At 38.6% G+C, this 144,179-nt stretch overlaps 5 protein-coding genes across 9 annotated transcripts; 3 read left to right on the top strand and 2 right to left on the bottom strand.

Annotated features, from left to right (window-relative positions):
• Positions 1-40,203: 40,203 nt before the first annotated feature.
• Positions 40,204-64,549, top strand: capn2a (calpain 2, (m/II) large subunit a). Its single transcript, XM_079843193.1, has 21 exons — positions 40,204-40,698; positions 41,089-41,158; positions 50,574-50,692; positions 51,280-51,413; positions 54,149-54,317; positions 54,410-54,493; positions 54,648-54,733; positions 54,904-54,972; positions 55,062-55,222; positions 56,011-56,180; positions 56,290-56,301; positions 56,557-56,768; positions 58,575-58,611; positions 59,521-59,586; positions 59,960-60,017; positions 60,101-60,165; positions 60,266-60,334; positions 60,435-60,513; positions 60,844-60,960; positions 63,622-63,680; positions 63,771-64,549. Exons 1-21 carry the CDS (start codon positions 40,462-40,464, stop codon positions 63,792-63,794), a joined length of 2,097 nt encoding a protein of 698 aa, XP_079699319.1. The 5' UTR covers positions 40,204-40,461; the 3' UTR covers positions 63,795-64,549.
• A 1,263-nt stretch (positions 64,550-65,812) lies between these two features.
• Positions 65,813-84,282, top strand: capn1a (calpain 1, (mu/I) large subunit a). Its single transcript, XM_079843195.1, has 22 exons — positions 65,813-65,938; positions 66,984-67,230; positions 69,355-69,424; positions 70,412-70,530; positions 71,982-72,115; positions 72,289-72,457; positions 73,917-74,000; positions 74,083-74,168; positions 74,247-74,321; positions 74,422-74,582; positions 75,871-76,040; positions 76,575-76,586; positions 76,784-76,995; positions 79,033-79,072; positions 79,187-79,252; positions 79,328-79,385; positions 79,463-79,527; positions 80,721-80,789; positions 80,935-81,013; positions 83,262-83,375; positions 83,460-83,518; positions 83,603-84,282. The coding sequence occupies exons 2-22, from the start codon at positions 66,985-66,987 to the stop codon at positions 83,627-83,629; spliced, it is 2,115 nt and encodes a 704-aa protein (XP_079699321.1). The 5' UTR covers positions 65,813-65,938; position 66,984; the 3' UTR covers positions 83,630-84,282.
• A 136-nt stretch (positions 84,283-84,418) lies between these two features.
• Positions 84,419-85,572, bottom strand: mrpl14 (mitochondrial ribosomal protein L14; the record flags this gene model as incomplete). The annotated part of the gene is made up of 3 exons (XM_079843194.1): positions 85,493-85,572; positions 85,189-85,248; positions 84,419-84,785 (listed from the first exon to the last, which is right to left on the bottom strand). Exons 2-3 carry the CDS (start codon positions 85,245-85,247, stop codon positions 84,419-84,421), a joined length of 426 nt encoding a protein of 141 aa, XP_079699320.1. The 5' UTR covers position 85,248; positions 85,493-85,572.
• Positions 85,573-86,591: 1,019 nt separating this feature from the next.
• Positions 86,592-123,629, top strand: lrrfip2 (leucine rich repeat (in FLII) interacting protein 2). 4 transcript variants are annotated; one of them, XM_079843633.1, is made up of 28 exons: positions 86,609-86,962; positions 87,985-88,126; positions 101,934-102,020; positions 103,989-104,048; positions 105,235-105,288; positions 105,387-105,434; positions 105,720-105,800; positions 107,234-107,278; positions 108,250-108,312; positions 108,462-108,548; positions 108,811-108,858; positions 108,982-109,029; positions 109,121-109,177; positions 111,972-112,037; positions 112,199-112,312; positions 112,864-112,908; positions 113,919-114,053; positions 114,427-114,498; positions 115,745-115,915; positions 116,666-116,758; positions 117,076-117,168; positions 118,709-118,810; positions 119,259-119,391; positions 119,479-119,528; positions 119,606-119,726; positions 119,826-119,905; positions 120,015-120,119; positions 121,972-123,629. In XM_079843633.1, exons 2-28 carry the CDS (start codon positions 88,037-88,039, stop codon positions 122,080-122,082), a joined length of 2,259 nt encoding a protein of 752 aa, XP_079699759.1. In that variant the 5' UTR covers positions 86,609-86,962; positions 87,985-88,036; the 3' UTR covers positions 122,083-123,629. The 4 variants fall into 4 exon arrangements, with proteins under 4 accessions (XP_079699762.1, XP_079699759.1, XP_079699760.1 ...); XM_079843634.1 differs by lacking the exon at positions 109,121-109,177; XM_079843635.1 differs by lacking the exons at positions 117,076-117,168; positions 118,709-118,810.
• Positions 123,592-133,219, bottom strand: mlh1 (mutL homolog 1, colon cancer, nonpolyposis type 2 (E. coli)). 2 transcript variants are annotated; one of them, XM_079843638.1, is made up of 20 exons: positions 133,167-133,219; positions 132,936-133,062; positions 132,488-132,578; positions 132,302-132,400; positions 132,153-132,226; positions 131,947-132,019; positions 131,772-131,863; positions 131,636-131,678; positions 129,827-129,915; positions 129,633-129,745; positions 129,434-129,527; positions 128,791-128,944; positions 128,421-128,713; positions 126,127-126,251; positions 125,043-125,151; positions 124,877-124,940; positions 124,583-124,747; positions 124,298-124,390; positions 124,088-124,198; positions 123,592-123,908 (listed from the first exon to the last, which is right to left on the bottom strand). In XM_079843638.1, exons 2-20 carry the CDS (start codon positions 133,040-133,042, stop codon positions 123,756-123,758), a joined length of 2,142 nt encoding a protein of 713 aa, XP_079699764.1. In that variant the 5' UTR covers positions 133,043-133,062; positions 133,167-133,219; the 3' UTR covers positions 123,592-123,755. The 2 variants fall into 2 exon arrangements, with proteins under 2 accessions (XP_079699764.1, XP_079699763.1); XM_079843637.1 differs by having other exon boundaries at positions 133,160-133,216.
• Positions 133,220-144,179: the final 10,960 nt, after the last annotated feature.

The raw sequence follows: 144,179 nt of genomic DNA, 5'->3' as shown, positions 1-144,179 counted from the left end.
CATCAACGAGCTTCGTTTGGGTTAAGGAAGCCGTCGGCAGCTCCGTCATTTTGTTTTTAGACCACAAAATCACCAATGTCACTAAAGAAGTGTGTTTGTGTTTGTGTGAGAAAGATAACCTTGTTCAGCTTCCCAAATAACCCAGCGTTGAGGAAACAGTGGATGCATTTTGTTTTTGAAGAGTGTTTGTTTGTTCCCGGTCATGAGTCGTATAGTGCGAACGTAAAGTGATTCGAAAGTTATCCAGGGATAATGCCATGAAGTAGTGTGTGTGTGTGTGTGTTTGTCTTTAGTGTGTGACTCTTTAGCTCCGCCCACTGTTTTCGGAAAGAATCGGTACAGCGTATTTGTCTTTTATAAATATGATAAAACTAAAGACTCTTTGGAGATATGAAGGATGCAATACAACTCTATAGGTACTCAAGATTAACATGAGACTGGCAGAAACTGTGTGTGTTATGTACCCTTTAAAATGTACATAATGTGTGTGTTATGTACCCTCGCTTATAGTGCAGACGCGATGTGAAGCCATTTGCGCATTTTGAGAGGAAAAGAGAGTGCGTGTAGTGCTGTTTGTGAAATTGCGTCTCACAGAAAGTTTTCAAATTACTTTGTAAGTTATTATTTAATAAAAAAATATAACATTTACCTCACCTTCAGCATTATAATTATTTTACCCACGGCCAGGGCCGCATTAAGACTATAAGGGGCCCCTGGGCTTTACCTCTTGAGGGGCCCTTCATCCAATTCAAACACCCACATGATTCCTAAACATGGTGAACTGGAGCGCTTCTAGTAAATGAATCGAAACTCAGCGTACAGGATACTTCCCTCACAGACATGAGAAATATGTCTATAGAAAGCCTGAAATATACTTTTAAACGAAACAATTAAAAAATGAGGTTACAATATTTTCCGGCATCATCGGGGCCCTCCCCCAGCCCGGGGCCCTGGGCTTGAGCCTAGGTAAGCCCGTGCATTGAGGCGGCCCAGCCCGCGCTGGACAGAGACGGTGCCATTGCATGTCATGCAGGCATCTTTATGCGTCATCAGCATGAGATTGGTTTACAAGATCAGCCTTTATAGAGACTGCTGATCAAACTTCCCAAATCGATTATCGGCCGATAAGGGTGTGAACCTACACTGTTCTCACGGTTCAGTTCGATTATGATTATCATGCCGTCGATTCGGTTCGGTATCACGATGCATCACAATGCTTTGACGATGCACTGCATCCTCATGTATATAATTTTGTCAGTCAGTTATATGAACTGAACCTTTAATTTTACCAGAAGACAACAGGAGCGTTTAGAACAAATACACAATATACTAAAAGCCACTTCAGGAGGTGGTCTAGGCCGCATTACAGTGAAAGCTAAAGTCTAAATGCATCTGGTTGTTGAAACATTTTACTCCTCCCAACAATGCTAAAAAATAAACGTGTGAGAGCGTTATGGGCTATATGACATGTTATAGCCAGATATGGCAGCGCTACTGAAGCACGTTTCGCCCCAGACGAGCAGCTGCGTATTTCTACATCAAGCCAGCGCACAAACTACCGCAAATAAAACCGAAAGCAAGTCGCAGGAGCTCAACATACAATCATATTCGTTAAAAGTAAAGAAACTGAATGATCTTACCAGTGCTGTTGCCGCGCTATCTCCTATTGCGGTCTTTGATTGTGAAATAAGCTGATGATTAATAAAATGCAGCTCATATCTGTTGTTTTCGGTGACTCCATTAAATCTGCATATAGTGCGGGAATTGGAGATCGGATTTATATCCGTTTTGCGGAGATACATTTATGTGACCAAATGTAAATGAAATCATTTTGATAAATCAGATAGATATCTGATCTGTAAAAACGCATGAAGTGACCAGGTGTAAACAGGCCCTTTAAGAACTCTAACGTTGATATAATTTGATCCATTTTTGGCTGAGCTGGGTCCACCTTGGCACTGACAGGCGTTAACAGCTCACGATGAAAACGGCTGACGTGGTTTCTCAAGTTAGTGGTATTATTACCCCATGCACATTTTATTTGTGCGTGACATGATTTACACACAGCGCGTGTCTTCTCCAGGTCGTGCTTACCAGGTTGTTCATAAAAGGCAAAATGTGCCCAGATGTCTGCTTTTAAAGGGTAACTAAACCCTAAACCAACTTTTTTTAGTTAATGATCTGTAATACTGGGGCTTTATTAATGCTGTTCATTGATTCGAGTAAATGTTTTGACATTTGAGTATAAAGTGTTTTAATTCTATAAAATATGCTGTAAAACCGCCAAAGTGCTGCCCTCTTAAGGTTGAACGGTGGCTACTGCAGTTGAATTTTCTTATTGGATGTTGTGGTACATCGTGACGTAGGATGGTACCTCCAACGGCTCACTATCCGCGCCCCTGGCACGAGCTCACCACGCCCTCAGAAATGTTTCCCCCAATCACATGATGAGAAAGGCTTCACTCCAGTATGAACTGTCATGTTACATGAAGTAGAAACATTATGAATGAAACTTACTTGACACTTGCTTTAACATTGTAATGAAGAAAATACGGTTAAATAATGCAGTTGTCAGTACACGTCAGGATTTTCTAGCGATATTATTGCCGTCCGTCATGTGTACAGATAATTTTCATACATGAGACGCGCTTTCAAACCCTGACACGCAAGAGGTTGCCTCGGTAACGAACAACAATACCGTTACGTGCTGGCGTATATAGTCTAACTTATTTGAGGAAATCCGTTTATAATAGGCTTTTAGGTCTGAACTTATTGATTCAGTTAATTTGAATGAAAATACATTGTATGTATATCAGATATCTGATCTATTTTTAGTGACATTCAGTGTAAGGATTTGACTGTTCATAGATTAGGTCAGTTCTCTTGCGCTGCTGCTTCACTATCATCGTCTGCATCGAGAGTTAACGCAGTTTGAGTCAGCGGCTCGCATTGATAAGGCTCTGGGGGTCTGTGTCTACAGACCTTTCACCCTCCTCCACTTCAGGTGAAGGTAGGAGAATGACCGCTCTGTTGCAAAGCTGGCGTCACTCCAGTCATTCTCCATCTTTGCGACTCGCGAGTCTGACAGCTGTCAATCAATCCGTCACTGCGGGTCTCAGGTGCACACCCTCCGCTCAGCTCCGCCCTCGGTTCGTCCCCTCTGTCTCCGCTGGGCTCTGCCCACTTTTCCAGCATTTTTCAAAAATTGCCAGTGGGTGGAGTTAAGCTCCGAGCAGGGGTTTATTTACCCTTTAAAGTAGTTGGAGTATTTTAATTACTTGCACTCGCGTCTCGCCTCCCTCTGCCTTTGTATGCTACCGCGACAACGCACGTGCGTGACAAATGATGGCAGAAAAGCGTCAGTACATTATTATTGGTTATGGTCTATTACTGAACCGATACCGAATCGTCCTCTTCTGCATTGCAGAAACGATTAATTTCGACACCCCTATCGGCCGATAGCGATCAGTAGCAGATCAATCTGAGCACCCCTAGTTAAAACAACTCAAACATGCTTTTAAGTATAGGCTTAAGCCTTTTCTGTGAAACCGGGGCCATACCTTATAAGTTGATGAAAATGTAATACGATGCACTTGCTGTCATGGATGCAGCAGTACTAATGACGGACAAAACATGTACGTCTGAAATTGTCTGAATTTCGCTGGTCAGAAACCTCGTAACTCCATTTGAGCTTGATTTTATTAAAATGTCAATAATATAATGACACATTCAAGTGTCTGATAATATATAAAGCCACAATATATACTCGGACAACACAGTGTTTAATTATTTAAACCGGTTTCCGCCCGACAATATATTATATACAACACCCACCGTCTTTCTTAACTCGCCACACACCCCTATAAGGACTAAAGGAACACAGCTTGTGTCATTTCTTTGATGTTAAAACACTTTCTTCTATCTCAGCTTAATATGCAAAGACAACTATAAGATTTGGCAATCTAGCTGTCACGCTTCCAACTAGTTGTGATGCTGTGCACATCCTAATGCAGGTATGTGACATGAAACACAACTTACACTTCAATAAACAAACAGAGTAAATGAGCCCAAATGTGCTGATGGAATTATGGGAGTTTGCCGCATCAGCCCTGTAATGTCATGTGAGTGTCATCAGAGTGCATTTGACGGACGCTGATCTCAAATGGACTGGGTTGCACTACTTGAGTTAGACTGAAGGAGAAGTTACTGATAGTCGTTTATTTGCATGTGCTTTGAGTTGTTTCAGCTCACAATTCAAAATGAATTATGCAAATCAGATAATGGGGCAAACATGGCCCCAGCATTGGGGCTGTTTGCGCAATCTGATCATAATTTGCACGGGTCAATTGACTTTTTTTCCACAATGTCAGTACTTTGTTGTTACCTGTCTCACACCACACACACAATCGATCTGGCTACAATTACAGCTGCCATGCCCATGATCACTAGAAAATGCACTCAAACATAAGCCTACTTTTCATGGGTGTTAATAGAACCAAGTTAAGGGTGCTTATATTAGCAACCTGGCACATTCTACAATGAGAATCATTAAGATTGAAAGCGTTTATGATGAAAAAAATGCAGGTTTTTGCATTGATGTATGGTGCAACTGTTGAGTAGATTTGCCTGTGTATCTCAGAATTGTGACAAATTATTTACAATGGAAATCTAGATACTTTACGAGGCTTTAAAAGACTTCAACATAATATACATTACAGTTCAAAAGTTTGAGGTTGGTAAGATTTTTAAATGTTTTTGAAAGACTTTTATGCTCAGCAGGGCTGTATTTACTTGATCAAAACACACTATTATTGAGGAAAAAATATTACAATTCATAATAACTCATATAATATAAACTAATATAATTTTAATATATTTTAAAATCAGGGCTCAACATTAACGCGTGTCCGAGACAAGTGAATTTTTTGAAGGGGCAAGTGAAAGAATTTAACTTGCCCGACCGGACAAGTATCCTGATTGAAACGTCAAAAACAAAAATTATCTAGGGAATCACCAAAAAGCAAGAATGATTACGCATTAATTTAGTGTAGACTAAGTGGCGATCGATAGTGGATAATAATATATAATGCATAATGAGCTGACAGTAACGAGGTTGCGCTGTTGACGCTCGCGCAGCCTCTCGAGGAGAAATCGGAATGAGCTCCACTCACACAGAGAAACTCAGTAAAATACTGCGCTAAAAATTCCAAATGTGCAGTTTTTATATTTATAACAACATATGATACAGTTAAACACACAACCAAGAGTGCTGTTTTCCTGAAAACCATCACGATTGAAAATGTGACACTGATTTCATATGACAGTTCATTGACAAGTCAGTTACATTTTAGATGCAATATTGACTGTTTTTGTTCTATGTCAGCAGCGAAAAAAGTTCCAAACAAAGATCACAGCAGAACCATAATGCATCTCACAGCAACAGTGTGTTACTGAATGATTCAGTGTTTTGAATGAGTCGGTTGAATCAAAGATTCAAAGACCAATTTGTAAACGACTGCCTCATTCTTGAACGAATCAGCCGTTTCAACTAATCGACTCAATGACTCACTCATTAAGACGGTCACCTGCCGCTACCTACTAGCAGTTTAGTTTCATGTTTAAACATTCCTTCCAACTTTTCTTATTTGAATATTCAAAAAATATTTAAAACAATCTCATAACATTGTTTAATGCAGTTGTAATTTTTCAGTGTAAATTATTTAATTTGATTGGTAACAGCCCTATAGTGTGTCTTGCTCTAGTTTAACTTATTGATCAAATTTAAGAATGTAAAATTAAAGCTGAAGCATAGCCAATATTAAATAAGATTAGGGAAAAATGCCCTTTATAAAAGGCAAAATTATCACAAATATGCAGATTTAAAATATGGCAAAGCTGATTGAAGACAGGTGAGAATATTGCTTCAGAATAAATTATATTTACAACACCAAAAAAAACTAAATATTTCCGGACAGGCAATTTTTTTTTTACTCTGACAAGTGAATGACAGATTTACTTTAACGGTCACGTTAAACAGGCTTAATGTCGAGCCCTGGTAAATTGCAATTTATTGCTGTCAATTCCTGTGTTTTTTTTTATTCAAAAGGAACCTCAAAAAGGATGTTTTAGCTTGAATAATAAACAGGTTTTTACTGAAAAATTCATACATGTGTTTATCAAAAACACAAGCCTCACATTTTTGCTTATAAAATGCCAGATTTCCAAAGCAACCACTAACATCTTTAATAATGTGCTTTAGCATTTTTCTAACACAAAGTATGTTGACTTGAGAGTGACATTCATTTGAAATTCCTGTCGTGCTGCTCAACACCCATAACAATCAAAAAGTGACTGCATGAATTATTATGAACTGTACCTTTGCAGGATATTTGACTTTCCACAACACCATTTGGATTATTGGCACATAATATGAGTTTAATCAGTCATTATTCACAATTAAAGGTACAATAAAAACCTTGATAACCCAACAAAGCCATCTGCTGACTGTAATACAACTACTACATCAATTAACAGCACAAACAACACTATCAAATGAGATGGGTTATAATTCTTGGTGATTGTGGTTGACGGATGTTTGCGGTAAATGTATAGGAAGTTATGTTGAGTTCTTTCAAAGCCGGTAGAGTGGGTGAAATAAAATGTCTCCAGCGTATCCTTTCCTTACAATGGATTCCAGTGAGACTATGTGTGACAGGACTTTACCTCAGAGAGTATACAACACTTCAATTTGTTCTCCTCTGCCCCATCACCAAGATCATTGTAAGCTTTTCAGAGTCACTGGTTCCACATAAGTGGCCAACCTCTCATGATCTTATTATCCTGCTGTCTGCACAGGCTAATTATTTTGTGTGTCCTTTTTCCACTATATAATGGGATATTTCTTCTCATTCACTTCTAATGATCAGTAGCAGAGGGTTGAATTAAACGGCGGCGGACGCAGGGAGAGTGCTGTAGGTAATCACAGCCTTGCATTCAGTATCGCTCGACTGGAATTGTGATATTGCTTTTATACAACGGTTCTATAAACACAAAGTTAAAATTGACTAACCTAGGTTTTATAAACAATAATGCATCCACCAGGTAAAATCACGTCTGATTGCTTAGAAAAGTCTAAAATGAATAGGCAAACATGCACTTTTGTAATGCCATTAAGCCGGCTCAGTGATTATGTTGGAGGTTTTGCAAGATACTGTGATTATGTTAATGTGATTGTGCTCAAAATTAACAACTGTACAACTGCGATTTTAACCATACTATATGGTCTTGTATACACTCACACTTCTTTCTGTACAGGTGTAAACATCACTTGACGCTCATTTGAAAATAAGGCAGAATAGAAAAAGCCACACTTTACTAACTCTTACTCATGCTTAATCTTTATGTGACAGACACTGTACATTTTACACTGTATAGATTAGAGTACACTTTACAGGAAAAAAACTATTTCGGACTTTCTACTTCAAAATGTCACTTTTAATTAGTGGTGGGCCGTTATCGGCGTTAACGTGCTGCGTTAACGTGAGACTCTTATCGGGCGATAAAAATAATATCGCCGTTAATCTATTCTCAAAGTTGGGTTGGGAGCTGGGTCTATACTACGCAAGCTATGATGACTTTCACCTTGATATTTTAGCGCGGATGTATACCTAGACGAATTGCACTGTAGGGGGCGAGAGAACGAGTCTTCGAACCTGTGTGTATGCCTACTAGTGTTGTCAAAACTATCGATATTTTGCTATGTGTCGATACTGAAATATCTTAAACGATACAATACTCATTTTCTACAGTATCAATATATCAGCTGCGCTCTCCTCTCCGACCGACAGCGAGTTGTCACGCACCCGCCTCATCTCATTCAGTCCGTTTAATCCTCAGCGGACGCGTGTTCTGCTGGACATTTGTTAGTATTGGTGTGACCGGTCTGAATTTCGCGCTGGGCTGCACATAACGTTAATTCTACTAATTCCCGCAGATTTCGCGCTCGCATCTGAAGCGCACACACACATACTGTAATAAAGCCACCTCTGACATACAAGTGCAAAAATGAGCTCCTTTTTCCAGCTTATTAATGGTCAAATACACTCAAAAATGTCTCAATGCCCATCTTGCTGAGTTTTAACGTAAACACAGTCGTAACCAGCTCACAGGAACAGTGTTTGGGATCCATGCGTGTGTCAGGTCTTAAAGGGACAGAAGTTATTTATTATTCAAACTACAAAAAGACAAACGATCACTTACGAGCACACATATTCTGAATGCCTTCGGCAGAATTCAAATGAGCCATTTTAATCTAGATTAATTTTAGATTTTTTTTTTTTATCTAGATTAATTCCATGCCCACCACTACTTTTCATTCAATATGTTACTTGTGGTATCTTTGTAATTTTTGGTGACATTTAAATAAATAAATAAATAAAATTAATTAATTAATTACATTTATATAGCGCTTTTCTAGGCACTCACTCAAAGCGCTTTTACATAGAAGGGGGGAATCTCCTCAACCACCACCAAAGTGCAGCATCCACCTGGATGATGCGACGGCAGCCATATTGCGCCAGTACGCCCACCACACACCAGCTGATTGGTGGAGAGGAGACTGAGGGATGATACCAATCGTATATATATATGGGGATGATTAGGAGGCCATGATGGACAGGGGCCAATGGGCAAATTTTTTTGGCCAGGATGCCGGGGTTACACCCCTACTCTTTATCTAAGGACATCCTGGGATTTTTAATGACCACAGAGAGTCAATAAAATTCAATAGACGTTTCTAGCAATTCCTGGGTGAAAATTGTTACAAAGCAAATTTTTTTGTCCCAGTTTATTTTAAACACCACTAAATCGACATATTTTATGTCAAAAGTTTTTATTTTAAATGAATTGATTCTTTTATTAAATTGATCAAAAGTGAATACATTGATTAAAAATGTCTATTTTAAATAAATGCTGTTTTTTACTTTCTATTCAAAGGGCATGTTTACACTTGCACTAAAAAAAATGAAGAAAACATAGAAAGTGTAATGCCTCTCGAAGTTCAAAACGCTTATGCTCCGTCCTACATCAGCCAGTTACGCTTTTTCCGTAAGTTGAATACGGAAGGCGGTCCGGCGGAAGCTAGATATTTTATTTCATAACGTGTTAAATATGGATATTTTTCTTAAACCCATCGATTCATTTCAGAAGGCCTTTATTAACCCCCTGGAGCCACGTGGAGTACGTGGATGGATGCACCTTTTTGGGCTTTACATTTTGGGTTTCCATTCACTACCATTATAAAGCTTGGAAGAGCCAGGACATTTTTTTAATATATGGTATTCGTCTGAAAGAAGAATGTCATATACACCTAGGATGGCTTGAGGGTGAGTAAATCATGGGGTAATTTTCATTTTTGGGTGAACTAACCCTTTAAAAAAATCAGATAGCTATCCGATCAGTAAAAACACATGAAGTAAACAGGTGTAAACAGGCCCTAAGAATCCTGAACAACTTTTTTTTACAGTTTCCACAAAAATATTAAGCAGCACAATATTGTTGTTTTTACTGTACTTTTGATCAAATTAATTGAGTGCTGGTGAGCATAAGAGAGTTTTTTTCTTTCAAAAACATAAAATAAATCCTAATAACCCCAAACTTATGAACAGTAGTGCATACAGAATTAGGACAAAAATGAGGGAGGCTGCAGGAATTGTTAAACATTTTAAACAGCCAAATAAAAACTACAACAAAGAGATCAGTTCCATTTGCAACTAAACATTTTGTGTTGTGGGTTAAAAGCACATTTCTTAGCGAATAATTGAAATATTAGCAAGTAGCATGTAAATGGGATTGCAGATGTACACTAACAGTTTGATTATAGCCAATAATCAGATTTATATGACATGGGTAAACCTCTTCAATCCTGTTTTGATGCATTATTTAATTTATCCACTAAAGGAGTTGTGTTTTAATGCTTTAAAATAGGTAGCCTTCATGGTCTCTAGCATATACAGAACAGTTTTTGGTCTTCCCTCATTTTATAGAAGCAACCCTTCTGGAGAGCTCAGGAAACTAAGTTTGTGCTTGAAGTTTTATACGACATAGACGCCATGCATTTTATTGATGGTCAGAAACATATAGGCTGAATCTGAAATCGCCCCCTATACCCTCAAATAGGGCATTATTTGAAGGGACAGCCATTTGTAGTGGTGTCCGAAACCATAGTGGACATTATCGAGTGTACAGCCGACGTACACTCAATGGCTGTCCGAATTCATTCACTCGTTTTCATTCGCTCCTTCAAGTGAACTGTATTAGTGGACTAACGTAGGGAATAGTGACTGAGGTTTGAGGGGGCGATTTCGCATTCAGCCATGCTTTCAAACCCAATCATGAGCACTAAAGCTCCTCTATTTGCAGCACATGCACACCTGTGTCAGAATGGAAGAAATCCAATTAAACCGTATACAGAACATGCGATTAAACTCCACATATTAGACTGTGATTATGGTTACTGTAATTATGAGCCTAACCACACTAACATAATCACAGTGTTCAGTGTACATGAGCTCCAACTTAATCCCCTTATATGTAAACGCAGCCAGCATGTGTGTGAATGAATATGTGCTGCATTTTTTTAATTGTGTTTGTGTGTGAAACAGGCAGACTCTCAACTTGCAATACAGTAAAAGCAGCAGGAGACACTACAAAGACAAACACACACACACACCTTCCTCACCTTCAGCCTTGAAACAAAGTCTGAAACGGTGACATTGCATAGCTACACGTGCGTGTGTGCTAGCGTCTTCTTGTTGTGCTTTTCCCATTTATGAGTGTGAATAATGTGTTTGTGTATGTGTGTGTGTTTGGCGACCTGTAGAGACGGTAATTACTGCGACAGGATGGGGGCCCAGCGAGACGCTGTGCTGCAGTTCATCCTGTCACTATCGCTCAAGCACGTCTCCTCCTCCAGCCACAACCGTGTGAGGTCTCTTCTTTGCCATCTCGGCACTCTTTTTGTTCTTACAACTTTTTTTATTTCTCTTTCTATAACTGCAGAACTAAATGAATTAGTCTCCTGTAGAGTGAGAGAGAGTGGCGCAGGCTAGCGTGTACGTCTCAGGCTGAAACCAAGCTGAAATCCACCGCTGATATGCTAAGTGTGAGTGGCATCACTTCACAGCGATCCATCCTTAAAAAATACCAAGAAAATCTGACAGGAACTTAACAGCCACTTTAAACTTTAAAGCACTAAAATAAAAAAATGCATCAAATTAGTAGTTTTGACCAAATTTGACTTATCAATATTCATTTTGTATGGCATTTTATGTCAAATGTATGGCATTCAACGACTTTCACAATCCTTCTGTACTATAGCATATTTACAAATAAAACAACATGATATTGAACAAGAAAAGGGACTTGATTTTATTCAATGGGAATTAACTGGATTGTGAAAAGAAAAGTAAGACAAACTGGTGATAGACAAAACAGAGCAGATGTTGATTAAAATTATCAATATCAATATAAATTCAAAAAGTTCAAAGTTTGAAACTGTTATTTTAAATGAATTATTTCAAAATATTACTGTTTTTACTGTATTATTGACCAAATAAATGCAGCCTTGTAAGAAACTTCTTTCAAAAACAATCTTACCGACCTGCACATAGCTCATACAGTATATTTATATGGTGCCAGACGGGCCGGTCGGAGTATTTCACAATCTGCTCAGTTACTGGGATTTTCACGCACAACCATTTCTAGGGTTTACAAAGAATGGTGTGAAAAGGGAAAAACATCCAGTATGCGGCAGTCCTGTGGGCGAAAATGCTTTGTTGATGCTAGAGGTCAGAGGAGAATGGGCCGACTGATCCAAGCTGATAGAAGAGCAACTTTGACTGAAATAACCACTCGTTACAACCGAGGTATGCAGCAAAGCATTTGTGAAGCCACAACACACACAACCTTGAGGCGGATGGGCTACAACAGCAGAAGACCCCACCGGGTACCACTCATCTCCACTACAAATAGGAAAAAGAGGCTACAATTTGCACAAGCTCACCGAAATTGGACAGTTGATGACTGGAAAAATGTTGCCTGGTCTGATGAGTCTCGATTTCTGTTGAGACATTCAGATGGTAGAGTCAGAATTTGGCGTAAACAGAATGAGAACATGGATCCATCATGCCTTGTTACCACTGTGCAGGCTGGTGGTGGTGGTGTAATGGTGTGGGGGATGTTTTCTTGGCACACTTTAGGCCCCTTAGTGCCAATTGGGCATTGTTTAAATGCCACGGCCTACCTGAGCATTGTTTCTGACCATGTCCATCCCTTTATGACCACCATGTACCCATCCTCTGATGGCTACTTCCAGCAGGATAATGCACCATGTCACAAAGCTCGAATCATTTCAAATTGGTTTCTTGAACATGACAATGAGTTCACTGAACTAAAATGGCCCCCACAGTCACCAGATCTCAACCCAATAGAGCATCTTTGGGATGTGGTGGAACGGGAGCTTCGTGCCCTGATGTGCATCCCACAAATCTCCATCAACTGCAAGATGCTATCCTATCAATATGGGCCAACATTTCTAAAGAATGCTTTCAGCACCTTGTTGAATCAATGCCACGTAGAATTAAGGCAGTTCTGAAGGCGAAAGGGGGTCAAACACAGTATAAGTATGGTGTTCCTAATAATCCTTTAGGTGAGTGTATATATATGTATATATATATATATATATACACACAGTATATATAAAATAAAAAATAAAAATAAAAAAAAATAAAAAATATATATATATGCATATGTATAGGCCACGTAAAATCACAGAGTGGGGTCAGCGCATGCTGAGGCGCACAGTGTGCAGAAGTGGCCAACTTTCTGCAGAGTCAATAGCTACAGACCTCCAAACTTCATGTGGCCTTCAGATTAGCTCAAGAACAGTGTGTAGAGAGCTTCATGGAATGAGTTTCCATGTCCGAGCAGCTGCAACCAAGCCTTACATCACCAAGTGCAATGCAAAGCGTTGGATGCAGTGGTGTAAAGCACACCACACTGGACTCTAGAGCAGGGGTTTTCAAACTTTATGATTCCAAGGACCCCCAAATATGAAGAATCTTTTATGGGGGACCCCCTTCCTAAAATCCGTTTATATATTTTTATGTATAAATTTTTTTTAAACTATTAGATAAATAGCAAGTGTGACATTATAACTACAACATATTGTGTCACATTAGATGTCCAAACTTAAATTGGCTATACTTAATGTTGGATGTTTAAACCTGAAGAAGAATTATTTTAATAAGCAACTTTCACAATTAGGGATGAAACGATTACCGGTTTCACGATAAACCACGATAAAATTTAGTGACGGTTAGTAATATCGTATAAAATTGTATTATCATTAAAACCGCGTGTGATTATCACGATTGTGAAAACTCGCAGTAAATCTTGTTCAGTCAGCGTCAGTCTGGTGCACCGCACCACTGTTTATGAATGAGAAGAAATGGCAGAAGGCAGTGACAGCACTCTGGGGATTGTTCAGCCTCTAAAAGGACCAAATCTGAGGTGTGGTCATATTTTGGCTTTTACAAAAGTCCTGAGGGAAACTTAATCGAAGATGGTCACCCTGTCTGCAGAACATGCCAGAAGAAAGTCGCTGTAATAGGGGAAACACTTCAAAACTACGAATGCAAGGCAAGTGGACTTTGACCTCAATACCAAAACTACGTCTGGCAAATAATAACGTGAAGCGAACGAACAAATTCAGACAAGACTTGGGTGACGTTTAAGGGATAATAATCAGGGCTTGACATTAACAACCGCCATTTGCGGGTATAACGTTATTTCGGCTGCACACTAGTCACTCTGGCTGTTGAACTTATTATAGTTTTCTCAAAAGCCATCTGTTAATCGCGTTTCGCATTATAACCACTCACATGTGTTTCTATTGAGTTTATGAATGCAATGTCTCATAATCAGAGGCGTTCAGATTAGCAAATTTCGTTCAGAGCGCGCGCCGCTCTCGCTCAAATCTACACTCAAAGCAGAGATAAACGTGGGATGTATGTAGGAGATTCATTCATCGTACAGTGGATGACTGTTTCTGTTCTATTTCAGCAGCGAAAATGCTTTAAAAAAACACAGCAGAACCACAGCGCATCTGATATGTCTGGCATAACGCTGTCGAATTTAGGGACCGTCTCTAAAGTTACATACAACATTGGTAACGTTATACACGTTTCAAACTTCAATAGCATTTGAAGAGAATGACCGTCATAAAACTGACTGTAAAGTGATCATCTAGGTGTCAGGTATGATGCACACATTTTGATATTTAATAAAATAAACTGTCAAATCATATGGAAATATGGATATGCATTATTTCACTAGGATACTGTTTGGGCTCTAACACAAAATATGCTAGATTTAAATGCATCATTGCTGAACACTGATGAGAATATTGCTTGAGAATATATTTACAGAGATAATATTAGAGATTATATTTACGACAAATTATTATTATTTATGCGTTATGTGTTGCTATTGACGATGGCCATTAAGGAAGGAAATCCCACAGAATCTAGCTTAAAAAAGTGCATAGAGCTGCTTTAGTTATTTGTTGTTTGTTGATATAAGTGTGTGCATCTGTTCTTTTTGAACACTTTCATCTAGTTTGAACAAAACCGTGATAATATTGATAACCGTGATAATTTGGGTCACTATAATCGTGATGTTAAATTTCCATACCGTTTCATCCCTATTCACAATAAACGTATGTTAGCAGCTTACATCCTGCGTTAAGAACACCCTTGAGCAAGATAAAGGGGACTATACTGAGCAAAAATCCCCAGAAAGATTCAAAGTCAACATATACAATTCTGGAAAGTATGTATACGGCAAGAAAGGAGAGAAACATTTAGAAATGAAACAGTTAGAATGTTTGGTTGTCTTTATCCATGTTTGCTTTGTCTTTTCTGGGGACCCCTTAGGACCTTCTGGGGGACCCCAGTTTGAAAACCCCTGCTCTAGGGCAGTGAAGACGTGTTCTCTGGGAGTGACCCGATGGAACACCTTTGGGATGAATTAGAGCCGAGACTGCGAGCCAGGACTTCTGGTCCAACATCAGTGCCTGACCTCACAAATGCGCTTCTAAAATAATGGTCAAAAATTCCCATAAACACACTCCTAAACCTTGTGGAAAGCCATCCCAGAAGAGTTAAAGCTGTTATAGCTGCAAAGGGTGGACCGACTCCATATTAAACCCTACGGATTAAGAATGGGATGTCATTAAAGTTCACGTGCATGTAAAGGCAGGCGTCCCAAAACTTTTGGCAATATAGTGTATATTTCCCCACCGAACTGCATCATGACCAAGGTGAATTATTCACATTGATTACATCAGCATGATTCAGATCATCAATCGTCCAGTTCGATCAAAATAAAAATCCAATGAAAGTTTGACTTTTTTTTTTTAACTAACTTGTAAAAAGACTTGTGAAATACTTGTGGAAGATACGAGTCTGAATTGCAACAGATCAAACATGCTCGCCAACGAAAGAGAGAAATGTGAGATTTGTGGGGTCAGAGAACATTGCGTTTTGAGTATTAAATGGTTTATGCAGACTAATATATTCAACATGTATCAGTGCTGTGTGCTGACTTTGATTTTATGTGCAGCAAAACTTCGAGGCAGGCGAGACAAGCTCACTGCGCCGACAAAATGCCTAAATCAATAACCTGTCAGAGGAGAGGAGAGCTGGAGAAGGACTGATATTCTCTCTCTTGCTCCTTCTGCCTCTATCTTTTCCTTTCTGCCTCATCCCTCTCTCCACAGAGAGTTTGGTATAGGTTTCCTCTATTATTGCATTGCTAAACAAACTGTCAGAATTCTCAGAGAGATAGAGAGAGAGAGGGAGACTGAGAAAGAAAGAGAGGGCAACTGTTGTGTTGAGAAGAGGTCCACTACTACAATAAACCCATCAGACGGGGAAACTTGCAGCTTGTCTGACAGCACAGGTGAAACAATACAAAGAGGTAGAATAAAACATCTTTACTTCCAGCATCACATGCTCTGTTTATCAGAAGTAAAGTATATTCTGTAGGTGAATACAGTCATTTTTGAGCCACTAATACCAAAATCAAACGAATTGCGAAACAAAATGACTGTTTTCCAACGATCTGAACAAACATTGCATTTCAACACAATTATATTTTGCAGTCTGTTTTTAGTACCGTTAATATGTTTTTATTGTGACATTTTTATTTAAAAAATTTATGTATACCAATAGCCATTTACCAGTTGTGTCTTTAATGTCTGGTCTACTGATAATATATTTAGAAATCAAAATAATCACAAATATTACGTTTGTTGCCATTATTATTAAAATATTCATAATGCATATTATGTTTTTATTGTCGCAGTATAACGAGTCTGCAGTTTTTTCTCCTCAAAAACCAGAACTAAAACAATTAAAAACCAGTGTTTCATATTGGTTATTGGACAAGTAAACATAAAAATAATAATAATTAAAGCTGCGAGCAGCGATGACGGGCCCAAGCCGGTGGCACCGCCACGCCGGTGGCATCAGCTTAACTGTGCACGGCAGGCAATATGCATTTAAACAGGAGAATATTTTAGAATCGCTCGAATATGCCACATTTACCGCAGCAACTGGTGCCACTATCACCACAAGCCACACCCATGATGTAATTTAAATCTAGATTCATTTTAATGTCATAGGATAAAATAAATAAAAGTTATATTTTCCTGCTCAAAATTTTGTAAGTCCAGAAGGCCAGTATTTAATTCAAGGTGTTTGTAGTTCTTTTTTACTTATTCACACTAAAGTGATAGTTTTTTGTAATAGTCTATGATACGAAAGGGGTAAATTATCATTCTGAGAGAGAAAGGCACACACACAAACTCACAGGGTGAGAGAGACACACCCCCCCCCCCCCCCCCACACACACACACACACACACACCACACGTGCGCGCACACACTCAAACACACACACACACACACACCCAGGGTGAGCCTGAGAGTGAGGGGGGAGGGGAAGGACTGAGAGAGATGCACTCTGCACATTGAACAAGGTTCACAAGATTTTAACAACAAAAAGAAATAAAATCTAAATGGTGGGAGAAAGTTTTTTTTATTTCACTCTCTGAAAAAAATATGTTGAATATATTTGAAATCAATATGTGTGGTCCAATATAAAAAATAAATAGAAAGTCACACACACACACACACACACACACACACACACACACACACACACACACACACACACACACACACACACACACACACACACACACACACACACACACACAGAGAGTGATAGAGAGGGGGAAGGGGAAAGACAGGCAGAGGGCATTCCATAGACTTAATGGTTTTTATACTGTACAAACTGTAAATTCTATCCCCCTACACTACCCCTAAGCCTACATATCGCACACACACACACACACACACACACACACACACACACACACACACACACACACACACACACACACACACACACAACCCCTAAACCTACCATCACAGAAAATATTCTGCATTTTTACATTTTTATTAAAACATTGTTTAGTATGCTTTTAAAGCTATTTTGATTTACGGGGACACATGAAATGTCTTCATAAACCATGATTATGTTGTAATAAACACCCCTCCAACACACCCATTTCTGAGGCTTTGCCCATTTCCACTGACGGACATCTCTGATGTGTGTGTTGAGTTTCAAGCAATTTCAAGCATGCTAAGAGGAATTATACAAATATTCACGTTCAAACCAAAATATCTGACTTCCTGTTGGTCAGAGCTAATGACTGTAAAGTAGAAAGTATTTAAAATATCAGGAATCCATTCGTATGTCTATATCTGCCATGTTTTGTCATTATACTGATGAAGTTTGAAGTAAATCGGGGGAAAACAAGACAGTGATTTAACATTTTTGAAAGTTACACACTTCCTGCTGCCAGTTGGTGGCCACACACACACACACACACACACACACACACACACACAGTGAGAAAGTGAGAGTGAGGGGGGGGGGGGGGGGGGGGGGGGAAGGCAGAGGACATTGCATAGACTTAATGGTTTTTATACTGTACAAACTGTACATGCTATCCCCCTACACTACACTAAATATACATTATAATGACATGACGGAATATACACAGTTAAGAACTGTATAACTATACTTATAAGTTACATTTGTATAATGTAACCGTAAACCAGAGCTTATTGTACCATATATAGGCGCTAAATGCAGCTGCATTAAAAGGAGCGGAGCTGCCGCTGCTAACAAGCGGTGTCCGGTTACAAAAGTGTGTGCCCAGGTTTAGCTCTATATAACAATTGTTAATATGCCGATCAGACATGATACATTTTTCCATCAACATACATTACAAGCAAATATTTTCTATAAACGAATAAACATTGTTAATAACTGAATGATTATTCAAATAGGTGAGCATTACGCTATTGTATGTTGACACAAAAATACTTCTGAGGTGACATCAACTGAATTACGCGATGACACACTCTGAAACACATCCACAATGACAATAACTATTATTACTTACGGAGTTATTAACGCACAGAAATACCACACAAGGAAAAACAGACTTTTGAGGAATAAACAAGCCAGGAAAACTCCGTATAACTCTGTTACTGGAGCTGCTGAGATGAAAACTCTCTGCGCATGCACCAGACAAGTCTGAACAAGTTGACTTGCACAGTGTTAAAACCGGTTAAAACGCGAAAGGCGAAGCTTGAATTTACGGGTATGTCCCTCTTTGGCTAATGTACTTTCGAGATGGAGGGGCAACATGGCGACCATTGTTAGATCCCATTACCTTATGTATTTTCAATGGCATATTATAAACTTACGAGAATACTTTATTACTTGAAAGAAGTAAATATACATTAATGAGCACATATATTTTTGAAAGAACTAAGTGTTTTTAGCTAAGAATAGACTAAAAAAGTTACACAGTGTAGCTTTAAAAAAATCTTTACATAAACCCAAAATAATAAATGTTATATTTACCCATGGCCTTCCCTGTTATACAGAAATGTAATAGTTATCAAACCTTCCTTAACTGCATAAATAATAAATGAAATATAGATGAATCATCATTAAAGCTACAATTTTCTCTGTTCCCGTTGTTCTTTGATGAACATTAATGACAGGCATCATCAGTGCTCCTGTCACTTTAAGAACAACCGCGGATCTCACGCGCGGTCCCGCGCATCTCATTTCCTCACAACTCTTTAAAGTTCATTTAAGACGTTATTTAACTAATTTAAGACTCTAATATGAGAATACTCAAAATCCTCTGTGTTATTGTTTGTTCAAGAGCAAAAGAGAACTCGATGTGAGCAGGAAACTGACGCGAGTCTATCTATGCGTCGAGTGTGTGTGTGTGTGTGTGTGTGTGTGTGTGTGTGTGTGTGTGTCAGTGTCCCTTGATTAGCTGACATGAGACGCATCCACACAGATAGGACACTGACAGACACACACACACACACACACACATGTTTGTTTTTGTGAAATGTGAGGACATTCCATAGGCGTAATGGTTTTTATACCGTACAAACCGTATTTTCTATCCCCTTACACTGCCCCTAAACCTAGCCCTCACAGGAGACTGTGCAGTTCACTTTCTGTGAAAAAAAACTCATTCTGTGTGATTTATAAGCATTTTGAAAAGTGAGGACATGGGGAACGTCCTCATATTTCACCCTCTTTTTGTCATACCCATGTCATTATACACATTTGTGTCCTGATATTTCACGAAAACATGCCCACACACACACACACACACACACACACACACACACACACACACACACACACACACACAGCATACCGCAGCATAGCCATACAGTTTAAGTTCACCCACACTTTATATTAATAAAAAGGTTTACAGTGCAAATACTGTTGTTGCATATACTGTGCATAAAATTTGAAAACATTTGCAAAAAACACCACTGTATCATAATTTTTTTTTTTAAACCTTTAAGTAACCATTTTTTAAACATCTATAAACATTACATTTACATAGATAGACGGACCAGATATTCCTAACACTTTGGGAATACTTAAGGGTTACTAGTTGTTTTGTAAACTGTCTATAAACATTATCTGGATGGTTATTGTAAAGTTGCAACCGATGACTATAATACCTTGTTAAATAGTTTAATAAACAGTACCAGTAAAACGTGGGCAGTACCAGTAAAACATGTAAACAGTACCAGTCAAACATGTGGGTTGTCCTGATACTGTACTTCAAAATGTAATAGTGTAAAAATTGCCACAGAATAAAGTAATTGTTCAAGATCTATTGGTAACTCATAAAAATAATGTCATATTTGCATAAACTGTCACTACCGTATATATCCCGACACTAGCACATTAAGATAAGCTATGAAAAAAATCATGTTCCTCTGCCTCTTTCTGGTTAAATAATGTTTATAATAATTGTTAATATAGCATGCTATATTAACTATTCCAGGTTATTTATGCATAGCATAAATAATAGTTAGTATAGCATGCTATGCCACTTTCATCAAAACATATTACAAAGCTATAGCAATCTCATGTCATTCCGTCTGTTCGGAAAAAAAGTTGCACTAACTGTTCGTTACAAGCAGCATTTGCCGTCAGGCAGGTAACGATAGCTAACATAAACATATTTTTGCTAGCCTACCTGCTGCAAACTTACACTTTTTTCGTACAAGACAAGTAGAGCTATTTTATCCAGTGTAATTTATCACATACCACTATCTTGTTTTTTCTTATCCTCCTCTTCCTTTCTCTTTTTTCTTTTCTGGCTTCCTGAAGCATAAAATTCCGCTTCAAATCCGAAGATTTTGTATTTTGCCGACAGCAGAGATCGCGTGGTTGGCTGGCTGCTGTCAGCGACTTCTGAGAGGGGCCCCTTAAGGGGGATCCCGATAACAGTGTCATTGCACTTTACTGCATTGACTATCAATGGGGCGCTCACACAGTTTGTCGTTTCATTTTATTCTTAACCTGTCGCTGTCTTGGGGCCCCAGGCCAGCTTGATGCCCCAAGCAATTGCTTGGTTTGCCTGCCTTGTCGCGACGGGCCCGCACACACACACACACACACACACACAGACAGGACACTGACACACACACACACACACACACACACACACACACACACACATAGGACATTGGCATACAGCGTGTTCTCTTGTGTCTTGTCGCGCTTGGAAGCATTTACATGAATAGGAGCGTGATCATGTAACGCTAAGCAAAAATGGATATAAAAACGGACGCTGCGTTATTTGCGTTAAATATTTTTAATGCGTTAAGCTTCCGTTTCACGTTGACCGAGTTTGGTGGAGATTGAATAAATCGCCTACGAGGAGAACGTAAAAACTCAGACCCTGAATTATACAAATATTCACGTTCAAACAAACTTTCTGTGAAAAAAGACACTTATAAACAGACACTTGTAGAAAATAATGTGAATTTTTTTTTTATATAAATTTGAACTATGTCAGTAAATAATGAATTTAAAGACAAATGTGTCAAAAGTGATCTTTGCAAACACAGCACATGACCTTCTGTAAAGCACATGTATAGAAAACACACTCTCTCTCCTCTGTTTTAAAAAAAAGAGTTCTGTCTGAATGTGTATATGAAATCACGGCTGTCAGGTGAAAAGAATTGTAACTCAAATGTCATTTAGAAAATTAGTCCTGTATGAGTAGTGATATAGTGTCATAGTTCATGTCCACATTAACCACTACGTTGTAATACCAGTGTAATACCCATGTCATCATACACATTTGTGTCCTCATGAATCACATTAACAAGCACACATACAGAGAAAGGGAGTTTCAAAAATAATACAACACTGCCCCCTTTTGGTGATAGAGGGGAGGGCACACACACAGCCAAAAACATTATTAAACTTTGACATGTGGCCATGGCAACATTATTTGAAATATCAGGAATTCATTCATATGTCTCTATCTGTCATGTTTTCACATTATACTGATGAAGTTTGAAGTCAATTGTGTGAAAATAAGATGGTGATTCAAAGCATTTTTGAAAGTGACACACTTCCTGCTGCCAGTTGGTGGCGCTATAACTTTGACTCACAAAAGTCATATCCATGTGATCGGCCTCTTACAACGAACACACAGCTGAAGTTTCATCCAAATCAGTCAATGTTTGCACAAGTTATTACACACTTCCTGTTTCCCTTTTCTCGCCATAAATTCGTTGCTTCGCCACGGCCAAACCATTTGAGATATCAAAAATCCGTTCGCAATTTAGCATCCTGGATATGTTCTCTTCATGCTGACCGAGTTTGGCAATGATTGAAACAATGGCCTCGGAGGAGTATATTAAATTCCAGAGCATGCGTTTTCCGAACAACCCATAATAGCTCACTTCCTGTTGGGCTGACACATAACTATGAGCACGAAAGTTGTTCGGCCCGATGAGGTCTATATGTGTACCGAGTTTCATACATGTACGTGCAAGTGTGTTTGATATATAGACCAAGTTTTCAGACCCCACTTTAGGTGGCGCTGTCGAGCCCCCCTGCCACGCCCGGGTACCAGCTTCAGCCCGGCTCTGATGGCCGCGCATTCCGACGTGTGTGCAAAGTTTCAAGAGTTTTCGAGCATGTTAAGTGCCCCAAAAGTACCCGAGAAGTCGAAAAAAAAAATAAAAAAAAAAACAAAGAATAATCCTTAGGGGAACAATAGGGCTCTGCGCCCTTTGGGCTTGGGCCCTAATAATCAACATTTTGATACAGTATATTATCAAAATAGGCTATTTTTTTAACAGACTTTCATTTATTCTGATTTAAATAATAAAAAAAAACATTGTATTACAGTAATGAGAATTTAACAAGAATCACCAATGAGAATCATGTAAATTACAAAAAGTGCTTAAATATCATGAATATAATGTTATGGAAAAACATATTAATGGCCTATAAAACATTTCATTATGCAAAATACTTTATTTAAATGTGACCGGAACGCGCTTTGCCTCCTTATTTATTTATTTTCTTTATTAGAGGATTATAAACAGTGGAATTTATGATTAAAAGATCTAAAAAAAAATGAGTTTACTGTTGTTTGTGTACACACACACACACACGCACACAGAGAGACAAACATTCCCAAGGCTGCATTCTGTACATAAATACCAACAACAAGGATTTGTCACGCTGTAAAGCTAACACTGAATGGGGTATTATGACCGGCCTCCGTCAGATTATTTATGAGTGGGGCTGTAATTGAACACTGCAAATCCTACAGCTTTGAGTTATGGATGAACAGGAGAGGGCGTTCGCAAGTGTACTCCATATGCTCCTCTCTCTCGCGCACGCTCTTCACAAACTTTACCAATTCATACCTGCTTATTTACACAGTACAACAAAATATACACAAACTTGTAGTCAAAATCTGAAATGTAACACCTCCAGAGGAGGTGATTAATTTCCATTATACAGTATTGAGAATCACTTAATCATTCATAAATCAAAAATAAAATAAAGGAACGCATGTTTGGCAACTAGGCTTAGGCTATAATAATTGATCCACTTGTGTTGAATTCTCCAAGGGTCCCGGAGGCTCTAGTGGTCAGTTCATACTGTACTGTATGAGCCAAGGGTGGTGTCTTCATAGAGATAACACACTTCGGCTGCGTTCACACTGCAGGGCTTATTGCTCAATTCCGATTTTTTGAAAAAATTCGATTTTTTTGCAAGGCCGTTCACATTTCCAATTAAATGCGACCTTTTGTGATCTCCTGTGTGAACGTGAAATGACCCAGAAGTGACCCGCATGCGCAGAAGAGTACTCAACGGTCAACGACATCACTTGCTGTTTACGGAAGTAGCCAAATATGGGTGTCAGCATTGGAGTTCGTTTAGCTTTATTAAAGGGGTGGTAAACCACGATTTCACTATTCTAACTTTAGCTAGCGTGTAATGTTGCTGCTTGAGCATAAACAACATCTGCAAAGTTACAACGTTCAAAGTTTAAAGCAAAGGGAGATATTTGCTTTTAAAGAAATCAGTTTCTAAGAACTACAGCAAACGGCCAGTAGGCGACTACACACATTCCTCCAGGGCTTGCTGACATCACCAGGCTCAATATCTACATAAACCCCTCCTCCGAGAATATTAAATAAGGGGGGGTGAGGCCATTTTGTATCGCGGCGCTGTTGTGGTTAGTAGGCTGGAGTGTTGTTGCCGTGATGCCGAGGAAACGCTGTTATTTTCATCCGGATTGCAGGTCTGGGGTACTTGCTCTGTTCAGCCTTCATAGGGACGGGGGTGCGTTGCAGAGCGTTTAACATACAGCATCTTATATGCACGTGTGTTTGAGTCAGCGGGGAATCAGGCGCGCGCAGGGCTCCCTGCAGAGGAGATCTAACATCTAAGCACATCTAACAGAGGAAAACATCCACCGTCTTCGCGATTTCAATGCCAGATTTGCACAACGTCAGCTGCGTGAAAAAAACACTGCTGGTGCGTGGATGCATGACGTGCGCGCTGCACATTTCACGGAGGACAACACAAACTTCCACAAACTTCGCGAGTTCAATACAGGATATGCACAACGGCTTGTCCTGAAAGCTGGATTTACAAACAGAAGCTGTTCACGGGCCACAACCTGTAAGTCTGATTTATTTTTCATCGATGTGTTTTCCTGTAATAGGTTGTAGCAAGGAAGTAAACAGATGACAACGCTGTTCTGCAAACCAGTCTGTTAAATGCTCATTCATACTTAACGTTATCCGACGAACACCTATCGTTACAAACACTAACGTTAAAATCTCAACAGCGAACCTGGCATTAGTGTAAATGATTCTTTGATTAGAGCTTTTATGTATTGTTTATCTACAGGCATGCTAAACATGGTTCTGTGTGTGATTTGGCTAACTTACTAGTTAAAGCCAGTGCTTAGTGTTTGTTTTGGGTTAATAGTTCTTGTGACAGATATTTGGCTATAATCGTTCTAAAAATACAAAAGTTAAAGTGCCATTCAGTAGCGATCATTATAGACCCGCAGTCTTTACTCTTGAGGACTGAACAGGTTCTGCTCGATCATCTTCACTCAAATGTTCTGGGTCTGATTCGGGCTCAGATTGGTATGGTTTTATTGACGCCGTTGTTTCTAACACTGACCAAAGCACAGCCTCCGGTAAGGGGCGTGACGTTTCCGACATACGTGCACTAGGCGTTTAGCGAATCACAACACACTGGGCCAGCTAACCAAACAGAGCCCATTGCGTATTTTTGAGGGACTGGCTTCATACAACCCGGAAAGCATCAGACCGTTTTACAAGGAGGGACAGAGCAGTGTAGAATAAAGGTCAAATATATGAAAAATAAGGCCATTTTTTTTAAAACGAAGCATGAACACATTACAGTGCACCCCACAAACACAGTCAAGCCTTCAAAAGAATGTGTTTTACCACCCCTTTAAAGTTATTTTCGCAACGGAGCCAGCACCATTACAACCTTCTCATGTTAAGAAGAAAATTAAAAAAGAGGAGGAGAGCAAGGTTTTTGGCCATGGCGTTTTGTGGAGCAGTGGTAGCAACGTCGGTACAGAGAAACGTGTGGGTGTGGAGTCGCAGCCAGGAGTGGTGGGATACTGATGTGAGTGGCTTTACTGATACCGAATTCGTCAGTAACTTCAGAATGACCAGATCCACCTTCAATTATGTTTGTGAGCGCCTTCAACTAACTTTGTCACGGGAAGAGACACGTCTGCGGCGGCCCATAACAGTGCAGAAACGCGTTGGAGTTGGAGTGTATTGGCTAGCAACAGGTGCGTACTTCTTCTTTTATTGGCGGTTAGCAACTATTTCTTGTGCATTACCGCCACCACTGGACTGGAGTAAGGAACAGTGTTTATCTTCTCATTCCCGCCTACTTCAACGTACAATGATGACGTTTGTCGCGTATCAACGACGTGCGGGTCGGATACATGTGACCTGGCAGTTCAGACTGAAGACGCATTTCAAAAGATCGGATATGTATCGGATTTGGACCACATACCCAAGTGGCCTGGGTCGCATTTGAAAAGATCGGATCTGTGTCGTTCAGACTGTCATGAAAAGATCAGATACAGGTCGCATAAGGGCAAAAAAATCGGAATTGGGTCGTTTCAGCCTGCAGTGTGAACGCAGCCTTAGTAAGAACTTTGCGAACAGAAATGCACAAATCTGAAACCATAATTTTCACAAAATAGTGAAGAGCTGGCTCTCCAAAAACTTTTTTCTCAATATCACATATTGTATGTAATGCCTGTTGAAAAACAGGCATATGTAATATCTCTTTTATGGTCATGAGTCATGACAGTTCTAAAAGTAGCACTTACACTACGTTACAAAGTTTGGAATCAGGAATTGGTTTAAAGAAATTAATCTATTCAGGTTCCAAGAATGAATGTGCAATTCTGTCTTCATCTACTTCATCACCTTCTCATATTACTTGCTTCCATTAAACACAAAGGGAGAAATCTTAGGGCGTTCACACTTGTAGTTCGGTTTGCTTGGCTCATTTGGTCCAGACCAAAAAAAAAAACATTTAGCGTTCAGATTGGCATTTTTAAAGGTCCTAAAGGCATAGGGATACGTTCACAAACTGAATGGTCGGCTGTTATGACATATTGCCTATTTTGAGACAGAACTTCCCGAACATACAAAACAATGCAGTGCCCTGGACTAAATGCACTCATTGTATGTGCATAGCTTCATATGATGCTATTCTGACCAGCTGAGAACCAATGAAGAGCTTATAAAATGTGTAAAGGAGTCAAAACAGCGGCCGGAATCCCTCCGTCACACACACAAACGAAGATCTGTTTAACCTATTCGTTGAAAATATCCGATTTAAAAGAACAACTCATTTATGTGAATGTTAAGCGTTTTAAGCTTAATCGCACAGTCCAAAACAAATATGAAAAGAAATTTCAGAATAACTACAATCATTATTACAGTTGTTGCTGTCATTATTAAATTTAATTTAATATTCATAATGTTTTAGTTGCAGTACAGTCTCATGATTCTTCTATTCCTTATTGTGTCAAAAATCAGAAAAAACATTTATAATCAAATATTAATCAAACATTAATATCAGTTGAACTAATACTAAGCTCCTTCCATCAACAAATGAGAATGGAAGGTGCTTAATATTAGTTTTGCAAACTGGATAAACGGATTCATTGGGGAAAAAAAATCTTATTCAATAAAACAATTAATTCACGAATCAGGGCAAACTAGGGAGGATGTTAAGATTTTGACTAAATCTTTGGTTTATTTCTCACTGAAAATTATTCAGAAGACTTGTAATAGTACATATGGATCATCTTTATGACACAGCCCTAGTCTTTATTCACAATTATACTGAAAATGTGCTCAAAATATTCTTCATAAATTAATTTTTTATGTTACACAGAATTCATTGGTTTGGAACAACATGAGTAAATAATGACAGCTTTATCATTGTTGGGTGAACTGAACCCAGCTCTGAAGTCTGTTACCATCATAAAGCTCACGAGCAACCATTAGTTCACCCTCTCTGACCGAACAAACAGCTTGTTCTTAAGAGCATCATGTCACAGTCACATCTGTGCTCAATTAAAATCTCAATAACTCATAATGGCGAGGGGTGTTCAGCTCCAAAACAGTATACGGAGATGATCAGTGAGGTCAAAAATATCAAGAAGGATGTAATCTAAGGCTATAGCTTATTATACAACTCTGTGCCGTATACAGTTTGCATACTGTGAACATTTATTGGCCTAGCCAATATCAGTTCATCCCTACTGTGCAGTATGCAGTATGCTATTCAATTCTGAATACAGAATAGAGCCCTGTGTGGGACTGTTTTCTTAATCCCTCCTTCCCGCTGAATTTCTGACCATTACTGGCGCTCCCACAACGTGTGTTCCACTCCCTCTCGAACCTGCAATGTTTGTATCCACTCTCGCCCGCACCTGCAAACATTCTGTTACATTTTTTAGAAATTGACCTAACATTAGGGCTATGCTAAAAGTTCAGAATAACAGCGATAAAACATTGTGTTTACTTAAACTGACCCTAAGGTAAAGTATCTTAATGCTAGCACCATAAATGACAAACAGCTTTTTAGCCTTTTAAAACTCTATCAACTGTTAAAACAAAACATCACAACTAGTGGAGCCTAAAAACATTTAAAACGTATGACACACACACAAACACACCTTACAACCGCCACCGTCAAAATTCACTCTGGCTGCCCTGCCAATAACGCAGTAGAGAGATTTGTGGATGCTCTGACGTAAAGTTTTTTACTTTATTTAAAGGGGTCGCAAAGCAAACAAGCATGTTGATCGGTATTTGGGGGATCGGAGCAGTAGGGTATAAGTTAACCTCATGAAATCTTCTAAATGTGAAAGTAAAAAAAAATAATAATAATCTGATCGATGGAAAGAACTTAAAGGGTTAGTTCACCCAAAAATGAAAATTCTGTCATTAATTACTTACCCTCATGTCGTTCGACACCCCTCAGACCTCCGTTCATCTTCGGAACACAAATGAAGATATTTTAGATGAAATCCGATGGATCAGAAAGGCCTCCATCATGAAGCTTCGAAGCGTTATGAATCATTGAGTTGATTCAGCGGTTTGGATCGCCAAAGTCACATGATTTCAGCAGTTTGGCGGTTTGACAAGCGATCCGAATCATGAATCGACTCACTGATTCATAACGCTTCGAAGCTTCATGATGTCGTGTTTTGAAATCAGTCATCACTATACAAGTTGTTTGTTTCGGGGCTTTTTTGCGCACAAAAACTATTCTCGTCGCTTCATAAAGTTATTGTAGAACCACTGTAGTGAGATGGACTTTGTAACGACGTCTTTAGTACCTTTTATGGGTCTTGAGAGTGTAAAGGCCTTTCTGAGCCATTGGATTTCAACTAAAATATCTTCATTTGTGTTCCGAAGATGAACGGAGATCTTATGGGTGTCGAACGACATGAGGGGAAGTAAATGACAGAATTTTCCTTTTTGGGTGAACTAACCCTTTAATTATAGTTACATGCTTGCTAATGAAATAAACTGATTAAAAGCCATTTGTGTGGTGTTCATGGTTAAGTGCTAGTCTAATGACAACATGCAGTTTATAGGAGACGTTTACTAGCCTTGGTCTTTAATTAAAGCTGCAGTCCGTAACTTTTTGCGCTCTAGCAGTTAATAAACAGAACCGCATGCGTCTTGCGGAAGAACATTGCAGCCGGAGCTACTTCTCTCTGTTTATGTCTATGGCGAGTCACGCAGTGGCTGTGCTCCTCCGGAGTGGTTCCTACCAGACCGGTCTGAAATAGTCCCAGTATAAACACTTATTATAAGTGTACCGTAATGATTCAGGGTAAGACAAAAACACGGTTTGGGAAATGAATTCATGTTGTACATTCTCATTATATAATTTTTGTAAATCTTGAACACAAAAAAAGTTACGGACAGCAGCTTTAATATTAATGTGTGTGTAGCCAACATTACAATAACTGTCCTGGTGGAAGTGTAGCCTTAAAGGAACTTTTTTTGTAAAAATAGGCTCATTTTCCAACTCCCCTAGAGTTAAACAGTTGAGTTTTACCGTTTTCGAATCCATTCAGCCGATCTTTGGGTCTGGTGGTAGCACTTTTAGCATAGCTTAGCATAGATCATTGAATCTGATTAGACTGTTAGCATCTCGCTCAAAAAAATGACCAAAGTTTCGATATTTTTCCTATTTAAAACTTGACTCTCCTGAAAATAGTCCCCAGCACGCTCCCTGTGCAAGCAGGTTGTCACGTTGGTTATGTTGACGGAAGTAAGCCTATTTTCAGGAGCTGCTTAATATCATTGGGCCTGCTGCACCCATGGTACGGCAGCAAAGTTCCTTGATTATTACGCAGGAATGAGAGTATAGTTCTTATCCATATCAGCCTAGAAAATCGCAATTTTTCATCTTCACACTTAGTACATGATGTAACTACAGAAGAGTCAGGTTTTAAATAGGAAAAATATCAAAACTCTTTGGTCATTTTTTTGAGCGAGATGCTAACGGTCTAATCAGATTCAATGATCTATGCTAAGCTACGCTCAAGTGCTACTGCCAGAACCAAACATCGGCTGAATGGATTCGAAAACGGTAAAACGCAACTGTTTAACTCTAGGGGAGTTGGAAAATGAGCCTATTTTCAAAAAAAGTGGAGTGTTCCTTTAATGCAATTGGTTAAATCGGTGTTGTTTTGAGCAAATTAATTGCATTTCCCGCTGAAAAACAAGCATTGTAGCGTGAAAATGTTGCATATAAATAGTGTTGTATGCCTTTTAATCAAACCCGCCACAGTAATGATCAACCTCTCCTCCATTTTGCTTGGGAGCTAATGTGGTCAGAACCAAAGTTTACAGGACAGCGTTCTCTGGAATACTCTCAAGCGGAGGACTTCTACATTCCGATTGGTTGCCGCCGAACCGCGTACCATAAAGTTGACCTGATTTCAACTCTCCTCGATGCCCAAATCGTCCAAGACACGCCGGAGCTCACCGCAGGCTCACACTGAAAATGAATGACATCCGGCCACTTTGACTCTCTCGCCGATGCCGTTGTGAATGCATGGTTACAGTTAAACCGTGGTAATCGTGGCACAATATTTAATTGAATTACTTTTAAAATAAATGAATTAACCAAATTAAGTATAAAACAAATAAAATAAATAGGAAATAAAAATCTCCTAGATTTCATAGGTGTTTTTGCAGCCTAGATAATTAACATATAGCAAAAAGAAAATAAATAATAGCTTACAAAAAAACATTAAACTTAACGAATGAGTTAAATAATGAATCGCTTGGCCTAGCCTGCTATGAAGGAAGAGAATGTTACTGATTTCTTGTTACGAAGCAAATTGTGTGACATGCACTGTATTTTTTTTTTTGACCACCCACTCGCACCACAGGTAAAGGAATTGCATTGAGTCCCACTGTCCCAATGCAGTCCTCTAATATAGAATATGCATTTGGTTTGATGGGAGGGTCCTGTCCAAAATTCACTTTCCTCTCCTTCTGCACCCCTCATCTTCTTTATTCTGTCCCCATGACCTCTCTACGTTCTGCCTGACTGACCCTCCTGATTTAATGACCTCGCACAGACGGGACACTCAGATAGAATGGGTGAGAGAAGGAGAGCGAGAACGCGGGAGCCAAAAACTAAAGCCAGCGGAGTGGGATTCATGGCTGCTTAGTACAGATCAGAATTCTCCCATTTTATCCCTCAGATTCATTTTTTATTTTCTTCATCTGTTCGTCACTGTATCTGCAATTCATTCCACTCTCCTTCTCTGATACAGCCATTCATTTCAGCCTGTCACTCAAAATACCTGTCCCATCGCAAGCCTTCATTTCAAATGATCATCCCTCTCTCTTCCTCTGTACTCGTTTTCAGAGTGGATTTGAAAGGAGTGACAGACATGCCGAGTGAGACAGCGTGGCAGAGGAGCCAGAAGATTCTATATCAAACAGAAACACTTGTGCACGCACACAAACACACCTCCGCCAAACATTCATCATGTTCTGTTATTCACACAAAGCTAATGCAACCAAAGTCCTGATGATGTCACTCTGATGTATAAACTGACATTCTCTCCTCACAAACTCATCAAGAATTCAGACCAGCCATAATACCTTCATAACACTTCAACCCAAAGCATTTAACCTAAATTCATCATGGCTTTATAGCCATACAAAATAAAAAGGTCAATGGCTCAGTTTCAGAACCTAGTGAGCTGTCTTGCGGTCTACTTCCCAGGCAGCATCTGAACTGGAATAGAAACATGAACTCATGAGAGACTGGTTTGAAACAACAGGCATACACATTCTTGAAAATGGTTTGATTTGTTTTCAAAATTGAGTTTGGATGTTGCCAAGCCAATGACACAATATTTTATTAACCATAAAAATATATAGCACACACAAATATTAGGTAAAATATTACATTTTTCATTTTATAAAGAAAATGTATGTGCGTGTGTGTGACCCTGGACCCCAAAACCAGTCATAGGGTTTTTTTTATTTACCGTATATATCATCTGAAAGCTGATATAAAGCTTACATTGATGTATGGTTTGTTAGGATAGGACAATATTTGGCGGAGATACAACAAATCTGGAATCTGAGGGTGCAAAAAAAAAAAAAAAAAAAATATTGAGAAAATCGCCTTAAAAGTTATCCAAATTAAGTCCTTAGCAATGCATATTACTACTAATAATACATTTTTGATATATTTACGGTAGGAAATTTACAAAATATCTTCATGGAACATGATCTTTACTTAATATGCAAATGACAAATTTTGTAATTTTGACCCATACAATGTATTGTATTGTTGGCTATTGCCACAAATATACCCGTGGGACTTATGACTGGTTTTGTTTTTGTATGCATTATATATATATATATATATATATATATATATATATATATATATATATATATATATATATATATATATATATATATATATATATATATATATACACACCACACACACTCACACTTACTACTTGACTGATGTATTATGGGATTACCTTCTTAGCACAGGATGCATGCAATGCTGCTCTAATGCTGCCTAAAAAAAGTTCTATTTTCAACCTTTCAAAAAGCCTCATCTTGACAGTATGATGCTTTAAAATGCAGCTCACAAGTTTGGAAACAGAGCTCATGCCTCAATGTTCCCAAACTGAGCAACAGTTGAGAGGCAAGTCCTAAAACTGGAGAACTGGAGACCTATGTCTTTGCAATCAATAAGTTCACCGAGTTGACCAGAACCAAAAGGTGAACATTCTCAAATGTACATAGTCAATTAGGTACAGTATCTCATCACAGCTCAAAGCAGTTTATTTATAGCTCCGTATGATGACAACTATACGCACTTAATAATGTCAGACACTCATAAGAGCATGGAGAGGACACACAAGTGAGCAAATTGAAACAAGCCCTTTGGATTGGATCACTCTAGAGCGCTTATGCATGCACAGGTGATCAGATCTGCTGTCCAGCTGGAAGTCCATATGCATGCTGATCATTTACATCACCAATTACCTCCTGCCACAACACAACATAATAAACTCATAATGTCACTAATGGTATGCCAGCCATTCCTCTTACACCAGTGTATCGCCATCAATCATAATAACACATTAAATGCGCTTATCAGTTGACATGCTGTTTTATTTGGTTCTTCAATAAGTTTCACGGGGTGAAACCCCTCACGAGCTTCTCGTGCGCTCGTGGCAACCCGCTAGTTCACCCTCACGAGCTCGCATGACATATGAATAAATAACGACACGCGCAGCAGGCGCGCGCACCGCTACCCGATACGCGCAACACTTACGCAAAAACTTATACACATTCAAACGTTAGAAAAACACAGAAACCCTTAAAAACGAATAAAACACTGAAACATTATAGAACACAACATATAAAACCGAATAGACAACTGAAAGCATGGGTTAAGATTTTCTAATTTTCTGACATGTCTAGGTGATACTGAACTGTTATCAGTAAAAGTAGCGGTTGTATAGACTTGTGAGCAGTTTTCCAGAGTAAGTCAGAGAGTCAGCGTTCTTACCTGCTTCCTCCTCCAGATCAGTCCGGCCCGTGCGCTCTTGACAACCGACCGACCGACCAACCGCTGATCCTGCAGCTGAGAGAGTGCTGATGCTCCGCGCGCTTACCCTCACTGCGCGCTCTCTCTCTCTCTCTCTCTCTCTCTCTCTCTCTCTCTCTCTCTCTCTCTCTCTCTCTCTCTCTCTCTCTCTCATCATCATCATGTCGCGGTTTCAAGTTTAAAACAAGTTGCATGCTGCATGACCGAGCAGCATCGTCGAGTGTCATTTATCATCTACAAGCTTGATAGAAATGTCATTTTGCACATCACTGCATTTCAACAGTAAAATTATCATCCATTTCTTATAATATGAATTACATTAATCCAAGTGTTTTTGTTTACTTTCTTGATTAAACAAATGTAATAATAATTATAATATAAAATATAATATATTTAATATAATTACTGTATATAATAATATAAGTGTATTATAATATAAAATTATATTAATATAATATATTATATAACAATATAATAGATTAAACATATGTAATAATATAATATAATCTGATGCTGCCCAAATTTTTAGTAGGCTATTTTGTGTAAAAAAATAAGTTTGTGTAGGCCTATATATTATTTGTTATATTATATTATATTATATTATATTATATTATATTATATTATATTATATTATATTATATTATATTATATTATACTATATATTATAAACAGGGTGAGAATTATTCGATGACTTTCAGAGGGGACGACTTTAAAAAACCTAACCTTTTAACTTATAAAATTGGATGATTTATACTACCAATACGGGGAAAAAAAAAGAGTTGAGCGAACACATAATTTTAAACGTTTTCGCTTAATTGTTTGCGTGGTTATAGACCCTTTTCACAGACTGTGATGATGCGTTTAACGGTCATCAATATCGTAAATCCAGAAATGTTTTTTGTATTATTATTATTTTTTTAAATACATGTACATTTGTTACACATGATACTTGTATTATATTACTTTTGCATCAAATTACAAAAGACAAGTTACCGCTGCTGTGAGGGTGTTTCTAATACAGCGTCTATGGGAGTGACTGTAAAATTAACATCTTTCTCTCTTTCCACAGCCGTTATCAATCTCACTCTATTTTTCCCTCTTTTTGAAAGAGTTTTTCTTTTGCTATTTGAGTAAATGGGGACACAAAAAATATATTTAATATATACTCTCATTCACCGCTATAAAAGTTAACCCAACTATGTCGACTTCAGTCTGAGAAACCCAGAAATGTGAAAAGGGTCTATTCAGTCAAACGTTTTGTTCTCCGTCTTTTGACGGGTTGCTGTTGTTGTTAAAAATGGCGCCTTTCTTCCTCAACCTATTGGTTCTCATGTGTCACGTGACACAGATTGCAACGCTTGATAATTTGATAATAAATGAGAGTTTGAGAATAGTACAATTCCTCATAAAATTAAATTAAATTATATTATAATAGCCAACATTATAACCAGTGTGAGAATTATTCAATGACTTTCAGAGGGGACGACTTTTAAAAGGAATTTCTGCCAATAGCTAACTGTAAATTATATAAAAGATGATTCACCAAAACACTAGGCCTTATTTATTGTGAAATATAAATTCATGTATTTGTTACGTTCAAAATTATAATCAAGCAATAAACCATGATAGTAGCCTACTACTATGTTTTATTGATATACAGCCCAATGTTTATAGCAGAAAGCACTCTAGCATGAAACTCCACCAAACCTCTCAATAATTCACACCCTGATTGTAACGGCAAATGGTCACCCTCTGTCATTATTATATTATATTATATTATATTATATTATATTATATTATATTATATTATATTATATTTATTATATTATATTATATTATAAGGTTTAATTTTTTTCTAAGCGCAGATTTCTAAGCACAGCAAGGCTTCTGAGAACCTAGGAAAAGTAGATGATTTATGCTACCAAGCAACGAAAAAAAATCATTAAAAACAACCAAAAAAGACAGCTCATATTTAAAATACATAGCTCTACATTTAAACAAATTTGCTTTTTTTTTTTTTGCATCGTTATTCAGTTAAACGTGCTTTTGTTCTTCGTCTTCTGGTGGGTTGCTGTTGTTCAATTAAAAATGGCGCCTTGCTTCATATTGAAACGATTGAAACCAAACCTTCTCAACCTATTGGTTTTCATGTGTCACATGACCCATCGCGTCGCTGATAATTTGAGAATAAATTTTTGTTTGAGAATAATACAAATCCTCATAAAATGAAATTATATTTAATTATAATAACATTACAAACAGCAAATTAGCACCCTTCTGTCATTAATATATATTATATTATTAAGAGCGTAATTTTTTTCTAAGCGCAGATTTCTTTGCTGCCATCATGTGGACTTCATCACATCATAATTTTTTTTATTTACTCACCCTGATGTAATTATTTCAGCAAGGCTTCTGGGAATTTAACCTATAAAATGTAATGATACTAAAGAGCTACGAAAAAAATCACAACAAATCGTCGAGTTTGCAGGTTATTCGGTTAAACGCGCCTTTGTTCTCCGTCTTCTGGCAGGTTGCTGTTGTCGTTGTTCAATTAAAAATGGCGCCTTGCTTCATATTGAAACCAAACCTTCTCAACCGGTTCTCTTTGCCACGTGACCCATCGCGACGCTTGATCATTTGAGAAAAAAATTGGATTTGGGAATAGTAGCTCATAATAAATGTAATTATTTTTCTGTTTATTCTAAACCAAATGGTTACAGAAGGCTTTTAATATAGCTTACGTAGTGTAGACCTATACTTTTACTGCGTTTTAGGTATATTTACATATTATATTGCATCCGCTGGTGTAACACCCATCTAAAGGCTAACAATTCAAATCTCAGATTCATGAAGTGTAGAGTTACTACTAGTATCCTGACCTGTACCACCAGAGATAGTAATTATTAAAGCGGCGTACCTGAACGAGTCAGGTTGCCTCAGGTTGATAAATGCCTAAACTGCCTCGGAGTTTTAGTGTGTTTGCTTGACACTCTACTTCCCTCTGCTGGACATGCTTTTAAATTAATGGAGAGAGGGGGGAAATATGGCCTAGTACTTGGACGAGCAAGAAAAAGACAATCAAATATGTGATGTCTTTATATAGGCTAGGCCTATATCAAAGACGTAACCGATTCCAGATGGAGAAACATGGCATTAAAATGTTTATTTTACATCAGTTCAATATTCAATATTTTCTCACAAAACCGACCCCAAAAGCCTTAGTAGCGTATTTATAAGTATATTTTAAAGAAAATCTAGTTCCTACATTATTTTTCTATACATTGACTCACTGGGGTCTCTAACCTGCAGTAGGCTATGCCCTTTAATGCTTGCTGCTTACAGAACTAATATTTTCTGTTAATTTCTTTAATTTACTTCTTCTTCTTTTTTATGTAGCATACCACTGCTATACAATTTTTAGCTATTATAGAATGTTGGCCAAAACGTCAGGCTAACTTCAGCCATTATTATCAAAGAAATATGACATTTAATATACACAATTTAATTTAGTGCATGGAGGTTTAAGGTTATGTTTGGATCAATAATTTAATTATAAATGCGTTTGTTTTAATGAACAATAATATAAGATTTGAGTTATAAACAGTTTGATGAAATGGTTGTTTGTAGTGCACATTGCTGTGTAAAGAACACAAGAGGGCAGCAGAAGTTCATCATGAGAATGCAGATCTATCTGCAGAACTGTGATGAGGAACTGGAGCAGAACAGAGTTTAGAGAACTGTGATACAATTAAAACATGCTGGATTTCATTAGGCAGTATCAATTAGCACTCTGGATATATACAAGAATACTTGATTCTAATTGGTCAACAGCAGCATTGTGCGGTCAAATATGTAAAAGATTTAGATTAGATTATCCAGTTTATTCACTCACCAAATAAAAAATGTGAGGATGTGAAATTAATTTGAGGTGATATACCCAGTAAAGTATATATAATTTAACCAGTGTCTTAAAGCTAATGTTTAGCAATAATTTTATTTTATTTTAGTCAATTACAATAGGTGACATAGGGGAACATGTCCCCCTTAAAAGGATAGTTCACCCAAAAAGGAAAATTAGCCCATGATTTACTCACCCTCAAGCCATCCTAAGAGTATATGACATTCTTCTTTCAGACAAATACAATCAGAGTTATATTAAAAAATGTCCTGCCCCCAAGCTTTATTATGGCAGCCTAAAAAAGTCCATTACTTAAAAGTACTCCACACGGCTCGGGTGGGGTTAAAAAAGGCCTTCTGAAGCGAAGTTATGTGTTTTAGTAAGAAAAATATCCATATTTAAAACTTTATAAAATAAAATATCTAGCTTCCGCCAGGCTGCCTACCATATTCTTACGAAAAAAATGTAACACCTCTCGCAGTTCAAAATGCTTATGCTACGTCTGACGCCATACACCGCGCAAGTTACGCTATTTTCGTAAGTTGAATACGGAAGGAGGTCCGGCAGAAGCTAGATATTTTACTTTATAAAGGTTCAATTGGATATTTTTCTTACACAAACCCATCGATTCACTTCAAGAAGGCCTTTAATTAACCCCCGAGAGCAATATGGATTACTTTTATAATGGATGGATGCACTTTTCTGGTCTTCAAATTTTGGGCTGCCATTCACTACCATTATAATGCTTGAAAGAGCCAGGACATTTAATATAACTCTGATTGTATTCGTCTGAGAGAAGAATGTCATATATGGCTTGGCTTGAGGGTGAGTAAATCATGGAGTAATTTTTCATTTTTGGGTGAACTATCCTTTTAAGAACAATGGGGATTTACTTTTAAACTAACATATTTAGATATAAGTTTTGCATGTGCTGGAGGATGCATCAGCCAATGTGGTAAAGGAAATAAATAGAATTTGCTAATTTAGATGCACAAAATGTAAAATATTAAGAGGGTAAGATGACACCTCTACCTTGCATCAATATTGATATATTTAATTGCCCATATTTTAATTGAAAATATGCCATAATAGGAACACAGTGAAATCAAATTGAATTTCACTCAATTAACCTATAGGTTTAATGAAAGCGAAGATGTCTAATTCATGGAAATATTCAACCCCATTAAAACACAATAATTATGAAATCAAATATTTTTTTAAAAACACAGTAACAACATGCCACTTGGGGCCTTCTTTATGCCATCTATGGTCAGGAGGGGAAAAGAGGTTGGGAAGGTGGGGGGTCATCTTGACCCAGGGGGGCATCTTTCTTCCCGCTTGTTAGCTAACCCCTATACAAAATAATCGGCATACCAACAAGACAAACACTGCACTTTCCTTGTCAGGAAACACAGACTTGTAGAAGTAGTTAGTAACAAACAATCTTTAACCAAACAGGGATGGTAAGTATAGTGCAGACAGACAGCAACCATGAAGACGATGATGAAGCAATTGAACACGTTGCACCACACGCCCTACACCAGTATACTGCTGAGTACCGACTTAATGAGATGTTTCCTCTGACTGGAGTCTGGAGACTATAGCCACAGAGGTTGGCATCTAAGGAAAGGAGTAACACTTTACAATAAGGTTGTATTAGTTAACATTAGTTAATGCATTAGTGATCATGAACTAACCATGAACAACACCTCTGTTCAGCATTAGGTAATCTTTGTTAATATTAGTTAATAAAAATACAGCCGTTCATGGCTTAATGTTAACAAGATTTTGATAATGCATTAGTAAATGTTGAAATTAACATGAACAAAGATAAATAAATTCTTTATAAGTGCAGTTCATAATTAGTTCATGTTAACTAATGTTGTTAACTAATTAACCTTATTGTAAAGTGTTACCAGGGAAGGAATACCCACAACTTTGATGATGTCTTGTGACCAGACAATGATAACATGCGCGGTGCAGGGTTTCGTAGTAGCTACTAGTGTGGAGCAGAGCAGATGGGAGCCAGTGAGGATGATGGGAAGTTGGGAACTGTAGTGCAGAGAGAGGTGACTGGTGAATTGTGACACTAGTATTACCTACATACTCTGAGTCTGAAGGCCATTTTCTCTATAATCGATAACTGGGGCGCAATATGGCGCCAGCTGCGATTGTTTGAAACAATAACGAGCGAGTCCCCGAAAAGTAGCGCTGATCAGTGCGCTTGTTTTATTAACCCAAAAGAAAAATTAGATAGATAGATAGATAGATAGATAGATAGATAGATAGATAGATAGATAGATAGATAGATAGATAGATAGATAGATAGATAGATAGATAGATAGATAGATAGATAGATAGATAGATAGATAGATAGATAGATAGATAGATAGATAGATAGATAGATAGATAGATAGATAGATCTATCTAAAACCAGCCAACAGGCCAGCTTGACCAGGGCAGTATAAATGTTTCAATTTTATTCACCCAGCAAGACGATGTGAAGTAACGTTAGGCCTATTTAAAAAAAAAAAAAAAAAAAAAAAAAAAAGGAGGGGAGGGGGGTTGGGGGGTACAGACAGACGAAAAGCAAGCTTCCTCTATAAACGCGTGGAAAAACTCAGCTTAGTAAAACCGCTGCTCATTTTCAGCTGTGCTGCGTTCAGTTGTTTTGGAACGCAGAAATCGCCCTGAGCGTGTGTGAACGGCCCCTAAAATTACAGGCTTAGGACCACGCCTGTCCTAGAAGGAGGAGTGGGTGAAGGCGTACGAGCAGAAAAGTTTCACTGTCGCACTTTACAGCTGCAGAGAAACACAGGGGGAAAAGTTAGAAAAATGTCTGGCGTGGCATCCACACTCGCCAAGAAGAGAGCCCTGGCGGCTGGCTTTGGGACGAACACCAATGCCGTGAAGTACCTGAACCAGAACTTTGAGAGTCTGAGAAGTGAGTGTCTGAGCCGCGGGGATCTGTTTTGTGATGCAACGTTCCCAGCCGCTCCCGAATCTCTGGGCTTCAACGAACTCGGTCCACGGTCGTCAAAAACCAGAGGTGTGGTGTGGAAAAGACCTGGGGTGAGTTCCTGTCAAATACACATGAATGTAGTTTTACCATAGAAATGTAAAATTAGATCTATCTATCTATCTATCTATCTATCTATCTATCTATCTATCTATCTATCTATCTATCTATCTATCTATCTATCTATCTATCTATCTATCTATCTATCTATCTATCTATCTATCTATCTATCTATCTATCTATCTATCTATCTATCGATCTAGTCATTGTGCCCTGAGGCATATAAACTCTTGGTTATGTAGGCTACTTTTCTTAAAAAACAATGTCTGCCAACACATGACTCATCTCATGACTATTTGAATGGAAAATTGAACATTTGAAGTGCTTAAGATTTTTGGGAAACTTCATGTCAATGCTTTTTTGTCAATGCACTTTTCCTGCAGGAACTGACTTCCAGCCCTGAGTTTATTGTTGGAGGAGCTACAAGAACAGATATTTGCCAAGGAGGTTTAGGTAAGTAAACACCCCTTCTATGTGCAATATAACAGTCCAAAAGGTGTTCATTATGAGGAATTACCAGGAGCATGTAAGATCGACTAAATGTGTGAAGCTATCTTGGAACTTGGTCTTATTTTTATTACATTTTTAAGAAATCCCCTCTGAACATGAGGAAACATTTTTAGAAACAAACCCACTGTCTTAGAGTAGTCTGTTCCCCTTTAGTATTACACTACTGTCTAATAAGTGAGACCCAGTAAAGTTACTCAGACATCTGAGGAGTCTCTGTGTACTTTTTGGGTGAAATCCTACGCATTGCTGATTTCAGCTCCTCTGTTTGTTTTTGTTTTACTTGCAATGAATGTTGAGCCGTATGGAGAAACCTTCAGTCTGTGTTCATAAAGCGGGGTGTGATACGCACCATTGCATAACACAGGGAACGATTCCTGCAACCTCTGCCTCACAAGGCTCCTTATTATATTACATCTGACTCTGCGTATGTGCTAGTAGTAACTGGCATGAAGTTGGTTTGACGTTTGATATTCGCAAATTTAGGGACCGTCTAGGTGCACCAAATTTTTGATTTCATCTTTTAAGTATCTTTCAAACATGATTATGATGAACAACGATTTTTGTGTATTTGGCTGCATATCAGTTTCTTTACTAAATAAATGATTATGAATTCAGTTTTTATTAATTGTATTACTTATTTTTATACTTTTTATTTAGTTTATCTGCTAGTTTAGTCAGTTTGATTGATCTCATTATATGCATGTTTGATTGAAGGGTCATGCAAAAAAAAAAAAAAAAAACACTCAAGAGAGTCATAAATTATTGCATGAAATGAAATGCATTGCGCTAGTTTCATTCTTTTTCCCATTCTATGGGAAATAGTGCTAAAGTAGTTTCGACACCGGTTGAGGAAACTCCACATTACGTTTGTTAGTTTAACTGTTACTACAGCAACACTTTCAGTGTTGTTGTACATGGTGGTATCACTAGGAACATACTAGCTGTATGAAAGATGATTCATACAACGGAAGAGGAAACCGTTTTTTCAGCCCAGCGAGTTAAAGGCATTTTGAAGCCTAATCAGCTGACATGTTGGGGAAGAAACTGAAAGGCGATTTATTTAGAGGCAGCCAGCTAAACTGAGTCGTCTTTGTGAAGATTGTGGAATGCAAAGGATATCTGGGCAGGACAAACTGTGTAGGCCTACAACAAACCGCTCGAGGATAGAATCTCAGCGCTTGCAATTGAGCAGTGGGAAGTAAAGTCTTAAAGGGATAGTTCACCACAAACATAAAAACTCACCCTCATTTCATTCAAAACCCTGTGGCTTTCTTTCTTCTGTGAATCATAAAAGGAGACATTTTAATTTATGTAGTTTACAATGAATTTGGACTTTAAAGGTGCACTATGTCAAATTTTTTCAGTAAAATATACAAAAACCACTAGGCCAGTGTTTTATATTTTGTTCAGTTGAGTACTTACGATATTCCAAATGTTTCCAAATATTTGTAAATCGTGAGAAATTGCTATTTTAACCGAGGAACCGGGACGTGTGAGGGAGTCGCCTGTCGATTGCATCATATATGTGTTGCCCTCAGTTTTCGGTTTTATTTTGCAGAAACGCTTTACTCTCACTGCAGTGTGCAAGTGCAACAAGTGTCATAGCAGCCGCCGAGCGAACGCACAGAGTAACGTCATAACATCATTTTCAACACACTCGGATGTATCTAATATGATCAACAGAGCTGCATTACCTCATACTCATGACCGGAAAAGCGGAAGTGGCACGGGCGACTGTGTCATAATAAAAGTCCCGCTGCTCGCGAGGCGTGTGTTGCCATCATCTTATTAACAATCGCTCCAGCGGCCTTGCTCAGCTCCACAACACTCGGCCCTGCTCTGCTTCATACTACAGTAACTTCAATCGCATCCATGAACATGATTTCTGCCCGAGTCCTATCCTGATTCTTTCCCACCGGCTGTGAGGTGAAGACCACATGTCCCAAGAGTCTGTGCTCAAACTTGGCGTCATCAAAAAACGCCTTTGTTTTGAACAGACGACTTCTAGTGGATGGAAAAGTTACATAGTGCACCTTTAAAGGTCCCGTTTTTCGTGTTTTTTGAAGCTTTGATTGTGTTTACAGTGTGCAATATAACATGTGTTCATGTTTCATGTGTAAAAAAACACTGTATTTTTCACACAATTTACTTATCTGTATACCGCTGTTCCCTTTCGTTCAGTCACTACGACGTAACGTTAGTGACTAACGAATGGGGGTTTCGCTTAGAAGCCTATCAACTTCGAGTTTTGAGAAAACGCCCAATGGCGTGCCAATGCCATGGGGCATGCGGAATTTGCATACGTAGCTCCGCCTCACTGCGTGAGTATATAAGGAAGTACGAGGCAATATCGCATTATGTTTCTGCTTTCGGAGCCAAGAGTACCTACCTCTTCACTCCTACAGCCTTCTGAGACTCTGTCAGCTTCTTCGAGACGAGCAGCTTTCCAGTCGGTGTTGGTGTGACGGCGCGTTCCAGTGATCGCATACTTCCTGCCTGCTGATCTGTGCAGTGGTCTGCATCCAGCTGGTGTGTGTTTCCCTGGGCGCTTCGGCATCGACTGTGAAGTTTCCTCTCATAAAAGAGCTTGCACGTGACGCGTCCTTTTCAGGATGTTCCGTCCGTGCACTTCTGGGTGCGGTAGATCACTTTTTTCTTTCGACGGGCACGAGCGCTGTGTGACGTGTTTGGGCTTTCAGCACGCTCAGGCAGCGCTCGTGGATGACTCATGTTCTCTCTGCGGGAACCTGGCCATCTCAGTGTTACGATCGAGACTCCGTGAATTCCGTGCTGATGCCGGAACGAGAGTCCCCTCCGTCCCCCCCCAATCTGCGGTCTCCTCTGGAGGCGGCACTTTGGCTGGTGACCAGGGTGATCTGAGGGTGACGGTGTGGAATAAAGCTCCGACGCTAGTTCCTCGGCCCACACCCCCCTCTCAGGCACTTGACCCGGCCCGCGCTCAAGCGTCTACATCGGGGCCGGCTCCTGCTGTCCCGACTGTGGCGTTTGGCGCGGCGGAGGAGGAAGTGATGTCTATCGCCGCATCACAAGGTGGGCTGGAGTCATCTGAGGATGAGGATTCGGCTGTGCTGCCACCTTCGGGTGTCCCAGCATTGCCCGAGTCGGACCCAGAATTGACAGCCATGCTCTCTCGGGCCGCCGCAGCGCTTGGACTGGAGTGGAACCCTCCGCCTCAGCCCGAGCGTTCGCGGTTGGATGATTGGTTTTTGGGGGCGGCGCGTTCGGACACCCGTCCGGCCGCTCCTCCAATACCTTTCTTCCCCGAAGTGCATGAAGAGGTCGCGCGTTCCTGGAAGGCCCCGTTGTCTTCCCGTGAACGTTTGGCGGCCTCTTCCGCCTTCACCTCTCTCGATGGAGCCGCGGCTCATGGGTACACTGGGGTCCCCCCAGTCGAACGTTCTGTTGCGATGCAACTGTGTCCACAGAGCGCTTCGTCCTGGCGTGGTGACCCAAAGCACCCCTCCAAGGCCTGTAGGTTTTCGTCATCTCTGGTGGCGAAGTCCTATAGAGCTGCGGGGCAGGCCGCCGCTTCTTTGCATACCATGGCAACTCTTCAGGCTTACCAAGCCAAGTTGCTGTGCGATATGCACGAGAGAGGGGCTGATCCAGGGCTCAGCAATGAGTTGCGTGCCGCCACCGACCTCGCTCTCCGGGCGACGAAGGTGACCGCGCGCTCCCTGGGTCAGGTGATGTCCACAAATGTGGTCCAGGAGAGACACTTATGGCTCACCCTGTCTGATATGCGCGACGCCGAGCGAACACGTTTCCTCGACGCCCCCATATCACAGGATGGGCTATTCGGCGGAGCGGTCGAGAGCTTCGCCCAACAGTTCTCGGCCGCTCAGAAGCAGACTGAGGCAATAAAATACATCCTGCCCCGGCGGTCAGCTGCTGCCTCCACCCCACCGCCCGCGCAGGTGCCTCAGCCTGCTCGCCGCCGAGGACGTCCTCCCGCGGCTTCCTCCGCCTCTGCGCCACCCAAGCAGCAGCCTCCACCCGGGCCGCGCAGAGGCAGCCGCAGGAAGGCGTCCCAGTCCGCTCCAGCCCCGCAGCCCGCGAAGAAACGCCAGGCTAAGCGGCGCTCCTGATGCGGACGGCTCAGGGATGGGCAGTTCTTTCCAGGAGACGGCGGCAGGGCCGCTCCTTCCCCCGGTGGAGGGCCGGGGGAGAATCTTTTGTTCAGCTGCTGGCCCCCGGGTCAGCAGCACCCTAATGTGGTTAAAGAAAGAACTGACAAACCCATCCCTGAGCCCCCAGAGATCGGTGACGGCAGTGCGCGCCACCCTCGGGTCACGCCACTCTCGTCCCTCTCTGTCGCCAGCCCCCTGGCAGAGCAGACCCCCGTGGAACGCGAGTCCTTCCCTGGTCTCCTCTGTCAGGGCGCAGCCGTTAACCGTGCTCCGACCCGGGGACGCCCAACAGCCTCCCCTGTCCGCGCCGGTAACGCTGCCTCGCTGCCCCACCCGGGGTACGCCTACTGTCCGTATGACCCCGTTGGTGCAGTCTCTGGAAGCCTGGCTTCAGCTTCCGGGGCTGTCCCGCTGGGTTGCCCGGACCGTCAGGCTCGGCTACGCGATTCAGTTCGCGCAGGCTCCTCCCCGTTACAGGGGAGTCCGCTATACCGTGACCGGGGCCCATGCCCCCGTCATGCGTGCGGAGATTGCCACTCTACTGGCGAAGGGTGCGATCGAGCCTGTCCCTCCAGCCGAAATGAGGTCGGGGTTCTACAGCCCCTACTTCATTGTACCCAAGAAAACCGGTGGGTTACGGCCAATCCTGGACCTTCGCATCTTGAACCGATCCCTTCACCGGCTTCCGTTCAAGATGTTGACTGCGAAACGCCTTTTCGAATGCGTTCGTCCGGACGATTGGTTTGCAGCGATCGACCTGAAGGACGCCTACTTCCATGTCTCCATCCTTCCTCGACACAGACCGTTCCTACGGTTTGCTTTCGAGGGGCGGGCATACCAGTACGCAGTTCTCCCATTCGGGTTATCTCTGTCCCCTCGCGTCTTCACGAAGATTGCCGAGGCAGCCCTTGCGCCCCTTTGGCAGCACGGGGTCCGCATCCTGAACTACCTCGACGACTGGCTCATACTAGGCCACTCTCGAGAGCAGGTTTGCGGACACAGAGATCTGGTTCTCCACCACTTAACCCGTCTGGGCCTTCGGGTCAACTGGGAGAAGAGCAAACTCTGCCCAGTGCAGAGGATCTCTTTTCTCGGTATGGAGATCGACTCGGTCGCCATGTACGCGCAGCTTTCGAGCGAGCGCGCGCAGTCTCTGCTGACTTGCCTCCGACAAATCGAGAGCAAGAATGCGGTTCCACTGAAACTTTTTCAGAGGCTCCTGGGGCATATGGCATCTGCAGCCGCGGTAACGCCGCTCGGATTGCTTCATATGAGACCGCTTCAGCACTGGCTTCGCGATCGAGTCCCGAGATGGGCATGGCAGTCTGGCACGCTCCGGATCCAAGTGACTCGGGCCTGCTTACAGACACTCACCCCGTGGTCGAACCTCAGCTTTCTACGGGCCGGTGTGCCCTTAGAACGAGTTTCCAGGCATGTTGTCGTATCGACGGATGCCTCTGCCACGGGCTGGGGTGCCATGTGCAATGGACAAGCAGCCGCGGGCTCCTGGACAGGACCCCAGCGCCTCCTGCATGTCAATTGCCTCGAGTTGCTGGCAGTACGGTTCGCCCTGCACCGCTTCCGAGCGTTGCTGAAGGGTCAACATGTGCTTGTCCGGACAGACAACACGGCCGTAGTAGCGTACATCAACCACCAGGGCGGTCTACGCTCCCGCCGCATGTCTCAACTCGCCCGCCATCTCGTCTTATGGAGTCAGAAGCGCCTGAGGTCCCTTCGTGCTGTCCATATTCCGGGAGTCCTGAACCACGCAGCCGACGAGCTCTCGCGGTTTCAGCCTCTCCCGGGAGAATGGAGACTCCATCCCCGGACGGTTCAGCTGATTTGGGAACAGTTCGGCGACGCACAGGTAGACCTGTTTGCCTCCCACGACTCTTCCCACTGCAGCCTGTATTATTCCCTGACCGAGGGCACGCTCGGCACGGATGCACTGGCGCACAGCTGGCCGCGGGGCCTACGCAAATATGCGTTTCCCCCAGTGAGCCTACTCGCACAGCTTCTGTGCAAGATCAGGGAGGACAAGGAGCAGGTCCTTTTGGTCGCCCCGTACTGGCACGGCCGGACCTGGTTCCCCGAACTCATTCTCCTTGCGACAGCCCCTCCCTGGCCTATTCCTCTGAGACCGGACCTCCTCACTCAGAGACGGGGCACCCATTGGCACCCGCGTCCCGACCTTTGGAACCTCCACGTGTGGCTCCTAGACGGGACCCGGCAGGTTTGAGTGGCCTACCACCTACGGTGGTCGCCACCATCACTTCCGCTAGGGCAGAGTCCACTCGGCATGCCTATGCGTTGAAGTGGAACCTCTTCGTCACCTGGTGCTCTTCCCGCCAAGAAGACCCCTGGAAATGTCCGATCAGGTCCGTGCTTGAGTTTCTCCAAGAGGGGCTGGAGCGAAGGCTGTCTCCCTCCACCCTCAAGGTATATGTGGCCGCAATATCTGCCCACCACGATCTCTTGGAGAACAAAAAGGTAAGTCAGCACGACCTGGTCATCAGGTTCCTGAGGGGAGCTAGGAGACTGAATCCTCCTCGCTCTCCTCTCGTACCCTCTTGGGACCTCGCAGTAGTACTAACTGCTCTGCAGAGACCTCCCTTTGAGCCTTTGCGGTCGGTCGATATTAAGTTTCTGTCTATGAAGACGGCTCTGCTGACCGCATTGGCCTCAGTCAAGAGGGTCGGGGACCTGCAGGCATTTTCGGTTGACGAAGCGTGCCTGGAGTTCGGGCCGGCTAACTCTCACGTGATCCTGAGACCCCGGCCTGGATATGTGCCCAAGGTTCCCACCACTCCGTTCAAGGACCAGGTGGTGAACCTGCAAGCGCTGCCTTTGGAGGAGGCAGACCCAGCCTTGGCATTGCTCTGTCCAGTACGCGCTCTCCGCGCCTACGTAGACATGACGCAGTGTTTCAGGACCTCAGACCAGCTCTTTGTCTGTTATGGTGGAGAGCGGAAGGGAAGTGCTCTCTCAAAGCAAAGGCTGTCTCACTGGATAGTGGACACCATTGCTTTGGCTTACCAGCAGCAAGGCCGACCATGTCCCCTTGGTGTGAGGGCACACTCCACCCGGAGTGTGGCTTCCTCTTGGGCTCTAGCGCATGGCGCCTCGCTAGCAGACATCTGCAGAGCTGCAGGCTGGGCGACACCCAACACATTCGCCAGATTCTACAATCTCCGAGTGGAGCCAGTGTCCGACTATGTACTCGCCCCCCCGAGGGGCCGGTGATGGACCAGGTTCAGGTGTCTTCGCTTGCTCGCCACTCCACTCCACGGACTGGATACGTGCGATATTTTCCTCAGGTGAGCTCCCCGAGAGCCCTGAGCTCCTCCAGCACTGTCGACGCCGACATCAGTTCAGTCTGCCCTCTCGAGCCCAGACCCTCATGTCCGGCCAGGTGCCCCATGTGCATGGTTCCCTCTGGCGACCCCCACATGTGTATTTCACCGTAAGTCTCCGCAGTGAGCGGGTTTCTTCCCTTGGCGTGTCCCCGCCACCCCTAGGGTTAAAAATCCACCTTCGGCTGGTACCCTAGAGATCTTCCATATGCAACCCTCTCCGGGTCATATGTGTCTCTTAAGTCCTCCCCACGGGTAGGCATCTTTGGCATTCCCTCACTGGGATATGCTTCCCAGTGTACCTTGGTAATCCTGTGTTAAGTGGGAGTCCTTCGTCCGTACTAGTCTTACGACAGGGTACTCACACTTACGCAGGGCACTGGAAGACAGCTGAGTGGCGGGATTATATTGGGACCCCCATTCGTTAGTCACTAACGTTACGTCGTAGTGACTGAACGAAAGGGAACGTCTCGGTTACGGATGTAACCCTCGTTCCCTGAGGAGGGAACGGAGACGTAACGTCCCCTTGCCACATCGAGCTGTGTTGCCTGGAACGCAGGAGTTCAGTCTTGGCTCCTCAAGCAGGTAACATAATGCGATATTGCCTCGTACTTCCTTATATACTCACGCAGTGAGGCGGAGCTACGTATGCAAATTCCGCATGCCCCATGGCATTGGCACGCCATTGGGCGTTTTCTCAAAACTCGAAGTTGATAGGCTTCTAAGCGAAACCCCCATTCGTTAGTCACTAACGTTACGTCTCCGTTCCCTCCTCAGGGAACGAGGGTTACATCCGTAACCGAGACGTTTTCACTGTCCTCAAAACGGCCTGAGAATTTCCTCGTTCTATGAAGTCCCTCCTTCAGAAATACGTAACGAGTTCTGATTGTGCCAGCGGTTCCCGTGTTGTGATTCGAAAGCAGCTTAGCGCACGTTGCCCGGGAAGGTCACGCCTCTTACCATAACGGGGAGATGCATGTGCTCAAACTACAGCCCCTGAAGGCCAAACAAAGGTGATTTGACTCCGGGATGAAAATAACAGCGTCTGATGGCGACAAACGCAACCGAACCGAACGCAACACTCCCTCTTCTCCACGAGGGAGCAACAAGACCACGCCCCCTTTTTCGCGTATTCTTGTGGGCGGAGGTTAGACAACAAACTGCTCTACTGACGTAATTAAAGCAGGAAATACCAGGATGTAGTCCACACCGGCCGTTCGCTGTAGGCTTTGAAAGGGAACTTCTGTTAAATAAAATATCTCGCTTGGCATTGAACTTTGAGCTTTATAATTTTACAGGTATTATTTATGCTCTAACAGCAACATTACACACTAACTAAAGTTTGAAAAATGGGATCACGAAGAACAGGACATTTAATTCATAATGTTTCTAACTGCTTTTACTCATGACTTTGCATTCTTTATGTCTCTGCCTTGGTAAAATGTCAATTTTTCTTATAAGTTTTAAAGGGATAGTTCACCCAAATTTTTTTATTCTGTCATCATTTACTCACCCTCATGTTATTCAAAAACCTTTATGAACTCAATAGATTTTGTGAAGATTTTGGGTAACCAAGCAGCTGAAGGGCCCCATTGACATCCATAGTATGGAAAAAAAATACTATGGAAGTCAACTGTTTGGTTACCGACATTCTTCAAAATATCTTCTGTTGTGTTCAGCAGAAGAAAGAAAGAAATTCGTACATGTTTGGAACAATTTGAGGGTGAGTAAATGATGACAGGATTGTCCTTTTTGGGTGAAGTATCCCTTTAACGTTCATAATACTTTTGCAGCTGTTCATTTTGGTAAAGTTTGTAAAACCTTCATAACTACAACTAAGTTTTCTTTCTGCAGGTGATTGCTGGCTCTTAGCGGCCATTGCGTCACTAACCCTCAATGAAGATGTTTTGGCTCGTGTCGTACCATCCGACCAGGGCTTTGGGCAAGACTATGCTGGAATTTTCCACTTTCAGGTAAACAAAGTAAACATGAAAGTATGTTGAAGTTGAACTTAAAGAGAAATATGTTGAATACTTGGGCTGTTTGAAGAGCATTAAGCCTCGCTAGGATGTCGATAAGGTGTTGAGTGATTGCTAAATATTTGCTATAGGGTTCTGGGAGGTTGCTTGGGTGTTGCTAGGTGTGTTCTAGCTGGTTGCTAGGCAGATATGTCAAATAAATAATGACTCTTTAACAGAGACTCAGATTGGCTCGGTTTTATGGGTTGGAATGGTGGAATGTTTTTGTCAGGGCAGGAAGTCAAACTGACTCATAATAGACGGACAGCATTGATCCCAGAGGAAGGGCATGCTAAATTCCTCTGTGTGCGCCGGCTTGCTGTATTTTTTAAATTCTACTTTTTGCTATGCGACTGAGTTTAATTATATTTAAGCATTTAAATCATTCCCAGATCATAACTGTAAGTGATGCCAGAGATGATTCACTGGACTTTGTGAGACGGTGCTTTGGCTCTTGATTCTGTTTGTTATGAGGTTGTAGTTTAATTCTCATCTGCTGTGATTCCGCCATCATTTAAGTACATTTGTTTTGATGGTTGCAGTTGTGGCAGTATGGGGAATGGGTGGATGTGGTGGTGGATGATCGATTGCCCACTAGAGATGGAGAACTGCTGTTTGTTCATTCCGCCACAGGCTCTGAGTTCTGGAGCGCCCTGTTGGAGAAGGCCTATGCAAAGTGAGTCATATAATCTTCCTTTTGTTGGGTTTGGCATGTTTCTCTTGCGTCATAACAGTCACAATTGCAGTCTAGCTTTTCAGTTGTTTTTTTTTTAAGTAATCTATTACACAATTACTAAAAAGATATATAATTTTAGAATAATTATTTTAAAAGTCTCTTATGCTCACCAAGGCATTTATTTGATCAAAAATACAATAAAAACAGTAATATTGTATATTAAACATTTTCTATTTTTTTAATTAATTTTCTATTATAATATTTTCTAATTTAATGGGTTTTTTTTTTTAAATGGCAAAGCTGAACTTTCAACATCATTACTCCATTCTTCAGTGTCACATGATCCTTCAGAAATCATTCTGATATGCTGATTTGCTGCTCAAGAAACAATACTTATTTATATTCTCAATGTTGAAAACGGTTGCGCTGCTTAATATTTTTTGTGGAAACTGTAATAAAATACCGGCTTTATCCCCTTTCACACAGAGATTCCGGAAAATACACTGATAATGTGTCCTGGGATCGTTTGATTTTGCTTCATTTACACTGCCAGTGATTTTCTGGAATCTGCGCGTGCGTTCACACACATCCCATAAAGATCCCGTAAAGACACATGACATCGATGTGACGTGTAATGTCTCTGCAGTGTCTTAAGTAAGCTTATGATCTGCGATTTCTCTCTCTTATTCGATCATAAACTAGCATCCCAGGATGTGTTTGCATTCCCAAAGAAGGCAATCTAGCAATTTTATGGCAATTTTAAGGGATCGACGTGCTGTGTGAAGGGGGCTTTTGATGAATAGAAAGTTTATACTACTAATAAAACTATGTTCTGATCTGAATTCATTGCTCAAGAATATAGATTTGTTAGTTTGTTTATTTACTTAGCTACTTATTGATTATTCTTTTACCTTCAATCCTAAATATGTGGTTACAGCTTTGCTAAGTGATCTAGTAAATCATGCATACACATGCCCGGATTAAGAACACATAGTGCCCTGGGGCTATAGCAAATCAAAGGCCTCCTTCATAGTAGCCTATCTTAGTGCCACAACGTTTTCTACCTCAAAAAGAAATAATTAATATTAAAAAAATCTCATTTCAAATCAATGCACAGTGATACAATGAGTATATGTTGGATATTCCATTTAAATATTAAGTAGGCCTTTATATAAATATCCCAGGCTACAACACATTATCAGCATAAATGCATTTACACCAGAAACAGCAACAACTTTTGCACATACAACTGAGTTTACTTTAATAGTTTCATCATTAGAAGGTTTTATTTATGGCTCTAAAAGAGGGGATTCATCAGAGCTTGACTGGGGGGAAATTTCAGCCCATCCATTAATATTTTGCGGGGATTACAGCCTTTGAATTGGAATAAATAAATGAATCAATGAATAAATAAAGGACAGAAACAAATAATAATAGGTATTTTTAAAATACTCATATTCCATTATATTACAGGCTGTTAATTATTGAAAAAACATTTTTACTTCAATTAAAGTTTATTAGAACTGCACAATTGAAGATATTTTTGATGAAATCCAAGAGCTCTCTGACCCCTCCATAGACAGTAGTGTAAACAGCGCACCGCTTCCGAGTTCTACGTCAGAACACAGGCTTACCATTGGTCGACGCTGTTCACGTGGGCACCACGAAGCATGCGTGTGATACTGACACAGGAGCTAGCCAATGGTGAGCCGCCGTTCTCGGATTTCATCAAAAATATCTTCATTTGTGTTCCGAAGATGAACGAAGGTATTACGGGTGAATAATTAATGACACCATTTTCATTTTTGGGTGAACTAACCCTTTAACTGTAAGATCATGACACAGGCAATGCTCCTCATACCATGTTTTTTTATGGTTTCTAAAACAAAAACATAATAATAGTAATATTATCAATATTACTAAAAATAAAATTTGGTGTTTGTTATGAAAAACCATAAACACGTGAAAAAAATCAACCTCTAAAAGTGACTTATTGCCCTTATATTGTATTGCCTAATATTTAATATAAAACTAATAGTAGTAATATTAAGGCCTAATAATAGATACCATAATGCAGCATTTCTTCAGTGTTAGTAAGTGCATGGTAAATTTTCCTCGGGTGGTGCTGTGTGGATTGAAAAGCTTGTAATTAACATTTTGTAGCCTATAGGCTACAGTTTACGTCAACACTTCAGTTTGCATGGTCGGAGTTATCAGTCTGGTTTCAGCTAGTTTCACCATAGAGCCTTTAATGTTCACATATCATGTTGGGCTTGTATGGAATTCAAATGGATCAAGCGACTGGTGCTGGTTATCACTTCAATAGAGCGGCAAAAGCGCCAAGTGATGTGTGTTGCGACTGCTGGATGCGTGGACAGTTTATTCCGGTAGCGCCATTTCATCACTTGACTTTTGGTGTTTGTTTCATATGCTCTCACAGCACTCCAGTAAATAACACCATTTAAAATGTAGGGGCTTGGAGAGGTTTTTCTGATCATCCCACCAGGAAAAGATCAGGTGCTCCCGATGGCTGGTCAATCCTTCCCTCGGCCAATCACGGCCCCCTCCATACTCCATACCTCCATACTAGCCCTTATGTTAATCCGGCCCTGTGCATACATAGCACACAAATATCGCCCAAACACATTTTGGGGCAACATTTTTATCGGTACCAAATGGAGGGAAGCAATTATTGTAGTCTACATCACTCTTTTTGCACACTTTCCCTCATTCAGGGTGAATGGATGTTATGAAGCTCTGTCTGGAGGCTCCACAACGGAAGGTTTTGAGGATTTCACTGGTGGGATTGCAGAAATTTACGAGTTGAAAACGGCGCCATCCAACATGTTCCAAATCATCAGGAAGGCCCTGGATTCTGGAGCTCTGCTGGGATGCTCCATAGATGTATGGGGTCGTCAGCACACCTAAAGATGTTAAAGGAATAGTTCATCCTAAAATGAAAATCCTGTCATATTACTAGTTTTTTGTTCCTACAGATCACCAGTGCAGCAGACTCTGAGGCCATCACTCATCAGAAGCTTGTGAAAGGACATGCTTACTCTCTTACTGGGGCAATTGAGGTTATTTATCTGAGTGTCTCTCTTTTTTTGGATTAGACTAAATTTTAATTCCTTGGATTAGCCTAAATTCATCCTAAATTTTCCTGTGCATTTGCTCAGTGAAATAATACATATGCTAAACTGTATATGTAAAATGTATGTACAATTTTGTCAGGTTACTTACCGAGGTCGAAAGGAGAAGCTGGTCCGAGTCCGTAATCCTTGGGGTCAGGTGGAATGGACGGGGGCCTGGAGTGACAGGTAAGACCCAACAATTCAATACAAGATTCAAAACAACTTAATTTATTAAAATCTATATATTATAGTGATGCATGAGCTTGAAATCGAGCATTTGTAGCATTATACAGTAGTATATTCACAATATTGCTTAACCTTCTTACTGAATTATATCTATGTACCCTGTATTTTAGCTCTTCTGAGTGGAGCAATGTCGATCCATCTGAACGTGAGATTGTGAAGGCAGAAGATGGAGAGTTCTGGTAAAATCAAATGCAGTTGAAAACCATGTAACCACATCACCAAAGCTATTCTTGGCACAGTTATTCACTTCCTGTTTGCCCTTGTGCAGGATGTCATTCTCAGATTTTGTGAGGCATTATTCACGCTTAGAGGTCTGCACTCTGACACCAGACACGCTGTCCTCGGACTCTGTCAAACACTGGAGTTCATGTAAATTCGATGGCACCTGGAGAAGAGGCTCTACTGCTGGTGGCTGCAGGAACCATCCATGTAAGCATGTTTATGTTTCTTTGACCTTAAAGGTGAAGAGAAATTTCTCTACCACTACTGGCAGTAAACGGAATTGCAATCTCTTTAAGTGGGCTTGGCATAACAGGCTCTACCAATGCCATTAGTTTAGTTCATGGCATCTGTCTGTGGCAGATTAGAGAATGCCTAGTGTTGCACTTTTTTTATTTTTTATTAATAATAATAATTATTATTTAAAGAAATCAATAGTTTTATTCAGCAAGAATGGATTCAATTGATTAAATGTCACATTAAAGACTTTTACATTCTTACAAACATATATATTTCAAATAAATGATGTTCAACTGAACTTTTTATCAAAAAATATTAAGGAGCACAACTTTTCAACATTAATAATAACTAGATAACGTTTGTAGACAAACTTTAAATTGGCTTGAAAAAGCCTAGCCAGAAAGTTTGAGATTTGAGAAAGTTTGAGAAAGTTTAAGTTTAGATAGATAGATAGATAGATAGATAGATAGATAGATAGATAGATAGATAGATAGATAGATAGATAGATAGATAGATAGATAGCATGTGGTTGCTAGGGTACTCAGAGTGGTTGCTAGGGTGTTGCTAAGCGGTTCCTAAGGTACTCAGGGTGGTTGCTAGGGTGTTGATATCTGGTTGCTAGGGTACTCAGGGTGGTTGATAGGGTGTTCATATGCGGTTTTTAGGAAAAGAAAACCATGTCAAATATGCAACCTAAGAAATGATATGTACTGTAATCTGTTGCTTTAATTGTCATCTTAATTATTTGTCTTCCACAGACACCTTCTGGATGAATCCTCAGTTTAAGATCAAACTAGAGGAGGAAGATGATGATCCTGATGATAATGAAGTAGGCTGCAGTCTGGTGATTGGCTTGATTCAGAAGAACCGGCGCAAAATGAGGAAGTCTGGAGAGGACATGCACACCATTGGCTATGCCATCTATGAGGTGGGGTTGCTAATAAACAAATGTTTTATGTGTTTGTTATTGTAATGTTTATGGCTTGACCTGTGAAGGGAGCTGTTTATGCATCTATTCTTTTTTTCTTTCTTTCTAGGTGCCTTCACAGGTGAGCACAATGGAAAAACCCAAAATGGATTTTTGCAAATGAAGCATTAACATAAACAGTTTACTCTTTTTTGTGTGTGTGTCTTTGTAGTCAATAATAACCACTGAGCAACCACATAGCAATGCCTTAGCAACCACCCACAACACCCAGCAAAGTAGCATTGACTTTTGCACAGACAAAAACCACTCACATTTTCTTCAGAAAATGTAAACATCTAGTTTATTCTTCCTCTGGTTCTTGATCACCTCATTGCAGTTCCACGGGCAAAAGGATGTTCATCTGGATAAGAATTATTTCCTGAGCCACGGTCAGAAAGCTCGATCTGAGACCTTTATCAACCTGAGAGAGGTCAGCACCCGCTTTAAACTTCCTCCTGGAGAATATCTCATCGTCCCTTCCACATTCGAACCGCACAAGAACGGAGACTTCTGTGTGCGTGTGTTCTCCGAGAAACAGTCTGAGATGCAGTAAGGACTGTTTTTTTTTTTTATTATTGATTCAACATTTTTTGATAAGCTCATCTTAAAGAAACATTCCACTTTTTTTGAAAATAGGCTCATTTTCCAACTCCCCTAGAGTAAACAGTTGAGTTTTACCTTTTTCGGATCCATTCAGCCGATCTCCGGGTCTGGCGGTAGCACTTTTAGCATTGCTTAGCATAGATCATTGAATCTGATTAGACCGTTAGCATCTCGCTAAAAAAAATGACCAAAGAGTTTCGATATTTTTCCTATTTAAAACTTGACTCTTCTGTAGTTACATCGTGTTAGCCTGGATGCCAGCCGAACTTAGCCCCGCCCACAACATTTTTATTCGGGCAGTTCGGTCTGGACTTGATCCATAGAGAAGTAATTATGCCCGAACAGAAACTGTTCGGACCAATGAAATCATCAGGGCGGGCTTTAGACGATGATGGACAGATGATCAACAGTAACGTAATCATCCACGTCATCAAAGGCGCTTGGGTTGAGTTTGTTCTAATCCTAAACGGAGAACTTGTTCGTATATGCGTTCACCTTTACTATTTCTCTCAGAAATGATGATCGTGTTGGTAAGTACTCTGTGTATCCTTAAATTCTTTTTTTACAACACCGGCAAAGATCGTTTAACGTTAGGCTACTTATTCCAGCGTGCGTGCAGACAGGGTTGCCAAGTTTTTACAATAAAACCCGCTAGCCAAAAACAAGCCCAATAGCTTTCCAGGGGGGTTCTCCGGGAAAAAAGGCATATGGGGGGTAAAATATGTGTTATTTTGGCAGGGCTGGCAGCTAAAAATCGCATTCCTGGGTCTGTATATCACCTAATTGGGGTCGCTTTAACCCGCGGACTTGGCAACACAGTGCAGTTGAGTTCTGTTGACATTTGACAAATAACGTTATGCGTCGCTCCGTTGCTCTGATTGGTTGTAGGTCTATCCAATTGAGGTCTTTCCTGGTTCGGTTGAAACACGCCCCATAATCACAGCCCAACGGAGCAGAATCAGACTCATATTCTGACTAGAATTGAGTATGACGACGTCAGGCTAACATCGTGTACTAAGACCGATGGCAATTTTTCTAGGCAGAACTATACTCTCATTCCTGCGTAATGATCAAGGAACTTTGCTGCTGTACCATGGGTGCAGCAGGCGCAATGATATTACGCAACTTTTATATTTTCCGTCGGTCTTAGTACACAATGTAACCACAGAAGAGTCCAGTTTTAAATAGGAAAAATATCGAAAGTCTCTGGTCATTTTTGAGCTAGATGCTAACGGTCTAATCAGATTCAATTATCTATGCTAAGCTATGCTAAAAGTGCTACCGCCAGACCCGGAGATCGGCTGAATGGATTCGAAAACTGTAAAACTCAACTGTTTAACTCTAGGGGAGTTGGAAAATGAGCCTATTTTCAAAAAAAGTGGAGTTTTCCTTTAATAAGATTTAATAAGAGTATCTTCAACATGTGATCAAACAAAAACTCTATTACATTACAAGTGGTCTTGAGAAACCTGTCAAGAAATGACAAAACTTGCAGTTACTTTTATTTTTTATTTTTAAATTTGAATAATTGTATTTATTTAACTGTCAAACTATGACAGCAAATTCTTCCTTTTTGCTCTTCCAGGTCATGAAGATTTTGTAGTCATGAAAATTATTGTAGTCAATGGAAAAAATGGTCCCCCATATATATGTATATGTCTATGTATATGTATGTAAGTTTGTGAGATGTGCCTTTGTATGTGATACACCAGTAGGTTTATCTACTATCCCTGTCTCTCTTATTTCCTCCAGACAATGTGATGACCCTGTAGAGGCAAACTTAGAAGATGTAAGTCCCATTTTCCTTTGCGTCTCTCTTATCCACCTTTTTCCTCCGCTCCATGACGCCTTCTGATAAACTGAAAACAATCCTCTCTATGAACGCAATTAGCTTGTTTTTTTATTTTTTTACATTTTAAATGGTGTTATTTACTGGAGTGCTGTGAGTGCATATGAAACAAACACCAAAACTCAAGTGATGAAATGCCGCTACCGGAAAAAAAAAGTTTTTTTTTAAATGGGTACAATAAAGTGACATTATTCCACTCACCCTTCAAACATCAAGCGTTAAAATTAAAATTAAAAGTGTTAAAGCATTAACAAATTACTTTCAACAGACCGTGAATTACCACAAAAGCTATATTCTTTCCACAGCAATATTACTGATGTGTTAAATATCACTGTAATATATGTCTGTTTTACGTAACATGCGTCTCCTTAATCAAATCAAACACTATGGCAACCAATGACAGAGACAAAGGAAATTGAACTGGGAACGGTGCAAAACTGACAGGCTAACAACTCAAACCCAGAAACAGTTGTAACCACCACAAATGTGCAGTATATGTTGCGTTTTTCATATTGTTAAAACAAGAAATTAATCTGGAGGAAAAGAATGCCGCACCTGAAAAGAGCTATTGTCACAGATATTCTTGTGATACTATGTCACCAAGTGTTACGATATTCTTCTGACGTCTGAAAATAAAAACGTATTCAGTCAAACTGACATAAGGATTGTTAGTTTTGCAACCTTATAATATGAAATGATTTGTTTCAGTCTTTTTGAGTGGAAGCTCCCCAAACCGGAAGTGCCTCCCATAATTCAAAACTCAGTAGGCTCGTCAATTAAAAGGTGGATCATAATACTGCCTTTTATTACTGTGAATATCATCAATAAACCTCTTTTCTGTCTCCTCAGGACACAGTGTCTGAAGATGAGGTTGATTCTGGCTTTAGGGGTCTGTTTACTAAACTTGCTGGAGATGTGAGTTATTTTAGACCCTGAATAACGGCCTGTTCACCCCAAGAACAATAACTATAAAGATATCTATAACAATAACTCTTTTAGCATCCACACCATCGCTGCAGTTTTGTCGTCTGCTGCTTTAAATGCTCAAGCTTTTTAAAGCAGGATGGATTCTGATTGGCTTTCAGTGTTTTTATCATTATCGTTCCTCTGTGCCGTTATTGTTGTAGTTTTGGTGTGGACTCTGCTATTCTTTTATATGTAGAATGATTTTTTGAAATAAATTTTTAATGTTAGCGTTATCTTTGGTGTGAACGGGCCTCAATGCTCATGGATTACTTTACTTCACATGTAATTTAAAAAAATGTAATAATGTTTGCTCTTACCCAAGGACATGGAGATCTCTGCCACTGAGCTGCGAACAATTTTAAACAAAATAGTTTCTAAACGTAAGTGTTTTCTTTGTACATTATTATATATAAAAAACATATTTACAAAAATATTTAGTAAACAATTTGTCTTCTCTGCACAGGAACCGATATAAAGACAGATGGTTTCAGTTTGGATACTTGTAGAGTCATGGTGAACCTCATGGATGTATCCTTTTACAGATAGTCCAACATGCAGTTGTTTAGATGCTGTTTTACTCATTGGTGTTTCTGAGTGTCATAATCAGTTTGACTTAACTCTAGTGCAGGATAGTGGCAATGGTAAACTGGGGTTATCTGAGTTTGCCACTCTTTGGAAGAAAATTCAAAAGTATCTGGTCAGTTTGTCTCAAAAGTTGCATAGAAACTCAAAAATGCTACATGCAAATGCTTCTCATGGGTTAACTCGGGGTAACATCCTCATCATTCCCTTTTTAGGTCATTTATAAGAAGAATGACATGGATGGGTCCGGCTGTATGAGTACACCAGAGATGCGAATGGCTTTGAAAGAAGCAGGTACGCTGACCATTGACCTTCATTCAAACTTTTCGTTTTAAAATGAGTTTTTAAAGAAGGATTTTTGATAACCCTGTTGAAAAAACAGCATATGCTGGTTAGGTATGTTTTGAAGCATGGCAGCTGGTTTGAGCTGGTTTAAGCTGGTCAAGTGCTGGTCCTAAGCTAGTCCTAAGAATCTATCTTAAGCTGCCATGCTTCAAAACATACCTTTTTTCGAACAGGGACATTGCAGTCAGCATATTCCTGAAAGCCATAATATGAGTTATTTGCAAGCAGCAAGTGAAACTTTTATCAGAATAACTTGATTTATGTGTAATCTTTTCCCAGGATTCTCTCTGAATGACTGCATTCATCAGAATCTGGCTGCACGCTATGGAGACGCAGACATGACCATCGACTTTGATAACTTTGTTTCCTGTGTGATGCGCCTGGAGATGATGTTCAGTAAGAGCAGTGAATTCTTAATTATGATTGTTTGAGAGTGTTTTTTTTTATTTTACTACATACTTCCTGAATTGCCTCGTTATGTTTTTAACTTGAAAATTAAAAATTTTAAGTAAAACTTTAAAGTGCCCTTATAGGGTGTTTCACTAAACATCATCAATCCGGAAGTCGGCCATATTGGTGGCACTGAACGTAAACAATGCCACTGAACCGAATGGAATTATTGCTTCTGAAAATGGTCAATTATTGTTGTGTTTTGGGCTCTACTAATCGGTCGGACTGGGAAAAAACATTTGGAATTGAATAGACCATGGGCGTTGGAACCATTGTATACTTTTTAAGACCAATAATATTGGACCCACTCACTTTTATCGTCTCTAATTCAGCAAATGTCTGTTTACCTACCTGATAAACACTTATTATTAAACACATTAGATGCTTTATTTCCACTTTTCTAATATTTTCTTAATTTTTATTGAAAATAAATGCCTTTTCGATCTGATATGTGATGGGAAAAGGGAGTAGAGCAAGTTCGGCAAAAGGCGGATTCGAACCTCGGTTCGATTTGCGTCAAAACTTGATGCCATGCGTCTTACCTCTACACTATTGTTGCTGTAAATGATTTTGTGTTTTCCGTAATTTTGTCTGGCCCAACCAGACATTTTGTAAACAAGGCGATTATATTTGTACTTAATGTAAATGGCATCTACTCCAGTAAAATTTTTCTGGGAGAGGACCCACCCACATTTTTTTTTCACTATAGACTGCCAAAAGTTATAACAAATCAAGAAGAAGAGTGCAAAAACTGTCTGAGGAAAGAAGGCGTTTGTGGTTGTCCAAACGGAACCAGTATTTCCAAAAGATAAGACAACTAAATATAAGCTAGTAAGAATAACAAACTAGACTCAATAATTTATTTCTTTAATAAACGAACTGACGAGGTAGCTGGTGCAACAGGCTATAGAGCAGTGGATCCACACACCATCTGGTTCTAGGCCTCCAAACCTTTAACATTTAAGGTCTTCAGCTGTGTATGAACGCGGCGTGAAAACAAAGTAGCTCACTATGCAAGGTTAAGAAATAGAAGAATTGTCGGGTCGTCAGTCTACGACAAAGGAGCCAACTCGTACGGATCTTTACCACCTATTAACTTTCCTGCTTACTAAGTCCTTCTCTATATGATTTAGCAGTTTTCACACATTTTTCCCCATGGTTTAGAAATCATAAATTAGTAGAACAATGTCTTCAGTAGTACATTAACAGTGCAATCCATGCTGTTGTTTACATCCGAGTATCTCCAATATGGCCGCTCATCCGGGTAACGGACCAAACCGTGACGTAGGTGCAAACGCTCTATTGTGCTTTTAAGAATATTTCCTTTTATGCAGTGTGTAATATAGCTGTTTGTGAATATAAAAAGGTCGGCAGAGTTTTAAAGGTCAAAGTGCACGACAAATAAAGTTGTTCTCTCCTCAAAAAAGAAACGATTCTGAAACAAGTCGGCAGTAATTCCAGTCTTAAGCCCCGATCAAACAGAACGCATTCTTCAGGTTTAAAAACGCACTGCCGCGCTGCAGGTTTTTTTTGTCGCTAGGCAACCCCCGAATCAGCTGTCCTGTCAGTCTAATCAAGGTAACCGTCCCCACAACAGAAGGCCCGCATCTCCATTCATTCAATTGGACAATGGAAAAAAAACGCAATGACGTCGAGTGGCTTTTTGGTCAGAGTTTTTTTTTTTTTACTTCAGCTTACAGCATTCCTACAAAAACGCGAGGCGCCCAGGGCTTATTAATAGCTTGCAAAATGCTCACTGCCTATAGAAAACCATTTAAAAAAGGCACCTCTCACGGCAAAAACGCATTCTGTCTTACTTCGCTGCACAAACCAACGTGGGTTTGCACAAATTTGCATAAAGCCAGCCTATGGTCTTCATTGGCTGGCCACAAACAACATCTACTTTGACCCGCCGTCAAACCCTGTAGTTGTAGCTGAGGCCTAGAAGAGTTCGGTTCATGTTGTCGACATGTTGAGAAGAAGTTGTTTAAACCGACGCCACTGTTACTGTTCATATCAATGTGTGTACAAGTGCTGAGGAAGCCTCTAGAGCTTAAATTCAGATACGGTAATAGGTGTTCCGTTTCCGACGTTCTGTAAGTAGTAGACCAATCACAACAGACTGGGCCATCTGACCAATCAGAGCAGAGTAGGCTGGGGTTAAGAGAGACTGGATCCTTTATCGAAACATTTCAGACACTATGAGAAAAGAGGTGATGTGCAATGTATATTGAGAAAATAAAAGTGTGTTTTGACCTTTGATGCATGTAAATCTAGGAGACCTCCAAAACAAAACCAGGAACCTTTAAAATTACATAATTGGGGCATTTTAAGTAGTTCTGTATAAAAAAGACCTTAAAAATGTCTTTCTGTGTCACCTTACCTGTTTTCAGTAGTCCAGAGGCAATATTCTTACACACATATATATATATATATATATATATATATATATATATATATATATATATATATATATATATATATATATATATATATATATATATATATATATATATATATATATATATATATATATATATACACACATACATACATTTTTGTTTATATAAATTAAACTTCAACACCATTTTCTTTTTTTTTTTGTAGAAGTGTTCAAGAGGATCGATGTAGACGACAGTGGGTTCATTGAGTTGGACTTCTTCCAGGTACTCAATGTCTTACAATCTAATAGCATGTCTTAGTGTTTATACATTTTATGTTTAAGTGTTTAAAATGGTTCTTTTTCTTTCTTTCAGTGGCTGACATTTGCTATGATTTAAAGGGCCAGAGGATTATTATGAACTGTATTTTTATTGAGCTAGTTAACTTACACAGATAACAATCATATAGATAAATGCTTAATTAGTATAGTGGACCACCTGGAATTTGTAAATGTGTCCATTGTACTTTGCTACAGAGATACAAGTATAGTTGGCTGTTTTATTTGTAATGCACTTTCCTCTTATTGTGGTGCTTGCAAGGCATCACTGTTTTTTTGGGAGTTGCTGCTGATGTGATTGATAGACCAAATTGTGTGGGTTGTTGAGGAGAATTATGCAATTACTTTAAGTTATCAGACTTTCACCTGGTCTACAATAAAACTGTTGAATAAAATCCCAAGAGCGATCCAAGCCATATATAGGGAGGGACCAGATTATTGTGTCAATCTTGGAAGCGGCCAGTAAGCAACAACATAGCAACACATTAGAAACCACATAGCAATGCTCTGGCAATGACCCACAACACCCTAGCATCTTGTTTTTTGATTTTTAAAGAAAATGTTAAAAAACAACCAATTGCAGACCTGATTTTTTTTCTGTCATGTTAATGTTTTTCCTATTGAAATTTGAATAGAGCATATTGTGAACTTTATACTTTTTAATGAGTATCAAGATTTAAGCCTTAAACCAAATATTAATTTAATTTTTTTGCTGCCTTGCAAGCATTGGTATTTCCTTGTGTTTACCAAAAATGAGTACAATACACAGCCTTGTTGCTGTAGAGAAACAAATAAAGTTATTGTTTATCATAACATAATCATCCCAGTGTTCAAATTATTCACAATTACTTTCAAGGGGTTCAACTTTTAAAGATCATTTCTGTCAAGAATTTTCGCGACAAGGTTTTCCTTGCGCATCAACTATAAATAGATTTTAAGCAAATATTTATGATGTAAAATCTATAATAAAGTAAAAAATAATGACAGTATTAATATTTGTCGATGCAATAGGCCTATACTAAAAATCGCTAGAGTAGCAAAATGTTCTGTTGCTATAGTTACGTTCTCAGCCAAACATGACTTTTGTTCGCGAACTATAAAATACATTTTAAACAAATATTTATGATATGTAAATCCATAATAAAGTGTCAAATAATGACAATACTAATATTTGTCGATGCAATAGGTCTATACAAAAAATCGCTAGAGCAGCGAACTGTTCTGTTGCTATAGTTACGTTTTCCGAAAACAACTTTTGTTCGCAAACTATAAATTTCATTTTTAACAAATATTTATGTGTAAATCTATAATAAAGTGTCAAATAATGACAGTACATAATTTGTCGATGCAATAGTCCTATACAAAAAAATCGCTAGAGTAGCAAACTGTTCTGTCGCTATAGTTAAGTTCTCTGCTGAACACGACTTGTTTGCAAACTATAAGATACATTTATAAACAAATATTTATGACGTGTAAATTTAAGTGACAAATAATGACAGTAGGCTACTAATATTTGTCTATGCAATATTCCTAAAAATCGCTAGAGCAGCAAACTGTTTTGTTTGCTATAGCTACGTTCTCCGGCGAACACGACTTTTGTTCGCGAACTATAAATACATTTTTAACAAAAATATACATGAATGATTTTATAATAAAGTGTCAAATAAAGACTACTAATATTTGTCTCTACAATAGGCCTAGCCAATACCAAAAACTGTTCTGTTGTTAAGTTATATAGTTAACATTGTATTCTCGACCAAACATGACTTTTGTTCGCGTCGCACATTCTGACCAACTTTAAACGTTTGTTGTTGCTGTAATATTTGACATTTCTGATGAAAGTATAATATACTGTATGAAATAAACAATTTTATATAATGTAGTAAAAAGAAAAAGAAGAAGAAGAGGAAAAAATAATAGTTATTGTTTTAATTTTTTTGTTAGGAAGGTTCAAGTCTTATCTAAGTTGGACAGACCCTTTCAAATCGGACCAGTAATTTGTATAGCACTATTCCGTTATGTTGTGACAAGTGCACTTGTCGGTCTCCGTTTATCGCTCCGCCTCCTCTGGACTATCCCACACACACACATACACATACACTGAAGCTCTAATACACTCGTGTATCGCCTGTCTTTCGGCAGAATATAACTGTATTTATCACACAGACATCCCCCTCACAGACGAGACAGGACCGCGGTCGCAAGGCAAGTTTTGCGGTTCTTGTTTTTCTACCCTCAATGAATCACGTCGAGATTTATTTCGTTTTATTCTGTCCGTGTTGTTGGTCTCCGTCGGCCTGCTGCTAGTCTGTCGCATTAGACACTTTTTTCAGTGCCAGAATTTTTTTTTTTTTTTTGCACATATTGAAGCATAGAAGCGTCTAGCTATCTTAGTATCGCTAAAAACTGAAGTTAATTATTAAAGTGAATCGCAGTGATTTGCGAAGGTTTAATGGAGCAAGACAACCGAGACAAATGTTTGGCATACCATACATTGTAGAGAAAGAAACGTACAGAACAGCCATGGACACAAATATATCGCCACTAAAAGTGTTTTAAAAATGTTACATGTACTGATAGAGGTTTTAAAACAGTTGTGGACGTTTCAGTAGCCTAGTTTTTGAACATTTGTTTAAATACAGTACAGGCTGAGGATGTGATGTAAAGTATGTTACAATGAGTGTGATTTATGTGTTGAAATGAATGGGAGGCTCTCAGTCTGTGTTGTTTCATTTAAATTGAGATAAGAGAGATATCATAAGATGCCAATGGTGTGGCATTTTGAACATAAAAGTATTTGGCATGTAAATAACACTGGACATTGAGAAAAAGATTTTGCCATTGCATTGAGCATTTGCCATGTTCCACATTAATATGTCATCACATTAACTTATTCCACTAATGTTTAACAACCACAAAGTGTCCAGATACTTTTTGTCTTCATTTTGAACAGTAGCCTATGTCCATTGTTTTATGAATTGAAAACTGGTGCTGAGATCCCATAAACCTTAATGTACAGTATAGTGTTTTGAAAGCTGGTATACATGATTGACATTTACATGTCACATTTTTTTGTTTGTCTGTTTCTTATTATTATGGCAAAATACAAAGGGCAATGTCCTCAATGTGCAAAAAAAGGCCCACAAATTATGTTTGAGTGATATGAAGTGCGTTTTAAATGTTGAGTGAGTGTGAATCATCTTGGTATCAGTTTTGTTATTTATACCCGCTCTGCATCTCACCGCTCCAGCATGTTCTCATATGGAGGGATGTCAGCACAGATCAGTGCTAACAGGCTACAGGCAGAAGGGGTGGGCTCTTTTGAGCAGGCTTTACACTTCCAGAACCAGGATTTTGAGGCCCTCAAACAGGAATGTTTGGAAGGGGGCTACCTGTTTGAAGACCCCTGTTTTCCCGCCGAACCGCCCTCTCTCGGCTTCAAAGAACTTGCCCCGTATTCCTCCAAAACCCGTGATGTGGAGTGGATGCGCCCTACGGTAAGGAAAAAAGGCTCCACTATAGATATGGTTGTCTTAAGGGTTAGGGTTAGGTTTACGTTACTCACCCTCATGTCTTCTTCTGTAGAACACAAAATAAGGTCTTTTGAAAAACTTTTTTGTCCATACAATGAAAATCAATGACAATATTGAACCCCACTGACTTTCATTGTCAACATTTTCTTAAAGGCACAATATGTAAGATTTTTCTTGATTTACCGCGAGTACCATGTTTTAGCATGCCTAATATCGATCTAGCTTACTGCAAGTGTGCAACAAGTGTCTCATAGTAGCCGCTAGTGAACGCACAGAGAAGTATTATAATATAACTTTCAACACACTCAAATAATGTATCAAATATGATAAAACAGCGCTGCGTACACATGACTGGAAAATACGGAAGCCATCATCTGCCGCATAATAAAAGCTCTGAAATCCAGGCGTCATCAAGCTACGCCTTTGTTTTTAATAAGCGACCTCTGGGGGCGAAAAATTACATATTGTGGCTTTAACACTTATATATTCACTACGTCTTAGTCTCTTATGCTCACAAAGGCTGCATTCAATTGATCAAAAATACAGTAAAAAAATGTATATTGTAAAATGGTAATAAAACTTTTTTTTTTCTTATGAAAGCAGAATTTTCATCATTTTTAAATTGAATTGAATAATCCTTACATATAATACATATTGTGAATTTAAAAAATTTAATGAGTAAAAAACCTAGACCTAAACATTTAGTATAAATAATAATGGAACAAGGGAATTAAACAATTTAGTTTATGTAATTAGTAATAAAAAATGACAATATGTTTAAATTATTTAAGTTTAAGATTTATATACAAAATGTTTTATTAAGCTCTAGGTCTTTTTTTACTCATTTAAATTTCTTAATTCATAATATGGATAATATTTATTATTCAATTCAATGTAATGGAATTTTACTTTTAATTGAAATGTGTAAATCTTGAAAAAAGTCTTAATTTTGTTGAGTGTACATTCCTTTCAGGATTCCTTGATGAGTAGAAATAACTGCATTTGTGTAACATTATAAATGTCTTTACTGTCTCTTTTGATGAATAAAAATATTAATTTCTGTAAATAAAATCTTACTGACAGCATACTTTTCAATAGTAGTGTATATACTATAGCAGTCTGGACAGCAACATGTTCTTCATAGTGGATCCGCCAATCCCTGCAGTTCATAGTCAGAATGACCCCTCCCTTCTCCCTATTATTGCAGCTGTTGTCACTATTAAAGTCGCATACACATGGATTATGAGGTTTCTGTAGTCACGCTTAGTCAAAATGCTCATGCCTCCTCTGGAAGAACGAAGGCCTCATTCAGACTGGTCATTGTTATTCCTTTAAGGAATATGATTATGTTTCTCTGACAACATAGACGTAGCAGCCGTACTTGCGCTCGTGCCATTCCAATGACTGTTATTTTTTTCCATAATATATGAAAATATGTTCTTTTCCATACCAGGGTTATTATAGTTAACTAAAACTAAAGCTGAAAATGTACTAAATTATAGAAGCTGTCGCAGAAAAATCTGACAAAAAGTCTGACCATTTTTCTCACAACTGCAAATTTATATCTCGCAATTCAGACTTTATAACTCACAATTGCGAAGGGGAAAAAGTCAGAATTGAGAAATAAAAAGTTGCAATTAACTTCTTTATTTTTCATTCTGTGGTGGAAACGTGCTTCCAAACATTCCATAAAATAACTAAAACTACAATAAAATTGATTAAAAACTGTATAAATAAATATGAAAAAAAATTACAAATAAAAGTGACAAAAACAACAAAATTACTAGAACTTTAAAATGAAAATGGAAAATAAAAACTAATGCAAAAAATTGTACCTCAGTCATACTAAAATAACTGTTCCATTCAATGGCAATTCGTCAAAAAGCCACAAAAAAAAGGTTTACAAAATTCTTCAAAGTTTATCCCAGTATACAACTATACACGTTTGTTACAACATGAGGGTGCTTTTTCATTTTTGGCTAAACTATTTCTATAAAGTCTTGCTTGATTCAAACTTGCTAGAAATATAAAACTTTAGGCTTTCCAATTCCAGTGTCAGTCCCTCTAATCCATCCTTTTTTTCTGCAGGAGCTCTGTGATGATCCTCAGTTCATTGTGGGAGGGGCTTCGCGGACAGACATCTGTCAGGGAGCTCTGGGTAAGTGTTCTAGTTGTACAAAAGTCACCCAGTATGCATAGTTTCTAAGTGTTGGTGCTCAATCGCCTCTAAATGATTCTGTGGCTGTACCAGCAAACTTAAAGTGTGAGTCACCACAGAAAGAGCAGCTCGTATAACTAACCTGAGGCGTGTCTGCATGTGACTCATCTGTTTCCCACTGACCTTGAGTCAGTGCATGTTTGTAATAGTGCCAACTTATCTCAATCAATGTGCATTTCAGATTTTTTTTTTTTTTCATTTTTCTAAGTTACCGCCCTTCTATATTGCATATGTCTGCTTTCTATTAAGCTATAAAACAAGCAAATACACTACAAGTCTGCACACAAAGTACAAGTTCTTTATTATGAGCATTTTCCATGTTTCACAATAATATAAAAGTCATCAAAACTAGGAGATAACTTATCCCAATCAATGTTCCTGTTTTTATGTTGCCACCCTTGTACAGTACATACTGTATGTTTGCTCCCATTAACTGCTTTCAAACACTACCAGGCAAAAGTCTGCACTCATACTTTGTTAGTATTTTCCATGTTTCACAATAAAAGAAAAGTCATCAAACTTAGGAGATAACATAACAGGAATAATGGAAATGATATAGTGACCAAAAGCATTCAAAACTCTCATGTATTTGGGCCTACATTTCCTTGGGCTGATAGTGTGTTCAGCCTGCCGCCAGCCCCTTGTGGAAAATTCCTCTGGTCTGAGGTGGAGATCTGAGTGGGATGTAAACAGGAATGGGAACACATAGGCCTCACTGAGAAAATAAACCCCACCCCTTTCTTTGTGTCCCCCTGCTGGTTGTAAATGGGCAGTTCAACTGCTGTGTTGTATTAAAAGACAAAATATTAATGGCATTTTATTCAAATTTTAGTACCAAAATATTTTTTTTTTAAATAAGTGAGATTATTTCTCCTTGCATCATCTGTTATATAATATAGTTTTCCTTTCTTTTTTCCCTCTGCTCAGGTGACTGCTGGCTCCTCGCTGCTATAGCATCGCTGACTCTGAATGAAAGACTCCTCCACAGGGTCGTACCTCATGGCCAGACCTTTCAGGATGACTATGCTGGAATATTCCACTTTCAGGTTCTGAAAAACACTGTGCATGCAATGCTCTAGAAGTTATTTTTGTAAATGATAAAAAGAATAGAGATTTTGATCTAAATAATATGCTGTTTTTTAACTTTCTATTCATCAAAGAATTCTGAAAAGTCACAGTTTCCACAAAATATTAAACAGCACAACTGTTTTCAACATTAATAAGAAGAATAAGAAGAACCAAATGATTTTTGAAGGATCATGTGACACTGGTGATTGGAGTAATGGCTGAAAATTCAGCTTTGCCATCACAGGAACAAATTGCATTTATGTGTATGTATATATATATATATATATATATAATTTATTTTACATGTCAATGATAAAAGAAACCAGGCTTTTTATATAAATATTTTATATTAAAAAAAAAATTCTATAAATATTTTTACATTTTAAAAATTATTTTTTATATAAATATTATATATTTCCACAAGTATTTCTTTGACCTTTATGTTAGTCTCATGAAATTCCTAATTATATGGATTCCTATTGAAATAACTGTATTTTGCCTGCAGAATTCACCGAACAATGGAAAATGTGACCGCACCTTTTTAAAGTTTTGATTTAGTTTTTGAGGTCTACTAGAACAGGGGTTTTCAAACTTTATGATGCCAAGGACCCCCAAATATGATGAACCTTTATGAGGGACCCCCTTCCTAAAATCCATCTATTTTTATGTACGAAAAAACAGATAAATAGTAATTGTGACATTATAAATACAACATATTGTTTCCCAACTTAAATTGGCTATTGGTGTTGGATGTATAAACCTGAAGAAGAACATTTTCAATTAAAAATCATTTGTATAAGCAACTTTCACAATGAATGTATATAAGAAGCTTACGTACTGTGTTAAGAGCACTGCCTTACAGCCCCAGTGAGCGAGATAAAGGGGATTATAGTGAGGAAAACTCACTTAAGATACAAAGCAAACATTTCCAATTCTGCAATGTATACTGCAAGAAAGGAGAGAAACATGAAACAGAATATTCAGTAGACTTTATCCATTTTTGTTTTGTTCATCCCAAAATGTGCTCTGATTGGTCGCCTGGACCAATGTGTTGTGATTGGTCAACCACAGTGTGTTTCGGAAATTCCACGGCCATTACCATAACTGAGAGTTTCAACATAGTACTAATGCAAATCAACTTGGCCTCGTCACCCCTTTTTTTATATGCCTTGTACAGGAATTGAGGAATATTGTGGCGTGTTCATTCCCTGAAGAAAACTCAAGACTACACTCGAGGCGTTTCAGGGAGTTCAGAAACAGTGCGCACTGATATAGAGGATAACTGCCTTTGGAGGGACTTTGTGCTTTGCAGAAGTTTTTCATGCTCGAATAGCAACATAACACACTAAAGAAAGAGCCAAATCGGACCTGTTTAATCTGGAATCCTCTCAGCTTTCTCTTCATGCAGTTGCTTGCTTCTGTTCTGCAGTTCTGGCAGTTTGGCGAGTGGGTTGACATTGTGATTGACGATCGACTCCCGGTCAAAGACGGAGAGCTCATGTTTGTCCATTCAGCAGAGGGAAATGAGTTCTGGAGTGCCTTGGTTGAAAAAGCCTATGCAAAGTATGTCCTGATAGACATTTTGGTAAAGACCAGCAAATTTTGTTCTTACTAAACAAGACTCATTTAAAAAAGTGCACGGTCTCAGTCTTATTTAAGAAAAAAATGATCATGGTCTGAGTCTCCTCACTTGTGTGTGTGTGCGTGCGTGTGTGTGTGTGTTTGTTTTGTGCCAGGCTAAATGGCTCCTATGAAGCTCTCTCTGGAGGCTCCACCACTGAGGGTTTTGAGGATTTCACCGGAGGGGTCTCAGAGATGTACGAGCTCCGAAATGCTCCAAGAGACCTGTACCGAATCATCGGCAAAGCCCTGGATAGAGGCTCCCTGCTGGGCTGCTCTATTGATGTGAGAGCTTTATTCACTTAAAGGTTCACTCAAAAGTTACAATTGTTACCTAGTTGAACTCATGTTGCTAGAAACCAGTAAGATTTTTTTTATCCAATTTTAATGCAAATATTTTGCAGAATGTCCAATCTGCTGTTAATTTATAGTGTAAGCTGATAGGAAAATTATTTGGGGCTATCAAGCCACATATATACACTACATTTCAATTTATATTTTTTGAAAGACTCAGAAAAGATTGAAAAGATTCATACTTTTGTTCAGCAAAGATGCATTAATTTGATCAAAATTGACAGTAATGACTTTTACTTTAAAGAAAAAAAAAATCCAAATAAATGCTGTTCTTTTGAACCTTCAATTCATCAAAGAATTATGAAAAAAAAATCTCAGTTTCCAGAAAAATATTAAGCAGCACAACTGTTTTCAACATTAATAATAAGAAATGTTTCCTAAGCATATTAGCATATTAGAATGATTTCTGAAGGATCATGGGACACTGAAGAAATTATGCTGAAATTTCAGCTTTGACATCACAGGAACACATTTATTTTAAAACATTAATCTATATTTTTATTTATTAAAATGAATAAATTTTTTTTTTTTACTGCATTTTTGATAAAATAAATGCAGCCTTCTTACCGACCCTAAATTTTAAACGGAAGTGTTTGTGTGTGTGTGTGTGTGTGTGTGTGTGTATGTATATATATATATATATATATATATATATATATATATATATATATATATTAGTGCTGGGAATCGATTAAAAAAAACATGAATTAATCAAATTTTTTCTGTAATTAATCGTGAGTTTTTAATATTTTGATATTGTAGTAATTTCAGTTACACTCCAAATTAATGTAGAAACAATTTAAAGACAGTATATTTTAAATATGTGTTGTAATGGCATCTTTTTATGAATGAATGCCAGTATCACTGATACTAATGTCTCTATGAAACATCAATGACATTACATTACAGTATAACTGAAAGCTCCCAATTTCAACATTTATTAGGCTTTAAAAAAACTACTTTTAATTTAATTGAACTTAAAAAAATCTTTACATAAACCCATTATAATCAATGTTATATTTACCCATGGCCTTCCCTGTTAGACATATACAGAAATGTAATAGTTATCAAACACCTTTCTTAACTGCATTAATAATAAATGAAATATAGATTAATCATCATTAAAGCTACAATTTTCTCTGTTACCGTTGTTCTTTGATGAACATTAATGACAGGCATCATCAGTGCTCCTGTCACTTTAAGAACGGCCGCTAATGAACATGACGCGGATCTGACGCGCATAAATATATATACAATATTTCTTTATTGATTGATTGATTTATATCCCTTTTATATAGACAATTTGGTTTTTCTTTAGACATTTATTTCCATGCATTTATTTACCTAATTCTAGATTTAGATTACTTTGTTAATTATAATTGTTTTCCAGATCACCAGTGCCTTTGACATGGAATCTGTGACGTTTAAGAAGCTGGTTAAGGGTCACGCTTACTCGGTGACTGCTCTCAAACAGGTAACACTCTCAGTTGATCATCGACACACTGGAGTTTAATTTTGTGTGCCTTCGTGTGTGAGATCTCTCTCCTCTTTGACAGGTGGAGTTTAGGGGCTGTACGGAGAGGCTTATCCGTATCCGTAACCCATGGGGTCAGGTAGAATGGACAGGGGCCTGGAGTGATAAGTAAGAAATAACACAGAAAGACTTATTCAGTTTAGCCCAAGTCATTGAGTAAGAATTCTGTATATGTTCCCTCCTCAGCTCCTCTGAATGGGATGAGATTGATCCATCTGAAAAGGATGACTTGCACTTACAAATGGAGGATGGAGAGTTCTGGTGAGCTTTATTAGCAATACAAATTGAACTTGACAGAACAGTAGACCAATAAGCGTTGTGTACACTCACAGCAAAAAGAAACCGTTCCCTTTGTCCCCAGGATGTCATTCAGTGAGTTTTTGCGGCAGTTCTCCAGGCTGGAGATTTGTAATCTGTCCCCTGATGCTCTGAGTGATGATGACATGAGCCACTGGAACGCCATCAAGTTTCACGGTGCCTGGCGGAAAGGCAGTACCGCAGGAGGCTGCCGAAATCATGCCAGTGAGTTACGCCCCTGTTCATGATTCTATCAGTTGAGGCCACAGAGTGGCTGTATTGGTGGTCATAGTGGGAGTCTCTACTAGGCTTTACAAATTGCCATATGTTATGAAAAACATTTTCCTGCCATTACAAGGAAGACTCTGGAAAATACAAAAGAAAAAAAAAATACAGTAAAATAAGTCATATTGTGAAATATTTTTACAATTTAAAAGAAATGTTTTCTATTTGAATGCACTAAAGTCTCCAGTGTCACACGATCCTTCTATGTCTTTTATCTTTTTTTTAATAGAAGAATTTTTTTTAAATGGAAATCATTTATAACATTATAAATGTCTCTTTTGATCAATTTAATGCATCCTTGTTGAATAAAAGTATTAGTATAGTTCAACACCTTGGTTCTCTGAGCTCCTCTCTCCAGTCGAGCCTCAGAAATCTTGGTGTCTGGTTTGACCAGTCAATGTCTTTGGACTGCCATTCTAGACTTCTGGTCAGAAATAGTTTTTTATCATCTGAGAAATATTGCAAAATTGAGGGCAATTTTATCTGACTCTGATCTTGAAATGGTTATCCTTGCTTTTATTTCCTCACGATTAGATTACTGTAACTCTCTTTTTACTTTTTTCAACAAATCTGCGCTAAATCGTCTTCAAATGGTTCAAAACGCTGCAGCAAGGCTTTTAACAGGATCTAGCAGAAGGACACACATCACACCCATTTTATCCTCCCTACACTGGCTACCCATCAAACTTCGTATTGATTTTAAAATGTTAGTTTGAACTTTTAGAGCTTTAAATGGTCAGGCCCCAAAATACATTGCTGATTTGTTGTTTTCCCTTCGATCCTCATGCCGCAGTCTTTTAATGGTCCCAAAGACTCGTTATAAAACCCGGGGAGACCTGTCCTTTCAGGCTGTAGCCCCCAGACTGTGGAACGCCCTGTCCCTCCGTGTGGCAGACTCTGTCGATTCTTTTAAAAGGCAACTCAAGACAATGTTATTTATATAAGCTTTTAGTTGACTGGGCTTTTTAAATGTTAATAATTTTCTGATTGTATATTGTTTAATTATTTTGGTTGCACTTTGTGATTTTATCTGTGAAAAGTGCTCTATAAATAACTTTTACTTACTATTAGTTTCTTTAAAATTCTTATTTTCAAAAATTCAAACTTTTTAACAGCAGTGCATTAAGCATCATATCACGAACAAGATGAACAATTATTAATGCATGAATCAAACTCGGCCACCAGCTTTACCCTCATAACTGGTACGTGTTCCTGTACTATTTGGCAGACACATTTTGGATCAATCCACAGTATAAGATCACGCTGCTGGAGGAAGATGATGACCCGGAGGATGAAGAAGTGGCCTGCAGCTTACTGGTGGCTTTAATGCAGAAAGACCGCAGACGGCACCGCCGCCACGGACAGGACATGCATACCATCGGCTTTGCGGTCTATGAGGTGAGGAGGTCCCTTTCCAACATGTTCAGATGTCTGTTATGCTGAACAAGCTGACAAACTTCATAAAATAATCATATTTATATGCTAATTTTGGAATATTGCAAGAACAGATAAGATAGATAGATAGATAGATAGATAGATAGATAGATAGATAGATAGATAGATAGATAGATAGATAGATAGATAGATAGATAGATAGATAGATAGATAGATAGATAGATAGATAGATAGATAGATAGATAGATAGATAGATAGATAGATAGATAGATAGATAGATAGATAGATAGATAGATAGATATGGATGGATATTTAAATGATGATTTGTTAACTTTTTTGCTGATTGTTTTACAAAGCTATGTGTTTTCGGACATTTTAAAAGATCTGAAAACTGGTGGTATGTTTTCCTGAGTGCTTTTTGTATCTAATTATTAATTATAAAAGTTAATAGTTTTTTTTGTTTTATAAATAACAAATTGTTCATTACAAAAATAATACAACATATTTTTTTTTCTTTCTTTTTTCTCCTCCTTTCAGATTCCTGAAGAGGTATGATCCCATGTCAACAATTTCTTTGTTAAATAGGATTGACTACATCATTAAAGCTTGAATACTTCCATAAACAGGTCATTTATTTTTAAAACGGAAGGTTTGAAGATTGAATTTTCCTCTAGATTATTCACAGTGATATAACAGAAACATAACGTTGCATACAACACAGATTTGTCATTTGCGTCTGTCTGCAGTACGCAGGCTGTCAGAACGTGCACCTTAAAAAGGACTTCTTCCTGACACACTCATCGAGCGCCCGCTCCGAGACCTTCATCAACCTGCGGGAGGTGAGCACACGTCTCCGCCTCCCTCCCGGGGAATACATCATCGTCCCCTCCACCTATGAACCCAGCAAAGAGGCTGATTTTGTCCTACGAGTCTTCACTGAGAAGCAGTCAGAGACAGAGTGAGTGTGTTTGAGCACTTCAGTCATTTTTTTCTTACAGAACTAGTTCACACAAAACATTTATTTAGTTATTGTTTACTTACCCTAATGTTGTTTCTTTCCAATGTCCAAGCTTTTTTTCCCATGGACAGTGGACAAAGACAAAATAGCACCATAAAGTCTCACACATGCACACACACGTCTGGTTCACTATCTTTGTGGGGACTCTCCATAGACATAATGGTTTTTATACTGTACAAACTGTATATTCTCTCCCCTTACACTAACCCGAACCCATCACACAAAACTTTCTTCATTTTTACATTTTCAAAAAAAACGAATTCTGTATAATTTATAAGCTCGTTTCCTCATAGGGACCTCAATTTAGGTCCCCATGGTGACACGAGTCCCCATGAGTCAGTGTGCAAGTCCCCACCGGGATAGAAAAACATGAACACACACACACTTTATATATTTATATAAAGAGAATAAAGAGAGAGACAATTGTAATAATTATTGTATAACTTTCAGAATTTTCCTTTTCATTTTTATATTTTAATACAACTACATTTGCATATAATAGTATCGTGCACTAGTCATATTGAACTACTTACATGGTGCTATTTTTGTTTTGTGGTCATTTTCTATGGTCATAATTAACTGTTGTGTTCCTGTTACGTGGGGTGTTTGAGAGAGATGGGAAGCAGGACCCAATTGCAACATAAACTTTTATTTAAACAAACAAAACAAAAGTAAATCCAGGCAACAGGAGGTGTAAATCCAAAAAAACAGGGAAAGGTAGGCAAAAACAGCACTGACAACAATGCATGCGAGACATCCACAATGGACAACATAAGACACTGAACAAGGGAAACATAGGAACAGTTGATGGAAATCAATCACTATGGAAACAAACAAGGGTTACTATAGAAGCAAAGCAAAAAGGAAACTAAAGCCCTATTCAGACGGTTATTGTTTCTCGTGGGATCATAAGGTATTTTCATAATTGACAGGGGCTAGTCAGTGATTGTATTGCCGTCTGAATCCAGAATGTTTTTCTCGCACCACCCGCGTAAAAATCCCCGGCAGAATAACCTACTGTTTTTTGATGAACGCCAAGGTCGTGTGGTAATTTAATTGCCATCCGAGTTTTCAAGAATATATAACTTCAAAATTCACTGTTTATATCATTTTTGACCACTGCAGAGCACCATACGGTTGCGCTTCGCTGTAATTTGGATGCATTTTAAAGATCTAGACCAGGGGTGGGGAACCCCTAATAAAACACACCTGAACAAGTTAATCAGGGTCTGAAGGGTTTCTAGAAAGTTACAGGCAGGTCGAATTTTATCAGGGTTGGAGTTGAACTCTGCAGGACTGAACAGAAGAAAAGATTTTAACATTTGAAATGGGCCGTTATTACGGCAGCAATTATATATGTTATAATAACCAAGCAGCATTATGTTTACCTCAAGTAAATAAGAGGTTGTATTAACTTATTTCCATTCATTTCCGTGTGTTATTTTGAGATAAAATACAAAACAGAAAACCATTTTAACTATAATGTGTGTCTACGTATCTTCCTATTTTTAAACGGATTTAAATAATTAAATAATAATTAGATATTATTTTCCTATTATTAAATTAAATATGCATTTATTCTTATTATACCAAGCATATGACATTTTATTTACAGCATACAATCATGTTATTGACCACGTGAGCAGCGCGTTCCCAGGTGCGCTGGGTCACAAACTCGCTCCACCACCGTGAATAAATCACCATCCGAAAGCGCGAGTTTTGTCACCGAGGTGGCATGCACATTTATTTTTACGGACTTCCATGTGAGAAACAATTACCGTCCAAATAGGGCCTAAGCATAGCAAGTGAACACTGGAAACAATAGGAATAGCAAATACACTTCAAAATAAACACGAGACATGGGAAATGAGACCAGAATCGTAAGTGTTCCATGGGGAAATTTTTTTTAATTGGGTTTGGAATGACATGAGGGTTATTAACGTTTATTCTTTCACAAATTTTGTTTTCTCGTCAAAGGGAGTTGGATGATGAGATTTCTGCTGACCTGGAGGATGAGGTAAGATTTTGGATCTACATTATCACAAACTTCCTGACAAAAAACAGATGCCAAGTGCTTTAGAGTCTAAGTTTAGACTGTTGAATAAACATGGTTTCTTTGGTTTTCTTGTAGGAAGAAATTACAGAGGATGACATTGATGACTCTTTCAAGTCCATGTTTGCCCAGCTGGCTGGAGAGGTGAGTGAATATATTAAAAATGGTCCTAATGTTAGATTTGTGCATATAATTGATCATTTTTTTGTCTTGTTTTAGGATATGGAGATATCTGTCCGTGAACTCAGGACTATTCTCAACAGAGTAGTGTCCAAACGTGAGTAACACATAACAGTTTGCTCACGCTTGGGGTCAACCTATTTATCTAAATTGAATGAACCATTTCTCTCTCAGACAAGGATCTAAAGACAGATGGCTTCAGCATGGAGTCCTGCAGAACTATGGTCAACCTCTTGGATGTATCCTTCACTTTTTAAAAGAGTATTCTGGGTTAGATACAAGTTAAGCTCTATTGACAGCATTCTGTCGATTACTACGGAAAATCATTTTTGAGTTTGTAAACAAGAAAAAACAGATCCAAAGCATGCACATCAATGGCAAAATGATTTTTTTGCTCAAAATGGGTCCTCAACAAGAAAAACCATAAAAGACAGGAAAAAGTCGGCACACCACGGCTCCAAAACATGTAAAAATGTAATGCTAAACTCCACACAGGTGGTAACGTTTCGAGCAGGGACAGCATATAAATAACATTGGAAGTTTTGCTCAAAATAGTGCCTTTAATTCTGAAATATTTGAGTTTTGATACATTTGAGGATATAACCTCTCCTTCACATTTTCTAAATATGGTGCCTTTTCGCAACTATAGATGTGGCAATTGCCAACAATGAAACTTCACTTACAAAACTAAAATATTTAAACATCCCCATACTGCAAAAAATGTCATAATTAAAGGCACTATTTCGTGTAAAACTTCCAATGTTATTTATATGTTGCTTGGTGTATGCAGATCAGTATTTGAATTGTTATTAATCCTGTGTTTAAAATTTTGACTTTCACATTTAGAATTTGGTATTTTGTTTTTCTTTTTGCCTTTTTTTTCCCTCTTAGTTGATGTTAGTATTACTATTCTTATCATTCTATGATTATGATTAGTATTTATATGTGTATGTGGATTTATTTTTGTTATTTTTTTTCTCCCGTGTCTTGATTAATCACCTGGGAGTGTAAAGTTGTGGTGTGTTAAATTTTCATTTGTCTGACGAAAAGCCTACATGCTCGAAACGTTACCACCTGTGTGGGAGTCTAGCATTACATTTTGACATGTTTTGGAGCTGTGGTGTGCCGACTTTTTCCTGTCTTTTATGAGTTTGTAAACAAGCAATAATCCTGTTTACATTAATGCAAAAACATTGGAAGTCTATATTTGATAAATTCATAAAGGCAGAAACATAAAGCTTTTTTTTTGGCTTTAAATGGAAATGACAGGAGAAATACTGGATATAACTATGTACTGAAAGGTTAGCAGTAATAGTATAACAAATAGTTTATTCTGGTGCAATGCCTTGAATGATTGTCTGTGGTAAATGACATAATTTCAGTTGTGATCAGACAATGTGCGTCAGTTTTTATTCTTGACTCTGTTCATCAGAAAGATGGTAGTGCACGTTTGGGCTTAGTAGAGTTTCAGATCCTCTGGAACAAAATAAGGAAGTTGCTTGTGAGTGGAGGCCTTTTTTCTTCTTCTTTTTGCATACTAGCCCACTGACTTAACTATGGTGTATTTCACACAAATTCTGAAATGATTACAGATGATTATGTATAGTGTGCAATAGAAATAATTATTGTATTTTTTTTCCACTCAGGGGATCTTCAGAGAGTTTGATATTGATAAGTCAGGGACTATGAGCTCTTATGAGATGCGTATTGCTGTAGAATCCTCAGGTAAAGAGGCATTCATTATTGGCACACACTCACAAACAGGGTCCAAAAACTTGACACACCTGCAAATGAAAGATGAATTCATGATTCAAGAATTCAAGATCAATTCAAAGATCATTTGCTGTCCATTAATATTTATCAGCCATAATAGTGATAGAAGACATTTATAATATTACAAAATATTTATATTTCACATAAATGCTGTTCTTTTGAAGTTTCTATTCATCAAAGAATCCTGAAAAAATAGTACAGTAATAAGTCACAGCACTTACTGTATATTGTTGTCCTATTGTTGGTTTTATTGTGTAATGTAAATGAAATGGCTGCTATATTTTAAAATATATTCTTGTGAGAGTGTGTATTCTTGTATATTCACATTTTAAAATATAGAAAAATAGAAAAACGCAGCCTTGATGAGAATATTTTAAATGCAGTCTTCATGAGAATAAGAAACGTCTTTCAAAGACACTTTTTGAATGATACATAATGGTAACGCTTAACAATAAGGTTCCATTTGTTAACATTTCTTAACTACATTAGTTAACATGAAATAACGGTGAAAATTAATTATAAAGCATTTATTAATCTTAGTTAATGGTACTGTCATAATTTACTAATACATTACTAAAATGAAAAGTTTATATAATATATCTATTAACCCTGTGGCGCTCTTCGTTTAGGGGTTGCATTGGTTGTCTTCCCCGTCATAAGCGACCGGACACCTAAAAATTAAACTTCCTCCACCCCAGTAAAACCAATGCAAATGTTTTTTCTTCAATAATATTGTTTCTTTTTAATTTTATATTTTGAGATGATTTTATGGTATTTTATATTTATGGTCTATTTTTGCCATTGAAAATTATAAAAAAAAAATTTTTATTATTATTATTACAGTATTTCAGGTTAAAATACTAGGCCTTCAAAATAAAATTTTTTTTTGAAGGCAGATTAGCGCCCTCTTTTGTAATTTAAGAAATCATGCAACCATGGGTGTAATCACTAGAGGTCTCTATGGAGAGGCTTGAGAATTCCCTAGTTCTCTTTTGAACAATTTTTTGTTGTTTTTGTTTACATACCTAATGCTAGAAAAGTCACCAAGTTTCATATCATTCTGATGAAGCTGTGATTTTTAAAAATACAAAATGTGGTTCATAGGTTCAGTTTTTCGTGTGTGTGTGTGTGTGTGTGTGTGAGTGGATGTGTCAATATCACACTCTTGGGCCCGGTTTCACAGACAGGGCTTAGACTAAGCCAGGATTAGGCCTTAGTTCAATTAGGACATTTAAGTAACTTTTATAAACGTGCCCAAGAAAAAAACATTGCTGGTGTGCATCTTGAGACAAAACAATGCCACTGACATATTTTAAGATTTGTCAGTGCAAGATTCTTTCAGTTAAAACAGCTCAAACATGCATTTTAGTCTAGGACTAGCTTAAGCATTGTCTGTGAAACCGGGGGTTGATGTTTTAGAGTGTCACCCCTTTACTGCTGTGTACTTTTTTTCAGCATCGTGGCCGATTTGTAGATTGTACACACAAATATTTGGAGATTTTTTGGGTTTTTGACGATTTCCCATTCATTTCCAATGGACGCTGAACGCTGACAATAAACGCTACTTTTTTTTTTAACGACCAATTAGCATGCTCGAATCATGACCCCAATTTTTTTGTGTTTACATACCTAATGCTAGAAAACTCACCAAGTTTCATATCATTCTGATGATGCAGTGATTTTTTAAATTTTAAAAATGACCGAAGAGCACCAGAGGGTTAACATTATTTAATGAACTTGAGCTGAAATGAACTAATAAACAGTTGTTTTTTATCAGCTAACAAACTGTTACTAATGAATTGCTCATTGTTAGTTAATTTTAGTTAATGCATTAACTAGCATTTTTTAGTTTTGGCCCAATGATTAGAGAGACTGGTAACCCGAAAGTTGCAGGTTTGATTCTCAATACCAGCAGGAAATTACCTTACTCCCCAGGCACCACAGTGAATGGCTGCCCACTGCTCCGGGTGTGTGTGTGTGTGTGTGTGTGTGTGTGTGTGTGTGTGTGTGTGTGTGTGTGTGTGTGTGTGTGTGTGTGTGTACTAACTTGGATGGGGTTAAATGCAGACTTGCAGAGGACAAATTCTGAGGATGGGTTACCACATACTTGGCCTTCACATGTCACTTTCACTTAACTAATTGGACCTTATTGTAAAGTCCCATTAAAATCTTCTCTGAAAGCTGTCCACTTTCTTTACAGGCTTTAAGCTCAATAACAGACTCAACCAGATCCTTGTAGCCAGATACGCTGAGAACGAGGTCATCGATTTTGACAACTTCGTCTGCTGCTTGATCAAACTCGAGGCCATGTTCAGTAGGTGTTTCTCTTTGAATCGCACGATGCCCATCAGTTATTTTTAATTGCACTGAAACACTTCATTCTTGCACTTCCTTTTAGGATCTTTTCAGCAGTTGGACAAAGATGGAACAGGAACGGCTGAGATGAACTTGCCTGAGGTGCTTTGGCATGATTTCTTGATATTAAAATGTTCAAACATCTACAAAACATTTTGCTTATTCTTACTCTTTCCTTTTGTGCAGTGGCTCTTTATGACCATGTGTGGTTGAGGTAGACCATTTCCTCAATGTCCAACTCAAGAACCTGCTGCAAAGTGCCTCACTGCTGAACTCCTCATGCAACAATCTCATCTCCACTATAACCTTGTTAGAATAAAGTGCTAGTTTTTTAAGGATTTCTTAATATAACATATTGCAGTTACACTACAAAGAAAAACCCTCTAGTGTGAAACACAAGAGAAGAGTAGGACCTCCACTCACTGCTTCTCTAAGGACTGATGGAATGGCTGAGAAACATCATGTGCATGGGATAAATATCAAGTGAGCTTCAAGGTTTGCCATATAAGACCAGCCAAAAGGTTGTGTACCGACAGTGCCATAGTGCACGTGAACTAATGCATCCTATTAAAAAAGCTTTAGATGCACAAATGCAACAATTGTGTAGATATTGTCACTATGATCAGAGCTTCAGAATAAACTATGCTGTTCAAATTTAACTTGTTTTATTTAATATATTCTGAAAACAAGTCTTCCAAAAGCCTGAAACATCCTTACAAGCGAGTCATATTGGAGCATTTAATGGTGATTTGTGTTAAATTTAATTAATGTGTGTTTGTGAATACTATAAACAGAAATGACACGCTGTAAATCGGATGATAATGTAACAATCTCTACAAAATTATGACTAAAGAAGTTTCATCCACTTATTTTATTACAATTTTTTCCAACAAGTAACCATGAAAGCAAATTTCCTGAATGGAAAGCTAATTTTTATATATTTACAGAGATGAGTAGTTCCATATTTTGTGATTTGTCCTCCCAGATTACAGAAATGCTGATCTAAACAAATCTCTGAGCAATGGCTAACAGTTTCGAATATTCCCCTTCCATTTTGCGCAGGTGTGTTGGTATGGGAGTTTTTATTCTCGTTCCTGTGGGGTTTCCATTCTCTTCGATCAAAACCACATTATTTGAATCGAAGCGTGGGGTCATTCGCGCTCCAGGCATCTTATGACCCACTATGAGAGCTTTTTTCTTCTGTCCTTTAATGGCCAGTAAGACTCTGTCTCCCACTTTACCGACTCCATTCTTGGTGTACACATGAATGACTTTTGGTGGACGGTGGTGATGGGCATTTCCAAGAGCGCTGTTGTCGACCACCCTCACGCGTGTTAACTTCTGAATAGCGGCCACAGTTGCTGAGACACTACAATGAGGTTGATAATGATATTTGTTGAGAACATTCTTTCAAGAAGGTTTATTTGAACGATTAAGAAAACAAATCTAAAATCTTTCATCATGTTTAATGTGCTGCCCATTTAAAAAGTATATCATTTTCTGTGAAACTGAACCATTAATCATACATTAAGAACAAAACGTTTTAATTACAATTATGTGTGGTATTGGTTCATAAATCACCAACCCTCTTTAGATAAATCTATACTTGCTGACCAATTAATTTCTATGATTTTACTGTCATTCTCATGATTATAAATGATAATAAAAATAATAATTGCAATATTACAATTCCCTAATATTTCCCCCTTGATTGTGGGAACCCTTCAAAACTAAAAAACAACCTCAAAAAGGAGGAAATTGTTTAACGTTACCTGAAAGCCCTCTGCTGCATCAATTTGGGCAAAATCACCCCGGACAACGACAGGGCCATCCTAATGACAAAAACAATCCAAAATTAATAATAATAATATATAACTTTCTAATATAAAAAAGAATATAACTTAACAAGCATTTAAAAAGAGTAGCTTTCTGGCATTTTACATCTCTCATGTTATTTAACCGCTTTAGTTATCGGTGAAAGAATGCAACGGGAGTAAATAATTTATGCGTCTATCTAAACACTGGTCCAAATGTACTTGTAAAGTGATATATAGTGTGAATAAATAACGTTATTACCTGCTCAGTTCACTCACACTACACCAATGTCACACACACATCGGCTGTGCGTCATAGGAAAGCGACGTTTGATATTTTTCTTGCATTGCTTCAATGGCAGTGAACTGAGCTCATTAGCGTCACCTGCAGTGTTGGAGGACACACACCGCATTAGAAAACGACTGGATTCCTATGGAGTCCCAAACAATAAACTAATATAGTATATATGGCCAGTGTCGAATAAAAGTATTATTAAAAATATATATTTTACTGATGGGCCATATATATGTGTGTGTGTGTGTGTGTGTGTGTGTGTGTGTGTGTGTGTGTGTGTGTGTGTGTGTGTGTGTGTGTGTGTGTGTGTGTGTGTGTGTGTGTGTGTGTGTGTGTGTGTGTGTGTGTGTGTGTGTGTGTGTGTGTGTGTGTGAACCCTTTTTTCAGTATACTGTATTTTAAAGATAATTATGTAAAATCTAAATAAGCTTTATAGAGCTTTATTGGAAATGGTTTTCATAGTTCAATGGATCGTAAACAATTATTGCACATGCCTGATTGTGCATTAAACATTACATCAGCGTTTGCCAGACTGGGGTTCATAAAGGAACTGCAGGGGGGTTGTGAGTAATAATTAAATAAATCATATATTTTTTTAATAAAAATTATTTTATAATAATAAAAAATATTAATAAAAATGTGTTTGAAAGACAAAAGCCTTAATTCTAAAGACACAACAATGCATTATTATTCATTCATTCATATCCGCGTCTGTTGACTTTTTTGAATATGACAATATTTTGAAATCAACAGCTAGAGGTCACTGTTGTACTGGAAATGTTTCACATAACACTGCATTCTGTGGTGGCATAAATACATTAAGAAATTAGAAATTATTATTATTAAGATTTTTGCATGAAATTGGTTAGGGTTTAGGGTAGGCCCTAGAGCTTTTAATATTATTATTATTGAACAACAAGTACATTAACAATATACCCATATATAGGCTAGTCTAAAGAGTTAAAAAATATTGCTAGGGGGAATACACAATATTACACAAAGACATGACAGATGTCCTTCTGTACAATCTGAATAGTTTTCTGACTAGAGTTGGTTAGGCGTGTTCGAAGGCCACGCCTCTTTTCCAACATCCGGGACTTTCAGCGCGAAGCTGGAAAAAACACTTCAGACTCTCAGGAACGTAGAGTGTAGCGGTTTTTCTCGCCATTTACTGTCTTCTTTAATATAAATCAAACTGATACTAGCGGCGGTGCGCTGCTTTTAAGCCTCTTGTGACTTAACTTGAGCCGTTTTCTTGGGAAAGTTTGAGGTGACGGACAGTGTCAGTTTGTGGCTGTCACGCAGGCACGCGCGCGCTCACTCTAACAGCCGCGCGCACTTGTGCACTCGTTCTCCCTGGTCAGCGGGAACGCGCCCCGGGTCCCAGTCAGTCAGAACCGACCCGAGTCTCGAGCGGAATAGTGACGGACAGAAACGGTAAGAAACCGGCACTTACGGAACCAACTGTCATGAAAGTCCAGGCTGGTCACGAAAATGTATTGTGTGAACTAACGGCACGAGACTTGAGTGACATTTACACACTTTATGCCTTTGAGGACAAGCTAGCAGGCTAACCGCTAACTAGAGTCATTAATATTGAATTGTACTTAGCATATTTATCATTTATAATATTTACATACATCTAGCTTTGTGTGGTGGATACTAAATGTGTTTAATGCTGAGGCGCACTTGTTATTTATTTGTTTTTGGGAAAATAAAGTGCTTTAAGTTAGTCTGTCACGCATCTGAATGAGTGTTGGTTTATATTTAGCACCTCAGCAGAAGTAACGTATCAATACAAATATAGATTTGTATTTATAAATGTATTTACATTGAACTGTTGTTAGAATATCCTGACACATTCATCTTGGGTTTATATACATGAGACAGACAACAGACAAGCATGATATATATGGTGCGATCAATTCTTTGTTTAAACTATTTAACATTCAGGTATTATTTGTCTATGTTAATGAATGTCATTGTATAATTTAATTCGCTGACAAAAGAGCAAATAAGATCGAATGAAGCTTCTTTTTAAGGAATCAAACGCGTTAGACTTCCGCGCCTGTGATATTTCTCTGCTTTGTCACATTATATTATGAGGTGTGTGTTGTGTGTCTGGTGTTAATCAGCTCTGTGTCCAGACACACATGACTAAAGCCTCTATTTGTGGGTGTGTGAGATAGTGTGAGAGGCCAGGCTTATCTAGCCCACATTTGAAATGTTTTATGAAATAACACACTAAGATGGCTTGCTGAATTTAACGGAATAGACCGGTATAGTAAAAAAGGACTGCCAATGCAATTGCTTCATTGTCTCAACAAACTGGTCCTTAAGGTTATGTTTTACACAAATAGGCCGCTTTTCAGAGAGGAGACCGTAAACCTCTCATTCAGTGTTTTCTACATGGACTATCTGAAATGATGACAGCTGCCAATCATTGTCTTCATCTGCAGAATATTACAGGAAGCCAGTTGATCTTTATTCAGCTCTGGAGTTGCTGCTGACATGGGGACACCAGGATCAGGACGGAAACGGGCCCCGATTAAAGACCGTTTCTCAGCGGAGGATGAGGCTCTGAGCAGCATCGCCAGAGAGGTAAGAGATGTTCACCTGTGACCCCTGTTTTTCTCACTGTCGTCATCTTGTGGCTGGTGGTTTCCTGTGACCGCAATAAAGGAAGCGTTCACCCAGAAATGAAACTCTTGTTGTTTTCTCACCCTGATGTTGTTGCAATCTCATATGACTGACTAGTACGTATTTAAAACAAAAGCATATGGTGTTTTTTGATTAAGCAAATAAAAAGATAAATAGTGAAATTCAGGCGTTATTTGCTTAAAGTCGGCATTAAACGGAAGTTGTGATAGTCTTTTCTTCCCTATTCTGACATAAATCTGTGCGAAACAGCTTCTGGAACGAGAAAAAAATTGTAGGGTGGGACTTTATTATGTCCATCGGGAATTTATTGGATCGTTGTTTGCTATTGACCTTGTGTCGAAAAACATGTCATCAGAGAAGGAGATGAAGGATAAAACATGTAGTTTGTTATTTTAAGTAAAAAATGATGAGGGCTCGTGAATTAAAAAATGATGTGCACAGATGAATAATTTATTTAATAAATTCAGCAATATTCCATTTAAAAAAAAAAAAGATTTGTCCATTTTATGGGGACTTTAAAATTATACAATCCACTGTAGCTTTCAAATCTCATTTGTAATTCCACATGACACAAGAGAACCAATGGCTTTTGCTGTCAATGATGTCAAACCTTTTTGGCGTTTGACTGCCATTCTACAGACTCTCTCCTTATGTTTTTCCCTGTGAAAAAATCACACAGATTTGGATCAACAGGAGTAATGGGTGAACTAATCCTTCCCAGTGCTTTTCTGTCATTGTATACATGCTTAAAGGGATAGTTCACCAAAAAATGAAAATTCTGTCATCACTTACTCACCCTCAAGTTCTTTAAAACTTTCTTTGTTCTGTTGAACACAAAAGAAGATATTTTGAAGAATGTTGGTAGCCAGACGGTTGACGGTAGCCATTGACTTCCATAGTAGAAAAAAAGGGCTACCGTCAAATGTCTGGCTACCAACATTCTTCAAAATATCTTCTTTTGTGTTCAACAGAACAAAGAAATTCATACAGGTTTGAGGGTGGATGACAACATTTTCATTGGGTGAACTATCCCTTTAAGTAGAATGCCCCGTTAAAGGTATTGAAGAGTACTAAAGGTGCTGTAAGCGATTTGCTTTTTTGAAATACCACACACAAAATGTCCTGACATGACAGGAATATGTGTACCTTCCTCTGACAGCTCTAGGCTCTGTAAACAGTCAAAAAGTACATAGGGTAGTGACCAACACCTTGTAAGCAGAAACGCTGTCCAGCTGTCAATCATTGTGCCTGTTCGGGTTTGCTGACGTTAGATCTGCTGGCATGTCTTCGAAGGGTGGCGTTTTAGAGAGAGGGCGTGTTATGACATCTCAAATGGGAAGCGTAACTGAATGTAAGTGACTGTCCAAGATAACGATATTAACCCTATACACCCTGGCATATGAAAACATAGTCAGAAAAATAATGTTTTAATGTAACAGGTTATTTATTAACAGTTTTTAAAACGTTTTATGTTTTGTATTATATTTGATACTATATATCATGGGCCATATGATATAGTAAGGGGAGTATATGATATAGTATTATGGAGAAATAAAATCTTTGGTGCAGATTTTATTATTTATATGGCCAAAAAGTGTGTAAGGGGGCAAAACTTAATGCCATGCAGTACAGTCAGTAATAGATGAGATATGAACAATTAGATGTTTCTCAAAAGCCTATTTTATTATATTTGATACTTACATTTGAACATGATTTTCCAAGCCGTCACTTTTATTTATATAGTGCTTTATATTTCTAAAAAATTATGTATGAATAAGCAAGTAACCTAAGTTGCTTAAGTCCATTAAATGTTCATCTTGACACATGACTAACAATATATAAAGTTAGTATTATAATTATGCTAAAAGGCCTTGCTAAAAAAGTATGAATTGTCATTCAGAGGGCAGAAGGCATGTAGTAGATCTGTGTACAAAAGTTTTCTCAGCATGTTGGTAAATTAGAGGCCTTAGAAATTCATGTATCCAATATGATACAGAAAGCTTTATAGGGTTAAGGTTAACGTCTGCTGTGTACACTCTATACTTAAGTCTGAATGGTTTGGATATGCATTATATTGTTGGTCAGTCCCTCATTGCTCTGTTGTGATGTGTTGATATGTGGAGGTTCAGGTTCTGCCAGTTGGAGCTGCAGCTGATGAAGTTTGACTCACAGCTTGAACAGGGAGCAGCCAGTATGGACTTGTCTCAGATTTTTCAGCAGCACACATGTGTGAGCCCATCACTCTCACAAGTATAAAACTGCTATTAGTGCTATGTTCTGGGACACTTCAAGCTGAAATTAACTTGTATGACCCAAATTTATAATTGCAGAGCCCTCATGTGACCCAATGGGATGAGCTTGATGCTAAGCAGATATAAAATCATAAGTGAGAGAGTTTGATGTCTTGTCTTGCATCCTTTGTCATTGTTTGTTTGCAATGCTCATTATATAACAGTAACATATGCATTTATTGTTGTATTGTTTTAGCTAAAGCAGTGTTTCCCAACTTTTTGCCACGGCATAGTTTTGAAAAAAGTTAAAAAAAAATGGCATATAAAAACTAGATATTATATTAAAAGTAGTACTGGGATTTAATGTGAACTTGAGGTTAAGTCAGGTAGGTACACAATGGTATGATGTTGTTGGTGATTTCCATAGGCCTACCGTCGCTGTCGGGCAGAAACCTGATGAAAACCGTGGTCGAAATCAAGACAATTCGTTTGGAGCTGCTATTTAGGCTTTCACGCTTCATTTTTTATATAGCTATGGTCAGACACTTGCATGTGAACGACATGTCACTGGAACAGCCGCATCTGAGGCAGTAAGTGCATCGCATTACCTTTTTTTTAAATTACAGGATATAACGTTAATTGTAGCTTAATGGGCACTCAGTTTTCTTGTTGTTAAAATCACATGATCAAAATATGAAGCTATGCACAAGATATTTAAAACCATATATTTGCTTCAACTTGACGGCAAATACCAGAATGCCATAAGACTATTCTCCGCTTGAGTAAAGATAACGCTGTACTTACTCCAACATCAGTGCTTTATTTACCCTTGCATTGCAAACAAACAAGCGGATCTCTAAACTGTGCGCGGCACGGGTGGAGTTATGAGGTTTGACTGACAGTTTGAGGAGCCAATGGTTTAGTCACAACCTCTTTTAAATGCTTTTTATTAGTTCAATATTTGTAAGACCCACATACAGACGTAACGATGAAGACGATGACCAATAGCCTTAATTTTATAAAACAATGACAAAAGATACAAGGTTTTGGCACAGACAGTGCGATAATATATTCTTATTTGTAGCATTTATTTTTACTTATTTTTTGGAATTGTATTATAATTATATATTTTTTATGGAATATTGCAGCTCATTGTAAATAATTCTAAATAAATCTGTGCACATAATAATATTTATATATATATATGAGAAATAAGGATATTTTTAATACTCATGTGCGCTTAGCATAAACTTCCTCCCCATTACAGTGACATCTCTTCTCTGATTATGTGTGCATCAGCATGAGGGCTGGGCAATAAAACCTCCTCTCCAGCAACCTGCTGACCTCACATGAGATCGCAGCAGTTTGCAAATGATCCTTCCTATCAATTCCCGATAAACAAAATCAAGTCCTGTCTTACTTTTTTTTTTTTCTCATTCGAGAAGACGTTTTACTCGGATCGTCACAATAGGGAAGAAAATATAATTGCAATTCCAGTTTGTGCTGACTTTAAAATAAGGGTTTGATATATAAATAACAGTATTTTTTTCCGCCATGGTTTAGTAAAGAAAAGGAAAAACAAGGGTGGGTTGCTGACACATTATATGTACTTTTTTGGGGGGGTCAAGTAGAGGGTTTGTTCAGTGTTTAACATGAAGGAAATGGAATGCAGTCATTTCCTTTTGGCACTCTCACTGTTAAAGCAGATTCATGCATCAATATCTGAATATGGACCATATAAGGAGGTTTTAAAAGAGGAAACCGAAATCTAATGCTACAGGGTATGAATTGTAATACAGAAGTGAAACTGCAGCCACATTCAGGATGTTTGTTAAATATCTAAATATTTATGCATTGCAGTGAGAAAGATCTGGCATTTTGTTCTGTGCATTGCTGAAATTCACGTACTTCTCAACCCATTGAGTCAGTCACGCGTCTTTACAGTTGAGAGAAGCTGAATGCATGCTGATCCATTACATTAGGGCATACACTGCTAGATCGACTGTATCTAAAAGTTCAGGAGTCACTCCACCCATGCAGTCCAAAGATTATGAAACAAGGTCCACCTACAGCACACACAAATCCTTTGCTTGTTTCATTGAACCTGCCTCTGGATCCACCCATTTCGCGCCTTCTGCGGAGGAAACTCCCTAATGGTTAACAGAAATCTCTGTTAACTGAAAGCATGCCGTTTGATTTGCCTGTGCATGGTCCAGGTTACTTCGGGTAAATTTGAGCCGTGCAACCCCCTGTGGAGGTCACTTATGTTTCTGGCCAGTCTCTTCACTTTGAAATGCCAGTGATTTGCATGGTCCATTAGTCACAAAGCAACAGAATGAGCTTGTCCCCTCATCTTGGAGTATCTAGGGCAAGGTGTGAGATTTCTTTAGCTATTTACTGGCATGCACTGGTGTCTAAGGTTTAATGTGAGGTTAAATAGGCCAACATACTATAATGCCAGGTGTAGCCTAATATTCAAAGTCAATACTTGCCTTATGCATATGCAATGACAAAAATAATTTAACATGCAAGAAAAAAAGTGTAGTATTTGTATCTAAATGTTTACATTTTTGTTTGGGAGCACTAAAGTGGTTTGGTTACTTAAAGTGGAAATGAAGCAGTCAGTCAAGTTAACATTATTTAGTAAATGGATTTCCACTCTAATTCAAGATTATATAACAAACATAATAAATGTAACCATTTAAAAGAAAAAAAACAATGTTTTGTTTTGCAGTACTAGAACCTGCGATGTCACGGGATTGGTTGGCTTTGTTGGATTAATGAAAATTATTATAGTTTCAATTCTGGTCTGTGATTTTTCGGATTAGTTGCTGCAATCGTTACTAGTAATAGATAAACTCATAATATCTGTCACTAAGTAGGCGACAAATAGAGGGCTCAAGTGCTATTTGCAAGCCAATTCTGGGCGCCTATAAAAATAGGCGAACAAAAATAAGTCAGGATTCCAGCAGTGAAGGAAAAGTTGGTTAAACTTGATTGCACGGAATGCAAAAGGATCAAAAAAAGATTAGGGATATTGTTTGGAGATTATCCAACATATGGAGTCCTGATTGGTAAACCTGGAGTCACTGTAAAATAATATTTTTGCATCAGCTTTGATATCTGTATGTTGTGGAATGACAGACAGGTGTTTATAATGGTTGTGGTTAATTTTAATCTCTTACAGTCATTTTGGCAGCATATTTTGTATAAATATGTTGTATAGCTATGGAAATCTTGAGGCAATGGGCCTGAATGTGGAATCGGGAAGCGAAGCATTACTGTTCTCCATTTCAGCGGCAATTTTACTTGTCAATTTTTTACATCCAGCAGCAATGCATTAGTGATCTCCCTTCTGCCTTCTGATGCCCTGTGGCTTTCCAGTTTCCATCTTTCACAGTCTCTGTCTTTATCTTTCACTATCTGTCCTCCACTGTCTTTCTTGTCTCTCTACTGTTGTATCCGTTGAACTCAGACAAGACAACCATCCCTGCGACATCACAGGTTGTGATGACAGCAAGATGGCCGCACCCTTTCTGCAAAAGCTATAACAAAGCATTTTTTTTCTTTTAAGTGGTTACATTCATCGTATTTGTTATATACTTTTTGATTAGAGTGGAAATACGTTTATTAAATAATGTTAACTTGACTGGCTGATTCATTTTGACTTTAAGGATCAGCTCAGCATTAGGCTAAATAATGTTATTATTGCACAATGCACAAACACTGCCTCACAAAAGTACACACAATTTCAGACATCACTGAAAATATCATAACTTACAGTTCAGTACTTGAGTCAGATGTTGATTCTGTAAGTGTTCTTAAAGGATTCGGTGAGTTTATTCTCTTAAGGATTTGTCAGACTGGCAACTTGTGAGTTGTTCTGAATGATTCATTAAAAGATCTTTTGTTCGTGAATCGGGCTACAGCGGTTGTGCTTTGATTTGCCTGCAGTCCACAAAGATGACCCAAAATAACAATTTTATACCCAATATTCTTGTCGTTATTTTAAAGGATTAGTTCACTTTAAAATGAAAATTTCGTGATAATTTACTCACCCCCATCTCATCCAAGATGTTCGTGTCTTTCTTTCTTCAGTGGAGAGGAAATTAAGTTTTTGAGGTAAACATTCCAGGATTTTTCTTAATGGCAACTAGGGATGCACCGATACCGATACCAGTACTCGGGTGTCGGTCCGATACTGTTGTCAAGTACTCGTACTCGTAAAACTACCCTGATACAACCGCACCCGATACCACTTTATGGCAACGCATCTTCGGATGCGGAGCCGCGCGGAAAGTTACATTATTCGCCGTGCACACCCGCACACCGCGGCGCCAAGTGCCTACGGGGTCTCACGCTCTCAAAGCGCACGACTGCCATAGTATGGCTTTATTTTTGCCGCACGTACCCAAGCGCTACTAGTGCGGACACGGCGAGAATAAACCAAGCTTAAAGGGTTAGTTCACCCAAAAATGAAAGTTCTGTCATTAATTACTCACCCTCATGTCGTTGGACACCCGTAAGACCTCCGTTCATATTCGGAACACAAATGAAGATATTTTAGTTGAAAGCTGATGGCTGAGAAAGGCTTCACACAGGCCTCCATTGGCATTCAGTACATTGACACTTCCAAGATCCATGAAAGGCACTTAAAACGTCGTTACAAAGTCTATCTCACCACAGTGGCTCTACAATAATCATACAATGCGACGACAATAGTTTTTGTGCGCAAAAAAAAATCAAAATAACACCTTTATCCAACTTGTTCTCGACTTCCGTGTGTGCCTCCACGACGCATGCGCGAGAATATGACGTAGCGCCGGTGTTCGGGAATCCATGAAATACACACTTAAGCCCCATTTTGAGCACTACGCCGAGACCTAAAGCACGATGAATGTAGAATCCAACAGCTTAAACACGCGCGTCTTCCTCTGCTCGTAAACAAATCGCTTCTGGGTCATATGTCCGAACGCCGGATCTGCGTCATATTCTCGCGCATGCGTCGTGGAGGCATACACGGAAGTCGAGAACAAGTTGGATAAAGGTGTTATTTAGATTTTTTTTTGCGCACAAAAACTATTGTCGTCGCATCGTAAGATTATTGTAGAGCCACTGTGGTGAGATAGACTTTGTAACGACGTTTTAAGTGCCTTTCATTGATCTTGGAAGTGTCAATGTACTGAATGCAAATGGAGGCCTGATTGAAGCCTTTCTCAGCCATCAGCTTTCAACTAAAATATCTCCATTTGTGTTCCGAATATGAACGGAGGTCTTACGGGTGTCGAACGACATGAGGGTGAGTAATTAATGACAGAATTTTCATTTTTGGGTGAACTAACCCTTTAACCGCTCGTGAGGCAGATACCTCTCGGTAGTGAGTGCTGAAAGTGAAAGGCTCTTTAGTAGGGATGTGCGCAATGACTAGCCTAACCCCGGTAGTGTAACAAGCCTAAGCAAGCTTAATTGTTATACTATTTTGACATGGCATGGAAGAAAATGGAAAAGTTTTGTGTAAGCTTTCAAAATCCTTCTTCACCCGAGTGGAGATTTATCTGAAGCCTCCGCGAGCGCCAGAGAAAACCAAAGCATGCAAAACCTGAGGTAAAATTGTATTATTTTGTTTTGCTGCAGATATACAATTTTCAAAATAATATATTAATTTAAAGGTCCCATGGCATAGCATTTTTCTATTATTTTATAGTGTTTTCTGAGGTGTACTTATATTATTAGTAAGATTTTTACATCATAAAATGTCATAATTTAGAATTAAAAGGCATTTTGTCTATACTGCTGTTTGCCCTGTGGCTGAATGCCCTGCTTCAAGAGGCGTGTCTGCTGTGAGACTTCAGTAAAAACGCCCACTGTTGTGATTGGCTGACATCTTTGCATTTTAAATGAGCGGAGGGGGCGTGGTTTAACGAGGCACGAGCAGGCACGAGTCTGCCAGAGAGACGGATGGACCTGTGTTCACTTCTCATCAGTTCTCTCAGCATGTCTCAGTTCAGGGTGAACTGTTGTAGTTACTAGCATATACTTCAGGTTATTAGTTTATTTCTAGTCGGAGGGGCTGTCACTCATGTCAGAAAGTTAGTAACTTTAGTAAATTATGGATCAGCGCTGACTCGAGACGCGAACCGTTTAGAACGATTCAGTCCGATTTGGTGAACTGGTTCGGTTCACTAAAAAGAACCGATTCAAAAGAATGATTCGTTCGCGAACCGGACATCACGGAGACGAAGCGATTGCTAACAAAGTTATTTATAGTAACTACTGAGTTATGAGAGCGCTGTCTGTCAGCGCGAGTTTATTGTGTTTGTATCTGAGAGTTCTGAATAAACACGAGTCCCAGTCACACCGAGTCCTCTTCATCATTATTCTACCAACTTTGTAACACATGCAATGTACCATTACAGCGAGATGAACGAGTTAGTAAGTGTTGAGTATAGCATTATTTCTAGATATGTTCCAATCATATGAATAGCGTCATTGACGCGCATTGAGTAACGTTACACAGCGCAAACAAAGACACAACAGCTGTAATCGAATGTAATCCAGTTTATTGTGGGGAAAGCTGGCTAGCCTAGCCGGATACCCTCACGCTTACCCCCCTTCTGCTTAATCTCACGCCGCGTTTGGTGCCTCCGCTGTGGGCCAGATGCAGTACTGGGGGTCGGGGATGTTGGAGGCCGAGCTTCGGCGTGTGTGAAGTTTATCTCTAAAGATGTGACTGCTGATGTTAAACAGAAAAGACTGTATGCACATTTTAGAACAGATAGACGCGACAAGGACGTACAAAAACACTGACTCACAAGATAGAAAACACGAAAACACTGTTCTGTCGGGAGAGAGAGAAGCCGCTGCGTGTCCACAAATAATAAATAATAAGCTACACATAAGAAATCAATGATCACAGATCAGAAGGAACTGAAGAAAGACTTCTGTTTTCATTTGTAAGTTACATCCAAACACTGAGAAACTGCCAGTGTTCACTCGTTCACAAGTAACATTAATGATCTCTGGAGCGTTTGCATGGGCGTGCCAGATTCTCTGGGCGGGGGAAAGGGAGGAAACCGCTCCTGCTTGGACGTCAAACCAGGAGACTTCAGGATTGGCTAGTCTGGCCTGTCATTTTCTCAAAGGCAGAGAAAGACAGCCAGAACTCGGTTTTACACCGATCAACATTTCTATCCACTTGGGGACAATATTCAGGCTAGGGGAACTCATATTAATGTTGAAATACCTCATAAAATGAAAATTTCATGCCATGGGACCTTTAAAGATATAACATTAACACGACAGTAATTTAAACATAGCCTTTGTAAAAAAAAATATATATATATATATATATAAGCAAAACCTTAAATGTGCCAAAAAAATGTTTTTCCAAGTCGTCTAGCAGCAGCGCTAACGTTTAATCGACTAGTCTCGCACATCCCTAGCTCAGTGTCACACATTGTAGATGAAAAGAGAAACAGGCTCATAGCTGATAATGCAGAGAAGCTTCTTTCCATCAAAAAGAACCTGCCTCTCACTTTTCCGAAAAGGACTGTATGGCTATGATAACATAATTTAATTTAGTTGTTCTGCTACTTTGTTGTGTGGTACTGGAATCCACTGAATGTTACAGGTTACATTTATGTGAAATGGGCAGCAGTGCCATGTTTGTTTAGGAAAACACCCAGTTGAATGTAAAATGTCAGCAACAGCATCAATTTGTGTATTTACTTGGTTACAGTCAGAAAGTGAAAAACATCTGATGAAAATAAAACATTGTTAGAAGAACTTTAATGGTATTATTAAGTACTCGTATCAGTACTCTGTATCGGAAAGTACCCAAATGTAAGTACTTGTACTGAAAAAAAGTGGTATCGGTCCATCCCTAATGGCAACCAAAATGTTGATGGTACAAATCAATGCTGTTTCAAAGGGCTTCAGAGGCCAGCTGAGGAAAAGGGTCTTATCCAGCGAAACTATCGGTAATTTTCAAGAAAAAAATAAAAATATATATACTTTTTAACCTAAATTGCTCATCTTGCGCTGCTCTGCGACGTGCCACGGATTGTGTAATCAATCATCCGACATCGTTGTATAGACTTTTTTTGCTAAAGAATGTTTGTATTAGTCTTCGTACGAGGGTTTTGTAAACACGGGGCGGTACTTCTGCCTATGTCTAGCGTGACCTTTCCGACATGATTACGTAATCTGCACCGCAGAGCAGCACAAGATGAGCAATTTAGGTTATATAAATGTTTTTTAAAAATTAGAAAGTGACCTATGGTTTCGCTAGATAAGACCCTATTCCTCGTCTGGGATCACGCAGAGCCTCTGAAGCCCTTTGAAACTGCATTGATTTGGACTTCAACATTTTGTTGTCCATTATGTCCATTATGTGGAGAAAAATCCTGAAATGTTTTCCTCAAAGAAAGAAATGAACAGCTTGAATGGCAAGTGGGTGAGTAAATTATCAGGAAATTTTCATTTTGAAGCGAACTAATCCTTTAAAGTAATAGTTTATCACGTTCAAGTGATGCAAAAAACTCTGGCGTGGCCTGTAGACTCCTAAAAATTTAGATGCATGTTAAACGTCAAGACCTGCACTTTAATAACAATAAAATGCAAAGTGTCTATATTTGCACTAGTTTGTGACTGTCGATAACAGTTGCAAACATTTCCATATCCGACTTCGATAAGCTTATTGTGTAGTGTGTCTGTGGCATCTCATTGGACAATCCCACTATAGAGCTCACTTGTTCTGCAGAATACAGTAAGACTGTCTCTAATAAATGAAGGGCTATGTTGGAGGTTGTGAAGTAAGTGTCTCCCCTCGCTCAGATTTCCTGTTGCAGTCTCATGACGGAGGCTCTGCTGGTCTATAGATAGAGCTGGAGACACTGGGCTCAGCTGAGCTGCTGTGGTGAGCTGGTCAAACTGTCAGACAGCTCAACAGGTGCTGTGCAGAAGAATCACACACACACACACACACCGAGCCAACCCTCTATAACCTCACCATATGTTTAAAGATTTCCCGTAAGCCTTGTTTAAATGTTTGCTGTCAGGCTGCATACTACTTTGCAAAGTCACTGTCCTTTCCGTCAAGGCTTAATTGCATTGGAATGTGATGTAATTAATTATTGTGTAGGGTATTAGGAAATGTAAGCAGGTCATGTCGCATGTGTCACTGTCACATGAGGAATGTGATCGTCAGAAATCATCCAGCTTGTGATTACCTGGAGTGTGAGTCTGGTGCACTGTGTATGTGTTGATCTTAAATTAGACACTGCTGCTGAATCATGTTTGTTGTTTTTTCACCTAGTTAAAGATGGTGTAACTGAGTTCAGCCGAACTTCTGGTAGATGTGCATTATAACCACACCCCCTCACTTACCAAACCTCACCCTCCTAAGACATGTCAGCAAACACGAACAGTTAAGAAAAGCTGAAAAGAGTGGGCTACTTTTTTGCAGAACCTAGTGCTCTCACAGAGGTGTGGTTTCCCAGGACACTCATTTGAGTGATTTGTGTCAGGACTCATAGATGCCTTCTTTCAAGCTGTTAAATGTTTTCCTATACAGTCCTGTGAAGTATAATATATATCTATGTATTATGAAGCAGTTGCTTCCCCAACTGTTTTAGCATGGAAAATATGACACTTCCCCCTCTTTTTTTATTTTTCTTATGGCTGTTTTGGGGCATTTATTTATAGGACTATTGAGAGACAGGAAAGTTGTGGGAGAAAGATAGCCAATGGGATCAAGACGTGACTCTGGTTTGAATATAGGTCCCGTGAGCCAGCTGCTCTTATATATATCATCAGCATGTGCTCTATCCACAGCTCTGATGATTGTTCTTGATATGATTGCTGACTTTTTAACCATTAGCCTTAAACAGTTGAGGCTGCAGTGAAGATGTTCTGGGTAAAAAAGATCAATTTCTCGATTTTAATCGATTCTCATTTTTACGAACCGATATAGATTCTTTAATCCCAAGAATCGATTAGTCATCCTGTTTTCAGTTGATGAATGAATGGGACATTGTAGCGCGCTTCTCACCCAATAAATCGCAATAATCTTTATGCCTTGTTATTTCTGATATGAAACAAAGATTTCAAATTACGTCCATTTTATTACGAAATAAAAAAATACAGTTTTGGAGCTGTTTAATGTGGCATGACAAATCAGATTAGCGCCCCAGTTCAAGAGAAGCGGCAGCGCGGAGCACACGTGAACTGATCATCTCCGCTTTAATACCAGTTACAGCGCGAAGTAAACATGAATGAACATCTGAAGGTGTGTTAAAAGATACAGTACAACTTACTGAAATTCGTATCACTTCACATGCAATCGCTCAATCAGTGTTTCAACCACGGAAAGATGTCAATAAAACAGCTTGTTTCAATTTCACACAACCTCAGAAAAACCGTATCGAGTGTCCATTAACTCGTTAGTGAGCTAGAAAAATTAACTCTAGAGAACTAGAGGAGCATTTTGATAAATACATGCACCACATTACATATTCATCCTAATTTTTAATGTTGTTCAATATTTAATGCATGTTTGAATAAATCAGTAAAGTTTTTTAATTGTTTATATCTCAGAAAAAACAGCTTGGAGTAGAATTATGATTAGGTAACTGTAAAGTTAGTATTATAACTTTATTATTTTAAAAAAAAAACATCCTTGAGTGTAATTTGTATACAAAGCAGTTATTTTTAACCATCAATATTATAGTAATATAGTACCAACATGACTCCCTGTAGAGTTTACAGTTGAGATAGTGTTGTAGTCGAGACCAAGACCAATGTGTGTTGAGACCAAGACAAGACCAAGGCAAGTCGAGACCAGTACTCAGTAAATTCATAAAGATCCACATTACCGCCTAATAAATGACTTATTTTTAATCAATAAATATAATTAGAATAAGACACTATATAGAGCTGTTACCAATCAAATGAAATAACCCAATTACATTAATGATGTTAATAAATAAATCAGACAATGCACTGGCAATTTATTAATATCCCAGCAGTTGTGGTCTAGACTGGTCTTGAAACAAAATCCAGAGTCCTCTAAGTCTGAGACCTAGACAAGACCGAGTACAAATGTGGTCGAGACTGAAACAAGACCAAGATCTTCAAAAAAGGGTATTTAGACCGGTCTCAAGACCAAGACCAGTCTTGAGTACTACAACACTATGTAGCTACTGAACCTGATATATATCCAAAATAATCAATATCGAATCGAATTGAATCGATATCGGGATTGAATCTAATCGAAAGCTTGTGAATAGAAATCAAATTGTGTGTGTGTATGTGTGTATATATATATATATATATATATATATATATTCTGTAAGGCAGAGAATAATATGACCGATTCATCCAGGACTGATGCAGAGTGATGACTCTTTTCCAAAATTGCAGGTCTTGCGTACCATTAAGTGTCCAGACAGAGTGCTTCCTGTTCAGACTGTTTAGTGTTACAGCTATTCAGATGAATTCTGTTTTCTGTTGTGCAGGCGGAGGCTAGACTTGCTGCAAAGAGAGCTGCTCGTGCAGAGGCCCGGGACATCCGAATGAGAGAACTGGAGCGACAGCAGAAAGAGGTGAGATTTACAAAGAAAACAAGCTGACAAAAGGCACTTGAACTTACTGCCTAAAGAACGACATAATGCACAGGTCCTAAAGGGCGTCATAACTCTTTTCCTGTGCCTTTGCCCAAATCCAGAACCATGCCTATGTGTTTACTATACTTATTTCATTTAGGTCTGTTGACCTGCAGATCTGTCCTTCATTGATCCTCTGTTCCAAAACCTCGTGAACTGCGTGTATAGGCAGCATTGTAAGGCATCATAAGCACACTTTCGATGAGCAGCAAATTGATGCAGCATCACATATATCTTTCATGGAGAAGGAAAACCCATAATGCATTGCGACGGGCCATTACCTTAGAAAAATGATCATGCAAAAACTCTATTGAAATATTGAGCCGAGTCTCTTGCACGATGAGCACTATTAGTATGATGGGTGGGGTTGCTGACTATTTAGCTCTGTTCGAAATCGATCACTTATGAAGTTCCATTTCAGTTAGGATGCTGCTATGTAGGCAGTAAACAGCAAGGCAGCTCACTCGTAGGGTTGGGTACCGTTCACCCAACGGTACCTTTTTTCGGTACTTTAGGGATGTTTACATCAATAACTTTAAATAACCATCTCACCATAAAATAACTAACCAACCGTCATTTATAGTCATTTATAGAAGTGTTATTGACATTATGCCAGAGCTGCCCTGGTCTCTGTCTGCCATTGTCTGTGATGTTTGTATACTGTAATATTTACTAGTAAATAGGAGGCTACTAGCTACTTAAATTTAATTAATTTAAATTGAAACAACCAAATTATTTTTTTCTTTTTAATTTAATTTCTATGAAAAGATTTCCCACAAATTATGTGTTGTGTATTTTTTGGTAATTAAATGAAGACATATGACATTAATTTAATTTATCTTTTAATTGAATTAAACTTTTTTTGTCATGTTTTTTTTTAAGATAAACCAGACTTTTATTTTGACGGGTTGCCGTGAAGACCTTTGAGTTTCTGTGTGTTTATGATATGACGGTAGTTTTTCTCAAATGAAACGGTAAAATGTTCATAAAGTGACTCTCAGTGGCTCTGGAGATGACGTTTGTGCGTTCATGTCCTCATATGAGACGGCAGAGATGGAAACACGCCACCGTCATATTGGTAGTTAGCGCGATAGTGTGAGTGTGTGTGGTAAACCACACTTCTACGGCATTCATTCGCACAGAGACACGCAGGATTCATATTTAAATAGTCTTTTTGCGGTTTAATATTCACAGACTAGTCTATATCACCAAATGCGTTCTCAGGTACCGAACTTTGGTACCGATTCATTTAATGTGAATCGGTACCTGGTAGTAACAACGTAATTCGGTCAGTGCCCTTAAAAGTACAGAGTTCGGTACCCAACCCTACTCACTAGGTTTTGGAACAAAGTCTCTGTATTTGATTCAGAATACGCCTGGTCTTCTACAGACTATCACCTCTCTTTTGATGCAATGAAGCCAGCGCTGAAAGATTGTTTTTAGAGATCTTATGAGTAGATTTTTGAGTAATTTGCTTGTCTGTTTTGTATTTGCTTGCCATTTTTGTTCTGAAGACCAAGTATGACACTGTTTACAAATAGTTTCAGATTCAAAACCCAGATTTAGCTAGCTGACTAACTAAGCTTATAAGTGGAAACAGGCCTTTGACAATACAGTGTGTTTTAAAGGGTTGCAGACACATGTGAATGATTCGGTTATCGATGTCAGCTGTATCTGTCAGTGTTTTCTGTACTTATGAGGTCCTGCACTCACAGATCTGGTTGGAAGAATATGTTTACAAAGTACATGCTTTCAGTATGTGTAATTGCTTCTTAATGGGTTTATTCATCAGTGTCTTTGTGAAATATTTTTCACTGTCAGAAATTCACAAGTACCAAACAATCCACTGTCACATTGAAGTGCAATAGAAGTCTTTGTGTTTGTCTTGTGGCTGTCTCTCTCTCACAGCTGTCTTACCATCAGCACTCCTCCTCTAGCAGGAAATGGGGGCAAATCCACCAATGGATGGTATGAGAAAGATTAGGCCAGTTTGGACATGCATGTACCTTTGCCTTTTAACTAATAAAGCGCTTTCAGATGGGAGTGTGCTCTCTGTGTTCTCATACACTCAGTTGTTTGAATTTGGCTTACAAGCATGTTTTGTTAATAGTACTTACACTCTTTTGATTTATAAAAGAACCCTTGTGGTCCTGTTGTTGTAGTAGTTGGTAGGATAGCATTGGATTCACTTTTACAGGAGTCTTTTTTTTTTTTTTTTGCCCGTGATCTGTTTGCTTTAGTGTGTGTGTTTGTGTGTTTGTGTGTTTGTGTGTTTGTGTGTTTGTGTGTGTGTGTGTGTGTGTGTGTGTGTGTGTGTGTGTGTGTGTGTGTGTGTGTGTGTGTGTGTGTGTGTGTGTGTGTGTGTGTGTGTGTGTGTGTGTGTGTGTGTGTGTGTGTGTGTGTTACAGTTAAAACAGATCTCAGAGTTCAAATTTGTCTGCATAACAATTATTGCCTATAGGCTGCATTTACTTTATAGTCTGGATGATATATTCCTGTGTATCTGTAACTTGTGAGCAAGGATTTTGATAAATGTTTTTATTTTATTTAGATTTTTAATGAATGTTTTCAAAACCCTGCACTGTATTTTTCATATATTAAATTGTTTAATCTTTAATGATTTTTATATTGGTGCATATCAATGAAAATTATTTTTAACTAAAATTATTGTGTTTTTTTTTTAAATTAATAATCAAAATAAATAAATGTTAATGTTCATTCAGTAAATAACATTGTGGAAAAAGTTACTAGCCTGTTGATTTTGTTCATTTTATTCAGCTGCTACAATGAAATGTTTTGCAATAGTAGCCTAATAATAAATGTGAATGATATCTAAGGTTGTTTTTTTTTTGTTGGTTTTTTTACCCTATTGGAATCTAAATTAGGAAATCGATAAGAATCGGAATCGATAATCGGAATCGTTAAAATTCAAACGATACCCAACCCTATTGCCCAGCCCCTATTGTCATATTGCTGCTAGTAAGCTTGTATGCTTGCCCTGAAATTTGAACAGGCCTTATCCTTGCAGAATATCAGCATGTTAAGTGTGTTTAGAGTTTGTTTAGGACTGCCAGTGAAGAATAACACTAACACAGCCTAAAACCTGCAGCGTTCTTTTGTTTGAATTCTGTCTCCTTCAATGTCGTCATCTCAGGCTGATGCAGAAAAGGCCCGTCATGGTCGTCATTCCAGTAGCCAAAGCCGACGGGTCTGTATCTCCTGCTCTCCTGATGTCTGTCTCCTGCTCTTTCTCTTTTTCTCTGTTTTCTGTCTTATTCCTTTGTTTTCCTAATCTCTCATCGACAGGGATTAAATGATGACACCGCGTCGGTTCGGAGTGTTGGAAGTTATAGGGTGTGTGATTCTAGACTTTATATGCATCTTACAAAGATACATTGCTAATTTTCAGGACTATTCAGATTATTTACCCTCAAGCCTGTGTGAAATGGGTCATATTGGAGACATTTGAACACTAATAATGGTTTCATTTGAAATATTGGTACCTGTACAAATAGAAATCTTCCCCAGTATTCAGAGAGTAGTTTTAAAAGCTCATTTAGAGGCAACATGTGTTACAATGCTTTATCGTGTCATGGAAATTGCAAATTAATGGTTGCATATTGGATTTCTCTTTCAAAGTCAAATTCGTCATCTTTACGAGACTTGAGCAGTTCTCATCACTCCAGTCGGGTTAGTTCTTCCAAGAGAAGAGACTTGGTGGTACGTCACTGTGTTTTTTTCCAGGCTTTGCAGTGTGTGTGTTTTGGCAACATGGTTTTCTCTTTTGTGACTGTCATGACTCCCTAAATTAGACTAATGTATATACTAACATGGTGTGCACTCTTTCGCAAAAAGTGTGTCTTTGTAACACCTAATTCAGCTTTTATTTGATTGAAATTATATAATTCTAAATAGTGCTGCCCCCGACAAAAACATTTCCTAATCGACTGTTAGTTGTTCATTTAAGCCATTAGTTGGGGTGAAATACTGAACCATAATAATGAGCATTTAAAATATAAGTTAAGCACTCCAGCACACGCATAAAACTAGAACGCAAACAAAATAAATAACCTATAATATAAACCTTAAAAAAATATTAAATGTTGGTCGTCAATATAAATTATAAAAATCATATTTTATTTTAAATATCAGTGCAAGCATAAATAGGCCGGTGGACAAGTAGCCTTATCATTGAATGAAAAATCTGAGGTCAAAACACAAACAAAATAAATGTTCATTATTTAAAAACAAATAAATATGGACACAATTAGGCTATACCTGACTCCCCGTCACTCCGATCTTATGAGAACGGAACACGAGTTTGTGCACATTGTCGGGGAGAAGTGAGCTCAGTGTCTTGCTCACTATGAAAATAACCTTTGAGAAGCTGTGCTCTGATGGCATGGACGTGGCTAATTTAGCTTCCACACTCCGCATGAACTCCGCCTAAAGCACATTTATCTAAGTTCACGTTAACGTTAGAACGAGCGGTCATGTAAAGTGGCTAAGTTAGACTACATGCTTTAAATACATAATTTTTGAGGTTGCACATCAGCTTTTTGTGGTCATTCTTTACCCTCTCAAAATGTTCCTACACTTTGGATTTTCTGCCCGACATATATTACTGCATGGACCAGCCGTGTTAGGAATCTGTCACTGCGTGCCTTTACCAATTCCTGTGCAGTTCTTTTTCCTTCTGACTAACCAACAAATTAAAATTTAGTCGACCAAGCCTCTTTTTGTTGACTAACGTTTAGTCAGCTATTAGGGGGCAGCCTTAATTCTAAAGCTTATTATTAATAAAGATATGCAGGGTTCCCATGGTCACGGAAAACCTAGAAATAAGCTAATTTTCAAATTGAAAAGGCAGCTAAAGCATAATGTTCTGAGAGCCACATTTGATTTGCATGCAGGTTACGTCAACATTGATATGCGTGGACATTACGGGCAGATTTTGTGCTGTTGATGACTAGCACAGTTGAGTGGTTTTCTATAAATGAAGTATACCAGCACTGACTCATTTTGTTGTGGCACTAACACATAACTCTCACTTATTAGTGCACATCATGGCATGTCTGTGGTATGGATCAATTCATGTTATATAATATATTCAGCACAGATTGTGATTGTCTTGACGGCTGTTTTCTCTGCAGTCTGGTGTCTCCAGTAGTTCCACTTTGAAGAGCTCCCTTTCCACTGTATGTACCTATACCAGTTTATTGCTATTCTCCATTGAGTGTCAGTAGTTCTGCATTTAAGTGTTAGTTCTCCTGTTTGACTAATACAAGGGCCAGATCTTCATTCTTTCCAGCATTCTCCTGTGAGAGCATAACTGTATATCTGTGATTTTTATATATTCTAGTGTTGCATGATTAATCGAAATAAAACTAAAACCGTGATTCGGGTTAGTGCAATTATCAAATTGCAAAGGCTGTGATTTAATTAAATAAATATGCGCTGCATATATTTGTCTGCATATATTTGATCTGTCAGAGTAACGTGCATTTTGGGAACACAACGTGCCAACCACTTCCCAAACTTGTAATGAGAATCGCTTATAAGCCAACTGTTGTCAACAAAAGAGAAGTTTGAAGAGCTCGCTGCGATTTTCTGCCAAAATAAAAGCTCTATAGATTGACGTGTAAATAAAGAACATTTAGAGCCATAAATATTACATTACATTTTCATTTATTCACTTAGCAGGTGCTGCCTTTAATCCAAAGCAATTTACAAATGTGTTTTAACAATCTTTAAGAGGCACAATAAGTGCTTGCAATAGAAAGTTTTAAACATGAAATAGTGAAAACATAGAATCTTTTGTGCATTTACAGTTGTACTGTAGAATCAATTGAATTATTTTTCTAAAGAGCTGATCTTTTTATTTTACAGTGAAATATTTCAATAGTAATATTTCTTATTGTTTAATTTATTTATTAATCATGATAAAAAATATTATTTTAAAGCAATTTCTGCCAAATTGCACAGCCTTACAGACAAGCACAGCAAACCTAAATGTAAATCACATGTTTAAATCACAATCATAATTTTTATCAGAAAAATCGGAATTAGGATTTTCCCCAAAATAGTACATCCCTTCTAGATTCTGTTGCTTCCAAAAGGAAGCCTGTTAATGTGAAGAATTTTACACGTTTGTGCTCTTTTCTTCCAGAGCTCTGTATATAATGATCTTCACAAAAAACATGTTGGCAGTAGCTCCAAAAAGGACCTTCTGGTTAGTTCTGATCATCACCCAAGTGCTGGTTCATTTTCATGCATCATCTTGAACATGTTCTTCCTGGTTACGAGCATGATATTTCAGACAAATGACTACCATGTCAGATATCTGTTTTCATTCTCCATTGCTTTACATCATTTCTTTAGACGGGATTGTATCATGACCAAAGAAACTACACCAGCTTAAAGAACTCCAAACCTCCTCCCTCTACTGTCTCTACCTATACACCACGGGTTTGTCTGCTTGCTCTCTGCATGTTCTCTTACATTGCAAAACTTTTGTTGGAAACATCTTTTAAGTCCTCCTGGAAAATTCCTACATTCTAATTACGATGTGAAATAATGTAGGCTATGTAGTTCGTTCCTCTTGCCTAGTCAATGGCTTTATTCCAGTATTGGTTGTTCCTTCAGTTTTAAAAGCTAGCCTGGCATCATATGTTTGAGTCAGTGGTTTAGTAGAGATATCTGACAGCTGTTGATTGTTTGACCTTCACAGGCTCCGTCCAGCAGCAGTTCTGCAGGTCTGACGCGTAGCTGTAGTGTGGTCAGTCTGATTTTCAGCACGTCTGCCATGTGATCGGATGATCCGATCACATGCAAGCAACTGTGATGTTTTATAAACCTCTTTGACATCTGTTCATTTGAAAATTGAGATCTGTCTTCACAGGCCTCCATATGTGACGATGGTCTGTATGGTTCATATAGTTCCAGAGCTGTAAGTGATGTCATTGTATATATTTTGAAGCAATAATCATGCCATATCCCGGGAGCAGGGTTAGCTCAGTGGTCAGTGTTTTTCCCTGCAGCCCTCTGAATGCAGCTGGTATTCTTCTGCTGCCAGCTCTACCCGCAGCAGCCCTGTGGTGAGCGTCACGTGTGTCTAGAGCAGGGATAGGCAACATCAATCCTGCAGAGTTTAGCTCCAACCCTAATCAAACACACCTGAACAAGCTAATCAATGTCTTCAGGATCACTAAGGCTACGGCTGCGTCCGAAAACCTAGGCAGCTGATTCGCTGCCTTATCAGACAGTGGCTTGTAAGGCAGTGTTTGTGCATGAAGGCACCTCACAAAACTAATTTCGGACAGACTTCTAAGGCAGTGTAATCGTTTAATGATGTACAGCAAAATAGAGAGAGCTTTGGTGAGAACTAAACAAATGTTTAATTACTACATCAGAAGTGGAAAATGTAGGTAAAAAACGTACATTTACACACAAACTGACCAGCAAACGCAACTTTCGGAAGGAATCTTTTTTTTCCAGCTCAACTGTCACAGAATGGAAAGCACAGGATTGTGGGATATCAAAGGCAGCGAAGGATACAAATATGCTGCCTTCAAAAATCGATCAGAGGAAGGTATCTCAGGAGACAGGAAGTTAAGCTAACATTAGATTCGGACGTGCCTTGGTGCCTTCCTGCCTTGAAATGTGTCCTCCGAAGGCAGCATTTTCCAGGTTTCGGACACAGCCTACGTCTGCATTAATCCGGAGACATTTGAAAAAAATTGCATTTTCATTTCAAAAAGCTCTCCGTCCACACTAGCGTTTTCCAAAAGCTCGTCATCCACACTGAAACATCGTAAAACGCAAAATGCACCTTTAATAAACTCTCATAAAAGCTCACAGCTGATACAGACAGAACAAGACATAATAATTTCTCACCATTCACTGATTCGTTCAAGTCGCACTCAGTCACCAATATGTTTGATCTAAAATTTTCTGTCATCTTTGCAGTACTGTGATATGAAGAGTGTGCGAAGTAACATACAAACTAACTATGTGAAAGTGAACAGCACATAATAGGCACAATACTGGTGAACATGAATATCTATATCGATACAATATGTCACATGACTAAACATGCGTCATTGTTTTTATAAATACCCTGTTTTCACAGTCCACACTACAACGCTAAAACGCTGTTTTTAAATGTATCCACTTTGGAGTGCGTTTTCTAAAAGACCAATTTTCGATAAGAAAAAGGCCATCAGTGTGGACGGACGGCCAAAACGGAGAGAAAAAGATGCATTTTCAAAGGAAAACCTATTAGTGTGGACAAGGCCTAAGGCTACAGGCAGGTGTTTTTTTTCAGGGTTGAAGCTAAACTCTGCAGGACAGTGGCACTCCAGGACCGAAGTTTCCTACCCCTGGTCTAGAGCTACCGCATGTCGCACAGCAGCTGCTCATGTTGATTCTGAAAGGCCAGTGTGTGTTTAACTAATATTATAGACATTTTGAAAGTACATTTTCCCTCTATTCTAACTCCAGGTATTGAACTTCAGTGTGTAACTCATCCTGCATTTTGATGTGCAACAAACATGAATGATACCTGGCATGTTAAGGAAAGGCGTGGCATTCATTTTCTAAGTAATTGAACTTAAGGTTTATGAAAAAACCCTTCACAGACCTACACTGAAGCAGGGACTGAGCTATACACTACTGTTCAAAAGTCTGTGGCTGGTAAGATTTTTTTTGTTTTTGAAAGAAGTATCTTATGCTCACCAAGGCAGCATTTATTTGGTCAAAAATACAGTAAAAACAGTAATCGTGAAATATTGTTACTACTTAAAATAACCGTTTTCTATTTTAAAAAGTAATTTATTCCTGTTATGGTAAAGTTGAATTTTCAGCATCATTACTCCCGTCTTCAGTGTCACATGATCCTTCAGAAATCATTCTAATATTATGATTCGCTGCTCAAGAAATATATTTACCATTTACAAAAATATTAGGCAGCACAACTGTTTCCAACATTGATAATGTTGGAAACAGTTGTGCTGCCTAATATTTTTGTTGAAACCATAATGCATCTTTTCAGGATTCTTTGATGAATAGAAAGTTTAAAAGAACAGCATTTATTTGAAATATAAATATTTTGTAACATTATGAATATTTTACTATCACTTTTGATCAATTTAATGCATTCTTGCTAAAAAAAAAAAGTAGTAATTTCTTAAAAAAATTTAATTTAAAAAATCTTACAGACCCTAAACTTTTGAACGAATGACAGACTTCCAGGTGGACTTTTTTGACTTTGGCCACCAAGCAGCCACCCAGGTCACCTTAGCAACTGCATAGCAACATGCTAACACTCTGGCAACCAACCACTCATGATCACAAATTGCCTCTATTCTGTGAGGCCACATGAGCTGAGAAGCTGTTATATTTAAAATGTTAGAGAGGGTAATATAAGACAAATGGCTGTTTTCAAGTGTAAGTGCTTGTAAGTATGGTTAAATTGTTTAACGACACATGATTGAATTATCTTTGTGCAAAGAACGTTCCTGTCAAAAGTTTAAAGCCATCATGCTGGATGTAGTATGTCCAGAAATGTACCAAGTTCTTCATTGCATGCAGTGCATCTTCTGAAGATTTGGATGCATCAGTGGTGTCTTGTTAGTTTGTTCTCTGAAGGTGGGACAGGAATGCAGCTGGTGTCTCTCTTACTCCTGTGGTGGTGCATTTGCCTAAACATCATGGTCGCAATGACATTGTTTGATGACTAGTCACTAATACGAATGGAGTGCTATTAAAAGAGTGACTTTTTCCAAGAAATGGTTGCGTGTTCTGCTTAACAGTTATGACAGATGGTTTTTGGTTTTATTTCCTGTGCAATGTTCTTTTCTTCCCTGTAATCACCCTTTTTTAAACTTTTAGTCATCCTCTGATGACGATTCTGTCAGCACTGTGTCCCAAAGTCGACGTGGGAGAAGGGATAGTGTGGTGAGCCAGAATAGAAAAAACTGTTCAGACAACGCAACCACATATTGTTTTCATTAAAACAATAATGTATCATAAAAACAACTTCGTTCTTTAGGTTCACCATTGCTACTTCTTTTTTTCCTTTGTCTCTCTCATGTTCTTGTCTGTCTCTGTGTGTGTAGATGTCTGATTTCTCAGATATCTCTGAGACGGCTGCTGATTATTTCAGCCGCTCTAATCGCAGGGGCAGCATTGTCTCTGATCTTGATGATCTGAGCATCCCAGACCTGGATAGTGTGAGTCGAGACTTGCATGACGTTTTAACCGATGTGACACATTCACTAAAGACCACCGGATGGTGATTTAAAGGGATGGGTTATTTATTAAAGTTTCTTTACTTTGCATGGCTTGATACTTTGACTGGACGACTATGATTATTCAACAACTGTTTTTAGGAAGGTATCAAATGAAGTTGAATTTGTTCAACTTTCACTTACATGTATTATTCTAAAAATGAGTGAATCAGCTCTGGACTGCCTTGATCATAACACTGAAAAACATCCTTGTACAAATACATCTAACCATTACCACTGTTGCATGTGTATCTGTAACTTGTCAACATTTTGTGTTAAAGCAGATGTTTGGTAACGTCTGGCCAGAGCACTGACTCTGGATGTTGCTGGTTAAATTGTTATGTGCCGTGACATGAGCCTAAAACTGTTATTGGAACTACAGCAAGTAGAATCCCACTAACTAATGCAAAACCCTGTTAATAGCCATTCGTATTGCGCCAAGTATATATTTCTAATAGTTTCAATGTGAGTAATGGTGTCGTCTTCTTTTTCAGCTCGATGAGAAATGTGACAAGCAGTTTACAGACACCTTCAGTCGGGTAAGAGGAAGAGAGATCATTTTCCATTTTCCATTTTCCATTGTAGACTGACATTTGACCCATAATTAAGACCCCTAGTTGATTTGACTCTTCTCATTAGGGTAAAGTTAGTCAGTATTTTTCAGTCAGCATTACAGTATTTCCAGAGCTAAAGCAGGTTTTAAGTGATTTATGTTATTGTTGTGATCAGAGCTGATTAAACTACCGTTCAAAAGTTTTCAGTCATTAAGATATTTTTATTGAAAGAAATTAATACATTTTGAATTAGCAAAGATGCATTAAATTAACCAAAAGTGGCAGTGAAGATACATTTACATTTTATATTATTTTTACATTTATAATGTTACAAAATATTTTGTTTTCAAATAAATGCTGTTCTTTTGAACTTTCAGTTAATCAAAGAATCATAATATTATAAAATTATAAATCTGTATTAATAATACATTTGAAGTAAACTAATGATAAATTATAAAAAATTAATCTATCTTAATAATAAATGTTTCTTGAGCAGCAAATCAGCATATTAGAATGATTTCTGAAGAATCATGTGACACTGAAGACTGGAGTAATTTTAAAATATATTCATATACAAAACATTGATTGTAAATTGTAATAATATTTCGAAATGTTACTGTTATTACTATATTTTTGATCAAATAAATGCAGCATTAGTGAGCATAAGAGACTTCTTTTAAAAAGTTTAAATAATTACCAACCACGTACTTTTGAACTGTAGTGCACATTTTTTTTGGTTTGCTTAATACAAAATTAATTCCTCTAAATATCAATCAATAAAACTCTTGGTAATATACAGCAGCCTCAAAAAATATTTGAACACTTGAGTCACACTGAAAATATCTTTGCTTTTGATGAGAAAATATCAAACCAATTTGCATCCGCAAGCAAATCTTCTCCAAAATTCATTTTTGCAAATAAATTTAACCAACAGGTGTTAAGGTTGTTGAATCAGCTTTTAATTCATTGTTGATGGGTGCTCTCGTATCCTGCAGCCATCCTCTCGATGTGCCACCCCGGCGCTCTCCGCAGCTACCTTGGCATCTCTGGGAGGAAGCACTTCTAGAAGGGGCAGCGGAGATGCTGGAAGCGTCATTATGGATGCGGAGGCTTCTATCAGCGAATTAAGGGTAATTATGTTGATTATCTGCATAGATGCAGTTGATGTTTGCAGTCAGCTGGTTTACAGATTCAACACAAACTCTCTGTAATAGGGATTGCCTTGGAATCTACCTGCCTTTGAACATATTTTGGCTAAGCATAGACCTTCATACTTTCCTATTGAATGCATTTGATCTCAGAGAATCCAATTGATCATTTCACAGCATCATTTGGTTTTATTTGTGTCTGTGTTAATGTTTTCCTCTCTCTCCTCTTTGTGTTCGAATGCCTTCGGGAAGCTCTTTCCCTTTCTGTATGTAAAAAATGTACAATCAGAGGTCACCGCTCTGACCTTCAGTGAATGCCAAACCTTTCCCATGATTCATTCATCCATCTCAACAGGACATCTATGATCTAAAGGACCAGATTCAGGATGTAGAGGGCCGATACATGCAGGGTCTTAAAGAGCTAAAGGTAGAGGGTCCTGAGCTCAATGCATGCCTTTCCTCATCCTCCACTAACCCACCAGACACTTAGCACTCTTTAGTCTGAAAGCATGAGCCTTGCATGTGTCTTTCAATCACTACATTAGCTCTTTACAGTCACGTTTATCCCACAGTTGTGTTTCCTGAAGAGGTAATTGCTCCAAAGCGCCGAAGTCACACGGAAGTCTTCTGCCTCACTCCAAACTGCCGTTAAAGAAGATGAAGGACAACACACCTTTACTCTGGATTTTTAAGCTGTAGCCGTGTGAAGATTTTTTTTTAGTGCTTGTCCAGTTCACATTTGGATGCTGTATATATTTAAAGCATTACATATTCTGATACTAGTAAGACTCTGTGAAGGAGCCTAACATGAACATGAGCAAGTGTTAATGCAGGGGAAGACTTGGTTTTATCCATTGGGAAGTGATGGGATTTTAAGAAGTCGCCATTATATATACTACTGTTCAAAGGTTTAGGGTCAGTAAGATTTTTTTGTTGTTGAAAGAATTAATACTTTCATTCAGCAAGGTTGCTTTAAATTGGCCAAAAGTGACCGTAAAGACATCATTTTACAAAATAACTTTCTATACATCAGAGAATCCTGATCCTGCATCACAGTTTTTCTTTAAGCAGCACAAATGTTTTTAACATTGATAATAAGTAAGTTGTTTCTTGAGCATCAAATCAGCATATCAGAATAATCTCTGAAGGATCATGTGACACTGAAGACTGTAGTAATGATACTGAATATGTAGCTTTGCAAATATTCAAATGGAAAATAGTTATTTTAACTTGTATTAATATTTCACAATGTTACAGTTTTACTGTAAATGCAGCCTTGGTGAACATAAGAAACTAAAACACTAAAAATCTTATCAACCTCAACCTTTGAACGGTAGTGAACCGGAATGGGACAGGTGATTGGAGCAAAGGAGTTGAAGAGGAGGAGCAACTCATTACCTTTTTAGAAAGAGTTACAAAGACAAGCTTACAAAAAAGACAAGGAATATATTTAGTAAAAGGGCATTGACGTTTTATCCAATGTTATGGATAGCATTCAGTTGTATTACACTTTTACTTCTTCAGTTTTTACCCGCACTTCACATTTTTATCTAATCTTCAGTGCAGTGATCAGAGTCTGCTTTGCTGCCTGTCGTTAAGTTTTGAAGTGGTTTTGTAGCATGTATTACTTTTCCAGTACTTCTCCGTTAAGGATTGTTCCTCCTTTTCATCAGGAATCTCTGTCAGAAGTGGAGGAGAAGTACAAGAAGGCCATGGTATCCAACGCCCAACTAGACAACGAAAAGGGAAACCTCATTTACCAAGTGGACACACTCAAAGATGTTTTAGAGGAGATGGAAGAGCAAATGTCAGAGCTGCGCAGGGAAACGGAGGACAAATCAAAGGTACTTTATACTGAATTTGTCATTTCTAGAAAAGTGTAACTTGATAAAACTGTTTTGATTCATTTGAAAATAATTAATCGGACAAAAAAGCATTGTATGGTCCAGCTATGTTTACTGCCACGATGCACAGACCATACATTGTCAGAAGTTTTTTTTTTTAGCAATATATGATGTATTTATTAGATGCAGGGTTCGTGCAGAGTTTTGAAACTTTGGAAAATGCTTGATTTTAACCGTTATGTTTTCAAGGTTTGAAATGTGCTTGAATTTTAAATTGTATCCTTGAAAATGCTTGATAATTTTTCTTAGAACGTCTCAAAAAAAAAAGAAAAAACACAAATAACGTTTAAAGATCGTTTTGTAGATCATCATTGTGTTGATGTCACTTCAACAGTTCAACAGGTCCAAGTTGTACATGAGACCGTATATATGACAGCTGGAAATGCTAAATGGATTTTTTTTCTATTGTGTTGCAGCAAATGGAAACAAACTTACATTTGCCATAGTCTCCAATTTATATAGCAGTTTATCCTACTGTAGTCTACTTCTCAGCTGTTTTGCATATAATGTACATCTAATTATTCACTGAACCCTTTATGATTCACCTGTACCCACCCTTGAAAAGCACCACTGCCACTGCTTGAAAGTGCTTGAAGTGAGATTTAAAATCTTGACGAACGCTGTAGATGTTGAACCCTAAACACAAGCTTTGGCAGATTGTGTGAATGTATTTTTTCTTTTGATTGACAGGAGTTAGAGCGACAGAAGCACACATGTTCAGTCCTACAACACAAACAAGAGGAGCTGAAGGAGGGCATCCGCCAGCGAGATGAGCTCATCGAGGTAGAGACCAGAGCAGAAATGGTTTATCGACCATAAATTCAGTTTAAAACATGTGGGGAAAAAAAAAATCTGCATTAGACAAAGTGTTTCAAAGCTTTGCAGAGTAATCAAGTTATAGATGATTTGGAATCTTTTTGAGTGAAAGTGTTGTTATTTCTGTTCTTCATAGATGAAATAGGAAGGTTTAGATTCTCTATATCATTTACACTCCTCCATTGCGATCTTCCTTCATATGTTCCGTCTCATTGCTTCTTTGTCGTGTCTTTTGAATCTGTCCTCTTTTTTTTCCTCCTCTGCTTTATTAAACGCAACTCCAGGAGAACCAGAAATGTCAGGAAAAGTTAGATACCCTCACAAGAGAGGTGTTTGACCTGCAGGAAACTGTTAACTGGAAGGACAAAAAGATTGCGGTATGCCGGTTTTAGGAGATACTGTTTGGATTGATTCTCAAAAGACTGTTCAAATTTCACATATATGTTGGATATATGTAGCCACCTGGGAATTATTAGGTTCTATCTGCGTTTTGAGCAGTTTTGAGATATTGAGCTCAAAGTGTTTACATTCCATTCAACTTTGTAGATAGAACCTTTTTGTTTTCTAAATAAAAAGTCCCTTAATGTACACAACATAAAAAAAAATCACATAATATACATAACTTGTCACAGAATAAGAATATGTGAATAACTCAATTTTGAAAAAAATGTCAGATAGAACCTTATAATTCCAAGGTAACATATATACACATATATATATATATATATATATATATATATACACACACATATATATACACACCCATAACAGTTTACATAAATTGATTGGCAGTTTCAATAGTTGTAAATGCATGATGCTGCCCTCTGCTGGTATCCCATAAGCCTCAGCTGTGTACACCAGAAGTGTTGGGTACTACACAGTCGAGTTGAAACCCCGTTAAAGGAACATAATGCACGAAAATTGATTACATCTGGACTTGCGTGTTTGAAGAAGAATGTCAGTTTTACTTTTGAAATACTCACTTCTGCATGAAATCCAAGAATTGCTGAAGATGATTGGAAGAAAAGCACAGGCAACACTATACAGACTAATAACTCACTCCTTCACTTCCTGTACTGTTCATCTGTCAGCATGGTCTATTTTCATCCTGCCACCTGTGACTAAAGCTAGGGCTGGGCAATATTTGAAACATTTGTGATGGGTTAATCAATGCCATTTTTTACATTTTACATTAATTCATTAAGCAGACGCTTTTATCCAAAGCCTTACAAATGATTCATCTTAAGGAGGCAATTACACAAGAAGTGCCAGCAATACAAAGTTTCAAATAGGGATGCCCATAATTAACTGGTTAACCAACAAGAATTTTGACCAATTAATACTATCAGTTAAACGGTTTAAAAAGTAATTTAAGCTATTTTTAAATTAAGATATTTTAAAATGTTTGCTGCATGGTTAAGAAATACGCTACTTATATAAAAATTGCGGTTTTAAGAAAGAAAAAGTCAAATCACTTATAAGTCACATTATATTATAATATATATATATATATATATATATATACATACATACATACATACATACATACATACATACATACATACATACATACATACACACACACACACACACACACACACACACACACACACACACACACACACACACACATACACACATACGCATATACACACATACATACACATACATACACATATATATACACACACACACACACACACACACACAGTACATCCGGAAAGTATTCACAGCGCTTCACTTTTTCCACATTTTGTTATATTACAGCCTTATTCCAATTTTTTTTAAATGTATATATTATTTTTATCTATATTGCCCAGTCCTAACTGAAGGCGGTTCATTGCGTGTGTTTGCTGCTGTCTCTTTGTCTACTGTTTTCTTCACTCCTCTCTCTTTTCCTGCCCTCTGTGTGGCCAGGCGTTAGAGAGACAGAAAGAATACTTTGATTGCATTAGGAATGAGAGAGATGAGCTCAGGGATGAGCTGGCTGACCTCAAGGGGAAAAGCCGAATGGGAGAGGTACGTCCTTTATGTGGTCCTGCAGGGGATGAAAGCTTAACATCAGCTCTGTATAACAGCTCTGTATAAACAGATCGTTTGAATGGAAAGTATTTGGCGTGTTGCTTATATCTCCTTTTATTTGGTTTGTATCTGTTTGATCTGCATTTCACAGGACATGTACACATTTTGTTTGTGACATTCAATGTTAAAATAGTTATTATTTTTATTTTTTAGCTATTTTATGTCATTTTTGGCCGCCTGGGATATTTATTTTCCCACTAAGCTTGTCACAGTATACTATGGAATAGCTTTATAAAGGATGCATGCCATTTTTCCTTAGAATCTATCCTAAATAAGATATCTTATAAATAAGCATAATTTTGCAACACTTGTACTCCAGTTTGTACATTGCCAGTGTCCATTAAAACTGCTTTTATACATCATACTCATACTGTCTCTCTCACAGAAACATGGGCTGGTCATCATACCTGAGGACACGCCCAACGGAGACATCAGCCACGAGTCCCCTACCTCAGGCATCACCGTGGTAAAACAAGAGGTAGCGCAGGTGCTGGAATCAGCAGGAGACGGACCTTTGGGTGAGTCTCCGAATACACGGTCAAGCATATTTATATTAGTTTGAAGCAATGGCATGAAAAAGCTTATTTCCTGTCTTCGCACCCCAGATGTAAGACTACGAAAGCTTGCGGATGAAAAGGATGAACTTTTGTCCCAGGTATGATTGTACATGAAATGATTTCAAATGGATTATTGGCATAGATGAGTTGAAGTAACACATCTGTGCTCTTTTAGATCAGAAAACTGAAGATGCAGCTGGAGGAAGAAAGACAAAAACACTCAAAGATCGACAGCGTTTACACAGAAGGAGAGCTAATGGAGAACGGCACTGACCTGCATTTCATCGAGATGCAGAGTACGACCTCTGAAGCGCTACACACACAAACACACTGAAGTCTGAGTTAATATCTTCACATGTGCTTTTACATGCTTTAACACTGTCTGTTCTCTGTAGGGGATGCCAATAGACAGATCAGTGAATACAAATTCAAGCTCTCAAAGGCCGATCAGGAAATGGCCACGATGGAACAAAATGTGAGTTTGTAATTAGAATGAAATCATTTTCAACATGGCAAATATTGTCCCTTTAATTTGATTTAGTTTTTAATTAGCATAACTTGTCATTTTTTTGTACGTCTTGCAGGTAAACAGACTTGAAGGACAGGTGTCCAGATATAAAGCTTCAGCAGATAATGCAGAAAAGATAGAAGATGAACTTAAAGCAGAGAAAAGAAAACTTCAGAGGGAGGTATGAACCCAACACTTAAAGTCCCTGTAAAGTTAAAACTAAACATGTGTTCTGAGTTCCTCACACCACAGATAAATGTGTTATTAACCACCCAGTCAAATTGAAATCATAAAAAAATCCGGCAAGTACATAAAATAGCTTATCAAAAACTTGAAAAAATTAGCAGCATTCTCTGCTCTCCAACGGGGTGTGTCCGCTGTCGGCGCCGAAACCACGCCCAGTCGCGGGAAAGCTGCCGTAGCACACAAGACAACACTCACGTACTGATCACGACTGTCTATGATCACGAGTCACGAAGCACCAGATGTCGGCGGGACGGGAGGATGAAGGCCGGGGCGGGGGATAGTCGGTTCTGCAGCGGATTATCAGTGAATCCCAGTTTGTAAAACTATCCGGCGTAAAGTCACTGCAGAGGCAGGTGATCCTCAGCTCTCCATCAAGGCAGCTGTTCACAAAATTAATCCAGCTCTTCTTGATCATTGTTTTTGTTTTGAAAGCTGTTTTGTAAGTTGTAGGCTGTAATAACTAACAGTAACTCGCGATCGAGCGGGCAAACTGATGCGAATGTGCTCTAGTTATGATCGTGTTAGGGGAGGAGCCAGGCTCGGTGGCTCCAGTGCGTCATCGAGCCACCGTTTTAGCCCAGCCCAGAAAATCCTAAACACAGCAACGGTGAAAAACTGTTTAGCGGTCTAACTTCTGAATTCAGTACGACATAGTTCACAGTCTTTGTAATGCGTTTCAGCAATACATTTCTAACATGTAAAATGTGTTTAGAAACAAATCTCAGAATTGCCTTTACAGGGACTTTAAGAAATCTGCTGCTCAAACATCTCTGCTACTGACCTAGACGCACGCACATGACACATTCAGGGTTCTCACAATTGACCTATCGGTAAGCCCCGCTCCCCTTAGTTACTGTTGCTAACTCGGACAAACAAACGTAGTTGCCATATCTTACAATGACAGCTGTCAGTGTGAAAACCTTATGTTTTTGGACACAGAATGTAGCGTATACCCCGTCCGAATGATGGCCGAACATTACTGATGGTTTATCGAGTTTATTATGTCCTTTTTCACTCCAAAAAAATCATCGTAAGAGCTGAACAAACAAAGCATAAAAAGTTTGCACTAACGTCTCATTCACAATCTCTCTCCGTTGCATTACCATTAACATACACAGCAAATTACACAAAAACACGCTTCTGACTTTTCGGGGGTGCAGTTAATAACTGGTAAACTTTGAATCTGCAAAACAACTCCGATAAACTGCGTGCAAGCTTTCCCTTTCACTACCCGTAGACTATAATACCCATCAAAATAGGAGTCCTCCTTAGTAGGACAGATAATGTAGACCTTAAACATATCTAAAATGAAATTAATTTACATATAACCAGTTTAATATGGAGAGGCACTGAAATGTAGACCTTCGTGTTTTTGACCTACAGTGTTACATGAGGTGAGAACAGTTATTTCGGTTTGTATGTTAGCAGGGACTTTAATTGTAACTTAACGAGAGTATGACCACCAGAAAATCCTCTCAGGATCCCTGGAATCAGTGTTACAATACCTCAGGCACGACATTTTAGCATTTTTGTAGCATAAACACCATCAAACCGATGAGAGCTTCGGATTTTCCAATGTTTCTCTATGGCGCTGACACCTAAAGATGTCCGAGTTCCGGTCCCAGCGCAACTGATACTCAACTACTATTGGCTCATCTGCGTTCGAGGGGAGGGGCTTACCGATAGGTCAATTGTAACCCAATCCAAGCATAGAGAAAAGCACACTCTTTGTCATATTAGCAGTCATCGTCAAGAATTAACCTCACGCATCTCTTTTCCATTTGTAGCTGCGTACTGCCCTGGATAAGATCGAAGAAATGGAAATGACCAACAACCATCTTGTAAAGCGGCTGGAGAAGATGAAAGCAAACAGAAACGCTCTTCTATCCCAGCAGTGAAGAGAGACTCTCCAACAACTGAGTAGGACACCAAAAAAAGAAATCTGCAGACCCTTTACCTTGTTTCCTTGCCTCTCGTGGTAAAACACAGATTTACACCTTACTAAGGCAACACGGTCAGGGAGGGAACATCTAAACCTTTGTGCTTTCTTCTCCGAATCCGAGAATATTGTTGGTTTTGTTGTTTTTAAAAGCTTTGTATGTCACGGTAGCTGATGAGGTTTCATTGCTCAGACTGGGTGCTTTTCCCCCGCTTCTCTTTTCTAAGTTGAACGAGTATAAAAGCGCTTTTTAAATTGTAAATCGACTCGACCGCAGGGCCCTTGACATCCATGCTTACACAGCAATGTGCCTTCACAAGGGGGACGAGGGTTATATGCATTATAACACTATACAGGAAAACGTATTTCTACCGGTACAAAAAACATTAATGTGTTAAATAAAGGGTACAGCCATGAGTTGAACGTTATAGAAAATCAATCATGTCTGCTATGGTTTCAATTAAGTGTTTTTGTTTTTCAAATATTTAAAATATTTCTTGAAAATAAATGTGTAAATGAATGCAGTATGAATGGGTGGGTGATTCATGAGTTGTGATCGTTTGCAGGGCACGTTGACTTTTGTTAGGATTTTTTAAGTGCTTTGTCACAATGGACTACATCTGTTTTACACTAAATGCAACGATATTAACTCCCAGTAAGAGGCCGACGTTTCTACTGTGACATTGTGAGATTTCAGATTCATGTACCAATGCCACTCAATGCCTTTCACCACGCTGTTGTATTCAGGTTTGGTGCAACTTTTTAATCACTAGAAACAAATTGTCTGACACTTCACGAACACAGTGATTGTGACTAAAGCAACTGCAAAGTATACTGTAAATAAATTACACGATTTACAAACTGACCCCTCTTTCAGTAATTGTTTTAGGACTTTTTAAAGGTGTTTTTAGTGTTGCTATTGAAACGCAGTCATGAAGCACTCCGGGTATAACGTCACAGGTTTCCATATCTTTCAAATTACAGTACTTATGATATGAATGCAGCATAAGTTCATTGTTTTGGTTCAGGGGGAACTGAAAAAGGTGGCTGCTGTTTCGGTGCTCGTGCTCGTGACCGTGACTGAACTTTACACCCCTACAACCCACGCTTTGCATTGCACTTGGTGATGTAAGGCTTGGATGCAGCTGCTCGGCCACACGAAGAGAACACTCAGTTAGACACTCAGTTAGAGTGATTGCTATCAGGATGTGAAGAGACTTTAAACCAGCATTACAAAAAGTTTCGGGAACAAATCGCTTTCCCTGCCTTCAATTTGGTTGAGTGGTGCAAAAATTACATACTTCTCCTTTAAATATGATTTTGTGAAATGTTGTTGATATCCGTTTTATATTTTTGCTTTATCCAAGTAGCTTTGGATGAAAGCATCTGCCAAAGGCAAACGTGTAATGTGATTTAAAAGAGAAGTGCATTATGGAAATAAGACTCTTTTACACTTTCAAAGACAGTTCAGTCAATCAGTTCACAATAATAAAAACTGTTTAATATTACAAAATAGTTTTTTTATTAATCTGCAGTACAAATGTCTAGAAGTCCTCAGTTTAACATTAGCTGGTCGTCTGAAATAATGTGACAAAAGCAGCAATTTCTGATAGAACAACAAAGTGCTAAACTTCAGCATCTTTCAAACACTTTGTAGAGTTCAGGCAGGCTGGCGATCTGGAGAACGCTGCCATCTTCACTGAAGTGTTTCGGAGGACTGAAGAGAGAGCGGAGAGCCTTGAAAAGCACATGCTCCACCTTCCACTGCCAGCTCATCTCTGCGTCCTACAGAACAGTTAACATCAAGTCTTACACGTTTGGGATTCAGTCTTCTATTAATCAAAAATCATAGACATAAACAACAAAAAATCTGAATGCAAGTTAAGAATCACATATTATTTTTCTCTTAGTTTGTGCGAATTTACTTCCCACAATTGTATTTTTGTGTGTAGCATGAGCACTACCTGCGGCTCTTCTGCATCCGGCTCCAGTGTGAAGCGTTTCCTTATGGAATAGAAGTGACTGCATTCTATGCTGAAGTCATGGAAACACTCCCTCTCTCGGTCCCAGTTCACCTGCATCATCCAGCAGTCATTTAGTTGCATCTGAATTGTATTTAAAATGCCTATTTTATGTACAAAACCCAATAAAGTACAGTTCCATGAAATGCCCACCTCAGTGGCTAAACGCAGAATGAACATCGGAAGTCCCTCCATGGCAGGAGTGTAATTATCAAGCAGCATTGGCAGACCAGTCAGGTTCCCTTCCTGTGAAGAAATGCAGTTTCAGTTATGAAGCACCAGAATGTTTATTTAGGTTAATATCTTTGTCTCATTATATTGCTGTTGCCAGCATTTTGTGAAAGCAGTAAGCCACTAGTGTCTGCATTACAGTCGTGTATATAGGAAAGCGCCATACCTATATATAATTTAATTATAGGTGTAAAATGTGTCACTCACTCCATCTATTTCCAGGGAAAAGTACTCTTCCAGCATTTCGGTTTTCTGCCTAAGGAAATCCACAATATACTGGGCCAGTCCTTCTTTTGGTCCGTCCTCGTCCGTCCATCCGCTCTCCTCTGACTCCAGGGCCAACATGGCCAAATCATAGAGCGGAGCTGGATTCTGAAGAAACACAACTTTAGTTTTAATGTCTCAAATGCTTCACACAGAGCATTTTTACTTAAAAATATAAAAATTGTTATTACTTTAAATAGCATGTATAACAGAAATAAAATGAATGCAATAACACACCGACAATCGAAGAACCCCAAAGTTACCAAAATCGTAGATCAAAATTTGATAAAACAGCTCCTGACTGTAGAAAACGAGAGAGAAATGTATGTTTCAACAAATATAGAAAATAAAGGAATATATATTAGAAGTACAGTAATGATGTCAGTAATTGATCTGGTTTAACCTGAGTTTGGTTGTATTGAGCAGGTAGAGCTTGGTCTGGTGCTGCGCTAGAGTCCACTGAGGACTGACTGAACCCACAAACGAGTGATTCTGGAGCAGCTCCTGTAAACCTGTGGAGGACAAAACACATTCTGAGTGCTGATGAACTGGACAAATCAATTCATTATATATTTAAATATACACACAGTTTCGATTTTGGGGAAATTAATACTTTTATTCTGCAAGGATGCATTTCATTGATCAAAAATGACAGACAAGACATTTCAAATAAATGCTGTCCTTTTGAACTTTCTATTCATTAAAGAATCCTGAAAAAGTATCTTGGTTTCCACAAAAAATATTAACGGTTTAATATTGATAATAAACCGTTTCAACATTGATACTAATAATAAATGTTTCTTGAGCAGTAAATCATCATATTAGAATGATTTCTGAAGGATCATGTTACACTGAAGACTGGAGTAATGATGCTGACAATTATTAAATTATTGATTATTATATATACACCATACATTTATATATACACACACCGATCAGGCATAACAGTATGACCACCTTCCTAATATTGTGTTAGTCCCCCTTTTGCTGCCAAAACAGCCCTGACCCGTCAAGGCATGGACTCCACTAGACCCCTGAAAGTGTGCTGTGGTATCTGGCACCAAGATGTTTTAGATATCTTTCATCTACAAATCATTTTCCAAATTATAACATTGTTTATTATGAAATTCTGCAGATTAATAATGCTAACTTAAAAAAAAAAAAAAACACTTTTTTGAACAGTCGGAGTCATATGCATAACATAATTGTATTTGCTGCATCTTTATTTTCTGCATTGTTTAAGCAAAAGTATCAATCTATTTTGCCGTTCACTGTGTTTTTGCTGATGTTGTTAAAACAACCGCATCATCGCTTTAGCGTCTTTAGCGGGAGAGATAACTCTAGATAACATTAGAGGAGAGTATATAGCGCAGAAAGATGCTTGCTGACTGCAATGGCTTGTCCATTGTTAAAATAGTCAAGGGAGATTTGAATGAACTAAGACTAAAATTGAATCTGTTCTATTTCTAAAGTGTATATTGTTTGACCTTTGTGAGTTTGCTTCTCAATATCCTCCCGAAGCTCCTTTATGCTGGACAGTTTTATGACGCGTCTCCTGGGAAGAGAGGCGGCTGTCAAATCCTCCTTCACTTCCGCGACATGAGGCCTTTTCCTGAAAGACGCAACAGACAACAGGTTGATCCTCTGACTACAGAGAGTACATCGTGGATAGCAAAAAGGTTTGTGACTTGGGCTGTTATCTCAGTATGACGTTGCACAATTTAAATATTATTTAATGTCGAAATAAAGATATTCTTCTCAAAACAGTGTCAATAACAAGCAAGTGTCCATGGACCCTTTTCACAGACTGTGATGATGCCATTTCCACAGTTATTGACATCTAGTCTAGTTTTTTTAAATGTTCTGTTTACAATAAACCATAATCTTAATGTGGGTGTGTCGGATAACTGTTCAATTCAACTAGAAAGTGTAAGTAACGTAAAGGCCAAGTATGGTAACCCATACTCAGAATTTGTCCTCCTCATCCAAGTTAGTGCACACACATTAGGAGCAGTGAGTAGTGAACACAAACACACAGCGCAAATTGTGGACACACACACCCAGAGCCATTTTTGCTGTGTCGCCCCGGTGGAGCGATTGGGGGTTTGGTGCCTTGCTCAAGGGCACCTCAGTCATTTCCCACTGGTGTTGAGAATCAAACCCTCAGGTTATCATTCTGCCTCTCTAACCATTAGACCACGACTGCCCTAAATAGTTGAAATAGTAGTTGCTTGATGACTAATTCATTTTTCATTATTTGCAACATTTCGATCTTGGCATTAAATGACAGAAAACTAGTTACCGTTGCTGTTAGAGTGTTTCTAACACAACGGCTGAAGAACTGACGGCATTTCTTTCTTCTGACCAACATAATCAATATTATATTTTTGCTATTGTGGATTTTTTTCTTCTGTAGTTTCCTTTCACCACTATAGAAGTCTAGCCAACTATGAAGACTTCCGCTTGTGAGAACCTCAGAGATGGCAACTTGCCTCAGTCTCCTCTACTTTAAAGGGGGGTTTAATGCCATTTCATGCATTCTGACTTATTTACACAGTTAGAGTTGGATTCTTATGCTAAACATGGCCAAAATGAAGTATTTCTGTGCCAAATACACTCAAACAAGTTTCAGAACGTTTTTTTTTCCGAGAATGGCCCTGTATGTGGTCATAAAGGGCAGAATTCCTTGTATGGGCACTTCTCCCGGATGAGCATGTGCGCACATCAACCAGAGCAAGAGCAAGAGCGTGCCCATCAAAGAGTTTCATTCGGGTTACAGAAGTGAAGTAACGCTGTCATTATGTCTTACTTTGAAGTGTGTTTTTGGTTGTGAAGGAAGGATAACCTTTTTCAGCTTCCCAAATAACCCAGCGTTCAGGAAACAGTGGATTGTTTTTCCGGAGCAGCAACGGAGTTCTGCAAGTAGGGCTGGGCACCGAACGACGATACTTTTATGGTACCGAACGAAAAACTCTGATACTATGTAAGGACCTAAAGCACCGGCGATTGGCTGTCCACCACCACGTGATGGGGAGGATTTCTGAAGATACGCGCAGTCAGGCACACAACACAAGTGTAGTTGTTTTTTCTCATGTGTTCTACCGCGTCGTTTTACAATGCCAAAGAGGTCTAAAGTGTGGCTAAACTTTATAAAAGTGGATACAAAAGCGCACCCCTATCCAAAAAGTACAACCAGTTTTATTAATAATGTTACCCTGAGTGAGAAGTGTTACCAGAATTTGTTTCAATTAAGGTGAAAAATAAAAGTTTCGTGTTTAATGTTTAATGTACTTTTGTTGATGTTTAAATGGATTTTAAAACATATGGTATCGAAAAAAAGTATCGTTAGGAACCAGTAGGAACCGGATCGAAAGATTTTGAACAACACATTACCCAGCCCTATCTGCAAGTGAGTTTGTTTGTTCCCGGTCATGAGTCAAAACCGCAGGCGGTGAGTAAAACTGCATCAAATGTCTGCTTTGTTGGCAATCGGCACGTAAGTGCATATAATTTAAACAACACGTATAGTGAATAGAAAGTTATCCAGGGATAATGCCATGATGTATTGTGTGTGTCTGCATGTGTTTGTGTCTCTTTAGCTCCGCCCACTGCACGCCTGCATGAGCTCGGCTGTTTTCGGGAAAGAATCGGTACAGCATATCTGTCTTTTATGAATATGATAAAACTAAAGACTCTTCGGAGATATGAAGGTTGCAATACCACTACTCAAGATTAACATGAGATTGGCAGAAACAGAAACATCCCGTTTTCTGCATATCACCTTGGTGGTGCTTCATTAGGAGGTTGAAAGTCTGGTTGTGTATCCTCTGAGGCACATGGCTCCACAGCCTCCACAGCATTCAGAAGCTCTGAGTCGTCCGGCTCGACAGTGGGGGGGCTGGAGGCTTTATCTGCCCTGCACTGAGCAGGAGACGGCTGGAGGAACGCATCCAGCTTCTGGGCTTTGCTGTCAGTGCGGACCATCTGATGGGCGTATACGCGCTCCTGGGAATCTGCTGCAGAACAAGACGCTTTGGCCACGCTGGCGGACGCCGAAAGTCCTGGAAGCAGAGTCTAAGGAACATGCAAGTCCGTCAAGTGTTGCTCAAATTAGACAATATATCAAATATTTCCTGTAATTGAAGGTTCACCTGTGTGAAGTATGTGCGTGAGGAGTTGGAGCCAAGCAGTTTACTCTCAATGTGTTTCTGAACGCTCTCGATGATGCTGTCCTCATGCAGGAAGTGCACCTCGTGCTTGGTGGGGTGAACATTCACGTCAATGTTCTGAGGAGCAATCTCTAAACTTCAGAACGGGTAAAACATTTTCAGATATTCAAAATATTCTGTGTGACTTGCACTTTTTAAAAGTTTGGGGTCAGGATGATTTTTTTGCTGCAGGCTGCAGTTATTTGTTACATTTTATATTATATATTTATATTCTATTTTAATATATTTTAAAATGTATTTTATTGCCGTGATCAAAGCTGAATTTTCAGCATCATTACCCCAGTCTTCAGTGTCACATGATCCTTCAGAAATCATTCTAATATGCTGATTGGTGCTCAAGAAATATTTATTATCAATTTTGAAAACAGTTGTGCAGGTTAATATTTTGGTGGAAACCATTTTTTCGGGATTATGTGATGAATAGAAAATAAAACTATAAATGTTTTACTGTCATTTTTGATTAATTTAATCCATATTTGCTAAATAAAAGTATTAATTTCTTTCCCCCAAAAAAATCTTCCTTTTCCCAAACATTTGAAAACTTTCATAAAGTGCTATGATTTACCTAAGATAAAGAAAAGGATGAGTGTTTTTGGGAAGATAAGCAGTGTAGACAGTCTCGATAGCTTTCTTCAAGGCACTAGACTCCACCAAGCGATCTAAAAGACAACAACGTCAAAATGTCAGTGTACAATGTCTAGTGTTCAAATGAAATGACATATTGCATTTAAAAGCGGAGATAGAAACAAACTCATGCGACATACGGTTGATAAAAAGGATAAGGATGCATTTCTTGACAGAGTAGTTGGCATTGGAGATGTAGCCCTTCATTTTAAAAGCCAGTTTCTGATCCTCACACTCAACTTCAATCAGCTCCCTGAAACACATTAATGCAGCTTTATGCCATGATTTACCATCAAAACAATGAGGTTCAATGTTCATAATAAAAAAAAAGTACCTGCTAACAGCTACACCAAACACCACACGAATGTTGTCCAGCACAGAGGCGTTCAGAAGGGTCTTCACATCTGCAACCATCTCACCTTGCTAGATAGACGGAAAATATATTATACAATTTTGAATATTTCCTTTCTGAGTATCATTAATATACCATTATAGTATATAATAATTTTAATTCTTTTTATATTCAGTTTTAGTTTGTTGTGTCATTTAGTTGTGTCTATTTAGTTTGAAAAGTTTGTTTATGATTAAAGGAAATTTTTCATCTCAAATTTTACTTACCCAAACCTGTATGGGTGTCTTTCATCTGCTAAACACAAACGAAGATATTGTAAGAAATGTTAGTAACCAAACAGTTGATGGTAGCCATTGACGTCTATATTATTATATCAATGGCTACCATCAACTGTTTGGTCACTAACATTTCTTAAAATCTCTTCTTTTGTGTTCAGCAGAAGAAAGAAACTCATACAGGTTTGGAACAACTTGAGGGTGAGTAAGTGATGGCACATTTTTCGTTTTTGGGTGATATGCTTATACATACATATACAGATCAGGCATAACATTATGACCACCTTCCTAATATTGTGTTGGTCCCCCTGTTTTCTGCCAAAACAGCCCTGACCCGTCGAGGCATGGACTCCACTAGACCCCTGCAGGTGTGCTGTGGTATCTGGCACCAAGATGTTAGCAACAAATCCTTTAAGTCCTGTAAGTTGTGAGTTGGGGCCTCCATGGATTCGGACTTGTTTGTTCGACAAATCCCACAGATGCTCGATTGGATTGAGATCTTGGGAATTTGGAGGCCAAGTCAATACCTCAAACTCGTTGTTGTGCTCCTCAAACCATTCCTGAACCATTTTTGCTTTGTGGCAAGGAGCATTATCTGCTGAAAGAGGCCACAGCCACCAGGGAATATTGTTTCCATGAAAGGGTGTACATGGTCTGCAACAATGCTTAGGTATGTGGTACGTGTCAAAGTAACATCCACACGGATGGCAGGAACCAAGGTTTCCCAGCAGAACATTGCCCAAAGCATCACACTGCCTCTGCCAGCTTGCCTTCTTCCCATAGTGCATCCTGGTGCCATGTGTTCCCCAGGTAAGCAACGCACCCGGCCCTCCACGTGATGTACAAGAAAACATGATTCGTCAGACCAGGCCACCTTCTACCATTGCTCCGTGGTCCAGTTCTGATGCTCATGTGCCCACTGTTTGCGCTTACGGTGGTGGAAAGGGGTCAGCATGAGCACCCTGACTGGTCTGCGGTTATCCAGCCCCATACGCAACAAACTGCAATGCACTGTGTATTCTGACACCTTTCTATAGGAACCAGCATTAACTTCTTGAACAATTTGAGCCAGCCTTCGCTCCACACGTGTATCAATGAGCCTTGGCCGCCCATGACCCTGTTGACAGTTCGCCACTGTTCCTTCCTTGGGCCTCTTTTGATAGAGACTGACCACTGCAGACCGGGAACACCCCACAAGAGCTGCAGTTTTGGAGATGCTCTGACCCAGTCGTCTAGCCATCACAATTTGGCCCTTGTCAAACTCGCTCAAATCCTTACACTTGCCCATTTTTCCTCTTTCTAAAAAATGTTTCACTTGCTGCCTAATATATCCCACCCACTAACAGGTGCCGTGATGAAGGGATGATTGATAATTTGGTTGTTTTTAAATGTGCTTTATAAATAAATATTGTATTGTATAATCAGTGTTATTCACTTCACCGGTCATAATGTTACGCCTGACCAGTGTATATATTTAGATAACGATAACAAAACTGCTAAGAAATGAGTATCTCACCTTCTTGACAGCAAAACTTTTCCCAGAGTTGTGAATGGCATATCTGTATGACAGGAAATACATACAGGTTGACATGGACAGTTATTCAGGAGGATCTCACAGCAGAACAAAACCCTTCTAGATCTCATGAACACACCTGCTCACAACCTCAATGATTCTAGAATATTCCTCACTGGGGCTCTTCAGGGCTTTCCGTCGGGTGGACACATTATAGAACAGATCCTCTACCTGGAGAAAAAAATGGAGGTAATTATTACTTATGGATTTGTAGGAATAAAAAAGAAAAAGTACTTGCTGTCAGTTAAACCTACAGAAATCAACGTCCCCTGGTTTCCAGCGCAGGGTTTGGGTGGAGATTTCAGCTTCCCATCACAGTAATTAGCCCTGTAAACAAAAGAAAATAATACATCATTAATAAAATAATAGAGCGCCAGTGTATTTACACTACATTCTGTGTGTTTGGTCAAATATATAATATTATATAATTGTACAATAGTATAATAAATAAATAAATTACCTATAGGCACATTTTGCATCAGCTGTTTTTGTGGTTATTGTGACGTGGGCTACATGACTTACACTGGCGAGAGCCTATAAAAAAAGAGGAGAGTTGACTTAGCCGAGTTGATCAGTAAACTCACAGCGATCAGCTGAAACGATGCATACCTCGCCTCTGAATCCATATGTTGCTATTGATGCCAAGTCCTCAAAAGTCTGAAGCTTGCTGGTCGTGAAACGCTCACAGACTATTTCCATATCATCTTTCTGTGAAACATAAAAATGCTTAAAACAAGAAGTCTGGCATTTAAAAAATGTCTATCGATGTGTGCAGTGTAAAATTAAGTGACTTACCCTGATGCCAGTGCCATTGTCCTGAATGAGGATGAGCTTCAGTCCACCTTCTTTTACGGTTATCTGGATATTTGTGGCCTTCGCATCCAAACTGAGGAGTCAAAACAAAATAGTGTCTCATATTGTGTCGCATGAGGTTGACATGTTAGGGTCATTTTGCCAAACAGGTGCCATTTGTGTTATTTTACAATAAACATGAGTGTGAATTAGTGATATATAAAAGTGTCACCAATTATTAGTCATCAGTGAAGTCGTGCCAAATAATAATACATCACAAGTTGACACCAGTGAATAAATAAAGTGTCATCAAACATGTGTGACTATATTTTTTAGTCAGTACATTATTATTTGCTTATTAGAGGTAAGACTTAGTGACAGCATTTATAAGACGTAAATTGATCAAATATCATCAGGTATAAGTTATTACAGTGCTGAATACAGGTCTCACCAGTTCTCCATCATCTCTTTGATGGCATTGGCAGGCCGCTGGATGATCTCTCCTGCTGCGATGCGGTTCACTACAGTCTCGTCGAGTCTGCGGATGACTCCCGCCATGATGAACTCTCGCTCATTCACTAAATGATGGATAAACACAAACACATCCACACAAACTGTCACTCATTCACTACATAAAATATAATCTCATTCAAAAGCACGTGAATGTTTGTTTACGTCTCACACACGAGACCCGCGGATCTTCAGGCGCGAATGGCGAGCGCCCGCCTTCCGAGTGTTGTGAATGGCTGGTGTAAGAACTATATCCGCCGACGTAACCAAAGACTTTAGGGACTTCTTCTTATTTTTATTATTTATTTTTTATGGCGGTTGGTCAACATCTTTTTTACTTTAGGGACTTTGGCGTCATGCCCGAAGTAGTAGAGACCGAAGCGTCAAAGCTGGCTGAAGGCCAACCAGACAATTCAAATGATAATAATAAACAGTTGTTTTAACCAAGTACTGTGCATAACTAAGGCGAATATAATGTATAAATAAGATTTTTAAATATTTTCCACTCATGTGTGGTAGTCCAGGCAAGTTTAATCACCACACGCAACAGAAGGAATGGACATGAAACAAATCAAATGAAAGGAATTCAAAACAATTGAAATAATATATTTGTAACAATGAAGGAGTAGAAGATGACACACAGGTGAGAAGATGGGGATCTCCATTAATATTTGTTTGTATTGTTCACAGTCAGTGGACCCACTGCATATTTTGTCACCTTATGGAGCACACCAAGGCATAAGCGAACTAAGCGGCTGCTTAGGGCCCCCTTGGCCACCAGGGGGCCCCCAAGAGCACATGAAATTACTTTTTGCTGTATGTTATTATTTTATGATGATTGAAATTGCGAAATGGCCTTAAACAATTAGCCTACTAAATAAACTGCAAAATGTTAAGTTTTCTAATATATGCACAGATTGATTCTGACAGCACTGCACGAGCTGTTTTAGCCAGGGTCCAAAGTGCCAGAAAAGGTAAAGTTAGTCGTCATTTGCCCGGTAACCTTTTTATGAATGGATAGATTTGAGAATGCGCTATGGTTTAGTGCGAATATCGTGCATGTTTTGGACGGAGTAGGCTACAGCATAGCTTCCAGTTTCTCAGTAAATGTTTTTCTGCAAGTGATATATCGTCCCCTTGGAGTTATAATTTGTGTAGCCTACATTTTGGAACTTGTCCTTCTAAACAATCGAATGGAATGCAAAAAAATAAAAATGTATTTCCGCCAAAATAAAAGCTCTGTTTAATGTTTGAAAGAAATCAACATTTCTTGTTTTTAAAATAAGTCTCTTATGCTCACCAAGGCTGCATTTATTTGATTTATTAGAAACAGTAATATTGTGAAATATTATTATAATGTAAAACAGCTGTTTTCTATGTGAATATATAGTAAAGTGTAATTTATTCCTGTGATCAAAGCTGAATTTATCATCATTACTCCAGTCTTCAGTGTCACTTGATCCTTCAGAAATCATTCTCATATGATGATTTGATGCTCAACAAACATTTATGATTATCAGTGTTAAAAACAGTTGTGTACAATGTTTTTAGGTTTTTTTGAAAGCTTTCTATTTCAGAGAAATGCTGTTCTTTTGAACCTTCTTTTCATCAAAGAATCCTGGGGAAAAGTGAGCATATTCAGCATAAGAGACTACTTTTAAAAAAAAAAAAAAAAGGTACATATCCCAGTCTGAACTGTACTGTAAGGTTTTGAATATTAACACCTGAGCACTCTTGTGGGTTTGCTACTGTTACAATTAAAAAACATATAAGGGTAAAACCATGATAGCCATACATGATGTAAGGAACACAGCTACAACTAACATTGATACTGGGTGTGCGAATTATCAAGAATTTACAATAGTCAATCGTATTGGTGGCACCGAGGGGCCCCCGAATCAAATTCTGCTTAGGGCCCCATAAGGGCTTGGGCCGGCCCTGGGGGTTCAGTTTGAGCAGATGTTTTATACAATCATCACTGTCCTGACATCAGGGCTCATTTCCCAATAGGCCTACATCCAGCATTTCTCGATGTCTCATTCGGGATCTCTAACATATTCTCAAAACGATCATTTTCAAAATCAATATTTTGCTCGCTGACAGCTTCTTCGCCAGATACACCATCAAGTTACAGCGACACTAATATTTAAATGCATACAGTACTTGTAAATCCCTGAACCATTTCAAGTTTTGCTGATGATTCTTCCTATTAATTTGTTTTCTGCCTGCGGTAACTATGAGTGAAACATCACTTCATCATTGTGTATGAGACATTGTCACCTTGTAGAATAAAGGTGAATTGCACTTATTCCGTCATTAAAGATTCAATTATTGTTGTGCAGAAAAAAATATAGTTACACTGTTACACACCTCATAATTTTTACAAATAATGAAGGGGAAAACAGTCATTTTTTAATATTTATATATATATATACATTTTTTTCCTTGTTAAATTGTTAATAATGAATTGGTTGAGGAATACTAAGAAGGTTGATGACAAAATGAATGAGGAGGAGGGTAGTGAATGAAGTCCCGGGTCACTAAAGACCTGAGGTATGCGTTTAAGGGTTGTTAGGACATTTTCACATACATCCAAAAAATGAAATGGTTTCACATGCATGACAAAATACAGTATTTTTTTTTTTTACTAATGTAAAATGTTGCTGTTAATAATACTCAAATATGGTAACACTTTACATTAAGGTTCCCTTCGTAAAGGGTTCATAAAGGTGTTTTAAATGACTAATAACTCATTTACAAATGCATTATAAATCATTGATAAGCAGTTATAACTGCAGGACTAAAAAGGGTGACTTTAACGCAATGCCTGCCAAATAGTGAGCCATTTTTAACTCACATGTTATAAATGCTTAATAAATGTATTTATTCACACTTGTTTAACTCAACCATTTATTAATGAGTTACAAACATTAATAACCTGTGAAAGTGAACCTTAATGTAAAGTGAAAGCATGTGAACCATTTATTAATGAGTTACATGATCCACATGTGTTAACTTTCACAGGTTATTAATGTTTGTAACTCATTAATACATGGTTCACATGTTTAAGGTTCACAAGTTACTAATATTGGAATTAAAATATTCATTATCAGTATATCATCAAGTTATTGTGCTCGTTTTTTTTCTCTCCAAAATAACGTTTGATCATTTCATTTTGATACACAAGAATTTGATAGGCATAATGAGCTGTTTGTGGAATATCATGGAAGTAACTTTTGGTAAGGAACATACTTTTTACACTTTTAAGAAAAGTGGCAGTCATTGAGATATTAACGAGAAAACCACAAATACAACACCCTTCAGTCTCACTATGATAGTCTATTTTTGCTGCATCATGAAATAAATCAGAAGTTAAATAAGTGTGAATAAATACATTTATTAAGCATTTATAACATGTGAGTTAAAAATGGCTCACTATTTGGCAGGCATTGCGTTAAAGTCACCCTTTTTAGTCCTGCAGTTATAACTGCTTATCAACGATTTATAATGCATTTGTAAATGAGTTATTAGTCATTTAAAAACACCTTTATGAACCCTTTACGAAGGGAACCTTAATGTAAAGTGTTACCAAAAAGATAAATAAAAATATGATAATGACTGGTAAACAAATATAAAAAAAAGTGAATGTAAAGTCCCAATTATGATATTTTAAGGACTTCTACTAAATAGTGGCCTGGTAAACCCTACATTATACATTGGTTCCCATGAGAAAAACAGCTTATAAATTATAAGTGATGTTTTTTAGAAAATGTAAAATGCAGAAAGTTTTCTGTGTGTGTGTGTGTGTGTGTGTGTGTGTGTGTGTGTGTGTGTGTGTGTGTGTGTTTGTGTGTGTATCCGAACAGTATTTAAAGACCAACCTTATTGATGTCACCATCATGGTGATGGTTTATGAAACCTGTTGGATTTAACTGTTGATATGTTGAAGATGCGTCTGATGTAAATGTTGAGCTGTTGCTTTAATTTATGGTAGACTTCAGTATGAATTATGCATAAGTGGTTTGCAGATTGCTGGTTTGGTGAGGAAACGGGATCAACAACTAGTGAAATACTGCTCTGTGTCAGCTATTTTAAGCAGTTTATCCATGTGGAGAAGGTGCTGATACCGCCATCCACACCACATGTGTGCACTGTCGGTCTGCTGATGTGCACAATGTGATTCTCTTGTGATTCTTTTAGATATCATCAGATTTAGTTATGAATCCAAAGCGTCCGTGTTTGTTAGTTAATCCATTCATGTTATAGAAACAGAATAACAGTCATTTCTTTTATTTATTGTGCATAATGAAAGAAATATGGGTTTTGGCCTGTCATCGTGATATTTACCTGCCTTCAAAGCAATAGATTTGATACTAAATTACTTCAACATAGCATCACAAAACAGCCAGCAGGGGGCAGAAGACAAGAGTGCTTGTGTATTGTAATGTTTCCTGGTTAAAGGGAGGAAGCTGTGATTTATGGTTCAAGATGACCCAGTTCAATAAAAATTCTACTGTCAGGCTCTTTAGTCAGTGAGTCATAGACCATGATGCAATCTCATCTAGTTTTCTTCTTTCTTTTTCTGTTTAAAGAATAAGACATTTTATGTTTCATGAATATAAGAAGGTAGTGGCCAAAAGTGACATCTTCACCGTTTATTAAAATATGTTTAAAAATCAGTTTTGTAAGCATATTGCGTAGTTGTGCTTTGAGTCATTTTTTTTTTTTGCAACACATCCCAGTTTGTGTTTGAGATCCAATGAAATATCAATAACTGATTATGTTGGAGTAGTCAACGTACGCCTTTCCTGTGAGCTTTTTGTTTTATATGCTTTTTTCGCATAGTATTTAAACCTGTAACTAGTTTTTGCCTTTTTTGCCTAGTTTTTCAGATAAATGCCTTAACCAAGTTTAGTGTTTTGTTCTCCTCTGAAAATCTAAAATATTTTCCTCATATTTTGATGGTTTAATTGAATTTTTAGTGTCATTAAAAACAAATATCCCCTCCGGACATCACTTTTGGCCACTACTGTTCTGTGTTAAAAGTATATGTCTCGTTTAGCTTCATTTAATGGTCTTAAATCATTTATTTTAACAAACATCCATTTGAAAAATTATCAGTTTATTCAAAATGTTAAAATTTTGTTAAAATGTCATCCCAAACTCAAATGACTTTAATTCTTCTGTGGAACATAAATATATTTTAAGGCTATACTTTCTGATCTTTTTCATATAATGGAAGTGAACAAGTACTAGGACTCACAAGTTCCAAAATTATGAAAAAGCACCATAAAAGTATCACAAATTAAGCCAAATGATAGCTTTATGTGACAAACAAACCAAAATATAATGCATAAAATATAGCTTTTATGTTCCACAAAGGAAAGAACAACCTGAAGGTAATGAGATTATTGATTTTGAGTGAACTATCCCTTTAAATATTACAATGACTCTTCATTATCCTTTTCAATTACAGAGAAGTTTTAGAGAAATGGATAATAGTCACATCCAGTGTTTCCAACCCCCACACTCCCTGCGGTTGAATAAATGTCTTCTTTCACTTGCTTACATGTAAGTATGTGAGGAATTTAGTTTTATTGTTCTTTCATATTTTGAATGCAAATGAAAGTAACCTGAAAAGTACCCGAAACCAGCTCCTTTCCCCTCTGGGTTGACCTGTAAATCCTCATCAACATTGTTTCATGTCTGTTGTGTGCTGGACTGAATTCAGCGGCACATTGACTCTTTTTACAGGCCTGCTGTATGAACAGGTCTGACCAACACTGAACAAGAAACTATTTGCACAACATTTCCAGTCAGGTCTCTCCCACAGGTTTCTCGAAAACTGCAAACTAGATTTTCTGTTCACCTCTGTTCCGCATTGGTTTAAAGCTAGGAGCTAAATTTAACTTTCTTTAAAACTTGGAACAATTTATCAAAGGGGAGTTGTGGATTTCTGAACTGGGTCCCTAAATGGTTTGCAGAAAATCAGTTCATAAATCAATAACGACCTTATATTTTCCATGACAATGTGCATTGTGTCCAATAGAAACCAGCTCATATTCAGTCAACACTTGTTTATACTATTCAAACATGCATATTTCTATAACCGGTGCTTCAAGCAACCTGGATTTGTTTACACACAGTATGAAGATTGATGAAGGCATATAACCCGAGAAGGGGAATGCCGTGTCACATTATTTTATGAGGTGTGTTCTGTAAATATGAAGCCTTCCTCGTCTGTCAGTCTGTGTTTCTCTCTGCTTTCACCCTTTTGTAGGAAACTTGTATTGAGGTGTGTGTAACGTATGTATATGTGTGGTATTCATGGGTAAAGTGGGACGCTTTCTGGTTATTTGTCACTTGCATTATTTGAAAAGATATTACATGGCTTAGCTCTTCACACAATAACATTCTGAATAGCTAAAGGGGGAAATACAGAGGGGAAAGGAGGAAGTTTACAAAAACCTGAGCAGCCCATATTGCCTGTATTCACCTGCACAACACATGCACATACATGTACCTGGGCGATAAAGAGATGAGATAAAAGAGATAAAAGAGATAACAGTCTTCAATGATCTTTAGACAAATGTGATTTTTGAAGCACATTTTCCCAGACGCTTAGTACAAAACTGGTCACACTTGTAACAAAGCTGAATCTGTTGATATGCATCTGGGTTGTGTTTCCTTTTACACTGTTTAAAAACATGATTTTCAAATGAAACATTTTAACTTTTAGGGCCATATTTTAACATTCTGAGTGCATGGTCTGAAGCTCATGGCTCAGGGGCATTTAGGGCGTGTCCGAATCCACTTTTGCTAGTTTAAAGACTGAAAAAATAGTCAGCACGCCAGGTGCATGGTCTAAAAGGGTTGTACATAGTCTCTTAATCTGTCATTGGTGTGTTTTGGGCGTAATGTGCAATAAACCAATCAGAGTCTCCTCTCCCATTCCCTTTAAAAGCCAGATGCGCTTGCACCATGCCGGAATTTGCGAGAGGAAAGACTGAACGCTTCTCCAGAGTGGAATCCTTTTTTTTTAAATATTTAAAAATGTTTGTGTGCTTCTGCGCATCCCTGTGTGTGTAATAAGCAGAGTGTACGCACGTTGTGCACCCCCTATAGGCTAATTTTCATTAGCCTCAAAATAGTACTAGTTTCCAGTTGCCTCAAAATATAACGTGCCAAAAATGCGCCTCAACACACCTCTTTTTCAGACCAGCATGCCCATGGGCGAACAGATGGGCAAATGACTTTGCTATTTAAATGTGACGCTGGACGCGAAAATGATAACTGTGTTGGGCTGAAACTAGCAAAAAACAATTGCATCACGCCTGGTGGACAGGGCCCTATGTCTGTTAATGCAATGGCAAAAATGTAATTGTGTCATCATGCCCCCAGGTTATCCTCCTGAGACACAGCCATAGACTTTTGTCCTCTGTAGAGGACATTATATTTCAGCGAATTTCTCTGAGATCATACATGTCACAGTTTTAATGTACTGTACTCTTTAATGTACTGTAGAAGGCACATTCAGGGATACCAAATGCAGCATGTAAAGAATTTGAGTACATCTAATTAGTTACTGTACTTCATTATCTTGTTTGGGTATCAAAGATATTAGCAACTTTTACTTCAGTACATTTGTAATTACTTAAGGCTAGTAATAAGGCATAATAAAGGCTAGATGTCTTACGGCGGAGTCTCTAACGTCATCACCGGCGGCCATCTTGTCACAGGCAAGCTTTCTGGCGGGCTCTGTGGTACCTGATGTAAGGCGAGTGATCTGCACGAACACAAATACTCTTATCTCGCTGAAATCTTGACGGATTTACAAATGGTTTCTTACAAACGTTATTAACGTGGCTATAATTGTGGATGCTAGGACAAATTATGAATAATTATTCATACGTATGCAGTGTCATGACTACATCTCTGACGTTTATAACAAACCAAACAGTTTGAAAATCGGTAGAAAATTTAGCAAGTTATGGTTATTTAAAAAGTACATGCACCATTAAAACACAATGTTACGAGTGAGCGAGCTGACTGTGACAAGATGGCCGCCAGGTGCGGGCGTCGACCTCCATTGGCCAGCACCTCGGACGAGACATCTAGCCTTTATAATGTATTTCTATGGCCTTGTCCCAAATGGCACACTTCATGTGCACTTTCGGTCTTGTGGACTTACAATGGCCACTGCGTGCGCGTGTCCATTAAGTCCGTTTAGACCGCAGGGTGTCCCATTTGTCATTTTAGGTCTCAGAAGGGTGCTCGCGAGCGCCTCCTTTGAGGTCGATATGCGCCCTTGATGCACACTTCTGCCGATCCCGCACTGGTGTGACCTACGCAGCGGACTTCTTCCCGGCAGTCAAAGCGGCATTACGTCGTGAAAGTGCGGACTCAGAGGAAGACCGTGAGGGTTTAGGGTGCCATTTGGGACAGGGCCTATGATTACTTGCATGGCACCTAACTTTTTCTGCAGCATTTTATTTCAGCTACAAAAGAAGTGATATCGCCATCTACAGGGCATTTAAGGTACTATTTGTTTTGTATTTTATTTTAGAGTATGGGGTCTCTGCAGAACAAAAGGGGGTGTTTCTAAATTTGTGGGTGTTGTCAAACTGATGGGTGTTTATAAATCACGCAAGGAAAATGATCCCCTTCACCCAACCCCAACCCTAAACCTTACCCACACTGTGACGTGGGCAAATCAGGTAACGCAGTGGAAAACGCCCCTCTTTTTATGGCCTTGCCCACTGATCTAGTAACTCCTATTACTATCCTGCAGAGACCTATACTTGTTTGTACTGGCCAAACTTGTCAACAAAACTACATGAATGCAAGTGAATCGCAGGTGTTTCACCAGGGCTGTCCTTAGGGCGGTGCAACCGGTGCAACCACACCAGGCCCCCGCAGCAAACGGACAGTGGGGGACTATTTCATTTTACTTAACATTATTTTATTTATCTGTTATATTGAAGGATATTGATTTACTCCTTTTTTGAGCACTTGAGCTTAAATGAGACTTGAGTGATGGTAGATGTTTAAGAGGCTTGTTGACCTTGATTTATTTAAATTTTGAGGTGTTTGGGTTTTATTTTGATTTTGGGAAAAATAAACAAGTGCTTGCTCTCCTCACAAATCAGCGGTTTCTTGTTTTTCACTGGCACGTCTCTTAGTTGTTGAGAACTAGTGCATCTTTGAGCCTCAGTACAAGTCAAATACTTAAGAACTGTTAATATCACATCTCAATTCGTATTGGAAGTTGTAATGGAGTCATTTTCGCTGCAATGTATCTATACTTACCATACTCAAGTATGGTTTTCAGGTACTCTTTACACCTATGTTTGGACCAAACTAAACCTGCCCCACTGCTCATTTCATTTGAAGCATTTTAATTCAAAATGGGACCAAAAAAAACATATGGCGAGCTCCTATTCAAAAGTGCAAACAACTTGGAAATATCGAACCAAAACATAAAATGTTGCCTAGTAGCTCTAAGAACTTGACAAGCAGTTTGTGTGTTAGTCATATGAGGATGTTAGATATCCAATTATATCTACATGACAACCTGCAGAATTATTTCATAACCATTAACATGTTCACAAATCAAATTAGAAACTAGATGTGAAAATGTAATTTTGTCTGATAAATCCTGTTTCATTTTTTTCAGTCTTTCTTCCTCAGGAGGGTAATTTAGCTCATTTCTAATTAGGTTTTCAGTGAAATGCTTGAAATGGAATGTGATATATATTGAAAAAACATAAAAATCAAGGCAAGTGTTTTCATTTTCAATCAAGATGTTTTGACAAAATGAAAAATGCATAATTATGTGTTTTAGATGCATGAAATGTTAGCTGAAATTAGTTTTGATTAGGTCAAGGAGACGGCCGTTGTAAATATTTAAATTAATTTGGGTGGGAAAAAGAAGTCCGTTGGGCCAGAGGCCAGAGGTGCATAGTTGAAGAAACACCCAAGATTAGTGCTGCTAATATAGTCCCGCCTCTCTTTTTAATGCATGCAAATAATATTCAGCCGGATTCTACAAACTGATGAAGTGCTCATGCCCTCATTTGCATTGATCTGGCTGCTGGCCAAAACATTATTTTCATATTATTTGAGTGCAAAGGCTTGCTGCATTTGTTGTAGATGCAGTTAGAGATGGAGAACTATATGCAGCCACAATGCAGAATGTTAGCTGGCCAAACTGCCTTGATACCATTTGTGCAGTCTTTTTCGCACTTTCACTATTTCACTACTTTTCACAGATTTAGTTATGAAAGTTTTCACTATAACTGTCAACCATCTATAAATGCATACAAATTAAGTCATTTTTATAATTTTAAAGGGTTAGTTCACCTTAAAATCAAAACAAAGTTATCTTTTACTCATCCTGGTGTTGTTTTAATACTGTATGCCATTCTTTTTTTATGGGCCACAAAAGGAGAAGCTTGAGCTCGTCCATATAATGGCAGTGAATAGCGACCAGCATCAAGCTTTTTAAAAAATCAGATCACAGAATGATCCCATGCGACATGTGTCCAAATGTTCTTGGGGTATACGATATGGGTTTGCTGAAAAACAGACCGGAATTGTTGACCTTGGCCATTTGTCTTCTCTGCATGGCTGCACGACGTGCGCGCTCGTGAGACTCTGTTAGCGCTGCAGTTCACTCCGTCTTGCACACAAGTTGTGAGAAATCAAGATTAAAGGGTTAGTTCACCCAAAAATGAATATTAGCCCATGATTTAATAAAGGCCTTCTGAAGCGAAGCAATGCGTTTGTGTAAGAAAAATATCCATATTTAAAACTTTATAAAGTAAAATATCTAGCTTCCGCCAGATTGCCTTCCGTATTCAACTTACGGAAAAAGTGTAGCGCCTCTCGCATTTCAAAATGCTTATGCTACGTCTGACAACATTGCACACCCGTTACGCTTTTTTGCGATCTGGCGGAAGCTATATATTTTACTTAATAAAGTTTTAAATATGGATATTTTTCTTACACAAACGCATCGCTTCACTTCAGAAGGCCTTTATTAACCCCCCGGAGCCATGTGGAGCAGTTATATGATGGATAGATACACTTGTATGGACTTAAAAAACGATTCACTGCCATTATAAAGGTTGGAAGAGCCAGGACTTTTTAAATATACACCTAGGATGACATGAGGGTGAGTAAA

The sequence above is a fragment of the Gobio gobio genome, assembly GCF_949357685.1.
Source record: "Gobio gobio genome assembly, chromosome: 18".
Classification (NCBI taxonomy): Eukaryota; Metazoa; Chordata; class Actinopteri; order Cypriniformes; family Gobionidae; genus Gobio; species Gobio gobio.
The sequence above is the reverse complement of the archived record's forward strand: the minus strand, read 5'-3'. Positions and strand labels throughout refer to the sequence as shown.

What these genes read in the sequence shown, in the direction of transcription:
- lrrfip2 (XM_079843633.1), top strand. Translation starts at nt 88,037, where the DNA reads ATGGGGACACCAGGATCAGGACGGAAACGGGCCCCGATTAAAGACCGT. An exon ending in TGGAGCGACAGCAGAAAGAG is followed by an intron (nt 102,021 to 103,988) that starts GTGAGATTTACA and finishes TCTCTCTCACAG; the next exon opens with CTGTCTTACCATCAGCACTC. An exon ending in GTGGGAGAAGGGATAGTGTG is followed by an intron (nt 112,038 to 112,198) that starts GTGAGCCAGAAT and finishes CTGTGTGTGTAG; the next exon opens with ATGTCTGATTTCTCAGATAT.
- capn2a (XM_079843193.1), top strand. Translation starts at nt 40,462, where the DNA reads ATGTCTGGCGTGGCATCCACACTCGCCAAGAAGAGAGCCCTGGCGGCT. An exon ending in TGCTGGGATGCTCCATAGAT is followed by an intron (nt 54,318 to 54,409) that starts GTATGGGGTCGT and finishes TTGTTCCTACAG; the next exon opens with ATCACCAGTGCAGCAGACTC. An exon ending in GCGCCTGGAGATGATGTTCA is followed by an intron (nt 60,961 to 63,621) that starts GTAAGAGCAGTG and finishes TTTTTTTTGTAG; the next exon opens with AAGTGTTCAAGAGGATCGAT.
- capn1a (XM_079843195.1), top strand. Translation starts at nt 66,985, where the DNA reads ATGTTCTCATATGGAGGGATGTCAGCACAGATCAGTGCTAACAGGCTA. An exon ending in AGGCTGCCGAAATCATGCCA is followed by an intron (nt 74,583 to 75,870) that starts GTGAGTTACGCC and finishes ACTATTTGGCAG; the next exon opens with ACACATTTTGGATCAATCCA. An exon ending in CAAACTCGAGGCCATGTTCA is followed by an intron (nt 83,376 to 83,459) that starts GTAGGTGTTTCT and finishes ACTTCCTTTTAG; the next exon opens with GATCTTTTCAGCAGTTGGAC.
- mlh1 (XM_079843638.1), bottom strand. Translation starts at nt 133,042, where the DNA reads ATGGCGGGAGTCATCCGCAGACTCGACGAGACTGTAGTGAACCGCATC. An exon ending in CACGCACATACTTCACACAG is followed by an intron (nt 128,714 to 128,790) that starts GTGAACCTTCAA and finishes CATGTTCCTTAG; the next exon opens with ACTCTGCTTCCAGGACTTTC. An exon ending in TTTCCCTGGAAATAGATGGA is followed by an intron (nt 124,391 to 124,582) that starts GTGAGTGACACA and finishes ATTTCTTCACAG; the next exon opens with GAAGGGAACCTGACTGGTCT.